The sequence below is a fragment of the Ovis canadensis genome, chromosome 10, assembly GCF_042477335.2.
Source record: "Ovis canadensis isolate MfBH-ARS-UI-01 breed Bighorn chromosome 10, ARS-UI_OviCan_v2, whole genome shotgun sequence".
NCBI lineage: Eukaryota > Metazoa > Chordata > Mammalia > Artiodactyla > Bovidae > Ovis > Ovis canadensis.
In genome coordinates, this window is record NC_091254.1 from 25,898,127 (window position 1) to 26,006,686 (window position 108,560).

General features: G+C 40.6%; 1 protein-coding gene across 22 annotated transcripts; it reads left to right on the top strand.

Annotated features, from left to right (window-relative positions):
* The first annotated feature begins 4,423 nt into the window (after window positions 1–4,423).
* NAA16 (N-alpha-acetyltransferase 16, NatA auxiliary subunit) lies at window positions 4,424–68,454 on the top strand. 22 transcript variants are annotated; one of them, XR_011259322.1, is made up of 21 exons: window positions 4,424–4,754; window positions 8,703–8,787; window positions 10,583–10,687; window positions 12,358–12,515; window positions 14,687–14,821; window positions 20,806–20,959; window positions 23,785–23,904; window positions 26,387–26,482; window positions 33,451–33,557; window positions 48,594–48,666; window positions 50,714–50,883; window positions 51,221–51,373; window positions 53,149–53,277; window positions 53,849–53,966; window positions 59,110–59,323; window positions 60,240–60,427; window positions 62,466–62,574; window positions 63,000–63,098; window positions 63,409–63,552; window positions 65,375–65,472; window positions 66,261–68,454. XR_011259322.1 is itself a non-coding variant. In XM_069601226.1 (21 exons), the coding sequence occupies exons 1-21, from the start codon at window positions 4,701–4,703 to the stop codon at window positions 66,456–66,458; spliced, it is 2,667 nt and encodes an 888-aa protein (XP_069457327.1). In that variant the 5' UTR covers window positions 4,424–4,700; the 3' UTR covers window positions 66,459–68,454. The 22 variants fall into 22 exon arrangements, 14 of the variants coding, with proteins under 14 accessions (XP_069457327.1, XP_069457328.1, XP_069457329.1 ...); XM_069601226.1 differs by having other exon boundaries at window positions 53,149–53,237; XM_069601230.1 differs by having other exon boundaries at window positions 4,458–4,754; window positions 10,565–10,687; window positions 53,149–53,237.
* The last annotated feature ends 40,106 nt before the right edge of the window (window positions 68,455–108,560 follow it).

Genomic DNA, 108,560 nt, shown 5'->3' on the forward strand with positions numbered 1-108,560 from the left:
TTTGAAGTGTGGTGTTGGAGAAGACTCTTGAGAGTCCCTTGGACTGCAAGGAGATCCAACCAGTCCATCCTAAATGAGATCAGTCCTGAATATTCATTGGAAGGACTGATATTGAAGCTGAAATTCCAATACTTTGGCCACCTGATGCGAAGAACTGACTCATTTGAAAAGATCGTGCTGCTGGGAAAGATTGAAGGCAGGAGGAGATGGGGACGACAGAGGATGAGATGGTTGGATGGCATCACCAAGTCAATGGACATGAGTTTGAGCACACTTCAGGAATTGGTGATGGACAGGGAGGCCTGGTGTGCTGCAGTCCATGGGGTCGCAAAGAGCTGGTCATGACTGAGCAACTGAACTGAACTGAGCTTGCTTAGATCCGCTGCATCTTGAGGAGCGAATGACTCTTATTAAGGAATCAGCATAGGTTTGCAGAAAGAAAGATACGTAATTGTCATTAGAACATGGATTGTCTCTCAAAGAATCTGGCTGGAGTCACTAGCATCAGAAATCAGTGTTATACACAAAACAGCCCTCTGAGTACAACAGCTCTTGGCTTCATGCTGGCTGGATGCTGGAGCCTCAGTGCAATGGCAGAAAGGCATCTCTCAATGCCACCCTGATAGGCTACTAATCCTGGAAGCTGGCATCTCGTCTTCAATAACAGATAGTTGTGCCTGCTGTAACAAGTTTCCTTGGAGTTAAAAGGTTATTGGCAAATGTCTTCTCATTTAAAAATAATTTTAAAATTAAGGTAGTATACTGCTAGAATTTATCATTTAAGAAGTGGGGCAGGTCTTGTTGATTCTAAATTTGCCATGTGAGTGGGTAGCTAAAATGGGGTTGAAAGTGAAGTTCTTTGCATATGAAACCAAGGAACTGTAAGGCTAGGGATTAAAAACAAAAAAGATTTTATTTTTTAGAGCAGTTTTAGGTTCACAAAAAATTAAGCTGAAGATACCTAGATTTCCCTTACAGAAACTACTGCCCCCACATATGCATAACTTCTTACATCTCCCAGGAGAGCAATACATTTGCTACAATTGATGAACCTACACTGACATGTCATTATCACCCAAAGTCCATAGTTTACATTAGGATTCACTCTTGATGTTTACGCCCTCTAGGTTTTGACAGTGTAGCCAGCATTACAGTGTCATACAGAAGAGCTTCACTGCCCTAAAAACCCTCTTTGCTTCACCTATTCATCCCTCCTTCCCCCTAATCCTTGGCCTTTGGCAATCACTGATCTTTTTATTGTCTCCATAAATGTCTTTTCTAGAATGTCATATAGTTGGAATCACGTAGTATGTAGCCTTTTCAGATTGGCTTCTTTCACTTGGTAATATATTAATACATGTAATATTCTTTGATATCTTTTCATGACTTGATAGCTCATTTCTTTTTAGCACTGAATAATATTCCATTGTCTAGATATACCACAGTTTATTTATCGAAGGCTAGGGTTTTAAATCCATATAGTTACTGGAATTATAGTAGATGGATACTAGGAGTGAAGCTGAAATGACAACTATTGTCACTTGGCAGATGAACAAATGAAGGATAGCAACCAAGAGGAAAATGAGAAGAGAACAGAGCTGGTGGGTATAGACTCAAAAATAATGAAGGTGAAGTCTTATGACTGGGGTGGGGGGGCGATGGGCAGTGGGATGGGAAAAAAAAATGTTGATTTCTTCCCTTACCAGCTCCTACAGTATGTGAGCAGAGGAAGATGCAAAATGAGAGATAGTATCCTTGGTGAAGGGCTGGGTATCAGTGAAGGTAAGAAGGAAGAGAATGCTCAGTGAAGGGGTTGAGGATAAAGCCAAGTGGAAAGGTGTGGCATAGAAAACAGCAACAGGAAGATGAGTTTGGAGAGAAAACAGAGAGCCAAACAAACAAGAACACAACAGAAGTGACAGGACTGGGGGGTGTGAATCTGTTGGTTGGTCTCTCCCTCTCTCTTTTTTTAAAGAGTCTATCTCTTTTTTTTTAAACATTAAAAAATACATTTATTTATTTTTTGGTTGTGCTGAGTTTGTGTTGCTCTGGGCTTTATCTAGATGCGGTGAGCAGGGGCTACTCTTCGTTGCAGTGTGCAGGCTTCTCACTCTAGTGGAGCACGGGCTCTAGAGGATGTTTCTGTGCTGACCCAGGGCCTTTGAATAGTACCAGATCTAGGCTGCATTCACTGTCTGTGGTCCCATCAGCAATTCGTTGTTTTTGATGAGGGTTCCAACTTGAATCTTGGTGGTGAGGGTTTTTTGTTTACGTGTCTCATGGCATGTTTCAGCTCAGTTCAGTCACTCAGTCATGTTCGACTCTTTGCTACCTCATGGACTGCAGCACACCAGGCCTGCCTGTCCATCACAAACTCCTGGAGTTTACCCAAACTCATCTCCATTGAGTCAGTGATGCCATCCAACTATCTCATCCTCTGTCCTCTTCTTCTCCCGCCTTCAGTTTTTTCCAGCATCAGGGTCTTTTCCAGTGAGTCAGTTCTTCGCATCAGGTGGCCAAAATATTGGAGTTTCAGCTTCAATATCAGTCCTTCCAATGAATATTCAGGACTGATCTCCTTTAGGATGGACTAGTTGGATCTCCTTGCAGTCCAAGGAACTCTCAAGACCCTTCTCCAATACCACAGTTCAAAAGCATCAGTTCTTCGGCGCTCAGCTTTCTTAATAGTCCAACCCTCACATCCATACATGACTAGTGGAAAAACCACAGCCTTAACTAGACAGACCTTTGCTGGCAAAGTAATGCCACTGCTTTTTAATATGCTGTCTAGCTTGGTCATAGCTTTTCTTCCAAGGAGCAATTGCCTTTTAATTTCATGTCTTCAGTCACCATCTGTAGTGATTTTGGAGCCCCCTCAAAATAAAGTTTTGTCACTGTTGCCACTGTTTCCCCATCTATTTGCCATGAAGTAATGGGACCAGATGCCATGATCTTTGTTTTCTGAATGTTGAGCTTTAAGCCAACTTTTTCACTCTCCTCTTTCACTTTCATCAAGAGGCTCTTTAGTTCTTCTTCACTTTCTGCCATAAGGGTGGTGTCATTTGCATATCTGAGGTTATTGACATTTCTCTGCGCAATCTTCATTCCGGCTTGTGCTTCATCCAGCCAGGCATTTCGCATGACGTACTTTGCATATAAGTTAAATAAGCAGGGTGACAATATACAGCCTTGACGTACTCCTTTTTCTATTTGGAACTAGTCTATTGTTCCATGTCCAGTTCTAACTGTTGCTTCCTGACCTGCATACAGATTTCTCAAGAGGCAGGACAGGTGGTCTGGTATTCCCATCTCTTTCAGAATTTTCCACAGTTTGTTGTGATCCACACAGTCAAAGGCTTTGGCATAGTCAATAAAGAAGAATAGATGTTTTTCTTGAACCCTTTTGCTTTTTCCATGATCCAGCGGATGTTGGCAATTTGATCTCTGGTTCCTCTGCCTTTTCTAAATATTCAGCATTATATGGAATTTAACTTTTAGTTGTGAATTTACTATAGATGGAGGGTTAGGGAGATTTGAAATGACCATCAGAGTAACAAAGGTCGCATGTTGTGAACTGTCTACACTATGACCCAAATCAAATCACTAACAATTATACAGTGGAAGTGAGAAATAGATTTAAGGGACTAGAGCTGATAGAGTGCCTGAAGAACCATGGGTGGAGGTTCATGGTATTGTACAGGAGACAGGAATCACGACTATCCCAAGAAAAAGAAATCCAAAAAAGCAAAATGGCTGTTTGAGCAGGCCTTACAAATAGCTGTGAAGAGAAGTGAAAAGGGAAGGAGAAAAGGAAAGACATACTTCTGTCATTGTGGTGCATTCTATATATGGCAGAAAAATACCCCTGAGTTGGAAGACCCTGGGTTTGAACCTTGTTTCTCCCATTATCATAGGCATTGTACAAAGGAGAAGGAGCTGAGGAGAAAGCCCAGGTAGACCTGGACAATCAATGGCCTCCACGACATCACCATCATTCTCACTGACAGTGTTAGGTGTTCTATACTGTTGAGAGTATTTTTCTTCGACATTTCAAATGTGCTTTCACATCAGCCCATTTCAAGTCCTGTGCAGCGACCTCACATACGTTGTGAATATTTGTTTGGTCTACACAGAAAAGGCTTGTCTTCGAGTCCAGTGGAGGAGGAAAAAGACGGAAAACAAGTTCGCCCTACACCAAAATACTGAGTCGAGGGCTGTTTAAATTCCTCACTGGACAGAAAAACACAAACACACACACACAAACATAAGGCCCAAAGCCTCACAGGCAGAGCACAACACAAACCAGCTACCCGTGAGCTGCGCCAGCGCGGGACTCCTACAGCGTGCCCGCGAGACAGGTGCCTGAGGAGCCGCCTCCCACACGCCCCGCGGGCACTTGCCGCGGGCGCATGCGCGCGCCGCCACGCTCGAGGGGGGCGGGCCTCGGCCGCCATCTTGCCGTGCGCGGGACTCGCGCCGCGGGTCCCAAACCTGGGCTTGCGGCCGCGGCGTCCCGTCCGCCCCGCCTTCCTCTTTGCTCTGTCAGCCCCGGCCAGCAGCCCTGCCCGACCCGCCCAGCCCCAGCTCTCGGCCAATGAGCTGATCCGGGGCTCGCAGCCCGATTCTCAGCCGCGCCTTGCCCTGGGGCCCGTCCCGCAAGGCGGTGCGCGGGGGGCACCCAGCCTGCCCAGCCGGCCGCCATGCCCAACGTGCAGCTGCCACCCAAGGAGAACAACCTCTTCAAACGCATCTTGGTGAGTGGCCGCGGGGCGCGCCGCCGGCGGCCCCGGGCTTGGCGCGGCGGGGCCGAGTCGCCCCGCCCGCCCTCGGGTTCTTTGTTTTTGTGGAAACCCGCACGCCCGCCTCGCCGGGCTGCGCCCCCGCTGTCGTCTCTCTGTGGACGGTCCTTCCAGGAACTTCCCGCCGCGGTCACCCTGGGCCTGGGCGCGGGGCGCGGCCCGCGCGTGCTGCGGCGCCTGGCGCCGGCTCCTCGCCCCTAGTCGTCCGCGGTTACCTTCCGCCGTCACCCCCGCGCCCAGGTGTGCTGGTTCGCTGCTCCGTGTGGAATCTGTTGCACGGCGCGCGCTGACACCCGTGAAGGAGGGAGCTGTTCTCTGGCGGGCTGGGATCTGGTTTATACCGGTTCCCAGGAGCTAAAACTTGGGACGGAGACCGGCCCTCCCTTTGGTAGAGAGGTTTGTCTTCCTTTGGTGCTCAGTGTTTACCCTCTGTTTGAGAAGTTAGTGACTGGAGCTGCCGTTTTTAAGTTATAAATTCGAGCACAACTGTTGATTGCTTTGAAAAAAAAGTGTTTTTACTTTTAATTGTAGAATAATTGCTTTATAATGTTGTGTTGGTTTCTTTTATATAGCAACGTAAATCAGTCATAAGTATGCCCCCTCTCTCTTCAGCCTCTACCCCCAGCCCAATCCCACCATTCTGGGTTGTCACAGGGAACTTGGATTGCATTTAACTCCTACTGGCCCTGCGATGAGCTAAGTGATGAAAGTTTCTTGGGGTAGGCCGGCGTAGCACTTAAGGGAGCATTCACTTTGTTTCCTAGCAGAAAGAAACCTGGGGAGCAACGTGGAAAATGCGGTGAAAATGTTAAATCTTAATTTTATATGGTGCTTAGTGTTGAGCTGAAACTCCAATACTTTGGCCACCTGATGCGAAGAGCTGACTCATTTGAAAAGACCTTGATATTGGGAAAGATTGAAGGCAGGAGAAGGGGATGACCGAGGATGAGATGGCTGGATGGCATCACCGACTCAATGGACATGAGTTTGAGTAAACTCTGCGAGTTGGTGATGGACAGGGAGGCCTGGCATGCTGCAGTCCATGGGGTCGCAAAGAGAGTCAGACACGACTGAGCGGCTGAACTGACCTGAGCTAGTGTTGAGCAGATAATGCGAAATGAGTGTAAAAACCTAATTGTGGCAAAATGCTTCTTTCTACTTTGCCTGTATTTTTTCTTTATTTTACTTTCATTTTTCTTATATCTTTTTATTTTTTGCAATGTGGAGTTGGAGAAGTGAATTTTTTGCCCCTTTCGGGTTGGCTGATTTGTTATTGTTATTTTTTTCGTTTAAGGAAGCTGAAACATGTCAATGAAAAATCATCTATATAAATTGCTAGTTGGATTTCAGTATATTTGCATTGTACATGAAAGATGACAGAACGCTTTTTTTGTCTGTGGATATTTTCTGGTTCAAATCATGTTATCAAGAGCATAATGAAAAGCAACTAATTTATTTTATTCTAGTAAAAAAAAAAGTTAAAACCGTTGCAGAGTTCACTTTATTCCCCCCTCCCCGCCCCCCCAAATTGGGAAATGCTGAGCATTTTTTCTGAGTGAGTATGTACTTTTTTAATAAGCTTACGGGCTGCAAAATGAATTATTTTATCATCTCAAATTGCAGTCAGTGTGGGTAAAACTTGGCTGTGACAAATTCCATAGTTTTCAGAAGCCTATCATAGAATTAGTTTTTAGTTTGATTGTGCACCAAAGTGCTTTGCCACCAACAGTAACTTTTAAATGCTAATTTTCATTGTATATAAACATCCATAAAAGTTTACCAGGTTGCTTATCAACATGGTTTGCATGACTTGTTCCTGCCTATCTTATTTCCCCAAACTGGCTGTTAGCATTATGTTTTGTTGAATTTTGGAACTACTTCATGCCCTCTTTTACAGAGGAGACAATCAAACCCAGGAATAGTAAATGACAGTCTAAGGTTCTCTGTCTGGTTAGTAGCCAAGTTGAAACTACAATCTGTTTTTTCTACTAAGTATAGATTCCTTATGAACTTAATAAGACTTTCCTATAACCTGAGTACTTGGGCACTGGAGATGACTACCTGGGTTTGAATTGTGGCTCTGACACCAGCTGTGTAAACTCAGTAACTATGCCTCAGTCTCCATCTAAATGGAGATTACATGTATCCCATAGGCTTTCCTTGGGGTTTAAGTAAAGAGTAAATGAGAAAAGCACCTGTCACATAGTAAATGCTTCCAGGAAGTATTAACTATTATTATTCCTGTTGTTGGTAGTATGATATTATTACTTCCAGATCACTTGGTAAGGCAGAAAAAAACAATGTATTTCTCTTTTTTTCCTCTTCCCCAGTAGTTCCTTCTGCTTGTTTTTTTCTTCTTGTCTTTGTCAGATGAACTCCTGTGACTAGATTCAGATTATTTTTTTTAATTTTTATGTTAAAATATTTTTGGAATGGATAATATACTAGCATGATTCAGAATTGAAAGTTTTCCTGTCCTGTCTCCCCAGCCACTAAGGTCTCTTCCCCAGAGGCCATCAATAAGCTTCAAAGACTTTTTTTTTTTCTATGAATACTTTTATATGTTTCCCCTCCAGATGCCACCCATGTTGGCAAGAATTAATCTCTTTCTTCTCCTTTGCTGGTCGTGTTTTGTTTTGAACTTAGAAGACTGTACACATTGACTGTGTTGGGCAGTGCTTAATTGTCTAGAATCTGAGGATACAGCCGTGCTTAAAACAGGCAGGATCCCTGTTCTCATGGAGCCTACAATATGATGAGAAAGCCAGACACTAAGGAAAAGCAAATAAGTAATAATGTCAGGAAATGGTAGCACTGTGTAGAAAACAGAGCAATATGGTAGAGTGTGTATGTGTGTGTGGAGGGGTGCAGTAAGAGGCTGGCAGTGTTAGAGTGGTCAGGTAGATGATGTGGAAAACTTGATCATAAGGAACCAGACATGGGAAGGTCTGGGGAAGGACAACATTTCAGAGGGTAGAAGGAACACAGGTGCAGAGGCCTTGAGGTGGGGATGAGCTTGGCATGCTGAGTACTAGGGAAAATAACCTATAACCACAAGTGAGAGGTTGATTAAAGATAAGGTGTTCTCATAGTTACTGACTGTGGAGGCCAGGCATGGTTACTTAGCCTGGCTGGTGGCATTTAGGAATAAAGAGATTGCTTACATTTATGTTAGAGTAATTGATGGAAAGACCATTGTCTTTGAAGTCAACCCAGAGTTTGCAACTAGGCTGACCCACTTATAAACAGATTTAATGAACTTTTAAGTTTCTCCATCTGTGAAGTGGAGATGATGACACCTACCTTAAAGAATTGTCATGAGTCATAACAAGTTTTGTACAGACAAACATTAGTTGCTCAATAAATAGCAGTATTGTGTATATGCTTTGGTTCCATTCTTGAAGTAGCAAAGGTTTTTAATGCTGTTTCTAGTATTTTTCTTTATGATCACATATGTTTTTGCTTTTGGATTTCGAATAAAAGAAAGCTATAGCAGTGTATTGATTGACAATAAGGGTTTTTTTTTAAAGTATCTTTATTTTCAAATATTTATTTATCTGCACCAGGTTTTAGTTGCAGCATGCACACTCTCAGTCGCAGCCTGTGGGCTCTAGTTCCCTGACCAGGGGTTGAATCTGGGCTCCTGCTTTGGGAGTCTTAGCCTCTGGACCACCAGGGAAGTCCCACTTTTTTCTTTATTTTCTGTAAAAGTGAAAATACTCAGTACTAGTAGGTAACAGAGGTGCACTTCATGTTATAAGTGATATAAGTTGGTATAAAACCTTTCCATTACGTATGTTTTAAACCTAACTTTGAATCTTGAATTTAAAATTTATATAATGCAATGAAAAGTTATTTCCAAGTGTATTCATTTTGTATAATAATTTTTCTTTTCTTTTTCAGAAATGTTATGAACAGAAGCAATACAAAAATGGCCTCAAATTTTGCAAGATGATTCTTTCAAATCCGAAATTTGCTGAACATGGAGGTATCACCTGTGAGATTCCTTTGAGAAAATCTAATTCCACAATCAGATGGAAAGGATTTCTGACCGTGAAAGAAGAATACTTCCCACTTTCCATGGCCTCTTAGAGTCCATACATGTTTAACTTTTTGAATTATACCTCATATCATTATTATTCTAGATTATTTCCTTCAATATGCTTAGATATACTTATAGACTTTTATTAATAGATGAGAAATAGTTGATCTGTTGGTAAATAAGTGGCATATAAACCTCTACTTTTATAGACCTGATATCATTTGTTGCTATGAGTAGGACTTAGCCTTTGATTTCTTATGTATAAAATTAGGACAGTATTTGCAACACCAAAGTAGAATGAAGATACAATCACATGCATTTTATTTTTTGGTAGGTGTATAGTTAATATATCTGCTGATCTTCATATGTAAATAGGATACTACTGATTGACATTTGGATTATCTTGGTTCTTCTAGCACTGATGTCGGTTAAGTCTGTATTTTCTTGTCTAATCCTTTTTCACTGGTGCCCAGTGCTTGGTAAAAGGATGAATCAGGTTAGACATGGAAGTTATGGTCCTATAGCAGAGGAAAGCCAACTGGGTCTCCAGTATTAGCCTTGAGTAATTCTCGAGACCATCTCTTTTAGAAAAATAGCCTGGCCCTGCTACTGCTACGTCGCTTCAGTCGTGTCCAACTCTGTGCGACCCCATAGACGGCAGCCCACCAGGCTCCCCCGTCTCTGGAATTCTCCAGGCAAGAACACTGGAGTGGGTTGCCATTTCCTTCTCCAATGCATGAGCCTGGCCCTACTCAGTTTCTAATAATGCTTAAAGCATTCTTTGAAGGAATTGGAAAGAAGTCTTTTGTTTCATAGCATTTTAGAAATTAAAGCTTATTTTCAAGCTATTTAGCAATAGAGTAGTGTGTTAATTGCTCAGTTGTGTCCAACTCTTTGTGAGCCTGTCGACTGGAGCCTGCTCCTCTGTCCATGGGTTTCTCTAGGCCTTTATCCAAATGGGAGCTTCTGGGGAAATTCGTTATGTCAAAACAGATAAAATAAGATGTTTGATCATAGGAGCCTGAACTGTTGGATCACCGTATTCTGAAAACCAGAATCCATAGAGATCAGCTTGGAAACCATTTTTCTTTTGTAATTCGGTCTTGTGGATTATTGAGAGAATTATTTCATTCCAAATAATCTTCCACTAACTACCTTAAACATATTCTTGGGTTAGTTACCACTCGCACAGTCCAGTGTTGCACATTTCAAGTGCAAACTGATGTTAATTAGCCTAAGTGGACTTTGTTGGAATAAACTTAACAACCAAAAATGAAGTCTGGTCCAGTATTGAGTAGGGTGACTTTTACATTGTGTACATCACTTTAAGGTAGATTGAGTGATTTTGTGGAGTATAAATCAGATTGTTAGATTCTTAGTAGAATTGACTTCAGGTGAAAGGTGAGGTCGGCTACAGTAGATTTAACTCAACAGGACTCAGGCCCGTGCTGTGTTACCTTTTTTCAGCAGAATAATCTTAACTTCCTTTATAGAATCTTCAGAAAGGCAGAAAGCTTTTTACCAACTTAGTTCCAGCCTAAGGAATTTGAGAAAAGGATAGGCTAAACTTTAAGCAGATATATAAATATATTTTTACTTTTTTATTTGGAGAGAAGTTCTTCTAACTATAGGATTTAAAGGATGGATATTGTACTCATTCGTAGATCTCATATATTACAATATTGCTAAGAGAATAATTTGAATCTTTCATGGGTAAATACAGGTTGAAAATGTTTTTCAGAGACTTTGGCTATGAAAGGATTAACGTTGAACTGTTTAGGAAAAAAAGAAGAAGCATATGAATTTGTTCGTAAAGGACTTCGTAACAATGTGAAGAGTCATGTCTGTATCCTTTTGTAGTAGTTGAGTAGTTCTAATTTCGTTTATTGTTTTCCGTTTACTAGTATTTCTAACTCAAAAAACTTCTATGGAAAAATTTAAAGGTGTAAGAAAGAGTGAGTTTAATGAAGTCTATGTACCTATTGTCTAGCTTCAATATTGTCAACATTTTTAATATTAGTTTCATCTGTTCCCTACTGTTTGCTTTTTGTTTATTGGAAGATTTTAAGAAGAATCCTTATGCACTCTATATTTACTGCAGTTGTACTTATTGTAAGAGTAAAGTAATTTTGGTAATTGTGTGCCTGTGTGTGTGTGTGCGTGTGTGTGTGCACGCACGCACTCAGTTGTGTCCGACTCTTTGTGACCCCATGGACTGTAGCCCACCAGGCTCCTCTGTCCATGGGGATTTTCCAGGCAAGGATACTGCAGTGGGTTGCCATTTTTGGAGTGGGTTGCCATTTTCTTCTCCAGGGGATCTTCCTGAGCCAGGGATTGAAAGCACATCTCCTGCATCTCCTAAATTGGCAGGCGGATTCTTTAATGCTGTGCCACTTGGGAAGCCGACTTCCATAATTATATGTGACTTAAAACCCATTGGTTTTTTCATATATATCCATAAACAGAGTGATAGTTTCCCCATTCCGAATGACTTACCTGTAAACTTTGTGTTCCTTAAAAGTTCCTTAAACTTTCCTTTAGAAATCTTAGACGAACATTCAGAAGGAACTTGTAAGATAGATTTTATTTAGTATAACTATCATATTGATTCTTCCACTTGGTTTCTGCTGCACAAGGACTTGGCTGTTACTTCACTGGATACTTACATATTTTTCTTTGGCTAGTACCCCAGCGTGTAAGAAAAAACAAAAATATTCTTTAGGGATGGGTCATTGGAACTGTTTTAATTTATGTTTTGCTTGTATGTATACTTATTCAGAATTTGCGTATTGCCCTTTTATGTTAATGTTTTGCATTTAAATCATCTAGCTCTTGACCAGTATTGAACATCAGTAGTCTTTATGGTGTTTTCTACATATTTAGCTTAGGGTTCTCTCAGAATACTAAATACTTATTTCTTTATCCCAGAGCTTACCCCAGAGTGAAGAGGAAGGGTGTGTAAGTATGATAGTTTCTGTAGCTCCGAGATATACTAAGACTTTAATTTATATTAAATAAAAACTTACTTTTTTGTGTGGTCTTTAATCACTAGTGAGTTAAAAACATGTTTTGTAGTTGATTGAATGAATATATACTTGTCTTAAAAGATAATTGCAATTTTCGTATATATTCTGTTTTAATACACAGTGTTTGATATTAAGAGCATGTTGAGATGCTGGTGTAGGAAAGTAAGGGACTGGTGGTAGGGAATGTGAAGAATTCCTACCAGTAATTTCTAAGGTTACTTAAAAAAAAATTTTATGAAAAATTTCAGACATGTCCAAAAGTAGAACAGAATAATGAAACTATATGCCTATCACCTGGCTTCAGTAATTTAACAACTGTCAATCAAGGCTGATCTGGTTTCATCTTTTATCACCTCACTATCCCCCTTTTACTCAGGTCATTCTAAGGGGTAAATCCGAAACAAAATATTATTTTGTTAAGGTAAACTTTCTGTTAAATATGTAGCATAGTATATTCTAGTATCTGTGAATGTCTTCCTTAACTTAATAGGTTGGCATGTTTATGGACTCTTGCAGCGTTCTGATAAGAGATATGATGAAGCTATTAAATGTTACAGAAATGCCCTCAAGTTAGATAAAGATAATCTGCAAATTTTGAGGGATCTCTCTCTGTTGCAGATCCAAATGAGAGACCTTGAAGGTTATCGAGTAAGTATTTTAGTCTTAAAGTGTACATGTTTTTGTGATAGCTGTAACTTAAAAGCATGTGAGTTCAGAATGAGGTAAACTTCAACATCACGTAGACTTGATCGTTAATTGCATTCCATAGTAGAAGGGGGAAGTCACTTGGGATCTCCCCTCCAGTGATAGTTGCAGAATTGCATAAATTGATCAAAGAGGGTAACTGGTTTATTCATTTAATGCTTTTTATTATGAAAGACAGAAATCTCCTATGTGCTAATATTGTACCATATTCTTTGTGGGCTTGATATTTACAAATTTGGCAAACAGATTTTATAACAGACATCTAAATGTAGAGATTGACTAGCTTGCTTTATTATGGGTTAGAAAATACAAGATATTGTGAGAACGATTGCCATAAATGTAGTCCCAGACCATTACTGTCAACTCTACTGGGCATCTACAGGTGCTTACCCCACTTAGTATCCTAAATTCAGTATGTTCAAAATGGAATTCTCCCCCCTGCTCATGTGAAGGAGGCTACCGAAACTTAATAGCTCTCTTTAGGTAAGTCTTCTTTCATTAACGTTTTTCCTTTTGCCCTTCTGCTGCCGTGTAAGTCCTTCTACCCTATGCTTAGACTTCTGCAGAAGTTTCGAGGGTTCTGCTGAACTTAATAATGCCACCAATTAATTCATCAAGGTTATATGATTTTTTTTTTTTTTTTTTGGTTAGGACTTAGCAGCCTAAGTTTGGTGAGAGTTCAAATCACTTATCTTTAGAAATAAAGAAATTAACAATATTGGCAGGAGACTGGTTGCTGGGAGGGGTTGTGAAATAAATACAGATAAAAGAGCGGGTGGTTAGAAGTGAAGGACTCCAGGAACTGGAGGTACTGGTGGTATCTAGGAACAAGGGTGGCAAGGTCCCAGGTTAGAGTGTCGATAGCATTGGAGCTGTAGCCAGAGTGAGATACCTGAATTTATGATTTCTGGGTGGCAGTAAGGTCTAGGGTGTGGTGGTGGGAGTAGGTCCCTGAAACAGCATGGAGATCATTAAAGAGGAGGAAATCTTGGCTCCAAGAAGATAGGTTATTGGGTGGTTAGTGTTGCATTTGCCCAGGATAATGGCAGGATTTGACAGAGAGATGAAAACTGAGTCAGACTTAAATGAAGTAGGGGGAAGACAGAGAAGTAACAGTGGAAATAAGGGGTGAGATTGATAAGAGCTTAATGCCGTATTCCTAGAAGGAACAGACACTTAGACGTGAATATTGTCTCAATCGTTTTGTCAAAGATACCTCTTTTAAAGAAAGATCTAATCATGGTTCTCCTCATGGCCTATAGCGTAGATGGTCAGCTCACATTCCAGTGGCAGTCACAGAAGCTAAACATTACATTTTTAAAACTCATTGCAGCTAGAGTTTTTCATGAGACCCTGTTCCTCTAGGCAGTTACACTTTCTTAAAACCTGGAGATATATATGAACTACAAGGAAGCTAGAGCTGTGTAGGGAGGTTAGATTTTGTGCTGGTCTGCAGATTGTGTGCTGGTCTTGATTCTTCTTGGCAACCAGGTGGAATTTCTGGTGTTTTCTTCCTAATGTCACAGATACTGAGCTGTCTTAAGAGTAGCAGCAGTGGTGTTTCTGCTAGAAAAGTCCAGTCAGATGTTTGAGTGTTTTCTCTGGCTCTGTCCAGCCTGTCTATGGGCCTGTTATAACAATGTAAGAAGGTCTTAATTTTATATAATAATTTAATATGCAGAAAACTCTGCTTTCGTTAAAAGCTATCTCATTCTCTCTTTTAAGGTGTTCAGTTACCAGAAGACATTCTTGTTACATAAAGGTAATTTTATAAGGCAGCCCAACAGCACTGACTCCAAGGACAGCTTTTCAGTGACAGTCTTGCAGTGAGCGTTACGGAGTATTCTAGAGTTTAAGTTTAGATGAGGAACATAGAAAGTATTGGGTGGGCCAGGAAGTTCATTCGAGGTTTTCTGTACCATCTTCCAGAAAATCCTAGATGAATTTTTTTTTGTCCGACTTAGTATTTTTGTTTTATTCTGGAGTTCAGTGATACTTGTTCATTCAGTTCATTAGTAAGGAATTAAAGGTATGTTGTCTTAAGACTGGTGGATTATATTTTAGTGAAACTTAAGAAAATGAAAAAAATTAAAAAAAATTTTTTTTTTTTAAAGGAGACAAGATATCAGCTTCTTCAGTTGCGCCCGACACAACGTGCTTCCTGGATTGGCTATGCTGTTGCACACCATCTACTGAAAGATTATGAGATGGCACTGAAACTGCTGGAAGAATTTAGACAGACTCAGCAAGTAAGAAGTTCGTTTCAGCGTGTCCTTCCTCTACAGACTAAAACAGTTGACTTCTATGTTGCCTCCACCCCTCAAGGATCTTTGGGAAAATTGAACACTTTCTGAAATAATTGGAGAAAGTTATAATGTAGGATTCTTTTATTTTGGCCATGCCGTGCATCATGCGGGGTCTTAGTTCCCTGACCAGGGATTCCACTGCCTTCTGCAGTGGAAGTGCAGAGTCCAAACCACTGGACTTCCAGGAATCCCCAATATAAAAATGTTTTTATGCTATAATTTCAATAATATTCAGATGAATAAAAGAATACATGAAACTGAAAATAGTTTTGTGACTGTGGGAATTTCTTTAATATATGTTGCTTTTATATATATTTTTATATATATATAAACATGTTAATACATTTTGCTATGCATAGTAAAAAATAGAAAAATGAAAAAAGTATAAAACAGTAAAATAGTGAAAAATAGTAAAAATGCAAAAATATAGTGTGTGTCCCAAGAGAAATTAAAAAAGATGTTAGCATTTTGCAATAATTGCTCCAGATTTAATTATTTTTTAAAGAACTAAAATGTTCGCGAAAAGCTAGAGTCCTCCCATGTCCCTCCCTAGAGGTAGCCACTATTGTGAAATTGGTATAGATCATTTCTAGTCATGTTTACCTTATGTGTTAAGTCCCTGAAAGTTGCAGACTGTTATTTTGTATATTTAAAATTTTACAAGAATGATACTCAGTTTTTAAAATCCTAGAGGTACATCTGTGTTGATACATGTAGGGTTAGTTTATCCATTTTAAACAGCTGTTTGGTGTTCCATAGCTACACTGTTTCGTGTCTATTAGAAATGAGTGCTATGGTGAATATTCTTTTCTGCTGTTTCATTAGCCATATTTGTGAGTTCCTCTTCAATTAATACCTAAAACTGGAATTGCAGAGTTGCAGATGTGTGTCTTCAGTTTTCCCCATTTGAAGTACTTGTACTCATTTATATGCCCACTAGCAAGATTTGATGGTTATTATTTGCCTGTGTCCTTACTGGACGGACATACTTACTGTTAGCTTTATTAGTCTTCTGGACTAATAGTTTTTCCAGTTTTCTACTTGTGGAGAAGTGTATCTCATTATTCTTTTAATTTGTGTTTCTTTATTAGTGAGGGATACTGGGATAAGAGATATTAAGCTGTACTTTTCTTTTGATGTCTGTCTGGTCTCAAGGCATGAGTTGGGAAGTGTTTTGTGCAGGATGGTGTTAGTTCTTAGGTGAACATCTGGTAATACTCACCTGTGATGGCATCTGGTCCTGGGCTTTCCTTTATGGAAAGATTATTGGTAATTATGATTTACTTTTTATTTGATATTGGTCTGTTCAGATTTTCTGTTTCTTCTCGAGTCAGTTTCAGCAGCTTGTGCTTTTAGGGAGTCAGTCCATTTCACCTAGGTGATCTAATTTGTTGGCATACCACTTTGCCTAACAGTCCCTTATAATCCTTTTAATTTTTGCAGAGTTTGTGGTAATGGTCTTCCTTTTATTCTCAATTTTCGTAACCTTCTTTCTTTCTTGGTCATTCTCGCTAAAGACTTGTTGATTTGTTGATCTAGTAGTATTGTTAAATTTCTCTGTGTTGGTGTATGCCTTAGCATCAGCCAGGCAGTTTACCCATCACTTCACAGCAAATAGATGGGGAAACAGTGGAAGCAGTGACAGACTTTATTTTGGGGGCTCCAAAATCACTGCAGATGTGACTGCAGCCATGAAATTAAGACCCTTGCTCCTTGGAAGGAAAGTTATGAACAACTTAGACAGCATGTTAAAAAGCAGGGACATTACTTTGCCAACAAAAGTCCGTCTAGTCAAAGCTACGGTTTTTCCAGTAGTCATGTATGGATGTGAGAGTTGGACTATAAAGAAAGCTGAACACTGAAGAATTGATGCTTTTGAGCTGTGGTGTTGGAGAAGACTCTTGAGAGTCCCTCGAACTGCAAGCAGATCCAACCAGTCCATCCTAAAGGAAATCAGTCCTGAATATTCCTTGGAAGGACTGATGCTAAAGCTGAAACTCCAATACTTCGCCCACCTGATGCGAAGAGCTGATTCATTTGAAAAGACCCTGATGCTGGGAAAGATTGAGGGCAGGAGAAGGGGACAACAGAGGATGAGATGGTTGGATGGCATCACCAACTCAAGGGACATGGGTTTGGGTGGACTCCAGGAGTTGGTGATGGGCAGGGAGGCCAGGCGTTCTGCGGTTCATGGGGTCACAAAGAGTTGGACACGACTGAGCAACTGAACTGAACTGAAGGCAGTTTACAGCTCTGCCTTAACTTTCACCTCTTACTTGTGCAGTCTCAAGGTCAGCAGGAAGCGAGAGCTTAGGATTTTCTCAGGTAATTCTTGAACCTGTGTATAGCTCTATATGTGTGTGACTTCAGTGCCCCCTGTGGACATCACATTTCCCAGCTTTTTCTTTAAGGCTTTTGTGTAGTCTGTTGTCTGCCCTGATTGTTACCCATCTTTCAGGCACTATGAAAATAAAACACATGCCTCTAATCACTTTTCTTTTTTCTTTCTTTTTAGTTGCACTGAATCTTCATTGCTGTGCCCGGGCATTCTCTAGTTGTGGTGAACGGGGGCGACTCTAGTTGTGGTGTGTGGGATTCTCATTGCAGCGGCTTCTCTTGTGGAGCTTTAGGGCAGGCGGGCTCAGGAGTCGTAGTTGACGGGCTTAGTTTGCTCTGCGGCTTGTGGAATCTCCCGGACCAAGGGTCAAACCTGTGTCCCCTGTATTGGCTGGGGGTTCTTAACCACTGGACCACCAGGAAAGTCCCCTTGTGATCAGTTTTGTTGAGCACTTAGGCTCTCCCCTGCCCCCTGAGGCTTTGTTTTTTTGCTCTGGGCACACTCTGAGTTAGGCTTGTATTTGGAGGCTTGCAGTGAACCAGGAGATAGGTCAGTTAATTACAGTTCTTGGGAAGGATGCTTTGAAAGAGCCCCAGCTTCATTCTTTTCTCAGTGGTGACTGTCAAGCTGCTACGGGAATACAAGCTTATTTCTCAAGGCTACTGTGTAGCTGGAGAGCTTTGGATAGGACTAGTGAAGTCACTCAGTCATGTCTGACACTTTGTGACCCCATGGACTGTAGCCTACCAGGTTCCTCTGTCCTTGGGATTTTCTAGGCAAGAATACTGGAATGGGTTGCCATTTCCTCCTCCAAGGGATCTCCCCGACCCAGGGAATGAACCCGGGTCTCCCCCATTGTAGTTAGACGCTTTACTGTCTGAGCCACCAGGGATAGAACTAAGGCAAGTTAAAATGACATAAAACTCACTGGTCTTAAGATCTAGCTTTTTACAGATAGCTGTAAGTGATAGTCATTTTTCAGTTGTGTCCAACTTTGCAACGCCATGGACTGTACCCCATAAAGCTTCTCTGTCCGTGGAATTTTCTAGGCAAGAATACTGAAATGGGTTGCCATTCCCGTCTCCAGGGGCTCTTTCTGACCCAGGGATCGACCTGGGTCTCCTGTGTTACATGTGGAGTCTTGGCCGTGTGAGCCATCGGGGAAGCATTTGGTTAATTTTCAGAGTTCTGAATAACGTGATTCTGACAGTTTTTACCTGCTCTTTCCTTTCTCTTATGGAGAGGTGAATTTTTAGACTTCTTTGCCATTTCTCCTGACATCATCCTCTGTATTTTCTTAATGAAAACTTTCTCTTTTGACACATTACCCAAAACATGATGGGTTTGTTAGTCAAAGTAATTTTACCTGCTAGGGTGGTGAATGTTTTTTCTCTTCTCATTTGTCCAGTAATTCTCATTACAGAGTTTTCATGGTAACTGTCCTCTATCCTAACCTTTCTGTCCCTGCCTTGTGGTCCAGAGTCTGGTCCAGAGAAGACGTGGAAGGACAAAGGTCTCCATATGTTAGAACATTAGGGAACATACTTAGACCTCTTTTGGAAACTTCAAATAAAGACAGTCATAATGTAGTGTTTTGTCTTTAGATTCTTTTATTTAGAATACTTTTGAGATTCACCTGTGTTAGAGTGTGTAGTATTAGTGGTTAATTCCTTTTCAGTGCTATATACTGTTTCATTTTGGAGACACACCACACTGTACACACTTGATGGACATACATGTAGATTTTACTTTTAGCTATGCATAGTGCTACTGTGAACGTTTGTGTATAAGTTTGTGTGTGGACATATATTTTTATTTCTTTTGGGTAGATACTTAGGAATGAAATTACTTGGTTATCTGGTAAGTATATATTTATCTTTTTCATAAACTGTTCAGTTGTTTTTCTAAATGACTGGACCATTTTACATTCCTACTAGCAATGTGTGAGAATTCCAATTTCTACCCACCCTTATACCTGTTACTGTTCAGTTTTTTGATGATAGTCTCCTAGTGGGTATGTAGTAATATTTGTTTTGATTGTATCTGCATTTTTCCAGAAATTAATGATACTGAGCATTTTACAGGCTTCCCTGGTGGCTCAGAGGTTAAAGCGTCTGCCCGCAATGCGGGAGACCCGGGTTCAATCCTTGGGTCGGGAAGATCCCCTGGAGAAGGGAATGGCACCCCACTCCAGTACTCTTGCCTGGAGAATCCCATGGAGGGAGGAGCCTGGTGGGCTACAGTCCACGGGGTCGCAAAGAGTCGGACACGACTGAGCGACTTCACTTCACTTAACCATGTTCTCACTAGTCATTTATATTTCTTCTTTGATAAGATGTCTGTTCAACTCTTTGCCCATTTTTTAGTTGGGTTATTTGTCTTACCACTGAGTTGTAAGGATTTCTTTTATAATCTCTGTACAAGCTCCTTATCAGATATATCATTTGAAAATATTTTCTTCTAGTCTGTAATTTGTTTTTTCATGTTATTAGTGATGTCTTTTGAAGAGAAAAAGTTTATAATTTTGAAATCCAGTTTACTAATTTTTTTCTTACACATATAGTCATGAAGATTTTTTTTCTGTTCTGAGATTTCTTGTATAGTTTTAGTGCTCACATTTAGGTCCGTGATCCATTTTGAGTTAATTTTTGTATGTGGTATGAAATATGTGTCTAAGGTTATTTTTTTGCATATGGATATTTTATTGTTCCACCATCATTGTTGAAGAGACTACCTTGTCTTATTGGCTCATCTGTCGAAAATTGATTGACCAGGTTATAAGGGCTTATTTCTGAAGCTTGTATTCTGTTCCATTGATGTCTGTGTCTGTCCTTAGGCCATTACCAACCACATTGTCTAGACTGATGTAGCTTTATAGTATGTTTGAAATTTGAAGTCTTCCTACTTTGTTTTTCTTTCTATGATTCTGTTGGTACGGGCAGGGTTCCTTTGGTTTCCATTTGAACTTTTGGGTCAGCTTGTCAGTTTCTGAAAGCCTACTAAGAGTTTGATAGGGATTGCATTGCATGTTTAGATCAAGGTGGGAGAAAAAATACTGATCCATGGACGTGGAATGAAATGTCTGTTGATGTAGTTAGGTCTTTAATTTCTCTTTGAATGTTTTGTACCCTTTGATATGAGTCTTGTTTCTTAAATATATTCCTGGATGTTTGTTCTTTATAGTGCTGTTGTGAGTGAAATTATTTTAATTTGGGGGGGGGTAGGATTATTTGTTGCTGGTATAGAGAGATATAGTTGATTCTCATATATTGATCTTGTATTCTGCGTTGCTGAAGTGATTTATTCTAGTAGGTTTCTTTTTTGAAAGATTCTTTAGGACTTTAATCCCATTATTTTACTTTTCTTTGGTAATAGGATTTGCTGACCTCTTCCCTTTGCAGAAATCCCCGTCCCTTCATTTGCTTTAAAGAATATGTTAATCTTTGCTGTTGATCCCTCTTCTATTTGTAACTGCTTGTAGGTTGCTTTTTAAAGTCTGTGTGGATGACATTCCTGAGAAGTCAGTTAAAGATCTATAACTGCTTTATGTTATTATATAAATAAGATTATTATTTTTTTTTTCCCCCAGGTTCCTCCCAGCAAAATAGACTATGAATACAGTGAACTGATACTGTACCAGAATCAAGTGATGAGGGAGGCAGATCTGTTTCAGGAATCTTTGGAACATATAGAAACCTATGAGAAACAAGTATGTGATAAGCTTTTGGTGGAGGAAATTAAAGGTTAGTTGAATTGCTTTTTCTTCTTTTAAAAAATGGTCTCGATTAAAGATGAGAATAGCAGCTGTATTTGGGCTTCCCTGGTGGTTCATACAGTAAAGAGTCTGCCTGCAGTGCAGGAGATGTAGGTTTGATCTCTGGGTCAGGCAGACTCTCCTGAAGAAGGAGATGACAACCAACTCGAGTATTCTCACAAGTATCCTACAGCCTGCTCAAGGATTCTGTGAATCCCATGAACAGAGGAGCCTGGCAGTTGCAAAGACACAAGACTGACTGACTAACACTTCCACTTCCATGCCCTAACACTTAAGTGAGACTATATATCAGGCAGTGTTCTAAACAGTTCTATTACTAAACCATCACTAATTAATGTAATCCTCATAACAACCTTATGATGTAGTTGTTATATCCATTTTAGAGATCAGGAACTGAGGAACAGAGAGGTTAAGTGACTTGCCCAGAGTCACACGACATTAGGCTGAGTAGTGCAGGATTTGAGTGCAGGGATTTTGATGCCAGATTCCGTTTTCTAAAGTAGTGGTTATACTGCCTTCATATTCATCTCCTCTCCCGATTCTTACCTTCATATGTAGTAAAATGAGATTAGTAAATGTGGACACTGGGATCATCATGAAAGCAACATTCATTTATTTTCATTATGGGCTAATTAAGAAGACAGAATCCTGAGAAATAGTTTGTTAAAAGTGTTATACAACAAAGTCAAACGTTTTCTTTTTTATATTTAACTTTGCTCATCAGTTACCCATATCCTGAGGAATATTGTATAGACTGTCCATTTAAATTAAAAATTAGTTTAAAACTAAAATCTCATATAGTTGCAGGACTTCTAAAGCTTAATAAAAATACGTGCCAAGATTTATTTAGTCTTTCACAGTAGTAATTGCTGAACTGGCTTAATTTCTTGGAATATTTTTTCACTTCTAACATGGGTATTATTTATTATCCCTTTTTATATTTGAAGAAACAGGAGAGGTTAAGGACTTGCCTGAAGTTGCCTAGCCTTTTAGGAGTTAATTTCTAAACATACCTTTCTGATTTCAGAGCCTTTACTTTTTTTGTTTGTCTGTTTTAATTTAAATAGACTTTATTGTTTAGAGCAGCTCTAGCTATGCTGCGACCCTGGGTGGAAGACACAAAGGTCTCCTGTGCGCCCTCTGTCCTCACACACGCAGACTCCTCCCTGCCCCAGGCCTGTAGTCTGTATGTGGGTTCACTCTTGGTGTTGCACACCTTCCAGGGTTTAAAAAAGGTGTAATGACATGTATCTACCATTATAGTATCATACAGGGTGGTTTCACTGCCATAAAAATCCTGTGTTCTACCGCTTGTTTCTCCTTGCCTCCAGCCCTTGGCAGTCCGAAATCCTTTTCCTGTGTCCTTATTTGTACCTTTAACAGTATGTGTTAGAGATGGAATCATAGTACGTAGCCTTTTTATATTGGCTTTTCTCTCAGCAATATCCTTTTAAGGTTCCTTCGTGTCATTTTTTGAGTCCTTTTAACTGCTCTCCTCTACTCCTGTGGAGGAATGGGGCGCAGTCACAGTTTTTATTTTGTTTTTGTTTTCCTTTTCTTTAAATTGAAGTATGGTTGACATACTATTTATAGTTTTAAGTAGTAGATGCTTATTTGTTTTCACTTTGTACCAAGTACTGTGCTGACCATTTTAAGTACATTATTTCAGTTGATGATCATAAAAATAGTTGATATTTTGCAAGCAAGGAAATGGAAATTGAAAGTTTTATAAGTTACTCAGGGTTCCAAAGCCAGAAAGTGGTGAAACAGGTAATCATACCTGTCAGTCTTTTTTTAAATTAGAGGACAATTACTTTACAGCACTGTGATGGCTTCTGTCATGCGTAAGCATAAATTGGTGACAGGCGTGCACATGTCCTCCCACCTTGAACCGCTCTCCCATTCCTGTTAGTCTTACTCTAGAGACTGAGTAATATATAATACATGTAAATAGCAAAATGATATGTATGATAACCACTATAATATGATGATGATACAAGCTGAAATAGTATGTATGACTGAAGACATTTCAAAGGGTTGTCTGAATCAGATTCTTCAGGAAGTGGGAAAGCTTAGTGATAGAAAGTTGAGGTATATTCTTTTTTGAGATTCTCCCCATTCTCTTGATTAGATTTGCTTTTATCTGAGGAGTTTAGATGCTTTTTCCCGTTCCCACTTGCAATTTATATGGCGTAGTTAAAGGAACTGACTTAGTTCTCTAACTGATGTAATTGGAGATGACTCACGGGTGAACTCTTTTTGTGTAGTTTCTTGCTCTGAAATGATACTTAGTGTTATCGTTTTGTGAGTTAAACTTCTCTGATTTTAGTGACCTGGAAAGGACACTAAGAGAATTAAATGGAGAATTGCTTAGCACAAAAATTGATTAGGAAAAGTACATTGAAAATCTTGGCAGTAGGAAGGTAGAGAGGTTTCATTGGAATTATTTACCAATCTGTAAATAGGGTGTCTTTAGTTATCTTAAAGGGTGTATAAAAATGTACAAAATAGCAAAAATTTTTACTAATTAATATCATTTATATTTGGGGTGTGGGAGGGAGCCAAAAATGAATGTTAATAGAATATTTAAATGAAGGTTCATTTCTGAAGGCAAACTCTGAATTAATTTTTAGTTATTTAAACTACAATGGCAACAAACCCTGAAGGAAAGCACATAAAATTCTGTCTTTCATAAATATCTACTATACTAATAATGGTTAGTGAAAATCTCTGGGCTCAGAAAGGTATTTAATGTTTAAGTAAAATGAATGTGACATTTAAACTTAATTTTAGGGGAAATGCTGTTGAAATTGGGGCGATTAAAAGAAGCGAGTGAAGTATTCAAAAACTTGATTGATCGGAATGCAGAAAATTGGTGTTATTATGAAGGCTTGGAAAAAGCTCTGCAACTTAGTATGTAATGATTTTTCTCCTACCTTCTCTTAACTAGTGTTTGAAGTATAGTAAAAAATAGTAAAATATAAAGTTATAGTCATATTTGAGGTTGTATATTTTTAATAGTCGCATTTATTTTTCCATTTAGGAAAGTTGCAGGTTAAACATGGGAGTGAAAATGAATTCAGATATTTAAAATATTTGAGTGATAAACACTTACAGATAATTTTAGGTTTATTCATCCCAATCGTCAGTTACCAAATTAGATGACTAGACTGGTGGGGAAGAAAATGGGCATTCCCTTTCTGGGAAATGTCATAATTATTAAATATTTTTAAACAGTTAGAGGACTGTTAATCTCTTAAGCATAAGAATTGGGCCAAAGCAAGGTTGTTGAGAGTATGTGGTATACCGCATCAGCATAAAAACTATCCTTTTAGTTTCAAACTAGGCTAATTTGTGCCGAATATGAATACATATTCTGAAATTTGATAACCTTGACTTCTTTCAGAATCTAGAATATTATTCTAAACTTTCCCTGGTGTTTTCATAAGTAAGTATTTTTAGGAGCAGTTAGTATTGCCAAAATTATATTTACTCATGGGTAAAGTAAGTATATGGCTGAAATAATTATGAGACTAGTATGAAATAATTATGAAACTCAAAGATATTGAAATAGCAAAATTTTTAAATTTAAAAAATATGGTAAATAGGTACCTATCCATATTTACAGTAGGAAGAAATTTGAGAAAAAATTTATTTTTTGTTATCCTAATTACCTGTATGCTTAAATCCAAGTTTCGTGTTTGTATTTAAAATGTAATATCACAAGTTATTAAAAAATTTCCTTACATAATTGTTTTTGAGAAAATAATGAAAATTAAAATATTGGTTAGATTAGTAATCTCCTTTTTAAAAAAAGGGGACAAAGTCATGTGTCGGAAGATTGGAAGTGTGAGATAACTGATTTTTCTTTAAACTACCAGTTACTGACATACATTAATAACTGTTTTAGTAAAATGAATGTATTGTGTTCCATTTGTCAGGATCCATGCTCACTATAAAATACATTGATTATGAAACTAATTCCATTATTGTTCTCGGTTCCTTAGAACCTTTTCTCCCCCATGGTAAGTTCTGGAGCTCCAACATGTGACTTCACAAAGGCCATTGCAATGGGTTGGTCTTGATTTAACTATGTTTATAAGACCTGTTTTATCTGAGCTAGTGGGAAGTTTGTTTTTGTACTCATAGCTTGTTTCATTTCCCAAGATTAGGCATAAATATGAGAATTGCTTTTTAAAATTTTGCGATAACCTTCTTGTAAATTTTAGTGTAAGGATCCTTAATATTTCGTGAAGTTCCCAGATCATTAACAGAGTGTGAGAATAATTTTTCTCATATCCCACTTTCAAAAACTCAACCACTTCGGAGCTCCGAAACATATTATTGGAGGAAGGAAGGAGTCTAAATAAAACCAGACTTGACTTTTTAAAGTTCTGTGTTTATAATCTTGATACTGAACACTGCATTTACCATGGAGACACTTTGACTGCTGGCACCAAGGGTTTTCTTACAATAGTTAAATATGTGTGGTCTGAATTAAAATCCACCTGAAACCTTATAGTTTAAAAATGAGTGTTTGCTTTTTCTTGAAATTTGCTGTAAATATCTTATTGCTCATATTAAATAGTCTTTCTGTAGATTATGCAGGATATTATTTTAGAATAATAAACTAGACCTAGAACCTATTTTCAAATTGTTACTTTACTTATAGATCTTGTATTTAGTACTATAAAATTAGGTTGGTCTTGAGAGGGAAGATACAACTTTCTGTTAGAAATATATTTTATATCATAATACTTGGGTGAAGTAATTGCCACTTTAAAAAGTCTGTGCTAATGGGGTCTTTTTCTTGGGTACCTGGACAGGGACATGAACTGATGGGACTCTTTATTATACAGTTTCATTGAAGATTTTAAGTCTCAAAGCGACCTTAGAAACTTAATTCTTATCTTTTAAGATATTGCAGTCATGATCCTAAAACTGTTGCTTCTTTAAGGTTATCTCTAGGTGCTATAGACTTCTGTTGGATTTATATGGGTTATATTAGGTTAGAGGATTTATGTAAGATATGTTCTAAAGGAACATTTTCTTTTCCGTGGATTGTGCACACAGGAATGTAAGAGGAATATGTTGCTTCTGTGAGTGTTGTGTGTATATGATTTGAGTTCGATATAGAATCTGTTGTGACGAGCTTTGTATTTCTCTGACTTCGAATATAAAATGATCATTTACTGATTATCTTATTTCACTACCACAGAGTTTTTAATGTGATTTCTACAAAAATTGAGAGTAGTTTTAATATTGATAATGAGATTTTTAATTTATAACATACTTTTTAAAATTTATTAGTTTTTATCCTAAATAAAAGTTTAAAGTTTTTATCATAGATAAAAGTTTTGATGCTTTGAATCTCACACATATTTACTGATAATAGGCACTTTAGAAGAGAGACTTCAAATTTATGAAGACATTAGTAAGCAGCACCCCAGAGCAATTTCACCTAGAAGATTACCTTTGAATCTTGTCCCAGGTAATAATAGGATATCTTTTGTAACACTAATAATTACTTGTTCAAATTACTCAACACCAATCACATTTTAAAAACTTGTTTCTGGAAGAGAGTACACCAGTCTTAGGGGTGGGAGTCATCAGTTATTAATCTGTTATACACATATGTTGTTAAGAGTATTTATGTTGGTTTAGCTTTATGTTGATTTTAAGTGTCAGAAGTTATCTGTATAAAATGGGTTTTCTTATGTGACTTTAAAAACTAAACACCTTATTTAGAAGGTAAATTAAATTCCATAGAACTGATGAAAAATTATATGTGAGGTATTGTGACTTAAGTGGTAAAAGTTTTGAAGTTGTAGATTTTCTTTTTGAGGACATAAATTGAGAGAGAGAGCTGTGAATTCCTTGTTCCTGCCACAGTGTTTAAGAATGTCATCGGTCCTGTGCAAGGCCCTCCCCTCAGAGCTGACCACATTCCTGACTTCAGCTTTTTATCGTTTTTGTAGAGCCATGTATTTTGTATCCCTAGAAATAAAAACAAAAAACCCCATTTTGTACTGTATGTAATTTGGAGCACTGTGGTATATATACTCATGATTTGTTTTTATTGAACAATAGTGTATTCACGACCTTGATCTAAATTGTAGTGTGTAGCTGAATTCATTTGCTATTGAGCTTATAAGAGGTAAAGAGTATATTAGCACTTGAGATAGTTAATGACTTCATTGATGATTTTATGTGCCTTTTTCTTTTTTTGCTCCAGCTTCCTTTTAAAATTGTTGCTAACACAGCATAAATCAAAATTGCATTATTTGCAGTTTAACACAATACAACATACAGATCTCATTCAACACATCTCGATTCCAGAAAAAAAATTTTTTTTGAAATATTTCCCTCTAGAAGTTGTTATAGATTATTTCCATCATTTTTTTTGACCCCTTTTTTTTCCAATTTATTTTTTAATTTTAATTGGAGGCTAATTACTTTACAGTGTTGTGTTGATTTTTGTCATACATTGACATGAGTTAGCCACGGGTACACATGTGTCCCACCATCTTGAACCCACCTCCCTTCCCCAGCCATCCTTCTGGCTTGTCCCAGAGCACCAGCTTTGAGTGCCCTGCTTTATGCATTGAACTTGCCCTGGTCATCTGTTTTACATGTGGTAATATACATGTTTCAGTGCTATTCTCACAGATCATCCCACCCTCACCTTTTCCCACATAGTCCAAAAGTCTGTTCTTCACATCTGTGTCTCTTTTGCTGTCTTGCATATAGTGACCTGTTATGTTTTTAGAAAAAAACAAAACTGACCATCACAAATTTAATGTTCTTTGGTAATGCAGGCTGTATACATCTGATTTGTCTACACAATTCTTCAAAGGTGCCAATAAAATAGAAACCCATCCAATTCTCCTTGCCTGCTTGACAAACATGTAAATCTGAGTTTTAAATACAAGGAGAGGGTTCATTTCTTACCTCTGTATGTAGAGCTGAGTACATATCATATAATAGATGCTTATATGACTGGTTGACTAATACTTGGTTACCAGTTTTAATAGAAATACCAACACTGTGCGGGATTTGAGGACCTGAGAGTTTTAGAAGGTATCATGTGCCTTTTTCTGAAAGTCATCTTTTTTTTTTTAGTTGCATGTACTTTAGATAATGAATTATTTATTGAGACTTCTGGCATGTCTTTTGATACAAGTTAGACCTTAGAAAGCTAATGTGACTTAAAAATCTCTATCCTAGGCATGGGTGTGGAGGGAAAGTGTTTTCTTTTTTGTGTGTGATTTTTTTTTCCTTTTAAAAAATTTATTTCTAACTTTTTTACATTAGGGAATGTGTTTTCTTATGCCTTTCCTCATTTACAGTGGAAATGTTTGTTTAAATAATTGTGTTGTTTTCCTTTTATCAAAAGGTTAATGGAAATTAAGAGCTTTTTAGTAGACTGACTTTAAAAATATATGCAATACCTCTTAGAAATGTATTGGATTAGACAGTAGATACAAGTTTATTTAAAAATGAATAAATAGTGCCTCTCAGTTACATAAAGGGTAAATAGTATTTCTCTGATTCTCTGTTTTGTTTTGACTTTGTGAGCTAGGCAAATTTCCTAATGTTTTCAAGAGAACATTAAGTCCAAGTGGACATTAATAGGCTTGGTGGGGAGGATGCTGATGTACTGAGATATTTTTCAGTCAGGTGATTTTGGGAAACTTGGTTAAATGTAGCAGTCAGGTTTCTGCAGGATTTCCTGGAAGTTTCAGTAGATACATTGTGAGTTTCCAAGGTGGAATGTACTGAGCTCCAAGGAGCATTTCCCTAGTAAAAGTGTTTTCTGGAAAATGCTTGGACTCACATTTCTGTATCTTCTTTAAAAAAACAACAACAACCACCAATAGAAAAGCAACTTGTCGAAATGTAGCTGACATACCGTAAAATTCGCTTTTTAAAGGTGCAGCTCAGTGCTTTAGTATGCCCAGGGAGTTGCACACCCATCATTACTCTCTGATTTCAGGAAATTGCCATCACTCCAAAGAGAAAACTCATACCCGTTAGCAGTCACTCCCAGCTCTCACCCCTGCACCAGGCAGCCGCGGTCTGCCTCTCTGTGCCTGTGGACTTGCCTGTTTCACACATTTTGTGTAATTGAAATCATACCGTGGGCGGCCTTGTGTGTACTAGGTAGGAAATAGATTTTTCCTGAAAGATAGCCTGGAGCCAGCTTTGACTGTAAAGTGTGATCTAGGTTAAAGTGGAATGATTCTGGACCCTCTAGGATGTTCTGTGTTTGAAATGCTAAAGGGGTCTTTTTGCAAGCAAGGCCTCAGTTGAGGGGTCTTGAGGGCTTAGGCTTCAGGGTCAGCAACCATCATGTGAGGTTCTAACAATAAACATGTATTTACAAAGCTCTGGGGACCATATATAAAACTCTGCAGCTACTTAATTGAACCTGTGCAACAGGTGAGTACTTGATGAAGGTTTTTTGCCTGCTTAGAAATATTTTTATGTGTCGTAAGAAAGGTATCTCAGCATCACCAAAGGCAGCAAGATGTTTTCCTAGAAATGTGATAGGACTTGAAGATGCAAGTTTTGAAAAAGGCTTTCTGGTTTTTAAGTGAAAAGATTTATCACCAACAGATTAGTGAACACAGCCAAAGTCCTGGGGAGATTCTCCAACAGCCTGAAATAAAGTGCTATGAAAACAGAGCTTTTCAAAATACCTAGTTTAATTCATCGTGATGTATTAGTCTTCACTGGCCGAGGAGGGAGAAAGAGGGAAGGAGATAATCCAGAGTGTTAAACAGAGAATGCTAATCACATTTTGCTCCTATTTTATTTTTGTTTCATTGGATTATTTTTGTTTTTTATTGAGATATAATTAACACATGTTTAAGGCGTATGATGTATTGATATACATTTATATATTCCAATATTACCACTGTAGTGTTAGCTGATACCTCCGTTAGGTCACATGATTATCGTTTCTGTTTTGTAGTGAGAACATGTACCATTATTTAGAATAAATTTTCAGGTTATCAGATACTGTCTGATCTTGCTTTTGTTCACTAATTTTAGTGGTGGTTTTGGGGAATATCAATTTTTATCTGAATCTGCTACATCTAGTGAAGAATTAGCCTAGCGTCTCTGAAGATAGAAAACTTGTTTTACAAGCTGCAGTTGTAAATAGGCACATAATGATTGATAGTCCCCCCCCCGCCCCCGTACCCAAAGGAAAGCCTATGGGAGTCCTAATAATTAGGAAGAAGGGAAGTTATTCTTGTGAATAAGTTTGTGAATAAGTTTTTCTTAATATACAAAAATACATTTATGAGATGGGTAAATAGTAATTTTGGGATATGGTGTGTGGGCAGTTGAGTAGCTGTATAGGCTTCTGGTTTAGACACTGCGTTCATATAGTTCCCAATGAAAGGGTCAAAACGGGCTTCAACTGAAAGGCCCTCTGCATGTCTCTGTCTTCTGGCCACCAAGGTTGCTTCCCCAGAGACAGCCATTATGACTAGTAGATGGTGAACTCGTCCAGAAATAAATTGTGCTTACGCAAGCGAAAGCATGTGTGTGAGGGTTTATGGGCAGCTTTCCTTTTTCCTCTCCCTTTTGTACAAAAGGAGCGTAGGTTGTTCTGTACCTGGTTTTCCTTTTCACTGAACTCTGTCTGGAGTTCAGTCCTGTATCAGCGCAGAAGGCCTTTTGCACAGTTGAAATAATTTAATGGGAGAAGAGGCTTTCAGTGTAGTGGGTACTTGAGAACAGAGCGCATTGCTTTTTAGATGAGATCTCGCTAGTCTGATCTGAATAGGCTGAGATTGGAAGAGTTTCAGAGCAGCCTCTGACATGAAGACACAATGCCTGCTGTCTCGGTGTCTCAGTGGGTGATAGTGCACGTGGGAAACACTTCCGACTCTAGAGACGCGACAGCTGTTAAATGTCAGTGCGTGGGATGGTAGCATTTATTGAGCGGTTATTGTGTGCTTACACTATACTTTTTATCTTATGTGAGCCTTGAAAGAGTACTGTTGAGGCTGGTGGTGTTATCCTCATCTTTGAGTGGATAATGTCACACAGGAAGTAAGCAACAGGATCTCTGACCACCTAGCACAATATTGCTGACCTTTGTTTTATATCAGAGCAAGTGCTGAAAAGATTTGATTTCTAAAACTAGTTTTGATTTTTGAGGAAATAATCATGTGTATCCAACCCAAAGTGATATTTTTTGTGGTTTTGGCATACTTTGTATATAATCTTTTGAAAATCCCAGGTTATCAGTTCAGTTCAGTCTCTCCGTTGTGTCTGACTCTTTGCGACCCTATGGACTGCAGCACACCAGGCTTCCCTGTCCATCACCAACTCTTGGAGCTTGCTCAAACTCAAGTCTATTGAGGCGGTAATGCCATCCAACCATCTCATCCTCTGTTGTCCCTTTCTCCTCCCATCTTCAATTTTTCCCAGCATCAGGGTCTTTCCCAAGGAGTCAGTTCTTCGCATCAGGTGGCCAAAGTATGAGAGTTTCAGCTTCAGCTTCAGTCCTTCCAAGGAATATTCAGGACTGATCTCCTTTAGGATGAACCGGTTGGATCTCCTTACAGTCCAAGAGACTCTCAAGAGTCTCCTCCAGCACCACAGTTCAAAAGCACCAATTCTTCAGTGTTCAGATTTCTTTATAGTCCAGCTCTCACATCCATATATGACTACAAGTCTTCTCCAGCACCACAGTTTGAAAGCACCAATTCTTCAGTGCTCAGATTTCTTTATAGTCCAGCTCTCACATCCATACATAACTACTGGAAAAACCATAGTTTTTGTTGGCAAAGCAATGTCTCTGCTTTTTAATGTGGTGTCTAGGTTGATCATAGCTTTTCTTCCAAGGAGCAAGCGTCATGGCTGCGGTCACCATCTGCAGTGATTTTGGAGCCAAAAAAATTAAGGCTGTCACTGTTTCCCCACCTATTTGCCATCAAGTGATGAGACCGGATGCCATGATATTCATTCTGAATGTTGAGCTTTAAGCCAGCTTTTTCACTCTCCTCTTTCACTTTCATCAAGAGGCTCTTTAGTTCTTCTTCACTTTCTGCCATAGGGGTGGTGTCATCTGCATATCTGAGGTTATTGATATTTCTCCTGGCAGTCTTGATTCCAGCTTTTGCTTCATCCAGCCCAGCATTTCAAGGTTATCAAGACTGAACAGAGTCATGAAGATTGCAGAAAATTTTACTCTGGGTTAAATACATATCATTACTTCCTTGAAAATCAAAAATAGTTTCAGAGGTAAAATCTTTCCAGCATTTCCTTTGTTACAAAGATAGAGATCATCTGACAACAGCCTTGATAAGTAACAAATCTTGAACCTGTTTTTATGTTAGATAAATTTTTAATCCAATAAAATTTGAATTTCTCCTAATTTTTAAGACATCTGTAATATGTTGAGTATGCACGTTTTGTTCAACAGTGTCAGTCACAGCAGATAAAAACCACTTGGGTTGTTGAGTGTTTTGGTAGAATGTCATGATTTCATAAAGAAACATTAGGAAAGTTCATTTCAGTAGTCTTATATTAGCTTAAACCATTCATGACCTATATTTTTTTTTTCTTTTGCATGGCCAGATCCATGCTCTTACATTGTTAACCCTGCCTGTCAAAAAGTTAGAGCCTTCATATTTAAAATTAATTTTGTTTTTCAGTTTTTTCTGCTTTTAAAAAGTGATACTGAAACTTTTTGATAAGGGTTTAGCAATAGTACGAGATGTATTTCCTTAATGTTACAAATGGGGTATTTATTTAATTCTAATGTTAGCATGCCCCAGTTTGCCGATATCTTATGTTTGTTATTTTACTTATTGTCCATCTCGCCCACTAGAATGTTAATAAGTTCTATGAGGGCAGAATTAAAAAAATTTTTTTTGTTTTAATCGCAGCTATATCTTGGATACTTGAAACAGTGCCTGGCACCTAGTAGGTGCTTGATAGATGATTGTGGGACGAATGATGGAGCAGATCACTAGTTGATCTGCAAGACATTTGTAAATATGTCAGCGTTTAAGAAGGTATTTTGACTGCCACTTGCATACGGTGCTGATCACAGTAGAACCCTTTTCTAAAGTTTGCAGAGTGCCTTCTGAGATGCCAGATAGCAGGGTTGAGCCTGTGCTGGTCAGTGAGATTAGGAAAGGCAGACGGGATTGTAGGTTACTCTTCCTCAAAGCTGCCTAGTCATTTTGCTTGCCGGTCTTTTGAAGCGTTACTTGAAGATATTTTGAACCTATATCTAGGGGAAATAAACGTGCCGACTGAGATATTTGGTGTTACACTCTTTGGCAGTAACAAACAAGTAATGCTAACTTTTGGGGTTTAAACGTAATAGGGGAATCGTTGTTGCTGAAGTAGTTTTATTTTTATTTATAAAATAACTTTGAGAGCTGTTTCCATCAATTGAAGTTTAACAAAGTACACTTTTATTCCTAGGTGAGAAATTTAGAGAACTAATGGATAAGTTCCTGAGGGTTAACTTCAGTAAAGGCTGCCCGCCCTTGTTTACTACTTTGAAATCTCTGTATTACAATACAGAAAAGGTAAAATTTGGTTTTTATTCAGTTTTGCTGTAGTCTTTTTACTCACTTTATTATTGTAGAACGACATTTTCTCTATTCAAGTAATGGTGTGTACCTTAGCTTAATAATAGATGAACTGAAATTATATGTATGTACTATAAGTAGTGTCAAAGAAAATGTCAGTCTGAAATTTACTAAGGGGCATATAAGAACACTAAAAGGTTATTGTTTTTAATGGGTATACTTTTCTAGTGGAATTTTACTAATAAATTTGACATATTGTCACAAAGAGGTCTATATTTAACTATTTCACGGTTAGTTATCTATTACTTTATAGTGTGGTTGTGGATTTTTAAATGCATTATGCTTGCTTTTAAAGTTAGAGCATGGGTAATTGTTAGTGGAACAATAAAATGTAGGCACTATTTTAACTCACAGGCTACATTTTAATAAATGATAGGTTTAGCTGGTTTTCCCATGAAGAGTCATCCTTCTGCTTTTTAGGAAATAGATGTGGTTTTATATTAGGAAGATAATTAGAAAATTAAAAGTTAATAGAAAACAAGTTATACTTCTATTTCCAAGTGTTGCTTGTTATTAAGATCTAAAAATCTTGTGTAAACAGTTTTTGAAAAGTGAATGGATAAGGAAGAGACTTTATTAGAAGCGCTAAAATATTTTTAGTTGAACTTCATCACTTTATTTAGCTTTGACCCGTAATTATTTGTAAATTAGCATAATTATGAATAGTAAGTTATTCAAAAAGGTCAGTGCTTTGTAGGTGTACCAATTGACCCTTTCTTCCTTTGGCAGCAGGTTCATAAACTAAAAGGGCCGACTCGTAATACCTAGAGGGGAGTGGCTGAGGCTGGCTCGCAGGACTTCCGCTCCCTCTTCCTGCCGCTGTGCACCCAGGCTCCTTGTCAGCTGGCCACAGCCCCACTTCTAGAAAGATAGCTGTAGTGCCTGATCAGTAAGGAAGCGTCCTTTGCATTAAAAACACCACCAGAAAGCCGTGTAGTTCTTTCACTGTCTGTGGTGTACTTTATTTGATTGCCATGGCACTGCTGTCAGTTTTTCTCCTGCTATCTTATTTTTTTGAGTGATTGATTTGTATGAAAACATGGAGCAGAGCCTAACAGTGGTTTCTGTAGGTTATTTAAATTAGCATTTGCCGAAGTGCTTCTTTTACTCACTTTGGCAAGGTTGACAAAGAAGAAAGAAGAGATGAAATGTCGGCAGTGTTGATAATAAAGAGCACGTATGTAACCATCTTACAGCAAGCACTGGGTACCTCAGTCCTTTCAGAATCTGTTCCTCTTAAAGCTGCCAGTGAGCCTTCCCTGGCTTTCTCAGTTTTCATAAGAGGCATAGACTTAAAAAATCCCTTCAGTACTGATCCAAAATTACCATCGTAAAGGTGTTAAGCATTTGCTGATATTTCATAAATCTTAGAAATTGCACTTTGAAAGAAGGCATTGAGGATGCGTTGACCTATAATAGGAACCTGTAACATATCTTTAGTGTTAATTTTTAAGCACACAGCAGGAATGTTTATCATACGTTTTTGATGTTTGAATTACTATGCAGAAATTTGAGTTTAAGTTGTCAGAACTTAGTATATTTTTTAAAAAGTGTACAAGTATGGGAAATCCTTCTCAACTCATTTTGGCTGCATATATTTGTGATTACTCAAAAGGGCATTTTTAAAATTTGCATATTTCTAATCAGCAGTGAGTCCTGATTTTTAGCAAGGGCTGCATTTTTTTTATTTAATGAACTTTTTAAAAAGTTACTTATTTTTGACTGTGCTGAGTCTTCCTTGCCGCATGGGCTTTTCTCTCATCGTAGGGGGTCGGGGGCTGCTCTTCACTTGCAGCGCTGGGACTCTTCGTTGTTGTGGCTTCCTTTATTGCGGAGCACAGGCCCTGGGGTGCTCGGGCTTGATGGTTGTGGCTCCCAGGCACAGGCTCAGTAGTCTTGGCTCTGGGCTTAGTTGCTCCCAGGCATGTGGGATCTTCCCAGATCAGGGATCAAATCTGTGTCCCCTGCATTGGCAGGTGGATTCTTTACCTCTGAGCCACCAGGGAAGCCCCTCCAGGGATGCACTTTTAACTCTTGAAGGATTTCAAAGAGGTTAAGGATGATGAATAATTACAGTTGTTTTAATTTGTAAAATTCCAAGACTAAAAAAAAAAATCCACGACAGGTACCGTGGAAATAAAAGATTAGCCTTTGAAGTTTGCTTAGGATATAATACAGTTGTAGAAAAGTGTTTTTAAAATGTCTCCAGCATTTTAAACTGTGAATGCACAATTTAAGAGCAATTTTCATGTAATTCTTTTCCAAATTTTTTCCCCTGGGAATTTATTTGTGATGTATATATGTAGCTCTAGTAATTTTGACCATAAAAATTTTGTTTTTCCACCTAGCAATTTCACAGGCACTTCATGTTTTATTGTGTAGTCTTTGATACCTTCTTTTTCATAACAGCATAGTCTTTTATCAAAATCATACCTCTAGTTATTGAACTTTGCTGTTTAAAAAAATGTCCTTATACACATAGTTTTTACTTAGGATTTTTCCCCCCATAAATTCTCAGAATAAGTTAATGGGTAAAAGGTATGAACATTCTGTTATTCTTGGTAAACACTGATATATTGATTTCTATAAGGCTGTAAACATTAGTTTGTATTGCCAGTAGCAAAGGTGTGTGAAAGGTTCACTATTTCCTCACCAGCATTAGGCAGAGTTAAATATTTTCTTGTGTTTGCTTTTCTCAGGAGATTTTTTTCTTTTAAATATAAAGAAGCTAAAATGTAACCAGATTTGTTGATCTATATTTCTATTGTAGAATTTCATCTGTTGTTTTAAAAACAGTTTGGAAAGTCCTCTTCGTCCCGAGCACCACTTCGCAAGGTGGGACAGGGGAGGGAATTAGGCCACCAGGGGGCGTTTTGCGGTGTCTGGAGACTTGGTTGTCACTGTGGTGGCGGTGTGCTGCTTGATGCTTCTGCAGTTCAGAGGACAGCCCCTTATGAGAAAGAACTGCATTATCAGCAACTGGGCTAGATAACCCTTTGTTATTAGGGGCTGTCCTGTGTATTATAGGGTATTTAGCAGTGTCCTCAAGAAGGCAGTGGCACCCCACTCCAGTACTCTTGCCTGGCAAATCTCATGGACAGAGGAACCTGGTAGGCTGTAGCCCATGAGGTCGCTAAGAGTCGGGCACGACTGAGCGACTTCACTTTCACTTTTCACTTTCCTGCAGTGGAGAAGGAAATGGCAACCCACTCGTGTTCTTGCCGGGAGAATCCCAGGGACGGCGGAGCCTGTTGGGCTGCCGTCTATGGGGTCACACAGAGTCGGACACGACTGAAGCGACTTAGCAGCTGCAGCAACAGTGTCCTTGGCCTCTGCCTCTCGGATGTCAGTAGCTTACCCCCCTGTTAATAGCTGTATTGAGATACAGTTCTCATACCATAAAATTGACGTGTTTGAAGCTTACAGACTCACTGATTTCTAGTATATTCAGAGTTTTCTAACCATCAACATGATAATTTTAGAAACCTCCCATTCATATTTGCCCACTCCCACTCTCCCAATCAGGCAACCACTAGTTTACTTTCTGTTCATGGATTTGCCTGTTCTGAGTATTTCATACAAACAGAATCAAACCATTGGTGGTTCTTTCTCTCTCTAATGCCTTATACTTGGCATAAATATGTTCATCCATGTGGTAACATGAGCACGTCTCTTATGTCTAAATAATGTCATTGTATGGCTGTAGAGCATTTTATGTATCAGTTGATGGACATTTTGGTTGTTTGTATCTTTTGGTTAGTACCTATATTGCTATGAGTAAAGTTTTTTGCATGTACACATTTTCATTTCTCTTGGGTGTTTATACTCCAGGAGTGGAATTGCTAGGTCAAATGCTAACTCCATATTTAAACTTTTTAAAAACTGTCAGGCTCTTTGCCAATATGCCGCTACCATTTTACATTCTCACAAGCAGTTTATTAGGATTCTGATTTCTACACATCCTCACCAACAATCCACTTGTTATTGTATGATATTTGATTGCAACCTACATCCTAGTGGGTGTGAAGTGGTATCTCCTTGTGATTTTGGTTTGCATTTCCCTGATGACTGATGATTTTAAGTATTTTTTCAAGTGCTTGTTGGCCATTTGTATATCTTCCTTGGAGAAATGTCAATTCAGGTTCTTTGCCCAGTTGTTAATTGGGTTATTTTTTTATTATTAATTTTAAGTTTTTAAATATATCCTAGAAACAGGTTTCTTATCTGACATATGATATTTGAAATAATAAATATAAACATTTGAAAATATTTTCTACTCTTCTGTGGATTGTCTTTTTCCTTTCTTGAAAGTGTCTTGATAAACCCCGTTTTCTCTTTTTTCCCTTGTGTTGCCTGTGCTTTTGTGTTGTATAGTAAGAAACCATGTCCAAATTTGGGATCGTGAAGCTCTATACATGTTTACTCCGGAGTTTGTACCTTTGGTTCTTATGTTAAAGTCTGACTCATTCTGTGTTCATTTTTGTATCTGATGTGAGCTGTGAGTCCAGCCTCATTCTTTTGCTTTGTCTCTCCAGTTTCCTACCACCATTTACTTTTTTTTTTTTTTCCCCTCGAAAGGCTAGGTAGCCTTGTTGAAAATAGATAGACCATGGATGTGAGGGCTTGTTTCTGGGCTCTCTGTGTGTCCACCCTTAGGCTGCATCACACTGTCTTGTTTACTATAGCTTTCGGGTAGTTTTTTAAATTAGGAAGTGTGAATATTCCTCATTTGTTCTTTTTTTTAAATCTTCTTTTGGCCATTAAGGATTTATTTTCAGTTGAATTTTAGGATCAGTTTTTCAACTTCTACAAAGAGGCCAGCTGGGATTTTATAGGGATTGCTTTGAATCTGTAGCTCACTTTGGGAATTTCCATTATGGGAATTGCCATTTTCATCTTGACACCAGTGTTTTCAGTCTATGAACATTGGTAGTCTTTCCATTTATTTAGAGCATCCTTACTTACTTTGAACAGTCTCTTGTAGTTTTCAGTATTCCTCTCATACACCTTTCGTTAAATTCATTCCTAAGTACTTTACTTTTTTGTGCTATGCTAGATAGAGTTATTTTCTCTTCATAAGTTTCAGGTGCGCATGTTGAAACTTACGTGGAGCCAGTTGTGATTTGACATCTGTGTACACTGTAATTTGTTCACCACTACAAGCCTAGTTACCATCCGTCACCACACAGCTGAGCCCCTTCACCCATTTCACACTCACTCCCAACTCCCTTTCCTTCACTAGTCTGTTATCTGTATCTGTCAGTTTTTGCTTTATTTTGTGCTTTTTTTGTTTAAGAGTCTGTGTGTCAGTGAAATCATGTGACATTCGTCTCTCTCTGACTTATTTCACTTGGCATAACACTGTTGAGGTCCATCCATGTTGTGGCAGATGGTAAGATGTCATTCTTTTTTCTGGCTGAGGAGAGTAATAGTCCATGTATTACACCACATCTTTATCCATTTATCCGTTGGTGGATATCTAAGGTGTTTGCATATTTTGGTTATTGTAAATAATCCTGCAGTGAACACAGAGGTGCATCTGTCTCTTTGGATTAGTGTTCTTGTGTTCTTTGGATTGAGATTATTATCTTAATTTAATTTTCCAGGTTTTTTTTTTTCCTTGCTAGTAAGTAGATTTTTTTTTATATTGTTATATTCTGCAGCCTTGATAAATCTGTTTACTAGTTGTTACAGTTGGTATAATGAATTCCTGTCATGTGCAAATAGAAAGTTTTATTTCTTCATTTACAATTAGTATCCCTTTTATTTATTTTTTGGACTACTTGTCCTGTCTAGAACCCCCAATATATGTTGAATAGAAATGATAAGAATTGACAGTTTTGTCTTGTTCTCAGTCTCAACAGAAATGCGTCTAGTTTTTCTCCATTAAATATTGTTTAAACTATAGATATGTTTTTATATGCTGTTTATGATGTTGAGGAAGTTCCATCCTACTTTGGGTTTGTTGAACATTTTTGAAAGGGTGTTGAATTTTATCAAATTCTTTTTCTCTGTTTATTGAGATGATCATGTGTTTATTTTTTATTCTATTGATAATTATGTCATACAGTAATTGATTTTCAGGTGTTAAACAACTTTGCATTAGTGGGATAAAACCCACTTGGTCATGATACGTAATTCTTTTTATGTGTTGCTAGGTTCAATTTGAAAGTGAAAGTTGCTCAGTCGTGTCCAACTCTTTGTGACTCTATGGAATCTGTGGAATTCTCCAGGCTGGAATACTGGAGTGGGTAGCCTTTCCCTTCTCCAGGGGATCTTCCCAACCCAGGTATCGAACTCTGGTCTCCCGCATTGCAGGCGGATTCTTTACCAGCTGAGCCGCAAGGGGAGCCCAGGAATACTGGAGTGGGTAGCCTATCCCTTCTCCAGCGGATTGTTCAGACCCAGGAATCAAACCGGGGTCTCCTGCATTTGGGATTCCCTGGTGGCTCAGATGGAAAAGAGTCTGCCTGCAATGTAGGAGGCCCGAGTTTGATTCCTGGGTCAGGAAGATCCCTGGAGAAGGAAATGGCGACCCACTCTAGTATTCTTGCCTGGAAAATCCCATGGACAGAGGAGTCTGGGGGGCTACAGTCCATGGGGTTAGGTTACAAAGAGTTGGAGACGACTGAGTGACTTCACTTCAGGATCAATTTGCTAGAGTTTTATAGAGGGTTTTTGTGTCAGAATTTCTAACAAATACTGTGTAGTTTTCTTGTAATGTCTTTGTCTGGCTTTGATATATCAGGGTAATAATGACTTTATAGTAAGTTGGGAAATTTTCTCTCCTTTTTTCTTTCTTTGAGAAATTTGTGAAGATTGGTATTGGTGTTAAATATTTGGTAAAATTTACCAGTGAAGCTGTCTGGGGCTGTACTTTTCTGTGTGGGTTGTTTTTGATTACTTGTTTCAACTGTTTGTTTATTATTGATTCATTTCTATTTTTTCTTATTTGGCTTCTGAGATTAGTTTTTCTAGAAGTTTGTCCATTTAAATGATCCAATATTGGCCTATGATTATTCATCATATTTCTTTATAATAATTTTACTTCTGTGAAGTCAGTAATAAGTAGTGTCTTTTCTTTGATTTCTAGTTTTAATAACTTGAGTCTTGTTTTCTTGGTCAGTGTAACTAAAGGCTGGCCAGTTTTGTCAGTCTTTTCTGAAGGCCAGGTTTTCTATTCGCTGACCCCCCCACCTCTGTTTTCTATTTCACTAGTATTCAAATCTTATCTTTATTATATCCTTACTTCTGCTGGTTTTATGTTTAATTTGCTCATCTTTTTGCAATTGCTTTTTTAAAAAATTTACTTATTTCTAGTTGAAGGATAAATTCAGGGTTACAGCATATACTTTAAAAATATTTGGGGGGGTTTTAAAAGAAACCAAAATGGCCCTGGTAAGAGGTGGAAATTAATTCTGGACTTCGTTTTCACCTATAGTGGAAAGTACTTGGCAGTTTCCTTCTGCAGCTGTTCACCGTGTCAGACTCTTGAGTGAACGCAGTGAATCATCATGGTTTGCGTGGGTTGTTACAGGTACATTGGATTCCATTGAAGCTGGACATTGGTGCATAGTTGTGCTGAACACGAGTGAACATGGAATCTGAGTGCTTGGTGAGACAGACTGCTGAAGCGTAGCTGTCTCAACAGAAAATGTATGGCTGTCCATACACAGGAAGGGAAGGTAGGCTGCTTCCAAGACAGCCTTTCTTTCTTGTGTTAAATCTGCCCATAACTGTGAAAATATGTCAAGATCCTCATTCAGTTGAAGGACCTGTTGAGGTATTTGTGACCTTTAGAAACCGATGACAGTGGCCCAAAGTCACAGAACACGTGGCCTGTTCAGTGAAGAAAGAGAATCGTCATGAACGTTGTTGACATATGTCTATGGAAAGTACTGAATTGTTTGGCTCTGGTTACTGGGAAACACCTATAATTTGTTGCTGGAGGTGGGGGTAAATTAGATGTTCATCCTGGAATATATTGTCTCTAAGGTATCTTTGTTTCTTTTGAATTAACTCAGGTGGGTGTAAAATTGAATTTTGTATCTATTTACTAGCTAACTTTAATTGTGAAGGTAAGTTGGGGGGGGGGGAATGATGCTGAGCAGCATTGTAAAAATAATTAGTTCTGTCACCATTATAAAAATGACAACACAGTTAATGGTCAAGCAGAATGATTCTAAAAAATGCTTCATTTCCTATATACTTCTGGAAAACTAGGTATTTCAGAAAGCTATCTATGGAAGTAATTACCAAGGAAAGCAACAGTTTGATTTGCATTTAAGGGCAGTATAAAGGCTTCTTTCTTAGATGCTCCAAATAATAGAAGAACTACATTAAGAATATTTCTTAGATTCTGCAGACTGAGGAGGAAGAGGAGAAGAAAAACAGAAAGAGGGGAGTTGCTGTGGCATAGGGGGTGACTCTATAAAGGCTCCTGGCCAGGAGGAGGTCCCTGAGCTTGAGCCTGCTCTCAGCCTGAGGCAGCAGACAGCCCCTATTCCTGGGTCTCTACTGGAGAAGAGGCTGGTGTCAGAATAAGACACTGTCCTATTTGCTGTCCTCTTATCCCGATTCCCCACACCAGGCTCTTCCTCGCTCTGTCTACTCCACTTACAAAAGCCCTTTTGTCTAACTCTGCAGATCTCACGGTCACTGGTTCTTTCTGTGGCAACAGCCAGCTCACAACACTAAAATAGCCCTTTCCCCCTTTTGCATTTATGGTTGCAAATACAGTCTCTCTGAAAAAAGGGGAAAAAAAAAAGAATATTTCTTAGAATCCTGGATTTCTCACTAAAGGAAAAAAAATTCTGTCGTTAAAAATTCCAAAAGGCATTATTTGCAGTGGTAACAGTGTCAAGAGTTAGTATTTTTCAGATATGCTGATCAACTGTTAATTGTAATGAATTCATGAATTCATTTCTTGCTTAAAAACAGTTAAATTTTGGGAGAGGAAAATAAAAGCAAATACTTTTCCTACCTAGGAAAGTGTCTTAGTATAGTGTCATGTCAACTTATTTATTAATCCTTTTCACAGTTTTTGCCGAATCTATGTAACAGTTGTTACAGTGTTAATTATTTTTCCCCAAATTTGATTATTTTTTTGTCTTTCATAAAAGCCAGATTTGGGTTAATACAGTTTTTGTACTCATAAAATAAATATCTAATATTAAAATCTACTTTGAAAGTTTCAGTTGGTGAATTAGCTGCGTGGTCATCCTTTGGGAAATATTGTTATAGGGAAAAGAGCATTGCTATGGAATCCAGCCTGGTTTGGAATCCTGACTCCATCACATATTTGCGTGAGCAGCTACCTGAATCTGTTTCTGGATTATAAACTTGGAGTAGTTAATACTGAAAGAGTTGCTGTGTGTTTTAATTAAATGATAAAGTTTGTTAAGTTCTTGGTTCAGAGAAGGTTTCAGCCCTCTCACCAGCCTCATCCCCTCACAGGTCGTCTCTGCAAGAGGTTAGTTTCATTTGAGTGTCACAGTTCTTGGACAGTTTAGCTAGCTGCTTGGGGACCAAAATTGTCCCTTATGTTCATTGTATATTTATTAGAAATTAATCCAGTTTTGGTCCTTGTTGATAAACTGTTGTGCTTGGTTTTCTCATTTGGATTAAAAAAATTTGAAAAGACAGTTCAGTGGCTTTCATGTTTTACAGTAACATTTTAAACTCGATCTGTATTTATATTGTGAAAAATTGTGTGTCATATATGTTTTGTAGGACTTTGCTTTAAGGTTAATAAAGAATTCTTTTAACTCATATATAATAAAAGCTGGTTAAGGGCAATCAATAATTTAAGGAAATTATCTACAATCGTCACATTTGCCCATGTTAGATTTGGTTAGCAAAAGCAAAGCTCTTTCAATTCTGGTCAAATATAACTCTTAGAAGAAAGTATTTAAATCAGGAGAGGGTGGTTGAACTTTGAAATATTTTCAGTTCATAGAAATTTTGTATGATTTTAAACTATTTTAAGGCTTGAAGTTTTATTGTGATATTAGATACCTAATGTGAGTAAATTGGACTTCTTGATTTTAAATTCCAGTGGAAATACTATTTTCAAGGCTAGCCATTACTTATTAAGTTTTAGAAGAAAGAAGTTGAATATACAGTTATATTGTACAAGAGACTATAGTTATACGGTATACAATTATATAATTGAATATGTAATTTTACAGTATAATTGCAGTGTAAATGGTAAGTAAACTTGAAGTTAAATGGATCCTTTATACCTCAGTAAAACTCCTTAGACTAGCTTTCGTAGATAAATTTGGAAAATTGAATTTTTTAGTTAATTACTTAGTGAGTGACTATAATACACATTTTTTAGATTCAATATATATGCCAGGTAAGCCAGGAACGACAGTGATCTTTGTAGTTTTTAATTTAGAGCATATCATATGAGCTTTCCATTACCTTGATTTATTCCCTCAATTAAGTCTTGTTTTTCAGTTCTGAAGCTAGAGATTCTGTTTTATTCAGTAGTATTTGCACCCCTTTATTAAGAGTGTAATATTATTCTGTGTAACTTCAGTATTTTGTTGTACTTTTAAAAATTATTAAAACTAATTTTTAAGTTTTCCACCCTAGAGATGCAAAAAGGTACATACACCCTTACTTAAAAATCTACTCTAGCTGCAGTTTTAGTAACTGCCAGTAGGTGGTAGTGTAAGTTCATGAAAAACTTTTTGCTTCCATAAGTTGAGTGCTGAATTTCCATAAGTTGAACCTGAAGGGTTTTTTTAAGTTACATATACTCTGAATGAAATTAGTCTTGGTGGCTTAAAAATCCCTATTACTTTATTTTGCTTTATAGTAATAGTCTTATTACAGCATTTTTAAAAAATCAGTTCTCAAACCCTAGGGTATATTAGAATTATTTATAGAGGGTTTGGTGAAAATGTTGCTGGACTCAGTTTCTGATTCTATAAATGTGGGGTTTGCTCAGAAATTTGCATGCCTACAGATTACCAGGTCATGCTAATGTTAACATTTATGATATTAATGGTCAGAGGATTGCGCTTTTAGAACCACTGTTGTTGTTAGGTGGCAAAATACACTTAACATAAGGTTTACCATGTCGACCATTTTTAAGTGTATGATTTAATGGTATTAAATACATTCACCTTTTTTTGTAACCATGACCACCATCCATCCCCATAACTCTTTCAATCTTGTGGCACTATTAATAAAACTGCCCCTATTAAACAGCAACTCTGTTTTTCACTGCCTCTAGCCCCTAGCAACAACTGTTAAACTTTACAGCTTTGTGATTCTGGCTCCTCTAAGCAACTCACTTAAGTGGAATCAGATGGTATTTGTCTCTTTGTGACTAGATTATTCCCTTCTGCGTGATGTCCTCAAGGTTCGTCCATGTTGTAACACACTGCAGAATTCTTTCCGTGGCTGAATAATACCTGTCCTATGTCTCTCCCACATTTGGGTTGCTTCCACGTTTTGACAGTTACGAGCAATGCTGTGTACATAGGTGTACAAATATTTCTTGGAGATCTGCTTTCAGTTCTTTTGGATCTATGGCAGAGTGAGTGAAGTCACTCAGTCGTGTCCGACTCTTTGCAACCCCATGGACTGTAGCCTACCAGGCTGCTCTGTCCATGGGATTTTCCAGGTAATAGTACTGGAGTGGGGTGCCATTTCCTTCTCCAGGGGATCTTCCCAACCCAGGGATTGAACCCGGGTCTCCCGCATTGTAGACAGACGCTTTACCATCTGAGCCACCAGGGAAGTCCATAGCAGAAGTAGTCCTATTTTTAATTTTTTATTTGGTAGTCTTATTTTTAATTTTTTGAGGCACTGCCATGCCGCTTTCCACAGCAGCTGTACCATTTTCCACCAGTAGTGCACAAAGTTTCCTTTTTTTTTTTAACATCCTTGTCTACAGTTGTTGTTTTCTGTTTTTTGTTTGTTTTTAGATAGCCATCCTCCTGGTGTGACGTGGCATCTCTTCGTAGTTTTGACTTGTATTTCCTTAATGACTGGTAATGTTACAAATCTGTTCATGTGCTTACTGGCTGTTTGTATATCTTTGGACAAATGTTTGTTAAGTATTTTATCAAACATTGAATGGGGTTTTTGTTGTTGAATTTTAGTTCTCTTTGTATTTTGGATACTAACCTCTTGTTAGATACATGATTTGCAAATATTTTCTCCCGCTCTGGGGGTGGCCATTCTGTGGACGGCATCTGATTGTACACATTTTTCACTTTTCATGAAGTCCAGTTTGTCAATTTTTTCTTGTGCCTTTGGTGGTATATCCAAGAAATCATTGTTAAGCCTGATACTCTGGAGCTTTTGTCCTATGTTTTCCTCTAAGAGTTTCATTGTTTTAGGTCTTTGGTCCTTTGGGTTAATTTTTGTGTATGGAATTAGGTTAAGGTCACCTTCATTCTTTTGCATGTGCACATCTAGTTTTCCCAATCCATTTGTTGAAAGACTTCTGTTTCTCCATTGATTGGTCTTGACACTCTTGTAAAAGATCACCAATGTGAGCGTTGTTTCCGGACTCTCGATTCTATTCCATTAGTCCCTATGTCCATCTTTATGCTAATACTACACTGTATTTTTTTTTTTCAGTTACTGTAACTTTGTAGTATGTTTTGAAATCAGAAGTGAGTCTTCTTGGTTTTGTTCTTTTTAAAGATTGTTTTGGCTATTTGGATTCTTTGAGAGTCCAAATGTTAATTTTAGAACAGGCTTGTCTATTTCTGGAAAAAAAACACTGGGATTTTGATGGAGATAGCTTTGAGTTTATAGGTCTCTTTGGGTAGTATTGATATTTTAATAATATTAAAATTTCCAGTTCATGAATATGGGATGTGTTTTCATTTATTTATGTCATCTTGAATTTTTTTCATCAGTGTTTTATAGTTTTCATTGTACAAGCCTTTCACTTCCTTGGTTAAGTTTATTTCTAAGCATTTTATTCTTTTTGATGCTATTGTGAATGAAGTTGATTTAGTAATTTCCTTTTCAGATTTTTTATGTGTAAAAGTGCAGCTGATTTTTGTGTATTGACTTTCTGTGTCTGGCTGGTTTTTTGTGAAACATCTGCAGAGAAGATTTTACTTCTTTGTCTACGGTTTGGATGCCTTTTATTTCTCTTTCTCGCCCTCCAGCAGTAGGACTTGCAGAACTGTGTTGACTAGATGTGATGAAAGCAGGCATCCTTGCCTTGTTGTTGATCTTAGTAGTGGAAATACTTTGTCTCTCCCCACGGAGTCTGATGTTCATTGTGGGTTTTTCGTATTTGTCATCAATTATATTGAGATAATTTCCTTCTATTCATGGTTCGATAAGTGGTTTTATAATGAGAGAGTGGTGAAATTCATCACATACTTTCTGTGCAGCAAGTAAGATAATTACGTGGGGCTTTTTCCTTCATTTTGGTGATATGGCATATTATATTGATCAGTTTTAAGGTAAACCATCCTTGCATTCCAGGAATAAATTCCTCCCGGTCATGATGTGTGATCCTTTTAGCATGCTGCTGAGGCCTATATGCTAGTATTTTGTTGAGGATTTGCATCTGTATTTATTCATCCTGAGTATTGGTCAGTAGCTTTCTTGTGGTGTTTTTTTCTGATTTTGGTATGAGAGTAATGCTGGCCTCGTGGAATGATTTTGGAAGTGTTCCCTTCATTTCAGTTTTTTGGGAAAGTTTGGTGTTAGTTTTTAAACTGTTCAGTAGATTTTACCATTGAAGCCATAGGGTCTGGGGCTGTTCTTTGTTGGTAGGTTTTGATTTCTTGTTTAATCTCCTTACTAGATAATAGGTCTGTTCCGATTTTAATAAACATTCTTTTAAAATGATCTTTGTTTTAAATATCTTATTAAATAATACAGCATTATTGTTACTTTTTTTTTTAAGACTGTATTCATATTCCACTACCCTAATCCACTTGGTCGTATTTTCAGTAATGAGTGTAAATTCTTCCTTTTTTTTGGTTTATGTTACGTATTTCCCCCACTGTTACATGTTGTCCCACGTATTCCTTATTGCCCTTCTGTCTGAGAGAATTACACCATATAGTGCAGTATTCTTACCAGAAATATATATAGGCCTGAGAAGTGTTTTAATTTGATCTTTGTTTTTTGACTGCTGTCAGTGGGATGGTATTAAAGTAATAATAATATATTATTATAAAAATATATTATTATAAAAATAATACTGTATTGATCACATACTGTTATAAATTTTAATTGTTTTTCTTCACTTTTGACCTTTGTTTTTCTGAAGTTCATAAGTAAGATGGCTATATTTTCTGATGCATTCTGAACATTACAGCCTGTACACAGAAGCTGCTTTTTTCCTGCCACTCTAATTCATGTCACTTTTGTTTTGTGCTTTCTGGGCATAGCGTGTTTGCAGTGTAGCTCATGATATTTTAGTCCTACCTAAGTATAGCATTAGAATGACAATTTATTAAAATGATCACTGAAAACAGAGTTTAGACATTTAATTACGAGTTTACTTAACTTCTTCCATCAACTCACTGTGTAGTTTAGATTATTTCACTTGACTGTTTTTGTATTGGCATTTTAGAAAGTCTGAGAATATAATGGCTTACAGCTTCACCCTGTGACAGTGGGAAGCAAAAAGCGATAAACTGCTAATAAATTACACAGGTGTGTTCACTGGCCAAAAGGGAGTGTGTGGTAACTAGTGATAATGTGTCCATTAGTTTCATAAATTGAAACTAATTATTGAGATGAGAAATGAATGAGATTCTGTTTTACTATTAATAAAGATAGCAGTACATTTTCTGTGTTTTTCTCATTTTCCTTCTAACATGGAGGGTGGGAGTGGGGAAAGCAGGCATCTCAATTTATAGTTAATTTATTGTTCTGAAATAAACTGTATATTGTTTCCAAATCTAATTTAATCCATAATAAATAAAATATTTTAATAAAATATTTTTTAAAACTATGTTTCTTTAACAGGTTTCCATAATCCAGGAGCTTGTTACTAATTATGAAACCTCTCTTAAAACATGTGACTTTTTTAGCCCTTATGGTAAGTTTAAATTAGATTGAGTTGAAATTTGATTATTCATTTCAGTCCATTTTTAATCACTTACAGTAAAATTATGTTCATTATGTGCTACATGATAGCTGTTCACTAGTTTTTTAATTAGTGAATGAAATGAGAAGAGCACTTGCAACCTAAAGTAATTAAAAATTTCCGTAATCTTGTGAAGTGGGAGTTAACCTCATTTTAATATGAGTAAACAGAGTCCAGTGGTTGAGTAGCTTGACCAAGATCCAGTAGTTAATGTTTAGATGTATTTTTCCTGAATTCCTAGTTTTGTGTTCGTGTGCTCAGTCCTGTCCGACTCTTTGCGAGCCCATGGCCTGTAGCCCGCCAGGCTTCTCTGTCCATGGGGTTCTGCAGGCAGGAGTACTGGAGTGGGTTGCCATGCCCTCCTCCAGGGCATCTTCTGACCCGGGGTGGAACCCGCGTCTCCTGCACTGCAGGTGGATTCTTCACTGCTGAGCCATGGGGAGCCCTAGTGTGTCTTCCACAAAATGAACTCTCAGGCCACACATCTTAACACCTGGTCCACATGCAGATTTTCCTGACTATTTAAAAAAATGTATAATTGGTTTCTTTGAATCTGGATCCAGCTTAGGTCCACAGTTTACATTTGTTATGTTTCTGATACTCTTTTAATCTTGGGTGGTACTATCCTTTCTCCCCTCTTTTTAAAGGCTGTTTGTTGAAAGGTCATTTGTCTCATGGAACGCACCATGCTTTGAATTTTGCCGACTATTTTCTCATGGTAGCGTTTAATACATCTTGCTGTCATCCATATTTCTTACAAACTTCAAGTTAGATTTATGGGCTTTTTTTTTTCCTTTCTTGCATGTTGTGCTGTATAACATAAAAGATCTTAGTTCCCCGACCAGGGACTGAACCCTTGCCGCTGCAGTATAAGCACAGAGTCCTGAGCACTGTTCATCTGGGGAAGTCCCCTAGGTTTATAGGCTTGATTAGAGTACTTCACAGGTGACACTTTGAACTTCCTGTTACAGCACATCTGAAGGCCGAAGACATTCTGGTTGTCTTCTTGTGAAACACAGATTCATCAGAATCTAGATGTTTGTCAGCCTAATCTGGCCGTGCGTGATTCTTATCGGTCACTTACCTGATGATTTTTGCAGCCACTGCAAAAATTACCTTGATCCCTTATTTCCTTCCGATCATCATTCCTTCTGCATTTATTAATGTTGGCTGGAGTTCTTGTAAAGAACTTTTCCTCCTCAGATATTTAACCCCCCTTAAATACAGTGTATATGAGAGGAGCAAGATAATGCTTGGCTCTTTGCTTATATTTATTATTTGTGTCTTGATTTATGTTAATTTGTGTGTTTGTATTGTCGTTTCATTCGGTCAGCTAGTCTAGGAGACCTTCTTGTCTTCTGAGGTAACATGAGTAAATTCTCCTTTCTGCTCTTCCTACCTCATTTTATACCTGTGTGTCTTCCCTTCTGATACCCATTTTGAGAGCTAGGTGTTTTCTTGTTTATTCTTCTGTAGTTTCAGGGCACAGAATGGGGACCCAGATAGAGGTCAGATGGTTGTTTGTGACAATCTTGTCAAGAGTGTACCCTCCTGATACCCTTCAACTTGGGGTTTCCCTGGTCTGTGTCAAGGCCTGGACGATCCACGTAAGCCCTGGCAGTTCTTGCCTCTGTGGAAGTTTTACGTGGTGGTTAGGGTTGTGTTTTCTCCAGGCTGTTTTCCTTGGCTTTTCCTGGACCTGCTGCCTTAATGCTCTCAGCCTGAGAGTTTGTAGTTAGGTTAACCTGCCTCCTCTCCCAGCCTGTTTGCTTGGCATGAGGTGTGGGTAGAAGCTTGTGAAAGCAGCATCATTGCTCTGCTCGGCTGCTGCTCCCTGAACTTGGTGGCTTGAGGTTGTATCTCTTTCTGTTGAAATTGGTCATGTTTACTGGATTTTTATTCTAATAGTTATTGATTTCATTATGCATTGGGAGAAAGAAAGCGAGTTGCTTCATTTTGCCTCATTCCTTATAATAATTTTGTGTTTGTTTGATTGCAGAAAACGGGGAGAAGGAACCCCCAACGACACTACTCTGGGTTCAGTACTTCCTGGCACAGCACTTTGATAAGCTTGGGCAGTATTCTTTGGCTTTGGATTATATTAATGCTGCAATTGCTAGCACTCCAACTCTAATAGAATTATTCTATATGAAAGCAAAAATTTACAAGGTAAAATCTTGGCCATGTATTTTGAATAGTTGAAGAATTTGGCCATTTAAGGACCCATGGAGTTTTCTGTGTGGAGATAACTTTTAGGGCACCCCGATTATTTATTCCCCATACGCTAATAATCCTAAGGAGTTCTATGTTGCATAGTCATATAGTCAGTGTTAATCGTTTCATTCAGCTCTTAGTAAATATGAATTTTAATGTATCTAAAAAATTCTAGATAGATTTGACATATATGTAACATTTCTCATTTGTCTTTAAGAACTTTTTCTATTGTATCGTACCCATATTCTCTTAATCATAACAGTGATGTCTTTAATACTTTGATCTCTTAAAGCATATGGGTAATCTCAGAGAAGCTGTCAAGTGGATGGATGAAGCTCAGTCTTTGGATACGGCTGATAGATTCATCAATTCCAAATGCGCAAAGTATATGCTTCGGGCAAATATGATAAAGGAAGCAGAGGAAATGTGCTCCAAGTTCACAAGGGTAAGAAATAGCATGTCATTGTCTGAGTTAGTAAAATTAAACTTGAATTCTCTGGTGATGCGTGAAGTTTGCTGGTATAGTTCCTTGGAATTCATATTTGTCGTCTTTTTTTTTTAATCTTATTTAGCTCCTATCCTAAGTGTGATTGCTTACTGTGGTTGATGAGCGTGCATGTGCTTCTGGTGTGTGCGTGCTAAGTCGCTTCAGTCATGTCCGACTCTGTGCAGCCCTGTGCACTATAGCCTGCTGGGCTCCTCTGTCCTTGGGATTTTCCAGGCAAGAATGCTGGAGTGGGTTGTCATTTTCTTCTCCGGGGATCTTCCTGACCCAGGGATCGAAATCTGTGTCCTTTGTCTCCTGCATTTTCAGGCAGATTCTTTACCACTGAGCCATCTGGGAAGCCCTGTAGAGAAGTAAAGTACAATAGAAGTACAATTAGAAATGAGAGTATTTAAGTTAAATAAGTTCAGTAGTTTAAAAAACAACAACAAAACACCCACGCAGCAGACCACGGCCAACTAGGACATGTCTGAAAAGACCCAGGAGAGTGAGAAAGAAGGGGCAAGTTCAGCTGTTTGAGGAAGATAGTTCCCAAAGTCGGGCTCAGCTTGCTCGTCATAATCGCCTCCAGCCGTCCACTCTTGACAGCTTGCTGTGCCATGTAGTTAGTTACGCATTGCTTCACTGGCCAGGCGAGTCCCTGATGGTGGTGGGCAGCAGTGAGCTGGGGGAGGAGGGCTGCTAACGACTTCCATACCAGTTCACATCTGCTCTGTAATACGTAAGTGAAGTGCTCCTATTTCCTTCTTGCAGATTTTTCAGTTTATAATATTTGTAGAGTTGCTGAGGCAGGTTGAATAGTTCAGGTTGGTAAAGTTTTGAAATGAAAAATACAGTTAATTTCTTATAAACATATGTAGTTATCAAACGATGGAATACCTGTAGCCATGAAGAAGACATAAAATGCCACCATAATTTTGTTTACCCAGAGATAACTGGTTTTTATACTTTCAATGAGAATTCTGAAAATTAAACTGATAAACAGTGGGTGTGAAAAAGAAATGGAAGACTGAACTTACGTAAATATACCCATATCTTTGCTGTCATTCTTGGGGTCCCGTAGAATGCATTTTAAATAACTGTCCTACATTGTGGCAGAGCTCCACGTCCCTGCACTGAGACCAGGCACTCTGTGCTTTGCATTCTCCCGTGATACACACTGGGCCTGAATTAGCGAATATTCTTTCATTTAATTCACTACTGCCCCTTATTGTCATCATAATCCTCATAGACATAGTTATGAAAGGAAGTGACAGCTGATGGCTTGATGTGGAGGGAGGAGACTTGCAAAACTGAAAAGCAGGCTGGAAACTACTATGAAGAGATTTGAAAACAATGTTGCAAATAGCAGTGATCCTAGGTCAGCAAGGGAAAGGTTAAGTGGCTTTTGCTTAATAGACAGAAGACAGGTGCTTCATAGGATCCCTGTCTTAAATAGGTTAAATGAAAGCTTTGGTGTTTAAAACTTAGCTCCAGTTACCTGTAGTCTTTTCTGTGTGGGTTGTTGACTGTCTCAAGAGAGTTGGGTAAATAAGGCATACAGTTTCAAGTTGGTAGGAGCCTTTCGGAAGCACGTTGATGTGTTTATTATATAATTTGTCACTGCTACTTATTGTCGCCGTAATCCTCATAGACATTGTTGTAAAAGAGAAAACGGGGTTTTGGGGCTCTCTTGTGTCGTTTGCTTTCTTTATTTGTGGTTGCTTCCGTTTCAGGAAGGGACGTCTGCCATGGAGAACCTGAATGAGATGCAGTGCATGTGGTTTCAGACAGAGTGCATCTCCGCTTACCAGCGCCTGGGCAGGTACGGGGATGCTTTGAAAAAGTGCCATGAAGTCGAAAGGGTAAGTTAACAAGAGTTTGGGCTTCATTTTTCTCCAGAAAAGCAAGTAGATTTCTACAAGGGCTCATCTACCTCTTCTAACAACTTTGGAAAACTTCACTGTGAAAAAATTATCGATCTTTAGCCTTTCAAACATTCAGAAATTGTGAATAAATGATTCCTTTCTTTGGATCCTCAGGTGGTAATGAGGTAGACATGTCTGCATATTTTTGTCAGAAGCAAGAAGAGAAGGATTAGTTAAGTTACTGTTGCTATTACTAACATGTACTCAAAATTTCTCTTTCCTAATTGGGCCGTTACTTGATTTTCATCCCCAGCCTGGAAAGATGCACAGGCCGAGGGCCACCTCTCTCCGCTCTGTGTCAGGATCTGCTCTGTAGTCAGCCTCTCTCCAGTTTGTCTTCCCAGGGTGTGTGTTCTCACCTCCTGCACTTCTGTACCCAACGTGGGGCTGGCTTGCAGGCTTATGTTACGACTTGCTAGGATCTTGTGTGCGATGTGCCTTAGGAAGGGGGACTTTTCTTTTCCTTGTGTGTGAATTTTTGTTTTCCTGTTCTTTGTCATCTCCGAAGCACTCTCCTTCCAAATGGACCACGGGAGGAAAAGAGCCGCAATGCACCCCCGAGGCAGGCCTCAGCAGCCTTCAGCCAGGGGTCACTCGGCAGCCCCGTCCTGAGCTGGCGCAGTCAGGTGAGCCTGCGGTCTGCACCCTGGCAGCCACTTTGGCCTTCTTCCCCACATGAAAGTTGTGAAGTTGCCCAAAGGAAGGCTGGACCTCTTAGGGGGTGGCTTTGGTCGGGAACTGGAACTAAGATTCCGTTAGAGCCCTTTCAGAAGTAGTGTAGCTTTTGCTTTGTTCTTTGCTTTTTAAGCCTAAACTTGATGGCTGATTGCTGGGGAAAACCCTTCTCATCTCCTCGGAAACTGTAAAGCCTTTGGATGATATGTGAAATATTCAGGCAATATCCAAGCATCCTAAGTTTAAGTCAGGCTCTGATTTCAGTGACCAAACCATAGATCACTAGCTTGTTTTGACATCCTAGACGATCGTCACTTTAAAAGCATTCTGCTCGTTACTAAGGAAAGATGCATTTCTGTTACCCAGAACATTCTCAAGGAGCTGTAGCTTGGCACTTACATATTAGTTGTTCCAGCACGACTATAATTAGGAGTTGATCAGACTTTCTGTGGAAGTCAGATTTCAGCACCTTGGGATCATTGGGAACTTCTCCATCTCTAGTCCCATTCCTCCTAGCATTAGTGACTACTTTATTCTTTTTAATGTTTTTTATTAAGAAATTGTTGACTGTGATTACCAGCTGTTCCATTACTAAGTTTCATTTAGACTATGCTTTCTCCTGAGTTTTTAGTGGTTTTGAATAACTACAGTTGACCCTGGAACAAAGTGAGTGTGGGATGCCAACCCTCTGGGAAGTTGAAAATCTCCCTGTGACTTACAGTTGGTCCTTTGTATACGTGGTTCCAACATATCCCTGTTTCTGTATCCATGGATGCAACCAACCATGATCACGTGGTCCTGTAGAATTTACTGTTGGAAAAAACTCACATATCAGTGGGCCCACATGGTATTGTTCAAGGGTCACCTGTATTTCCAGTTTAAAAAAATGTGTTTTGACTGGTAGAAAGCATTTTTGAAGGAAAAAAAAAATTAACAGACGATCACTGGTTATCAGAGATGGTAGAAATCATCACCCTCTGGTTATGTTATGTAATTATCATCGTTGGAAACGTTACTAAGTATCTTTAGGGTTTGCTGTTGGTCCTTAAAAATACAGCCAGAGGCAGAGACAGAAGAAAAGATCCTATTCGCATTACGCTTAGAAGCTAGTCTCTATAGTGAGTAATTCACGCTAAAAGGAGAAACATTAGTGTAGAGTAGAGAGGGCGATTGTTTGCTGATGAATGCTTCTGAAATGATTAACTCTTCTGTCCCATGCTGGCTGTGCTGGTCTCTGTCGCGGCTCGAAGGAGCTTCGCTAGTTCTGGCGCGAGGGCTTCTCTTGTGAAGCGGGGCTTCAGCGGCTGTGGTGCACAGGCTCAGTCGTCCCAGCGCCCTGGCTGCTCTCCCTGTCTTGAGCAGGTGTGGTTGCCCCCAGGCCTGTGGGGTCTTAGTGCCTTTACCAGGGATGGAACCCAGGTCCCCTGCATTGGAAGGCTGATTCTTAATCTCCAGACCGCCAGAGAGCTCTCTGAAATGAGTTTCTAATAACATTAATGTCATCTAAAAGAAAATTCTTAATGACAACAATTGTAAGGATTTAGGAGTAATTACGTAATTAAAAGATACAACAGATACCTATTTGAGTTACCTTTGTGCCTGGGTTTTAAATATTTTAGTAAAGAAACGAGCACCTTATTCAAAAATAAAACTTTGGGGACTTCCCTGGCAGTCCAGTGGTCAAGACTGTGCTTTGCCAATGCAGTGGGGGCACAGTTTGAATCCCTATTCAGGGAACTAAGATCTACATGTTGTGTGGCAAAAAAAAAAAAAATATATATATATATATATACACTATATATATATATAATTTTGCAGTTGACCTTCTAAATAGAAGGTTATTGAATAGAGAACTAAGTTCCAAGAAGGACTTGAGTCCTTCTGCCTTCAAGAATTCTTTCACTGAAGGCAGTTTCCGCCTAGGACGTACTGCTTTGCACTCTTACTAATTGGATTTGAAATGTTAGAATTCTAGAATGGTCCACTGTAGTCCTTTTTCTGCCTCCTCCTTGCCTTCCTTACAGGGTTTAAGATTACATGTAGTGATTATGTAGTCCAACCCAATCCGATGTTTAGAACTTAAGCTTTATTAAAAATAAGACAGAATGACCACCTTCAGACTATTGGCTATAAACTTGTATTCAGAATAATATTTTTAACTATTTTTTCTTTCAAGAATTGAGCTTCCCCCCCCACCTTTTTTTCAGGTGATTAGTTTCTCATTATTTTAGCATGTAGATTTATATCTGAGAGGAGCAGTGCATATTTCTAAAACTTTTTGATAAGATCTAAGGTTTCCAGTAGATCAAAACCATAGGACATTCATAACTTTATCTTTTTTTAATTATTAATTTTATTTATTTATGGCTGTGCCGGGTCTTCAGTGCTGTGTGGACTTTTTCTCTAGGTGTAGCACCTGGCTTCTCATTGTGGTGGCCTCTCTTGTTGCAGAGCAGAGACTCCAGGGCGCACAGGCTTCAGCAGTTGCAGTTCCAGGGCCCTAGAGTACAAGGGCAGTAGTTGGGGCGCACAGGCTTAGTTGCTCCACAGCATATGGGATCTTGGATCAGGGAGTGAACCCATGTCTCCTGCATTGGCAAGGGGATTCTTCTCCACTGAGCCACAAGGAAGCCCGCACTTTATCTTCCATTGCGCCTTCATCTTTATCAAGTTGACACTTACTTTATAACGACAGATTTTCTATAAAGGAATTAAGAGTTGCTCGTTGCCCTGGTTGGTCTGGCTATTACTTCTTTTACTTGTTTGTTTGTGTATGGCTGTGTCAGGCCCGCGTTGCCGCCCACGAGATCTTTGTTGAGGCGTGCACACTTCTCAGAGTTGTGGCACGTGGACCCAATAGTTCCGCACCCAGGAACTGAGCTTGTGTCCCCTGCATTGTAGTTAGAGAGACCTCCGTATGGTGAAGTCACATGGAACTGTTCACACACATCAAGCCCATCTCAGCTCTTCGTGTTGGCAGCTAACTGCAGGATGTAACCTGGTGGGGACACTGAGCGAAGGGGATATAGGACACCCCTGTACCGTCTTTGCAACTTCTTTGTCCATGTTCGTTTCAAAACGAAGTGGTAAGAAAGTCAGCCTAAGATGATTTAGTTGTTCTTAAGTAGGAATATGCCATCCTGAGCAGGTTCCTGAGACACAGGGCTTTGAGCGCAAGAACTGAGAAAGCCTCAGACACACTAGGATAAGTGGGTTGCTTTGTTTCTGGAAGACGGTGGCTGGAGAGAGGCGGCCTATGGGCGGTTACTGATAAAGAGGCGGCTTACACGCTTGTGGTTCCGTGTGGCTCCCTCGAGACCTCACTCAAACCTCATGCTCTAGGAATGTCTCTTGAAACTTGCATCTGCCTTTTTTTTTCTTTTTTTTTACACATAAAGGTTTCTCGCCCTAAGAACACTGCAACCTCTTAGGCGTTTTCGTCTCATGTGTTCCATGATTTGGGGCACTGCCATTTTTCCTCAGTCAGTTGTATTGAATTTTAAGATATTATAGTGCTAGGTATAATGTGATTTATATTAACCGTGAACAATTATGTAATGCCTTCATTAAAAAAAGTTATTTGATTTGTCTTATTGATGGGAGGAATGAAACTTTCAGATATACCATTAAAGCATTGTTCGTGAAGTAGTAAATATAAACTAATGTGGAATAGTCATTTTTTTCACCGTTTCTTTCCCTTACACTGTGTACATTTATTCTTTTTATCTTAATATTTTAGAATATCAGGCTCTTAATGTAATTCTGTGTATGATGTATTTCTAGTTACCAAGATAACTAAAATTATCGAATGAGTTACTAGGCCCCCAGGACAGAGGGAGATGAAGTAGCAGAAGAGTTTGATCTGTGTTTGTATAATGAATCATTCATTTTTCTATATATTTTTGGAACAGCTGAAGTAGGGAAAAAGAAAGAAGATGGAGGTGGAGATGCACGTAGGGAAGAAAATAAAAGTATAAATTGTTTGGTTGGGGAGTTAGTCATCTTTTCTTTCATGTAAGGGATTAGTTCTTAACCCTTTGGGGGCCATGGGCCCTTTGAGAATCAGTTGAAAGCTTCAAGCTCTCTCCTTAGAAAAACGTTACTTTGCTTATTTATACACAGACTCCAGATTTAAAACTTTTGCTAAAATGGGGTATAGTTAGATAAACGAGTTTAATGAGTGAGAGAAAGCTATAACACTCTGTGCTTGTGAAGCAGTTTATGTTTAGAATGAACTTTAAAATAATTACTTGATCCCCTAACAACCTATGAGATTGGCTGTATATATATTTTTTATTCTTAACTTAGGTTAAATAATTGAGGCTGTAGGAAATTACGAAGTCACATGCCTGAAAAGCAGCTTCTCTCTTGAGTTGGCACATATTACGCTTACTGAATGTCTTCTGTGCTAGGCCCTGTGCCAGGGAGTGGGGATGGATATGACAGGTTTGTCCTTGACGAGGTCATGGTTGAGTAGAACCATCTGATGCATAGACATTCAGTGTAAACCTGTATATGTTTAGTCTCCATTGAGAGCTCTGTTTAGCTCTACCTTGCTGATTTTGAGGGAATACTGAGAAGTATTTATTAAAACTAAAATATTGGTATATTCTAATTTCCAGATTTAAAGAATGACCTGGGCATCTGCCTTTCTTTTATTAGGCTGTGCCACATGGCTTGCGGGATCTTAGTTCCCCAGCCTGGGTTGAAAGCACCGGGTCCTCACTGCTGGTGCTCAGCAGTGACTCCATGGACTGGAGCCCGCCAGGCTCCTCTGTCTGGGGTGGGTTGTCATTTCTTCCTCCAGGCTTAACCACTGGACTACCAGGAAGTTCCCCTCATCTCACTTATTACATATAAATTGGGTATCTTGAAACATGATTTATAGGGAATGGGGATGGAATGTAAGGAAGAGAAGCTTAAGTTGAATGCAAAGAACAACTTGAGGTCCTTTGTATGTTAAACCCTGGAGAGGGCAACTAAGTGAAATTGCGACTGCTTACATTATCTTATGGGCTTTTTATGATTTTCTTTTCAAAAAGTAGGTGTTATTGACATAAATATAAGGGATAACTTTGTGGTTTTGTTTTTAAGCACTTTTCTGAGATAACTGACGATCAGTTTGACTTCCATACTTACTGCATGAGAAAGATGACCCTTCGGGCCTACGTTGACCTTCTGAGATTAGAAGATATACTCAGGAGACATGGATTTTATTTCAAGGCTGCTAGATCAGCTATTGAAATATACTTGAAACTGTATGATAATCCCTTGACCAGTGAAAGCAAACAACAAGAAAGAAATTCAGGTAACTAAAAAGAGACTTGCTTAAAGAGACTTGAGAACACAGAATTTCAGAATGTCATTAACTTAGTGATGAAAAAGTATATTATCAAATGAGTGTGAAGGCAACATTAGATAATGGCTATACCCCCAAAAAAGTAGGGGGAAGACAGAAAAAGTTGATAGGGTGTTGTCCTGTAATTGATGTTTATGGGCTGTTTTGTTTTTTAAAATGGTAATTGAAAATAACTGAGCTTTTTAGAGAAAAAAGTATATTTGTACAGCTTCTAATACCTACTTGACTGGAAAGAGTAATGCCAATGAGAATATCTAAATACAACGTTTTACTCACTAACACGTCAGTACCCAAGAATATTTGAGAAATAGTGGCATGAGAGCAGATTTCTGATCACTTATACCTGTGTGCTTTGTCTCACTTCTTGAATCTTTCCAAAAGGATAATCTTCAGGTCTACTTTATACAGTTTGGGACTTGAGATTGAGAGAGAGGATTTGCCTAAGCCCGTGTATTGTGTGGGAGGAAGAGCTAGGCTAGAGCTGGTCGATTTCAGTTGCTGCAGCGTTTGCTGTTGCCCTTGGTGTGCCAGATGTAAGTCAGTCATTAGGAATACACTGTCTCAAAACCTCCCCGTCCCCCCAGATACACTAGGGACAGTTGCCCAATTGTGTCTGACTCTCTGCAACCCATGGACTGTAGTCCATGGGATTCTCCAGGCCAGAATACTAGAGTGGGTAGCCTTTGCCTTCTCCAGGGGGTCTTCCCAACCCAGGGATTGAACCCGGGTCTCCTGCACTGCAGGCGGATTCTTCACCTTCTGAGTCACCAGGGAAGGCCAGGTATACTAATAGTATGCATTGAGTAAGAATATGAGGAAATTGAGAGCACTGACTCAGAGTTCTCATTCATTTGAATATTTACAGAAAACCTGCCAGCCAAAGAATTGAAGAAAATGCTTAGCAAGCAGAGAAGAGCTCAGAAAAAGGCTAAAGTAGAAGAGAGAAAGCATGTGGAAAGGGAACATCAACCAAAAAATCAAAAGAAAAAACGGGATGAAGAAGAAGAAACCAGTGGTCTCAAAGAAGAACTTCTGCCTGAAAAATTAGAAAGGGTGAGATGACTACACTGTGTTTATTTGATACGATTTGTATTATTTAATTCTCTGCTGACCATAAATATGATTTATTTGAATCTGTAAATCAGAAGCCAAATTTGTAGTATTAGCTAAGATCATTTTGATGGTCATCAGTAACTTTTAAGTGATAATATGTGAGTTTGGGCTAATGCAGATTATAGGTAGAATTGTACTTGTGGGAGGCAGAATAATAGCCTTCCAAATGCGTTCATGTTCTAATCCCTGAAAACTGTGAATATGTTACGTTACATAGCAGAGAGAACTAAGGTGGCAAATGAAATTTAAGGTTATATATAGCTGGCCTTTAAATAAGACAAGTAAGCTAAGATCCCACATGCCTTAAGTATGGTGAAGCCAAAAAATTTTGAAAAATAAAAAACTGGACAGGGAGAGGATTCCTGGACTACCCAGTGAGCCCAGTGTAGTTAATCACAGGGGCTTAGGGGGAGGAGGGCAGCAGGCAGGGAGGGCTGAGTGATGGGAAAGGACCCTGTCCTCTGTGGCTGCCTGTGAAGGAGAGTGGGGGCCCTGAGACAGGAGAGGTGGGCATCCTGAAGAGGCCGAGAAAAGGTGTGGAAACACGCTCCCTTAAAACCTCCAAGAGGAAACGCAGTCCTCTTGGAGTGCAGTGAGACCCACGTTGGACTTTTAACCTGCAGAACCGTGTCAGATAAATTTGTGGGGTTTTGTTTCGTTTTGGCTGCAGTGTGCGGCATGAGGGAACTTGGTGGCCCAACTGACACCGTTTGGTGTCATTTGAGGGTCTCCAAAGAACTCCAGTACCACAGTCCTGTATGTCTCGGTGCAGAGAGACTTCAGCAAGAGCCAAGTGATCCGTTAGACTAGACGCTTGGGAGGCTTACAGGTGTGCAGGTGGGGGAGTGCCACGCCCGAGAACATGGTCGGCTACAGTTCCGTAATCAAATCGCGAGTGAGGAGGAGGGAGAGGACCTGTGTGTCTTCTCGAGCGGACGCTGTGCTTCCATCACCTGCTCCTCCTCCAGGTTGGGCCGGGACGTTTTTCTTGTCCCTACACGGTCAGGCTCGGGTCACACATTGCTCTCTCTTGTGTGTGCACGTCCTCGGGATCACTGATGCGCTGAGCTCACTGGGCAGGATGTGGGCCTCGTGCCACCATCTTTTTATTGTTTGGGGCACGTCCTGTGCTTCTGTTGCAGGACTTTGCTGCCAAGCAAGGCTGCTTGGTTTTGTGGTTAAGTAAACCTGCTTTCTTTGAGTAATCATTAACTTAAAGAGGTCGCCCACATTTTTTCTACTTAAATTCCCTCGTGGGATTAACTTTAATCACCTACTTTGTCCCTTTACTCTGTCCTTATCATAACCAGAGATTGAATGCGTGCCCCCTGCACTGGGAGCACAGAGTCTTAACCATGGTACCGCCAGAGAAATCCCTAAATTTGTGTTAATACAGTAAATTTTTGGTAATTTGTTAGAGCAGCAATACAGTGAAATATGGCAGCATTTTATATACTTTGCTAGATAATGTTTTAGCAGCAAAGAGAATAGTAGCTTATCTCCACAATTTTCTCAAAATATTAATAGTTATTTAGGAACCATATTTAGGGAAATATTTAGCTTTCTAGTTTATTCACTGTGAATCTAGTATTTTAAACTTGACTTTTTTTCAATTACATCATGCAGTTGTATTTGTCTCCTTACTTTAGAATGTCTGTAGTTTAAGGGGCTTGGTAGTATAATGGTATTTGTAGTACCACTTCATTAAGTCTACAGAACACTTTTCTGTATTTTTTTAATTTTTATAAAATTTTTTTGAATTTTCTAATCATGAAAACAATAGAGCTATTCCCATTTTGAAAAGTATTGACTATACTTTGTTTATAGTTGATAGTTAAAAATTGTTTTTTGCTTCCTAGTTATATAAAAAGAACTATGTAGATTACTTCAGCTATGCATTACTATAAAATTTGGGGGGAAATTTGACTTGTGTGACTGCTTTTTAAATATAATAATTTTTCTTTCTGTTTCAAAATAGATAGAAAATCCATTAGAAGAAGCTATCAAGTTTCTTATACCTCTTAAGAACCTTGTTGCTGATAACATTGACACTCATCTGTTAGCATTTGAAATATATTTTAGAAAAGGTAATAGTTTGGATTCAGATTTTAATTTTTTATTTTATTGGTGACCATATTCAGTATAATGTTTGTGAGTTAGATCTGTTTTTGTTTCTTAGACCTTCATTTCAACCTCCCACAAAGGCTCTTAATCCCTTTTTCCTTTGCTACTCAAAACTTCACTGAGTAGTAGATTAGAATATTATGATCAAATGAATTATTTGAATAGGCGAACAGATTGTTTACCTGAAGTAATTCTTCATGATTTTTCAAGCATTTCTTTAGAAAATAAAAGTGTCACTGATAACCAAAATCAACTTTGAATTTTGCTTTTGAAGATTATAGGAAAGATAATACTTTGTTTCTGGATTTTAAGTGAGGCTAAAATAAAGGGAATAAAATAACATACTTAAATATTGATGCTGTTACTTTTATAATTTTTTTTGACATAGGAAAGTTTCTGTTAATGCTGCAGTCGGTTAAACGAGCTTTTGCTATCAATAAGAATAACCCATGGCTACATGAATGTTTAATTAAATTCTCTAAATCTGGTAAGTATAAAAAGGGTAATATTTATGTAAAAATAATTATGACAGTTCACCTATCTTCTATTAAGCTGGACATGAAAGAGATTAGTACAAAGAAAAAAGTTTGCAAAGTACTTAAATGAAGATACTAGCAAAGATATGTTAGAAATCAGTGCAATTTAAGCTGGAATATATTTATATTCCAAAGGAGCACTCCTATTTTTATTATGTAAAATGTATCAGGCTTAATAGTAAATATGAATGTATTTCAATTGATTTTGTTTCAAAGGACAGGCCAAACATACTGTAAACTACAAATGTTCTGTTTTTATAGTGTCTAATCACAGTAACCTTCCAGACATCGTGAGCAAAGTTCTATCTCAGGAAATGCAGAAAATATTTGTTAACAAGGACTTGGAAAGTTTTAATGAGGATTTTCTCAAACATAATGCTACCTCTCTTCAGCATCTGCTTTCAGGTTGGTATTTAGCAAGATGATCAAACTATCAGAGAAAAAGCACACAGTACCATTTTGATCTTTCAGATTAGGAAAGATTATTTTTAAACAACCATACTGAATCTATGGGATGCCGCCAAAGCAACTCTTGAGAGAAGTTCACAGCAGTACAAGCCTCCCCTGAGAATAAGAAAGATCTCTAACCTAACCTACCACCTAAAAGGAAAGGCTATTCGTGTCTGAGAAAAGGAGGCTAAAGTATGGGAAAGCTGTAGCGTATAAGCAGCCTTGTATTTTACTGCTGCAGGTGTGAATTGGCCTGACCAAGTAGGAGAACAGTTTGTCGTTTTTATCAAGAACTTTGTCTTCTGCTATAGCTATTCATACTTGTGTAAATAATTTTAAAGAATCCAAAGCAAAGAAAGAGTTTTAAGGCCAAAGGTATTAACTGGAATTCTGTGTGTAAGGATGAAGAAAAGGATGGAAGCAAATCTAATGGATGTCCAGTTACAGGGGGAACAGTAGTAGGTCTACAGGATGGACCACCAGGTGGTGATAGAAAGTGATGTCTGTTCAAAAGATTTACAACAGGGGCAAACAGTGTATAGACAGACTTGACGTATAATACAGTCTCAGCTGTGTAAAAATACCCATAGCAGAAGAGCTGAAGACAAGGGTGTATTAAAGCTTTAATGGTTGACTTTGAATGTTGAGGTTATGTGAGACTTATTTTTTTCTTGTATTTTTATTACTCTATATATTTTGTGTTTTGAGGACTTACTATATCCTGCCCTGTTACAGGAAGGATTTTAGGCAGTCTATACAAATTCATAAAATGACAAGGTAGCATTAAATGCAAACTAGAAGAAGACTGGAAACGGAACTGGGGACAAAATAAATGAAGTACATAATCTAATTAACTATGCGCCTACTTTAAGCCAGATATTTAAATATTTTAACCTAAGCTTTCTTGTTGTAAAGGGACACTGCTTGGTTCTGTTATCTATGAAAAAAGTTAATTCCTGTGAAAAATTACAGCACTTCTTGGTAGTAAGGGCAGGTAAGAATTTCTCATCAACAACACAGGATAATGGAAGGAGATATTTCTTTGTTGTAGTAATGGGAAATGCCTTTCTAAACATTATGTTCTCAGAAAAAGATAATTTTTATTTCACTAAAAAAAAAAAGCCATAAAGAGAGTCAAAAGGCCAAGAAGGGAAAATATTCACAGATGTGTAACTGATTAAAGCTAATAATATACATACTAATCTTATAGATTAATAATAATATAAATTAATAAAAGACCAATAAAAAATGAACATGGACCATGAATTTATAGGGGGAACATAAATTGGATTTTACTTTAAAATAGCTTTAAAAATTACTTTCTTCATGAGCGTGCGAAGATTTTCCTGTTGTCCGTCTATCACCCCACTCTGGTAATAGTTTGCTCCTTAGGTGTTTTATTGTAGAGTGTCATGTTTCAGAAATGATTTTAGTTGGAATATTGACTGATGCCACAGGGGTAGCCCATGTTTACATTTCGGGGAGATGGGGTTGTTAACCCTGGTCTCCTGGTAAATGTTTCACAGCCATCTCTTTGTCACAGAAAAAGCCCCAATTTGTAGGGGCCTGTGTGTGTGTGTCTAAACGTAATACTAATAATTTTCTTGTGGCCCCAAGCTGTCAGTGGGATATCATGGAATAGGGAGTTAGGGGAAAAAGGCCACCGTGCAGCCCACTGCTGACTGGGTACCTGGAGCTGTATTTTAAGTCACTGGTCAGTTCAGATCAAATGTAAGATGTCCACATTTACTGGTTTTGAAATGTCTTGGTATTTTAGGTGCTAAAATGATGTATTTTCTGGACAAGTCAAGGCAAGAGAAAGCAATTGCTATTGCCACTAGACTGGATGAAGCTATAAAAGATAAAAATGTAAAGGTAAGATTTTTCACCAACAGATTGCCACAGATTGTGGATACCGAGTGAGCTAACAAAACATCTCTTTGCAACGTAATTCCTGAGTGGGTCTTCAGAGTTACGACTGGATTTGAATCTCAGCTCTGCTCACTCTGAGCTGTATCATGTTAGGTAATTTACCTCTTTAACGTCCTTTCCTCATTTATAAGTTGAGGATGAAAAGACGGTCCATCTCAGAGTTAGCGTAACAGTTAGTTAACTGAAATAGTGAACTGTGAGGTGCTTGACATGTAGTAAGCACTCAGTAAATGGGAACTATTACTGTTGATAAAGGACACGTTCAATGATACGGGCTTCCCTGGTGGCTCAGAGGGTAAAGTGTCTGCTTGCAATGTGGGAGACCCGGGTTCGATCCCCGGGTCGGGACGATCCCTTGGAGAAAGAAATGGCAACCCACTCCAGTACTCTCGCCTAGAAAATTCCATGAACGGAGGAGCCTGGTAGGCTACACAGTCCGTGGGGGTCTCAGAAAGTCACACACAACCGAGCGACTCGACTTAAATGATTATAGTTTCAGAGATTCACCTTTTTAAAGTATTAGAATTCTGTTGCTTTTTCAAGGCCTCACAGAACTGATTTTTTAATGTTCCTTTCTGTGGTGATTACTTGTTATAGACAGCAAGAAGTTATCTTAGAGTGAGGCCTTGTTGATTTTCTGTTGCTTAATTAACAAACTGCATCTTTTGATTAAGGTGATTATTAACCAGACTACTTTTTAAATAATTTTCTCTTTTTCCTTGTTTACATAGACTTTAATAAAGGTTTCTGAGGCGCTGCTCGATGGCAGCTTTGGGAGCTGCCACTCCCAGTATGAGGAGTACAGGATGGCCTGTCACAAGCTGCTCCCCTTCACTCCTGCTTTCCTGCCCGCTCTGAGCGAAGTCGGCAGGCACGGCGCGGCTCTGAACCCCACAGCCAACTGTGATGTCTTGGCAAATGAAACTTGAAATCCTCTAGAAAGCTGACTTCTCTTAGACTCAAAGCTGAATTCAGGTTAAGGTTTCTCTTCCAGCTTGTATTTTAATATAGATAGGAAATGAAATACCATTGACCCTTGAACAACATGGGTTTGAATTGCAAGGATCCACTTAACGTGTTGACTTTTTCCGTAGTAAATACTACCTTACTCTGTGATCTGTGGTTGGTTGAATCTGATGCAGAACCCAGGTAGGGAGGAGCTGTGTGTGCACAGGCAGCAGGCTATTAGTGTATTTCTGACTGCACGGAGGGTCAGGGCACCTAACTGTTGCTTTGCGCAAGGGTCAGCTGTAATGGATATTATTTTTTTGAATGGAGTATTCTGTAAGCTTATTTTATTCTTTATCTGACTCTGCCACTTTACGTAAAAATCTGTTACAATTACCTGTTTGTTCTTGTACAGTTGTCCTAAATTTTTCACTTATCAACATTGTGATGGTTGCTGTCACTTCATATTGTAACGATGATTTCTTAATTAACCTAAGTTGAATCCAGCTCCACTGTATTATTTTCTTTAGATTCAGGTTTCATTTCAGAATTTTATGTTTTGATCCCTTCTTGGTTTGTTTTGTTATTGTCTGTTTGTTTTTTAAAGCACATCAATATTCAAGTATTAACTGTATGTCAGAAATGGTATGGAACTCCTTTTGGCAAATATTTATTTAAAGCTTAACTTTAGTGTGATACTTTTTCCACCTTAATTTTGTTCTGATGTACCATTTTCTTCTTAATATCCATGAAAATGCTATTGCCTGCTGAATAAGGGTGGTGCAGTTGTATGTTGATGCTTCAGGGTGTGGGGATCCGTTTGCCTGTTTCCATGGAAGTTCAGTAGTGTCTTTGTTGCATGTCTAGGTCAGTCTTGACCCACAGGCGAGAGCTATGCTTTTTTGACTAAATCGCTTTGTGTGTCCCCAGGGAATTTAGTCTATATATGAGTAGTGTGCTTCAGGAGGGCTTGACGGGGCAGAAGACAGATTTCAGTGAGATAGTCTTACTGTTACAGCTATACATTGACTATTAAATACATTTTAATATCAGCACAATGAGAATCTAGACCATCAACTAGTTTTGTTACCAAGTCCAAGCTCACTCTGCTTGCCACATGACAGGGCAGTGAATCCCAGAGACGAGCTGTTGAGACAAGGAAGAGACTTTATCTGGAAAGCAGCCGACCGAGAAGATGGCAGGCCAGTGCCTCAAAATAACCATCTTACAGGGTCTGGATGCCAGGTTCTTTTATAGATCAGGGATGGGGGGAGCTGAGGAAGCAAAGTAAAAAGACTGTTAGTCTTGCAAACATCTTTCAGAATGGCAAGCTTCAGTCGGGGGATGTGTTAATTTCTCCCTTCTGCCATCTGCAGGTGGACAGGGTTCTGAACAAAGGCACTTTAGTTTATAGGCAAGCACAGGGCCAGGGTCCTCCAGCCAAGCCATTAAGTGTGATCATAATAACAGAAGTCAAAGAAACCGTTTCCTACCTGGAGTCAGGATTAGCTTCCTCCCTGCAACAGTGTAACTATTAAAACATAGTGTTGTTGAGCAATATTTAGGGGGAGGATAGCCTTTGTTCTTGGAGAAGGAAATGGCAGCCCACTCCAGTGTTCTTGCCTGGAGAATCCCAGGGACGGGGGAGCCTGGTGGGCTGCCGTCTGTGGGGTCGCACAGAGTCGTACGTGACTGAAGCGACTCAGCAGTAGCAGCAGCATCTTTTGTTCTGTCTCATACAGAAAACAGTAATGGCATCATTGAACGTTTTTTTCAGAACCATATAAATATGTCTGTAACATTAATACTTCCTTTTAAGATATAAATTCAAAAGAGATTTTATTTAGAGAAACTGTTCTAATTAGAATTGTTTTCCTTCACGCTGTTTACATTTAGATTCATAATTGTTGAGAGAAAAGAATTCACTGTAAAATAATGCCAACCTGTATAATACTGTAATAAATTATTTTGTACTTACTTGTGTTTGTGTTATTGCTTCACACTATCAAAATTGCTTGTGTTTTTTTATAGCTTTACACTATCAAAATATTTTTGCAAAGTCTTTCTTTGAGAGAATTCAAAATTATCACAGTTTTACAAGTTTGTTTTTAAAAAAAATAACCACCTACCAATATTAGTGCCACAACAGTTTGGTTTCTTTTTAGTGTTTTAACAATATTAGAAGTAGGCTATCTTTGTCACTAAATACCCTGGGAAACATGTAATTTTTCATGTTACTATCAGTAAATGCCATTTCTTTAAAAGGTGCCAGTTAATCATAATTTATGTGGAAATTGTGCTTTCAATAGCAGTCTTTAAAAAGGATTCCATTGGGACCGTTGGAGTTTCTGAGTTACATAGGGTGGGCACAGTGGAGGTGTAGAGGCAGGAAAAGAGTGCCACTGGGGTTAGTGAGGCCCAGTGGTATGTTCCTCTGTGTATAGAGCTTATATCTATTTCCTCCCATCCCACTTTGAGTGTGAGCATTGTAAACCTGTAATGTGGGTAGGGATCCTTTTTACTAAGGGTTTTGTATCGTGTCCCTCAGTCACGTCCCTCCACCCTATCCCAAGTTTGGCAGAGGACCTTTTAGTTTTGGAAAGCTAAAGGAGATGCATCTGAGAGCTAAGTACTTAGTGAGATCTCTAGTCTCAGCAGGAGAAGTCCTTTGAACTTGCCAGGTTTATCGGAACAAATAGGAAAAGGCAAAGATTCGTGTGATTGTGTCATGACTTCAGAATTTGCCTTTAGGTTTCTTGTGGTTTCTTCCTTTTCTGGCCCTGCCACATGGCTTGTGGGTTTTATTTCCCTGACCAGGGGTGGAACCTGTGCCCCCTGCAGTGGCAGCACAGAGTATCCTAAACACTGGACTGTTAGGAAATTCCTGGTTTCTTTCTTGAGGAATGGATTTAGCAGGCAAAGCCTACAGGGTAAAAAGCTATATATAATCCAGTCTGTGTTTTGTTGCGCATCTTTTGTGTGTCAGACATCGTTCCAGGTATGACAAACACAGTAGTGAACTAAAGTGTCCTTCTTTTCATGGAGTTTATATTTTAGTAGGGGGAGAGCAAACAAATCATTATAATGTCAGGTAGTGATTACTATGAAGAAAAATCAGGTTTCTGAAAAGCATTATTGAAGGTAAGAAGATGAAAGGCTTTTTAAGGATTGAAGAAAAGTTACTTTGAGCTTAAAATTGTATATCCAAGCAAATTAGCATTAGAATATGACAGCATTTTAAAATATCCTTAGTCATATAAACCTCAGATTTGACTTAGAAAGGTCCTGGTAGAAAATACTTTTGGAACAATATTAAGAGGTAACAAAATCAGGAAGATGCTCCTAGAGATAAAACGAGAAGAGTGATCAAGTAACTTTGCAGAGTTGACTGTTATCAAGCTATTTTTAACGTAGCAAAATTCTAGGCATTACCATCAAGGCTAGAGTTGGAGGTATAGACTTACAAGCTGAAGTGCCTTAAGAGGACGTTAACAGACATTGAAAAGATAAAGAAATTGATGGATTTTTCACTGTGCGCAAACATGAATATGATTATTAAAAACTACAAATATAAAAGGAAAATTTATCTGGTGGAAAGCAGAAAAAGAGGAACAGAGACTACAGTGGATGGAAAATTCTGATGGACCACTGATGATAAATGGGTTAAACTCAGATTCTTAGATTGTATTAAAATCGTTCATACACTTGAAAATTGAAATAAAAGCATGGAGATAGAAATATAGCAAGCTAATATGAACCAGAATAAAGATGGAGTAATAGTTTGAATAGAATTTAATGCATAATACAGTGACAAAGAGGAATTACATATACATTGATAAAAATACAAATTTAACACTAAATGGTAAATAGAAAATTTTTTAACTGTAGTGATATTAACTGGACTTACTATGATGATTATATAGCAGTATGTACATACAGTGAATTGTGCTGTACACTTGAAACTGTTACCTCAGTCATCTCAATAAAAATAATGAGAAGCTGTGTCTACTGTTGACTTACATGCACTTACTTATACCTTAGTTTATATTGAACAAGAATAGAGTGCTGAAGAGAGCAATAGAAATACCAAATTATAATTGCAGATTTTAATACATCTTTTTCCCCCTCTCAAAAATTGAAAGATAAGCAGATAAACAGCAGTTAACTGAAGACAGACAAGTAATTAGTCTGAGATAGTGTGTATATATTCTTCACTAAGCATGTGGTTGGGAAGGGTTTACTGTTTTTAAGCAGGGTGGGCCAAGAAAGCATTTCTAGTGGGATGACATTTGGACAGCTTTGCTGATCAGATATTGGTGAGAAGAACTTTCCATGAGGACTTAACAGGCTCAAGGCCTTGAGGTGAGAATTGTTAGTAGATGACTGAAGTTTTTTAATATGTTGTGGAATAAAAATGTTTGGACATTGTAGATTTAAGTAGCTGCAAAACTTAAGAATTACAGTGGATTTCAGTGCCTGGTGACTCCTCTGAGAAGAGTTAATTGGAGGAGGAAACAGAACAGGCTCCGTCTTGAAAGCAGGACTCCATCCTGGGCTGGACTGTGAACTGTGAGCTATATGCCCAGGATCTGTGGCAATGACACCAACTGGAAAACCAGGGCCCCCGGATGGAAGAGCCCCAGGGCTCATACCTAGACTCTCCATTGCCTAAAAGAATATGCTAATTATCTGTGTAACCAAATAGAGTCATAAATTCTATTATGCTTATTGGGGTGTGACCACAGGCCTATTGATAATTGTCCACTGTTAACTGCCTAGGCTTAAGGCATATGAATCACGGGTTAACATTGATCGTATCTTTCTCTTCCTTTGTTCTGACTAGTTTCAGGGAATTTGGGGAGGTGGGTTTGGGCACTTACACTTAGGGTATATAAGGTTTTCACAAAAACTGGTCGGGTTCCTTGGCTAAGAGGAGACTCTGCCTTGGGCCCGCCAGTATAATAAATTGCACTTCACCATCTGCATTGTCCTTCTGAGTGAGTTTGTTTCCCGGAACGCATGGCTACAACATAATGAGGTCTGGTAAGTTTTTAGCTATGAAATAGACTGGATGGTCTCATTAATAGATTTTGTTAACAATTTGTTAAAATGATTTTAATTACTAATAGCATCCCTACTAGCTCTACCCCCTTCCTTCTGAACGTGTGGATGCTATTTCTAAAATTCCCAGTTGGCTCAGTGGTAAAGAATCTGCCTGCCAATCCAGGAGACAGTTTCAGTCCCTGGGTCAGGAAGATCTCTGGAGGAGGAAATGGCAACACACTCCAGCGTTCTTGCCTGAAAAACCCCATGGACAGAGGAGCCTGGCGGGCTACAGTCCATGGGGTCACGAAGAGTTGAAGATGACGGAGCACACACACCGTACAAATTGTGATTAAGTGAACTTTCTGTATCTTCAAGTTGCTAAAGTGTCTGTATCACCTGAGTTGGGTTATGTATTAGCGTCGGCTCTTGGGAGCCTCTGAATCTGCAGCCATATCATCAGTTCCCACAGCTGATTTCGGACTGGTTAGAGATTTCCTAATTATCAGAAGCTAAGACTGCCTTTAAAAGGACTGTCTGGACCATTGCTGAATTCTGAAAGCCAGCTCACCTATCCTCACCCTATCCTAATCCACCAAGGATCTGTCAGGGACTAATCCTCTTGATAGAGCTGTGGCCCATTTCATAGTGACCACTTAAGGCATAACCCCTCTGGCTTGTTCTGAACCAGACTCATCCTCATTGTGTTTTCCTTAGGCTTCCCTCTGTGCCTCTTTTATTCTGCACAACTTACCCTCTGGGAATATCCCACTCCTTGGCTAACCTTTGTTGTTCAGTCGCTAAGTGGTGTCTGACTTTTTGCCACCCCAGGGACTGCAGCACAACAGGCTTCCCTGTCCTGCACTATCTCCCAGAGTTTGCTCAAACCCGTGTTCATTGAGTCGGTGATGCCATCCAACCATCTCATCCCCTGTCAGCCCCTTCTCCTGCCTCAGACTTTCTCAGCATCAGTCTTTTCCAGTGAGTCAGCTCTGCAGGTGGCCAAATGTATCGGAGCTTCAGCTTCTGCGTCAGTCCTTCCAATGAACATTCGGGGTTGATTTCTTTTAGGATTGACTTGTTCGATCTCTTGTAGAGTCCAAGGGACTCACGAGATTTATTGTAGTTACGGTTATCATAGTTAGGACAGTTACGTCAAGAGATATGGTTATCAGAGTTCTACACATCTTCCGTGTCTGCCCTCAGCATTTCCTCTTCTCTTGACCTTAACTGAGATCTCCACCCATTATGCGGGTCTTTCAAGTGGAGGCTGTTTATTTTCTCACAAAAAATATGTATCCATATTCCCAATTACTGCTTTCAGCCCACTATTCCACTGTTGTATAAAAACCCATGTTTCTTTGAGATGAATGTCAATGGGCTGTAGTACCCTGGACCCCTCTTTGTTGCTGTCACTTATGTACCCCTCCGACTCTCAGACTTAGCTGCAGTGAGAATTAATGAGTTATGCGCAAAGCACTCGGAACGGCCCACACACAGTGCCCTATGCGTGTTCTCAGTCATTGTTGCTATCTTTGTCTCTCATAACTGCCTTGCTGGGGATGCCGACGAGGATGTGGGCTTCTGATGGATTCTCCGGTGTAGGAGGCTTTCCGGTGGGCCTCGAGGAATTTCCTTTTAAACAATAGGAGCTCTGGCCAGCGCTTCTCCGGAGACCTCTGGTGCCTGTGTGCTCCATCAGCCCGCAGGAAACAGCACCAGGTGCCCCTGGCCATCAGGTGGGGAGCCTAAGAAACCAACGCTAGGCCCCTAGTAGAGATTCTTTTTTTTTTTTTCCCCTCTTTAATTATCAGTGAAAGAGGAGAGTGAAAAAGCTGGCTTAAAACTCAACATTCAGAAAACTAAGATCATGGCATCCAGCCCCATCACTTCATGGCAAATAGAAGGAGAAAAAGTGGAAACAGTGGCAGATTTTCTTTTCTTGGGCTTGAAAATCACTGCAGATGGTGACTGCAACCATGAAATTAAAAGATGCTCCTTGGAAGAAACGTGATGACAAACCTACACAGCATATTAAAAAGCAGAGACATCACTTTTGCTGACAAAACTCTGTATAGTCAAAGCAGTTTTTTTTCCCAGTAGTTATGTACAGATGTGAGAGTTGGACCATAATGAAGGCTGAGCACTGAAGAACTGATATTTTTGAACTGTAGTCCTGGGAAAGATTCTTGAGAGTCCCATGGACAACAAGATCAAACTAGTCAATCTTAAAGGAAATCAACACTGAATTATTCATTGGAAGCACTGATGGCTGAAGCTGAAGTTCCAATACTTTGGCCCCCTGCTGCAAAGAGCCGACTCATCAGGAAAGACCCTGATACTGGGAAAGGCTGAGGGCAAGAGAAGAAGGCGGCAACAGAGGATGAGATGGTTAACATCACTGACTCAACAGACATGAATTTGCCAAACTCCAGGAGATGGTGAACAACTGGGGAGCTTGGTGTGCTGCAGTCCATGGGGTCGCAAAGAGCTATGGCTTATCGACTCAACAACATAACAAATAATAATGATCAAAATATATCCCATATATTAACTAATGAAAACATAGTAACAAAGTAAAAATACCCCACAGTAGACTGTAGAGTAATATGGTTTAAAAGACAGCACTCGGTGATTCAGATCTGAATGGCCTGGGACAGAGCTGGGAAATGTAAGAATCTGTGTGGCCCAGGAAGAGGCTACTGTGTGTGGATTGGAGACCATGATTCCCCATCCTGGCTGCATGTTAAAATTACTTAAGGAAAGTTTAAAAAATACTGCAGTTAGGACACGCCCTCCACATACTCTGATGCAGTTGATCTGAGTGAGGGCTTAGCCCTAGACGTTTTATGTACGCTCCCTTTTCGGATCTGATTCTGATGTTGACATGCTATGTCCTGGGAGCCAGTTTAAGACAGAAACTGAAGAGCTTGCAGAGTGTGGGGTGGCCGAGCTGGAGGGAGGATCACAGGAGACCACCCATTGCTTTCTTTAGGAGCATCTTCCTGGTTCTTCACGAGTCTATTCCCAGTGACCTGAGACCAGTGCATCGAGGAAAGGACACAGGTTTTGGAGGAAGATGGGCATCGCCTTTCAAGCTGGCTGGAGATGCCCCATCCAGTCAAGCTGGATGACTTGGGGTAATTCACTCCCCCACAGTGCCTCACGGGTGACACAGTGCAAATGTCGTCTCATTGTAGCCTTGCAGCCACCTGTAAATGGAAGCTGTCCTCTTTAGTAAATGCTTGAATCTCTTTTTTGTTTCTCTGCAAGGTAGTTGGTTGGAGCCTTCTGAGCCCCCAAAGGCAGTTGCTCCTTCTAAGCTCACCCAGCTTGAGTCACAAACTACAGCCAGTTCCTCCAGCCGTCCACAAGGGCCCTGGGTCAGGACCGTCCCCATACAGAGGCTCTGTTTCCTGAACCAAAGAGCCAGGCTAAACCTACCTCATAAATCATATTAAAAACTGTGAATGGTTATATGAAAAGGGTTATGAAAAGATGAAAATTCAGTGACTTTAGGTAACATTTCATAAGGAAGTACAAATTTAAGGTTTTGATACAATATGTAATTATATAAAATGGGAGCCAGCCCGGAGAATCCAAGTTGGGGTTTCCAATAGGCCATCTTCCTATTTTTCATGGCACCTGGATGGTCAGATAATGAAAAAGGAAAGAAAATTCAGAGATCTATGGAGAGAGATGGAGAAGGAAATGGCAACCCACTCTAGTATTCTTGCCTGGAGAATCCCAGGGACAGAGAAGCCTGGCAGGCTGCCGTCTATGGGGTCGCACAGAGTCGGACACGACTGAAGTGACTTAGCATGCATGCATACATGTGTGGAGAGAGATTATAAATCCTAAGCCTCTGAGTTTCTGGTCTCTTATCTACAGTCTCTATTTAGAATGTAAATAATCTATTTCTAATAATTCTTTTTTACATTTCTAATATCCTGCTGGTCTTAAGAATAATTATTCAGTTCAGTTCAGTTGCTCAGTTATGTTTGACTCTTTGCAACATCCCTGGACTGCAGCACACCAGGCTTCCCTGTCCATCACCAACTCCTGGAGTTTACTCAAACTCGTGTCCATCGAGTGGGTGATGCCATCCAACCATCTCATCCTTTGTCGTCCCCTTCTCCTCCTGCCTTCAATCTTTCCAGCATCAAGGTCTTTTCAAATGAGTCAGCTCCTCACATCAGGTGGCCAAAGTACTGGAGTTTCAGCTTCAACAGCAGTCCTTCCAATGAACACCCAGGACTGATCTCCTTTAGGATGGACTGGTTGGATGTCCTTGCAGTCCAAGGGACTCTCAAGAGTCTTGTCCAACACCACAGTTCAAAAGCGTCAATTCTCTGGCGCTCAGCTTTCTTTATGGTCCAGCTCTCACATCCATACATGACTACTGGAAAAATCATCACTTTGACTAGATGGGCTTTTGTTGGCAAAGTAATGTCTCTGCTTTTCAATTGTTATCACTGCCCAAATTCACCCTTTTCAATAGGTATTGTGAAACTCCCCAGGCTAGCTTGTGAGGGTCTTAATCAGTAACAGACCCCATGACAAGTGCTGCTCTCTAGGTTATATGCCACCTTTGTCATCTACTTTAAAAAATTATATTTTAAAAAAGCCATAGCCTGCCCCATTTCCGCTTCATCTTCCATCTTGTTATTTCTTATTCTTAAAATCTGGTTGGAAAAAGTGAAGGGGAAAGATGAGAAGTAAAGGAGGAGAGGTACTTCCCGGGCAGTCCAGTGTGTAAGACTCTGAACTTCCAATACAGGGATCGCGGGTTTGATCCCTGGTCGGGGAACTAAGATCCCACATGCCACGGGGCAGCTAAGCGCCCCCTGCAGCTAGAGAAGCCCGCATGCTCTAGATCCCACGCCTTGCAACTAGAGAAAAGCCCCCATGCCACAATGAAGACCCAGTGCAGCCAAAAAAAGAGAGCCGATTACAGTTAGGAGGGTGGGGAGGAGGTGGTTGGGGGGCTGTGGGCGTGTCAGGGGAGCAGGACCTGGTTTGGAACCATGAGCACTGGGCTGCAAGTTTTACTGTCTTGTCCTGTCATTTGCTGGTTTTGCTTGGCTTTTCTCACGAGTAAATCATTTACATTAAGGGGTAGTGTAGAGAGAAAATGGGGTAATACATGCAAAAAGCCTGTTGTATCCTGGTAAATGTTTAACAGCTGGCTCTGTGGGGTGAGAGGGGAGAAATCTTGATTTGGAGAATGTGCTGGTTTTGTGGTGTACGTACTCCAGCTGGTTTCAAGCCGCCGGTTTAGCGTCACAGGACACGGAGTTGGGGAGGGAAGCCACAGCCAGGTCTTTGGAGCCTGGATGAGCCCGTTCCAGTGCCCCACTGGAATGTGTACCCCAAAGAGTTTGAAAACCCACTTTCCTCACATAAGCATTATATAACAGCAGATCCTCTGAGAACCACAAAAAAGGCATGGCAGGTTCCGTTGTTGCTGAGTTTTAGTAGCACACAATCGGAGTTTAACAAGTGGGGGTTAACCGTGGATCGAGTGAATGTGAGACCTCCATTAATTTCCTAAAGGAAAAGGGGTCAGGATGGAGAAGAACAGCAGGAAACGCTAATAGTGGCAAACACCCACATTTAGGATGTAACTAGGGCCTGTTGTTTGGAAATAGGTCATTGGGGGGTTTGGTGACAGGCTTTGGAGCCATTCATCTTGAGGTCAGCGCTTCGCATCTTTCAGGGATGTCAGTAATCCAAAAGGAGGTGGAAAGAAAAGCATCTTGTCTGTCTGATGTTTGACACGGGGATCTGACTTTAGAAGGAAAATCAGAGATGGAATCAGCAAGGGTTGGTACTTTAGAACTGGGCAGGTGAGTGCTCTCTGGAGTTGAGTGACCAGGGCCCCCAAAACCAGCCTTTGTTTTAGCAGCAATCTGACCATCCATCCCTCCATCTGTCTATTCATGTATCTATTCACGTGTCCATCCCATCAAGGTCTTCAGTTGAACAAAATAACTTAATCTTGAGATACTTAAGGAGCAACAAATACCTTTTAAGTACATCTTAAATACAATTTGGTACATCTGGTTCCATGATCAATCAGACAATTTAAAAATTATTTATTAAGGAAATTTTCAAATACACAAAAAAGTAGAGAGAAGAGGATAACAAATGCCCAGGTTCAGTCGAGCAGAATCAGTGGAGGAGGGGTTGGGAGGTGGGGTCCATGTCCACTCGGGTTGGCCCCACTGGCCACCTGTCTGATTCCATCGATCCCTCCATCTCCTCCCCACCACGTGCTGGGACAGTGTGATTCTAGCCTTCCGTCTTTGTGCTGGCTTTTCTCCCCTCTGTAACCACCATACCATTACCACCTTGCATGAAATGTTTTGAGATTAATGCTAGCCAGGAGAGAATAAAATGAGCCCATTTGCAGCAACACAGATGGACACAGAGATTATCATACTAAGTGAAGTAGGTCAGACCGATATCATATGGTATGACTGACTTACGGAACCTAAAAAAGGGATACGAAAGAACTCATTTACAAAAGAGACACATGGACATAGAAAGCAATCTTATGGTTACCAAAGGGAAAAGGACAGAGGGATAAATTAGGAGTTTGGAATTAAGACATACACCCTACTATACACACACACACACACACACACACACACACACACACACACACACACACACATAAAATACACACCTATATATAGGCTTCCCAGGTGTCACTAGTGGTAAAGAACTCTCCCGTCAATGTAGGAGACATGGAAATACAGGTTCGATCCCCGGGTCGGGAAGATCTCCTGGAGAAGGGAATGGCAACCCACTCCAGTATTCTTGCCTGGAGAATCGCCATGGACAGAGGAGCCTAGTGGGCTACAGCCCATGGGGTCATAAAGAGTCGGACGCGACTAAATCACTTGGCTGTACACCTGAAACTAACACAGCACTGTAAATCAACTGTAATTAAAAAGAGAAAAGCTTAGGCACCACAGGGGAGAGGACATTAAACTGTCAAAGGCCACCCCCTTCCAAGGGGATTTGTCACAGGCAGTCTTGTAAGGGTAACTTCGTGGATGTAAACGGCACAGTAGGATGGTTACGAGTGTGCACTTTCTAGGCAAGGCTACAGACAGATCTGCCAGAAGGAGTTTCTTCTGAGTGTTTTCAAGCCCCACATTTATCTGGCCAGTTTTAAATCGCTCTGGTGAGCATTTCATCTACTTCTTGCACCTCCATCAACACCTTCTCTGGTCTGTCGATAGCTTTCTTTTAAAAAAAAATTCATTTATTTTTAATTGGAGGAAAATTGCTCTACAGCGTTGTGTTGGCTTCTGCCACACATCGACAGGAATCAGCCATAGGCATACGTGTGTCCCTCCCTCCTGAGCCTACCTCCACCCCCACGCGGTCACAGAGTCCCGATCTGAGGTCCCTGCGTCACACAGCAGATCCCTCCGGCCGTCTGTTTCGCACGTGGCATCGCACATGTTCCAGAGCTACCGTCCAAATCCGTCCCATCCTCTCCCTGCCCCACTGTGTCCACGAGTCCGCTCGCCACGCCTGCGTCTCCACGGCTGCACCGCATCTAGGCTCACCGGTGCCATCTCTCTAGATCCCATACATGTGCGCTGGGTAGCTTTCTTAAAGAACAACCCCACCCAGGAGAGCATGTAGGCTCAAGTCTGCTATCGGGATTCCCCGTGCTAACCGGAACCGGAAACCCAGGGCCTAAGGCAGGGCGGAAGGAGCTGACTGCCTTAAAGAAAGATCGCCGGGTTTCTAACATCCGGCTTCCATTCTGCTTTTCTCCCTCACGGCCACCCCCGACCCCACCGTGCACCTCAGCTCTCCAGCCTCTACACCCACTCTTCTGGACCATGTGTTTTTCTCTCCTTCCCCAGCAAGGCTCCATCCGCCCCTGAACCGGGCCTAGATGTCACAGCTTGGGACCCCTCCTGTGTGGTTCATCTCCCCATCAGGGCAGAGGGGTCCTAGGTAGGGCTTCCTGTACCCTGTCTCACACCGGTACCCCACCGTCCCAGTACCGCGCAGTCCCGGGGGAAGGGCTCAGTAACTCCTCCCAGCACGAATGAGCCTGTGGTTTTTCAGAAGCTGATTATTCTCAGCTGGGATTTCCAACCCCTCCTTTCTGCAGCCCAGGGGGAGCCTGGGTACCTTGTTTCTGCTTCTCAAGATTCGTCACCGAAGGTTGGGAAGAGGAAGTGAGTGGGAGAGACCGTGGATGCTGCTACTGCCTTTAGGAAGGTTGAACTTTCGGCAGTGTGTTTGGATTCTCCATGTTTTTAGCCGTTTTCCCCTTAGAGTCATGACACCGAATTCCCCGAGCCTTGAGAGGACCTTGGGAATGGTTGTCAGAGGCTGTGTCTTGAGGAATGGAAAATTCGCCAAGGCCAGTCAGTCAAAACAGAAGTGATAGAAGCCGTAGAGCCCCACGGCATGCCGTGGAGCCACTGAGCTACAGGCTCCTCTGCGGGGAGATTCTTAGGGTGCTAGCATCCCACATTTTGGAAAACCCTACGTGGGTACTAGATTGCTTTTCTTGAGGTGGTGAGAGGGCACTTATGTTTCTTTACGCCGACCCTTTGTAGGACTGCCTTCCGCATAACCCGGTAGTAAATCCTCAGACCACCCTTTAGAAAGAAATTAGCCACAGCTGAGCAAACAAGGTTCCGCAAGGCTAACTTGCCCAGATTCAGGCGATAAGTGATGCGCCTGGGCTCAAATTCCTTGTGGACGCCCCCCTCAGCCCAGGTTCTTCCATTATTCTTGAGGCAGCTGCTAAGTCGCTTCAGTCGTGTCCGACTCTGTGCGACCCCATAGATGGCAGCCCACCAGGCTTCCCGGTCCCTGGGATTCTCCAGACAAGAACACTGGAGTGGGTTGCCATTTCCTTCTCCAATGCATGAAAGTGAAAAGTGAAAGGGCAGTCGCTCAGTCGTGTCCGACTTCGGGACCTCATGGACTGCAGCCCACCAGGCTCCTCCGTCCACGGGATTTTCCAGGCAAGACTACTGGAGTAGGGTGCCATCGCCTTCTCCGACTCTTGAGGCTAGGGATACAGAAAAATGTTTCCTGCAGGGCCAACCCTCACTTAATTAGCCTCCAATTAAAATAAATAAATTTATATTTTTTTAAAAAGGTGCTTAGAGAATTCCCTATTCATCTATTCATTCTCAAGGAGGCCCTAATGCACCTCAAGTCACTCAGTGAGACAAATGTTTCTTTTTTATTCTTCTAACTTGAAACATCTCCATTTGGTGCTGGTATATCCTTAACAAAGCCCTAATACTCACAGATTTCCCCTTTTTAACAAAGAAAGGAAGCCTTCAGCAGTCATCTGTATCTCTAACATTTTATAGCATTGTTTTGTTTTCTTAGTATTTACATGTTCCCCTGTTTTCATGGCAAATCATACTTGCTTTACATTCACAGTATGCTATGATGTTTTCTTTAAAATAATGTGTTCACATGAAAAAATGATTTCAGAAAATATTAGGTAATAAAAGCAAAAATTCAAGTGCTGGCTCAGCTAGGTAGACATGCAAAAGAATGAAGTTGTATCCCTTCCTCACAGCACACATAAAAATTAATTCAAAATTACACACATTTATATGATTATGTGAAATTATGAAATTCAGAAGAAAATCCAAAAGTAAATTTAGAGACCTTAGATTAGGTGATTTTTGTTTAACGTATGAAGCCAAAAGCATAAGCAACATAAGCAACATACATTGCTGGTGAGACTGTAAAATGGTGCAGCTGCTTAGGAAAACATTTTGACAGTTCCTCAAAATTTCAAACATGGAATTGCCATTTAGTTCAGTAGTTTCAGTCCTAGATAAATGAAACCATGGGTCCACACAAAAATTTGTACATGAATCTTTATAGCGACATTGTAATAACTGAAAAATGAAATCACAAATTTTGATCACCTGTTGCATGCCTAAATAACAAGGTAGTTGTGATGGTTGATTTGGTACAGTTACATGGCTGAGCCATGGCATCCAGATATTTGATCAGAGATTACTCTGGATGTTTCTGTGTAGGTATTTTTTGGATGAGATTAACACTAAATTTATAGACTCTGAGTAAAGCAAATGATGCTCCATAATGAAGGTGGCCCTCACTCAGTCAGCTGAATGTCCAAAGACAATAAAAGATGAGCAAGAAGCAATTCTGCCAGTAGACTGCCTTTGGACTTGAATGGCAATTCTTCCATAGGTCTCCAGCCTGTAGCCTACTCCATGAGATTTTTGACTTGTCAAGCTTCCACAATCATATGAGCCAGCTACTTAAATACCTCTCAAGGTGTAGAGAAAAGGGAACTCTCCTGCACTGTTGGTGGGAATGTGAACTGGTGCAGCCATTGTGGAGAACAGTATGGAGGTTCCTTAGAAAACTAAAAATAGAGCTACCACATGATCCAGCAATCCCACTTCTGGGCTTGCATCTAGAGAAAACCATGGTTCAGAAGCATTCATGCCCCACAACGATCGTTGCAGTGCTGTTTACAGTAACCAAGGCATGGATCCAACTGAAATGTCCATTGGCAGATGAATGGATAAAGAAGTTGTGGTACATATATACAGTGAAATATTACTCAGCCTGAAAAAGGGATGCTAGTGGGAAGCTGTTGTATAACAGGGAGCTCAAGCTAGTGCTCTGTGATAATCTAGAGGCGCGTGTTGGGAGGGCTGGGAGGGAAGTTCAAGAAGGAGGAGATATTTGTATACTTATGACTGATTCGCATTGTTGTGTGGCAGAAACCAACACAACATTGTAATGAAATTATCCCCCAATTAAATTGAAAAAATTTTTAAAGAAGATATGGTACATATATACAATGGAATATTACTCAGGCATGAAAAAGTGTGAAATAATGCCATTTGCAGCAACATGGATGGACCTGGAGATTATCATAGTAAGTGAAGTAGGAAGAGTAGAGTGGAGAAGAGTATGGAGGTTCCTTAGAAAACTAAAAATAGAGCTACCACATGACCCAGCAGTCCCACTTCTGGGCTTGTATCTGGAGAAAACCATGGTTCAGAAGGATTCATGCCCTACAACAATCATTGCAGTGCTGAAAGACATATTATATGATACTGCTTATGTGTGAGTGTGTGCTTAATTGCTTCAGTTGTGTCCCACTCTTTGAGACCCCATGGACTGTAGCCCGCCGGGCTCCACTGTCCATGGAATTCTCCAAGCAAGAATACTGGGGTGGGTTGCCATGCCCTCCTCCAGGGAATCTTCCTGACCCAGGGATTGAATCTGCGTCTCCTTCAGCTCCTGCATTGCTGACAGATTCTTTACTGCTGAACCCTGGGGGATGCCCAGTATTGCTTAAATGTGGGGTATAAAAGAATGATACAAATGAATTTATTTACAAAACAGAAACAGACTCATATACTTAGAAAACAAGTTATGGTTACTGAGGGGAAACGTGGAAGGGGAGGGATAAATTGGGGGTTGGGATTGACATATACACACTACTATGTTTAAAATAGATAACCAACAAAGACCTACTCTATAGGACAGGGAACTCTGCTCAGTTCAGTTCAGTTCACTTCAGTCGCTCAGTCATGTCTGACTCTTTGCAACCCCATGAATCGCAGCACGCCAGGCCTCCCTGTCCATCACCAACTCCCGGAGTTCACTCAGACTCACTTCCATCGAGTCCATGATGCCATCCAGCCATCTCATCCTCTGTTGTCCCCTTCTCCTTCTGCCCCCAATCCCTCCCAGCATCAGAGTCTTTTCCAATGAGTCAACTCTTTGCATGAGGTGGCCAAAGTACTGGAGTTTCAGCTTTAGCATCATTCCTTCCAAAGAAATCCCAGGGTTGATCTCCTTCAGAATGGACTGGTTGGATCTCCTTGCAGTCCAAGGGACTCTAAAGACTCTTCTCCAACACCACACTTCAAAAGCATCAATTCTTCGGCGCTCAGCCTTCTTCACAGTCCAACTCTCACATCCATACCTGACCACAGGAAAAACCATAGCCTTGACTAGACAGACCTTAGTCGGCAAAGTAGTGTCTCTGCTTTTGAATATACTATTTAGGTTGGTCATAACTTTTCTTCCAAGGAGCAAGCGTCTTTTAATTTCACGGCTGTAGTCACCATCTGTAATGATTTTAGAGCCCAAAAAAATAAAGTCTGACACTGTTTCCACCGTTTTCCCATCTATTTCCCATGAAGTGATGGGACCGGATGCCATGATCTTCGTTTTCTGAATGTTGAGCTTTAAGCCAACTTTTTCACTCTCCTCTTTCACTTTCATCAAGAGGCTTTTTAGCTCCTCTTCACTTTCTGCCATAAGGGTGGTGTCATCTGCATATCTGAGGTTATTGATATTTCTCCCAGCAATCTTGATTCCAGCTTGTGTTTCTTCCAGTCCAGTGTTTCTCCTAATGTACTCTGCATACAAGTTAAATAAGCAGGATGACAATATACAGCCTTGACGTACTCCTTTTCCTATTTGGAACCAGTCTGTTGTTCCATGTCCAATTCTAACTGTTGCTTCCTGACCTGCATACAGATTTATCAAGAGGCAGGTCACGTGGTCTGGTATTCCCATCTCTTGAAGAATTTTCCACAGTTTATTGTGATCCACACAGTCAAAGGCTTTGGCATAGTCAACAAAGCAGAAATAGATGTTTTTCTGGAACTCTCTTGCTTTTTCCATGATCCAGCAGATGTTGGCAATTTGATCTCTGGTTCCTCTGCCTTTTCTAAAACCAGCTTGAACATCACTGCTCAATATTCTGCAATAACCTAAATGGGAAAAGAATTTGAAAAAGAGTAGGTATATGTGTATGTGAATCGCTTTGCTGTACTCCTGAAGCTAACGCAGCATTGTAAGTTAATTATAGTCCAATATAAAATAAAAATTTAAAAAACAAATCTTTGTATACATACGTGCTCACCCTGCTGATTCTTTTTCTCTGGAGAGCACTGACTAATACAGAGGTATATCTAGGTATAATGGAATACTATTTGACAAGGAAAAGGATTGAAAACATTATATGAGTGAAAAAAGTCAGCCACAAATTGTATGATTTCACATGTGTGCAATGTCCGGGATAGGCCAGTGCATAGAGACCTATAGTAGGCTAATTGTTGCTTAGGCCTGGGGAGTGTGTGTGCTGGCGGTGGGGGCTGGGATGTGGAGGTACAGTTAGTGGGTCTGGACTTTATCCTGTGGGCGATGAAAATGTTCTAAAATTAGATGATGGTGATTATTGTGGGCTGCCCAGGTGGCGCTAGCGGTAAAGAATCCGCCTGCCAATGTAGGAGACATTGGTTTGATCTTTGGGTCGGGAAGATCCCCTGGAGGAGGGCATGGCAACCCACTCGAGTATTCTTGCCTGGAGAATCCCATGGACAGAGGAGCCTGGTGGGCTATAGTGCATGGGGTTGCAAAGAATCAGACACAACTGAGCCAGTAAGCACGCAATGCATGATTGTACAGCTCTGTGAATATACTCGAAAAACTCTGAATTGTACACTAAATGATGTTATATCCCAATACAGCTGTTTTTTTTTTTTTTCGAAGTGCAAGTAGGAGCAAGTGACGCAGCTAAGTTCATGAAGAGAGTGCAGAAGTGTCCACAGCATGGGGAGACACTGAATTGGAGCCTGCTGTTCCTCAGACGATCTCCTGTGCCTCTCTGGAGACACACTGTCTGTTCATGTTTCCTTTTTATTCCCCGTGGTGTTATTCATAGTCACAAGCAAATCAATTCAATCTGGTCTAAACCAGTAGCTGTATCACTCAACCCAATTAAAAGTATAAGAGCAAAATATAGGTTGGCTTATGAAAGAAGAGGCAGAGACACTGACGGATGCTAAAGAAGGAAACGAAAATAGACGTTGGACCACTGCCTGGAAGCAGGAGGAAATTTACGTCAGGAGGGCGGTTTGTGTGATATTTCATGTGCTGATCGTTTCCATCCATGAACAAAGAGCCTTCTTGCTTCTCGTCCCTCATGGAGACACACGGAACTGGTGGCACCTGGCTGCGTGGTCAGCATCCCCAGTGGTCTCTGAAAATCAGTGCCTACAGATTTTCCAGAGAGTTGGTGCCAATGTGTTTCTGAGTGACCATCGCCTATTCCCTCAGTATACGTATATTTTAAAAATGGATTCAGCATAGAAGTCCATTTACTGAGGCCACTTGCATATTAAGTAAAAACCTTTATTACGTAGTTAAGCTTTATTGGGCACCGTTCTCTTCTCTGAGGACCATCGTGCAAATACTACCCAATCCCTCACGGCCCCTACTGAGTGGACAGCAAGTCTTGTGACCGCACCTCGCAGACCACAACTGATTCTACCAGGGGTAAGCTATCTGATCGACACTGGACCAATCAGGTCCTCTTTTCTGGGAATCTGCAATTCAGATTTAGAGGCAAAGGGGCTTCTTTAGCAAAGGGGCTTCCTGGGTAGCTCAAATGATAAAGAATCTGCCTGCAATGCAGGAGACCTGGGTTTGATCTCCCTGAAAAAGAACATGGCAACCCAGTCCAGTATTCCTGTCTGGAGAATTCCATGGACAGAGGAGCCTGGAGGGCTGCAGTCCCTGGGGTCACCAAGAGTTGGACACGACTGAGTGACTACTACGTTCAGTGCCACTTTAATATATTTTCTGAAAGAAGTTTAGAGTGACTTCGAGAAGTTTTTCATTGTAAGCATATGGAACTGAAAGGATGTTATTTCCTGGGTTCCATAAATACATTTTAAAATAAAATAATTGTATCACTCTTTTATTCATATCCAAATTCGTCCCTTAAATTTATCCATCCATCATCCACTAAAAAAATAGAATAAGCCCTATATTAACAGCAAGACATTTTCCATCACTCTCTTCTCTTTAAACCTATGTTTCCATTCCAAATTGCCCATTTTTAAAAATTGAAAAAAAAAATTGATCATTGTGTCTTCATTCTCCAGAACAGAATTCTTGTTGTGGTGAGCGGGCTTAGCTGCCCTGTGACATGTGGAATCTTAGTTCCCAGACCAGGGATGGAACCCATGTCCCCTGTGTTGTATGGTGAATTCTTAACCACTGGGCACCAGGGAAGTCCCAACACCACTATTTCACATTGCCCTTTGTGGGTGGGTGTCTGGAGATTTTTACACAGAGTGGTAAACCATCATTGGGAGATTGATGGGAGACTGAGCGAGAGGTTGATTCTTTTAAGTGGCAAAAGCACTACTGAGAACACGGAAGAGGAAATAGAACACCAGAATGGATCCCCTGGAGGAGGGCACGGCAACCCACTCCACTATTCTTGCCTGGAGAATCCCACGGACAGAGGAGCCTGGTGGGCTACAGTCCGCGGAGTCGCAAGAGTCGGACACGACTTACTGGCCAAACCATCACCACCACATGATACCTTGGCCACATTGCTTCTCTGGCAGAACAGTTTTAAGAAAAAAGACAAACTGAAGTTGAGGATCTTCTAATGAATTTCCTAAAACTTGCCAAGAGCTCACAAACCAGCCAGTCTTTGCTACCTCCAGTTTGAAGGCTGCTGCTGTCAGGCACTGTGAGGCTTTCTGGAATTTGCAAGGTGGATTTATCTTTCCCTTAGCTCTTCTATCCCTGCCTCAGCCCAGAGAAAAATGACCAGTCCCAATACTTTCACTTCCTGCCTCTCCCTCCATCCCTTTTCTGGCTGCTTCCGAACGAAGAGTGACTCACCGATGGCCACGTTCGAGCAGGATTCTTGATAGGGTGGCTGACCAGTCAAAGCCACATGTACCCCCGTGTGGCAAGAGCAGTTGACGGTCCCCTCTTGGACCTGCCTTTGTTCAGGTGTGTGTGTGGGGGGGGGGGTCTTATGCTACCAGCCTTGGTGTCATCGGTGCCACCCAGAGGAGAGGCACATCCTTGCCAGCTTTTCAGCCGCAGACCCTGTTGGAACCAGCCCAGCAACGAACCGACCTGAGGGAGTGGTGCGCAGCAGAATAAAGAAAAAGAAGACTCAGAAATCAAGTGGGGATCAGGGGGCTGATGCCATTTCCAGGCAGAAGCCCAGATCCTAATCCTTGCCTGCTTTTTATTGCTAACATCTACTTCCTTGTACGTGCTCTAGAGATAGCTGTTCTTTACGATCTCAGATCGGGGATAAAGATAAACAACACACAGTCCTCAATGTCAAACCTTCAGGCCTTTCATGACTCTGTTTGGCCCTTTGGCTAGTGACGACCTTCCACAGCAACTCCCTCAAGGCTCTGGTTAAGGGAACGGTCACTAATGGTTTTCCATCAGTCACATCAGTACTTGGACATCTTGTTTTCAAGATGTTTTTCCACGATGTACTTTTTACTGCTCCTAGCCCTTTGCCTGGGGGTGATGAAAAAGTCATTCTTATTTTTCAAAGAAGCCCTGCTAATAATGGTACAGGCCTGTGCATAGTATATTCCCTACAAGACCTGACTGCTCTTGATCAAGTGGGATTGCAGTAGGAGGTCCCACTGTGTCCTCCAGCCCAGCTGTCCTAAGAAGAAAGCTGATGTCTGGGGAGTAGCTGCCAGTCCTGGTTGATTCATCACTAGCGTTTCCTCTCTTCCTCACTATCGCTGCTCTGGAGCTTGCTCTGACCTCACCTAGTGAAAGATCTGATACCTTTTATTTGCAGGCATGCTCAGTTGCTCAGTTGTGTGCAACTCTTTTTTGACCTGATGAACTGTAGCCCACCAGGCTCCTTTGTCCATGGGGTTTTTCAGGCAAGAATATTGGGGCAGGCTGCCATTTCCTCCTCCAGGGGATCTTCCTGACCCAGGGATTGAACCCACGTCTGCTGCATTGGCAGGCAGATTCTCTACCACTGTACCAGCTGGGAGTGAAAGATCTGATACCTTCTTTTATCCGCATGTGTATTGGTGCACAAAGATTATCTTTTATCTTTGAAAACCACTAATGAAAGTTGCTAAGAGAGACTTCCCTGGCCATCCAGTAGTTAAGACTCTGCACTTCCAATGCAGGGGGCTGGAGTTCAATCCCTGGTTGGGGAACTAAGATCCCACATGCCGTGTGGTGTGGTCAAAAATAATAATAAGTAAAATTTAAAAATAATAAAAAAGAAAGTTGCTAAGACAGTAGATCTTAAACATTGTCATCACAAGAAAAAAAGATTTGTACACTGTATAGTGATGGAATTTAAGCAGATTTACTGTGGTAATCATTTTGCAGTGTATACACACATTGAATCATTATGGTGTGCCAGCTGTAATGGTATAGACCAATTATATCTCAAGAAAAAATACAGAAAATCCATATGAATGAATATGGAGAATTATCCATGTCTACATGCAGTCCACATGTCATGATCTATTCCATCATTTAAAAAAATACTAAAATGGAACCAAAACTTACTATAGGAAAGTCAGCCTCCTTAAATGGCTTAAAGCAGTGCTTTTCCAACTTCGCTGTGCATACAAATCTCCTAGGGAAATTGCAAAATCTGATTCAGTCGATCTGGTGTGAGGCCTGAGAGTCTGCGTTTCTAATAAGGTTAGAGATGATGCTGATTCTGCTGGTCCAAGGACAGTACATATGTTGAGACGACTCACTGGAAAAGACCTGAGGCTGGGAAAGATTGAAGGCAGGAGGAGAAGAGGGCGGCAGAGGATGAGACGGTTAGAGAGCATCACCGACTCAGTGGACATGAATTTGAATAAACTCTGGGAGATGGTGAAGGATAGTGCTGCAGTCCATGGGGCCACAAAGAGTTGGACACCACTGAGCGACTGAACAACGGTGAGGGATAGAGAACCTTAATAATCGGAGTTTCGTTCCAGCTGCATATAGCAGAAAACCCAAAATACCAATTATTTTTTAAAAGAGAAGATTATTTCTTTCTCATTTCTCATGGTTGCTAGGCCTGGGCTGATGTGGTGACTTCACAGTACAACAAGGTAACAGGTGCCTCTTTTTCCGCTCCATCAGCCTCAGAACCTGGCCTTCATCTTCAAGATCACCAGCTGGGGTCCCAGCTCTCATGTCATATCTTGGGTCAGCAGCAGTTATATCTCGAGCACCTAGGATAAGCTTATTACATGGCAGATAGCCAGTAAATATTTGATGACCATGCATGGGAGAGAGAGATCAGCAAATGCATATGAAGAACTTCCAAAAATTATCTGATGGAATCTCCCAACAAATCATACCTGTGGGAGAAGTCATGACAAAGGCAATACTCAGAGACCTCGTGGGCCTGGGATAATAAACTCTCCTGTCGGCTTGCCCGGGAAGTCCCTGAGAGAGGCTCATTTGTTCCAGGGAGATGAAGGTTCACAGCACTGGGCTCAGCATTCGGTGCAGCTCTCTGAGAGCCAGCCCACATGATATCCTCAAAGGGGCAGGCTTGGGAAGCTAATTCACTGTGGTCCAGAGGTCACTCGGAATGGAAGCGAGATGCTACAACATGGATGAAACTTGAGGACATTCTTCTAAGTGGAAAAAAAAAAAATATATATATATATAAAAGAAGAAATACTGTATGATTTTACTTATATGAGGCACTTAAATTAGTCAAGTTCAGAAGACAGAAAAGTAAAATAGAGCTTCCTGCGGCTGCGGGAGAGGTGAACGGGGAATTAGTGTTCAATGGGCAGAGTTTCAGTTCGGGATGATGAAAAGTTCTGTGGATGGATGGTGGGGATGGTTGCACAACAATATGGAGGTACTCAACACCCCTGAATGGTACACTTAAAAATGGTTGGGACTTCCCTGGCAGTCAAGTGACTAAACCTCTGTGCTTCCACTCCAGAGGACACAGGTTCAACCCCTGCTCAGGGAACTGAGACCCTACATGGTGTGCGGCACGGCATGGTGTGGCCAAAACAAATAAAGAATGAATAAATTGTGAGGCTTGCCATTAAAAGAAAGGTTAAGGAGGTAAATTCGATGTTATATGTGTTTTACCACAATAAACAAAAGCAAAGAGCAGTCTAGAGGTTGATACCAGAACTCGGTGTGGTCAGCACTGAAGGGAGCCCATGGGTTGGGAGGGGTGCAGGAGGGGTTCTGTCAGTTACATGAGATGAGCGGGGCGTGGGGGAGTGGGGGGCCATGGGGGGCCTGTAGCCAAAGGGGCCTGGATTTCTCCTCTTACCTACATTTCCCAGCTCTATCCCTCAGTGGACTTAGAAAAACAGACCAGAAATTATCCACACAGACTAGTTATCAAGCCAAACAAACCTGGCAAGATGGTACTTGGAATGCAGCAAGCTTGCGTGTTGCCTAGACTTGAAGGAAAGTTCTAGCAGAGCTCTTTCTCCCCCAGCTCCGTGTCTGCAGATGTGATGACCGCTCTTGGCGTCGGTCGCTGAATGCTGGACCTGATACTGTGGATCTTCCCCCACGATCCTGAAACCAAGCTGAGTTTGCCAGGCATAGCATTTAAACCAGTGGGAGCTCCTGAACTCGCTTCCTTTGGGATTCTTTTGCACATCTGATGACTCAGTTCAGTTCAGTGTCTCAGTCGTGTCTGACTCTTTGCGACCCCATGAATTGCAGCATGCCAGGCCTCCCTGTCCATCACCAACTCCCGGAGTTCACTCAGACTCACGTCCATCGAGTCCGTGATGCCATCCAGCCATCTCATCCTCTGTCGTCCCCTTCTCCTGCCCCCAATCCCTCCCAGCATCAGAGTCTTTTCCAATGAGTCAACTCTTTGCATGAGGTGGCCAAAGTACTGGAGTTTCAGCTTTAGCATCATTCCTTCCAAAGAAATCCCAGGGCTGATCTCCTTCAGAATGGACTGGTTGGATCTCCTTGCAGTCCAAGGGACTCTCAAGAGTCTTCTTTTGCAAGAGGGCATCAGAGGGCAGACACACTGAAACCATACTCACAGAAAACTAGTCTTTTTAACATTCATTGTTTTCAGCTGGGTCTTGGCTGATGCTTGCAGGCGCCTCTCTGGTTGCAGTGCCAGAGAGTCTCACTGCTGTGGCTTCTCTTGCTGCAGAGCGCTGGGCTCTAGGTCGCATGGGCTTCAGTAGTTGTGCTGCGCAGGCATAGTCGCCCTGGGGCAAGTGGGATTTTCCCGATCAGGGATCCAACCCAAGTCCCGCCGCACTGGCAGGTGGATTCTTAACCACTGGACCACCAGGGAAGTCCTGATAACAAGTTTAACTTTCTTACCTGAAAAATCCTCATATACACATCCACGCATGGATCCAACTAGAAGTTCGCAGACCTAGGGTTGCACATGCCTGTTCTAGATGAGGAACAATTTTGTCTGGATATTTAGACACAATTTTTTTTTATTTGCCTGCTGTGTCACCGGTTGTCACCAGGTCAATGTTGGTGCCAACTGGACCCTTGCTCATACGTGCTCCTAGAAGCTCATGGTCTGGTTAAGAGACATGCACAGCACTGGTTGGGATTGCCTAGTTTTAAATGACAAAAAAACTAACCTAACAAGCTTAAGCTAAAAGTCAATATATTGGTTCTTTTAACCGAGATAATGGGTTTCAGGCACCGCTGGATCAGGCTTAAAGTGAATCATCAGGATTCGGTGTCTCCATCTCACAATTCTGCTCTCCTCTGGCTTCTTAGATTTTCTCATGAAGGCAAAGCTCTAGTCATCCATGATGTTAGTACTAGTGATTTTAGGAGAAGGGACACATTCTTCTTCTCAGGATCCAAACCAAGCCTCCAAAAAACTACTTGCATCACAGACCTACCTTCTCTTCCTGCCGGCCTGTGTCCTGTGCTTCCCCATGGGTGGGGGAGGCGGGGCCATGTGTCTGACAGCCTTAGGAGGTGGAGAAAGGAGTTTCTGAGCGGAAAAGAGCCTGGACAGAAGAAATATGACAGACATCTACTGCACAGGTGGAGCTCAGCTGGTAAAGAATGCACCTGCAATGCAGCAGATCCTGATTAGATTCCTGGGCTGGGGAGGTCCCCTAGAGAAAGGGTAGGCTACCCACTCCAGTGCTCTTGCGCTTCCCTGGTGGCTCAGATGGTAAAGAATCTGCCTGCAGTGCAGGAGACCTAGGTTCGATCCCTGGGTTGGGAAGATTCCCTGGAGGAGTGCATGGCAACCCACTCCAGTGTTCTTGCCTGGAGAATCCCATGGACAGAGGAGCCTGGCGGGCTGCTGTCCACAGAGTCACAAAGAGTCGGACACAACTGAGCGACTAAGCACAGAGCAGCACTGCAGATGTCTGTACAAATGATTGCAAGTCAGCACGGTGAGGTCTAATGGAGACAGATACGGAGCCAACAATTGTACTGGATATGGGGACTTCTCTGGGGCTTGCCAATGCAGGGAACACGGGTTCCACCCCTGGTCTGGGAAGATCCCATATTCTGCAGAGCAGCTCAGCCGGTGCACCACAGCTCCTGAGCTCAAGCCCTAGAGCGTGTGCTCTGCAACAAGAGAAGCCAGTGCAAAGACAAGCCTGCACACCAAAACTAGAGAAAGCCTGTGCACTGCAAGGAAGACCCAGTGCAGCTGACCACACAATAAATTCATTCAGTTCAGTTCAGTTCAGTCGCTCAGTCATGTCCGACTCTTTGCAACCCCATGAGTCGCAGCACGCCAGGCCTCCCTGTCCATCACCATCTCCCGGAGTTCACTCAGACTCAGGTCCATCGAATCCGTGATGCCATCCAGCCATCTCATCCTCGGTCGTCCCCTTCTCCTCCTGCCCCCAATCCCTCCCAGCATCAGAGTCTTTTCCAATGAGTCAACTCTTCGCATGAGGTGTCCAAAGTACTGGAGTTTCAGCTTTAGCATCATTCCTTCCATACAAATCCCAGGGCTGATCTCCTTCAGAATGGACTGGTTGGATCTCCTTTCAGCCCAAGGGACCCTCAAATTCATTAATTAATTTAAAAATATATGAATAAAAAACGAAGACCAGCACAGCCGAAAAAAAAAAAAAAGAAGAAAGTTAAATTTTTTTAAGTATAAATTTATTTTTTTAAATGGAGGCTAACTACTTCACAATATTGTAGTGGTTTTGCCATACATTGACATGAATCCTCCACGGGTATACATGTGTTCCCCATCCTGAACCCCCCTCGCCCCTCCCTCCCCATCCCGTCCTTCTGGGTCATCCCAGTGCACCAGCCCCGAGAGCCCTGTATCATGCATCGAACTTGGACTGGCGATCTGTTTCACATATGATATTATACATATTTCAATGCCATTCTCCCAAATCATCCCACCCTCGCCTTCTCCCACAGAGTCCAAAAGACTGTTCTTTACATCTATGTCTCTTCTGCTGTCTCGCATATAGCGTTATCTATGGATATGTTTCAGGTAAAGACAGCTAAAGCTTCATCAAAGATATCATGCATGATACAGTTTTTAAAATAAAAACAGAAATCTGTTTATTTTTGCTAAATACCATCTATTGATAGCTCCATGTCTGTTTTCTTTCTTGTTCATTGTTTTGTTCTTCCACCAAGCACGATGCCTACATATTTTAGGAATTCAATGAATATTTGTTGAGTTGTCCTTTTACAACAACAGGAAGGTAACTTCGGGGCTTCCCAGGTGGCACTAGTGGTAAAGAACCTGCCTGCCAATGCAGGAGACATAAGGGACTCAGGTTCAGTTCCTGGGTCAGGAAGATCCCCTGGAGGAGGGCATGGCAATCCACTCCAGTATTCTCGCCTGGAGAATTTCCATGGACAGAGGAGCCTGGTGGGCTACAGTCCATGGGGTCGCAAAGAGTCGGACACGACTGAAGGGACTTAGCATGCATGTACAGGGTCTTCCCTGGGGGCTCAGTGGTAAAGAATCTGCCTGCCAATGCAGGAGACACAAGTTAAATCCTGGGTCAGGAAGGAAGATTCCCAGGAGAAGGGAATGGTTACCCATTCCAGTATCCTCGCCTGGGAAATCCATGGACACAGGGATCCTGGGGAACTACAGTCCACGGGGTTGAGAATAGTCAGGCACGACTTAGTAACTGAAACAACGATAAGGGCAACCTCCTATTTAGACGAAGATTTAAAGAATTAAAGCACAGAAAGATCATGCTGATAAGTTTACCTCTCATTTCACGTTTTGTCTCTAGTTGGCTCTTATCCACAGAGACAACTTTCAGATAACACCAGCACTCCGTTTCGTTTGTATTATTATTTTTCGTCACCAACATCTGACAGCCTTGATCAGTTTTTTTAAGTTGTCAGGCTCTTTGCCCCATCAAATGAAGCATGTACGTGAGAACACTAAGCAAATACAAAATCCCAGAAAAATGCAAGCTGCTTTTATTATTAGAAGGTTGGAAATGCCGTAGTCTTTAACTTATTCCCGTGACATAATGAGAGTCCGCAGAAGAACCGAAGGTTTGCTTAGTCAGCTTGCTGCTCTTTCTACCCAGTCCCTCCATAGAGAACATATTTATTTTTTCACTGTGTTCCAAGCAGAGCTGAAAGGACATGGACTTTAAATTTGAATATGCAGGCTGCGTGTGTACTTGTTTAGCTGCTGAGTTGTGTCCAGCTCTTTTGGGACCCCACGGGCTGTACCCCACCAGGCTCCTCTGTCCATGGGATTTCCCAGGCGAGAATACTGGTGTGGGCTGACATTCCCTTTCTCTAGCGGATCCAACCCAGAGATCAAACCCACGTCTCCTGCATTGGTTGGTGGATTCTTTACGGCTGAGCACAAGGGAATCCCTAATACCTAATCAGGATCTGGTGAAAAAATTAGTACAGTGAGGAGTTTTGATTTAGTAATACTTAGCTGTTACATCAAATAGCTTTTTTTTGACCATGCCATTAAGTCCTGTGGGTTCTTAATTCCCTGACCAGGGATTGAACCTGGGTGCTCAGCAGTGAAAGGCAGAGTCCTAACCACAGGACGGCTAAAGAATTCCTTCAAATAGCTTTTTGATCTTGGTTTTTGAATATCATCGCTTTATACTTTAGGGCAATTCAGCTCTGTGCTGATTTGCCCCCCCCCCCACTCTCATCATTGGTCCAAACTAGGCCCTCTTTTATTTTATCTACTTGTGTGTTTATTTGTTAATAATTTAATGAATACCCCTGAACTCACTATCCAGTTAGAAAACTCACACATTGAGAGAAACTTCCACCTTTTGCCTTGCCCCTGCCCCTCCCCACCCTGCCCCCTACTGCCTGCCCTCTGCCTACTGTGTGGGCACAATTCTGAATCTTGTATTTTTATTCATTCTTGATTTCAAATATTTTTATCACACATATATGCATGCAAACAAATTGATGATTAGTTTTCACTGCTTTTGACTTTTATAAAAAGCATATTATTCTGTATATAGTCTTCTGGGACATTTTTTCCATTTAGTTTTCGATTGCCAAGTTATTTACTTCTATTACTAAGAGTTGTGGGCTACTATGATTCATTCATCTTCACTGCTGTATAGCATTTCATTGTGTGAAATACAACGTTTATTAATCTGGCTTCCTGGATCCCGGAGTTCGGGTTTTCACGTTTCTTGCTGCAATGAACTTTCTCATAAGTGGTTTATTCTCCCAGTACATACCTGCTGGAGTTGCCCTCAGTTTATATCTATGAATGGAATGTGGGTCAATTGTAGGTAGTGTGAATGTTTACCTTTGCAGTATAAAACCGGTTTTCCAAGCAGCTGTAACAATTTATATTCTCACCATGCTAATGATCTATCTGCTTCAGCTCTTGGTATAATTAGACCTCAATTTTTTACCAGCGATATGGATGTAAATTGGTATCTATGGTCTTGATTTGCATTTCCTGGATTATTTAGGAGAAATTCAATAAATGAAATAGGAAGAGAAGGATTATCCATATGAAAAATTAATCAGATTCTTATCTCGCATCAGACATGCAAATCAACTCCAGATGGATTAAGGATTCAAATATCAAAAGCAAAACTTTAAAACTCTCAGAAAAAAAATATGAGTGTATATCTTCAGATCTGCAGGGTAGGAAAGGATTTCTTAAACATTGGACCCCAAAAAGCCCATTATCAATTAAATGTGATGGATTTGACTACACTGAAGTTAAAAACTTGTATTAATCAAAAGACATGTTAAAGAAGGTAGAAAGATAAACTACAAACAGAGAAAATGTGTCATATATCACAAAGAATCTACCAGGAATATTTAAAAACTTCTACAAGTCAATAAACAAAGGACAATAACCCAATAGAAAGATAGGGAAAGATGTAAATGGACATTTCACAGAAGAGGAAACACATAAAGCCAACATTCATATGGCAAGACACTCAGTCTCCTCAATTTAAATGCATCCTCTGAGGAAAATCAGGATACTTTCAAACCTTAGCCACTTCAATCTTCCCCTAGGCTAAGAAAAGAAGAGTCTAGAAAAACAAAATGCAAACAAACATTTGTGCCATATTTCAGAAAAGCAACCAAAATGAAAGGAAAGTAGAATATTTACCGATGTATTTGTGTATTCTCCGATTTTGAGGATTTCTGCTGCCTCACATATTGTTGGCACTCAACAGTGGTTAATTGATTGATTCACTGTGCCTGATTTTCTGTAAGCCTAACTTTGATTTCTTTCAGACTCAGAACAGATGGGCACATAGTTTTAAGACATTAATAAACATTATAGAACATGATCTTCTTTCTCTGAACCCTGTGCCCTGTTGGCTATGAGAATAAAGCATCCGCTTGAAGGAAGAAATCAGATTTAATCTAAAAGGCATGGTATGGCTAAGGAGCGCCAGACCCTGTGGTCGAAAACAAAGTGCTGAGTCGGCATTGCTAGGGTGAATCAGAGCACAAAAGAGGGTGGGAATACCCCCAGGCCCCCTCACAATGTGATCTCGAAACGAAACGAATGTGTTTTCATGAAACAAGCACTACATTGTAAGGTGCTCTCAGAAAGCCCTGGTTTAATAAAGGTGACATTCCAGAGGGTAGTTACTTCTTTTATATCAGATTATAAAAATGTGAGCTTGTAGTATTTGATTTTTTTATTCAGGAAAACAGCTCTAAATATTAATATTTCTAAAGATTGATCTGTATGGAGTATCCTAAAGAAAATTGATATGATAATACTGTTTTGGATATTCTGCAGTAAGCCATAACCTTATTGTGTATGATCTTTATCCAGATAATGTGAAAATACATACTAAAAGACCCAGAATTTTATGTTTCCTTTGACCCAGCAATTTAACATCTATAGTAACATCAGATGGTAAAGAATCTTCCTGCAAGGTGGAGACCAGGGTTCAATCCTTGGGTTGGGAAGATCCCCCCTGGAGAAGGAAATGGCAACATACTCCAGTATTCCTGCCTGGAGAATCCCACAAACAGAGGAGCCTGATGGGCTGCAGTCTATAGGGTCACAAAGAGTCAGACGCTGAGTGACTAACACACTAACCAGTCAGTTCCAAGGAAGCAATCATGGATGAGCCTAAAGATACAACTACTAGAATTTTCATCAAAGAATCATCTATAAAAGTGAAAAAGTAAAAGCAAGCTAAATGTTAAAAATGAGGAAATAATGAAATTGCACTTTACCAACACATCTATTATAACAATAAGAAAACATATCTGACGTGGAAACTTATCATACAGTTACAGGTTATGAACAGAATATAAGGTATGATCTTATATGAAGTATACACACCAGGATTTCCCTACAGCTCAAACCGTAAAGAAACTGCCTGCGAGGCAGGAGACCAGGGTTCTATCCCTGGATTGGGAAGTTCCCCTGGAGAAGGGAATGGCAACCCACTCCAGTGTTCTTGCCTGGAGAGTTCCATGGACAGAGAAGCCTGGTGGGTTACAGTCCATGGGGTGGCAAAGAACTGGACACTACTGACCCACTCCAGTGTTCTTGCCTGGAGAATCCCAGGGACGGGGGAGCCTGGTGGGCTGCTGCCTATGGGGTCGCACAGAGTTGGACACGACTGAAGTGACTTAGCAGCAGCAGCAGCGACTAACACACACAGTACATCAATGTATGCCTTAAAAAAAAAACAGGCTGGAAAGACGGACGCCACGCAGGAGAAGAGACAGTGCAGGGTAAATGATCAGAAGGCCGTGGGCTACCCCCAGAGCAGCAGATGGAAAGGACATGAGTAAAAGCAAGCACGACCGACCAACAAGGACTCAGGGAAAGAATGGACTGAAGGATGAAATGGGGAAGCTTGAGTCAGCTCTCAACACCCGAAAGCGGGGAAGATTATGTCTAGAATAAGAATATCAGGTCCAAAGTGGTATAACTGTTAACTAAAAGTGAAAGACTTGGCTGTTCTGAAGAGGACATTCAGTGAGAGTAAGGAACATCAGGAAGATACGTGTTAGATCTAGTACTCAACATTTCTGGGGGCCTGCTATGTGCCAGGAGTTGTCCCTTGCCTTGTTTACTTGTTTAGCGTTTTGGCCGTGGCGGGTCTTCATTGCTGCACTCAGGTTTCCCTAGTTGTGGCGAACAGGGGTTACTCTTCGAGCTGCACGGGCTTTCACTGCGGGGGCTTCCCTTCTTGCCGGGCCCGGGCTCTAGAGCTTGGGTGTCAGTAGCTGTGGTTTATGGGCCTGGTTGCTCCAAGCTACGTGGGATCCTCCCGGACCAGGGATCAAACCAGTGTCCCCTGCGTTGTCAGCCAGATTCTTAACCACAGGACCACAGGGAAGCCCAGAAGTGCCTTATTTAATCCTTTCCAGAAACCCTGGGACAGGTAAGGGTCAGAAAGACCAGGCGATCGGCTCAAGGTTGCATGAGTATGACGGGGTGGAGCCAGGATCCTGAGCCAGTATTGCTAGAGCCCTATGGCAAGAAAGAAATGACTGGTGACCATAACTTTTGATTGGTAACTATAACTTTTTTTTTTCTGATCATGCCACGTGGCTTGTGGGATCTTAGTTCCCCTACCAGGGCTCAAACTCGCATCCCCTGCAATGGAAGGTAGGAGTCCAAACCACTGGACTGCCAGGGATTATAACTCTTGGTAATTATACTTTTAAATGATTTTGAACTTAAGCCCCAACAGTGGAGGAAAAGTCCAGCAAACTATGGTATATTATAGATGCCTTATCAGAGTCTCAAAACCAACGATGTTGTGGGCTACTTCTATAGCTAAAAACTGTACATGTGACATGTCATTAAGTGGAAAAAACAGAACCCAAGATCGCCTCCACACAGTGATGAGAGCTCTGCTAAACACATGCGCTCCTATTGACCAAGCCTGGGGATGAGTCTGTATGATATATGTTGAGGCATTATCAAACGCGTAACAGGTTTTTCGGCAAGTGAGGAAAACTTCCTTCTCTTGTGCCTTATTTAATGTAACAGTGTATTCTTCTTATATATATTTTGAATGATTTGCTTTCCCTTAATCATTAAAATTTTTTTCCGTTTTTATTTATTTTTTAATTTTAAAATCTTTAATTCTTACATGTGTTCCCAAACATGACCCCCCCTCCCACCTCCCTCCCCTCCCTTAATCATTAAAATTTATATTCTTTCAAATATTTATATGACTTCCAAACTAATAAATTAAAATATTGAATTTTGCCAAATTAAATTCCCCCATTCATTTCAACGTTGGTTGAAAATTATCATCCAGTTTTTCTAAACATTTAATGAACTCACCAGTCTAATAGATTAACTCTTATAACTGTTTTAAACATCTAGAGACTTATTCCACATACAATAATACAAAGACTGTACCATTAAAAAAAATAAAAAGGATCATACCATCGGTACTCTTGTCTAGTTTCTTCAGCTTATATATTTGAGATTCGTCTCTGTTGTAGCGTATATCAATACTACAGTCTTTTTTATTGCTGAACACTATTTCATAGTATGGATGGATGTGCCACAATTTGCTTATTCATTCACTTATTAATAAGCATTTGGTAAACAAAATAGTGTCATTTGCAGCAGCATAGATGGATGTAGAGACTGTCATACTGAGTGAAGTAAGACACAGAAAAACAAGTATGATATCACTTTCAGTTAAACTTCAGTTCAGTTCAGTTCAGTCGCTCAGTTGGGTCCAACTCTTTGAGACTCCATGGACTACAGCATGCCAGGCCTCCCTGTCCATCACCAACTCCTGGAGTTTGCTCAAACTCATGTCCATTGAGTCGCTGATGCCATCCAACCATTTCGTCCTCTCTCGTTCCCTTCTCCTGCCTTCAATCTTTACCAGCATCACGGTCTTTTCAAATGAGTCAGCTCTTCACATCAGGTGGCCAAAGTATTGGAGTTTCAGCTTCAACATCAGACCTTCCAATGAATATTCAGGACTGATCTCCTTTAGGATGGACTTGCTGTCCAAGAGACTCTCCAGAGTCTTCACAAACACCACAGTTCAAAAATATCAATTCTTCGGTGCTCAGCCTTCTTTATAGTCCAACTCTCACATCCATACATAACTACTGGAAAAACCATAGTTTTGACTAGATGGAACTTTGTTGGCAAAGTAATGTTTCTGTTTTTTAATATGATGTCTAGGTTGGTCATAACTTTTCTCCCATGAAGCAAATGTCTTTTAATTTCATGGCTGGAATCACCATCTGCAGTGACTTTGGAGCCCCCCAAAATAAAGTCTGTCACTGTTTTCACTGTTTCCCCATCTATTTGCCATGAAGTGTTGGGACCAGATGCCATGATCCTTGTTTTCTGAATGCTGAGTTTTAAGCCACCTTTTTCACTCTACTTTTTCATGTTCATCAAGAGGCTCTCTAGTTCCTCTTCATGTTCTGCCATAAGGATGGTGTCATCTGCATATTTGAGATTATTGAGATTTCTCCCAACAATCTTGATTCCAGCTTGTGCTTCATCCAGCGCAGCATTTCTCATGATGTACTCTGCATAAGTTAAATAAGCTGGGTGACAATATACAGCCTTGACATACTCCTTTCCGATTTGGAAACAGTCTGTTTTTCCATGTCCACTTCTAACTGTTGTTTTCTGACCTGTATACAGGTTTCTCAGGAGACAGGTCAGCTGGACAGGTATTTCCATCTCTTTCAGAATTTTCCACAGTTTGTTGTGATCCACACAGTCAAAGGCTTTGGCATAGTAAATAAAACAGAAGTAGATGTTTGTCTGGAACTCTCTCGCTTTGTTGATGATCCAGCGGATGTTGACAATTTGATTTCTGGTTCCTCTGCCTTTTCTAAAACCAGTTTGAACATCTGGAAGCTCACCGTTCACATATTGCTCAAGCCGGGCTTGGAGAATTTTGAGCATTACTTTGCTAGCATGTGAAATGAATGCAATTGTGCAATAGTTTGAGTATTCTTTGGCATTTCCTTTCTTTGGGACTGGAATGAAAACTGACCTTTTCTAGTCCTGTGGCCACTGTTTTCCAAATTTGCTGGCATACCGAGTGCAGCAATTTCACAGCATCATCTTTTAGGATTTGAAATACTGGAGTTACATCACCTCCTCTAGCTTTGTTCATAGTGATGCTTCCTAAGGCCCACTTGACTTCACATTCCAGGATGTCTGGCTCTAGGTGAGTGATCACACCATCGTGATTATCCGGGTCATGAAGATCTTTTTTGTACAGTTCTCCTGTGTATTCTTGCCACCTCTTCTTAGTATCTTCTGCTTCTGTCAGGTCCATATCATTTCTGTCCTTTATTGAGCCCATCTTTGCACGAAATGTTCCCTTGGTATCTCTAATTTTCTTGATGAGATCTCTAGTCTTTTCCATTGTATTCTTTCCCTCTATTTCTTTGCATTGGTCGCTGAGGAAGGCTTTCTTATCTCTCTTTGGTGTTCCTTGGAACTCTGCATTCAAATGGGTCTGTCTTTCCTTTTCTCTTTTGCCTTTTGTTTCTCTTGTTTTACAGCCATTTGTAAGGCCTCCTCAAACAACCATTTTGCTTTTTTGCATTTCTTTTTCTTTTTCTGTCTGTCAGATCTAGTCCCTTAAATCTATTTCTCACTCCCACCATATAATCATAAGGGATTTGATTTAGGTCATACCTGAATGGTTTAGTGGTTTTCCCCACTTTCTTCAATTTAAGTCTGAATTTGGCAATAAGTAGTTCACAATCTGAGTCACGGTCAGCTCCCAGTCTTGTTTTTGCTGACTGTATATAGCCATCTTTGGCTGCAAAGAATAGAATCAATCTGATTTTGGTGTTGACCATCTGGTGATGTCCATGTGTAGAGTCTTCTCTTGTGTTGTTGGAAGAAGGTGTTTGCTATGACCAGTGTGTTCTCTTGGCAAAACTCTATTAGCCTTTGCCCTGCTTCGTTCTGTACTCCAAGGCCAAATTTGCCTGTTACTCCAGGTATTTCTTGACTTCCTACTTGTGCATTCCAGTACCCTATAATGAAAGGAACATCTTTTTGGGTGTTAGTTCTAAAAGGTCTTGTATGTCTTTATAGAAGCGTTCAACTTCACCTTCTTCAGCCTTACTGGTCCAGGCATAGACTTGGATCACCATGATATTGAATGGTTAGCCTTGGAAATGACCAGAGATCATTCTGTCATTTTTGAGACTGCATCCAAGTATTGCATTTTGGACTCTTCTGTTGACTATGATGGCTACTCCATTTCTTCTAAGGGATTCCTGCCCACAGAAGTAGATATAATGGTCATCTGAGTTAAATTCACCCATTCCAGTCCATTTTAGTTTGCTGATTCCTAGAATGTCGACATTCACCCTTGCCATCTCTTGTTTGACCACTTCCAATTTGCTTTGATTCACGGACCTAACATTCCAGGTTCCTATGCAATATTGCTCTTTACAGCATCGGACCTTGCTTCTATCACCAGTCACATCCACAGCTGGGTATTGTTTTTGCTTTGGCTCCATCCCTTCATTCTTTCTGGAGTTATTTCTCCACTGATCTCCAGTGGCATGTTGGGCTCTTACTGACCTGGGGAGTTCATCTTTCAGTGTTCTATCTTTTTGCCTTTTCATACTGTTCATGGGCTTCTCTAGTCAAGAATACTGAAGTGGTTTGCCATTCCCTTCTCCAGTGGACCACATTCTGTCAGACCTCTCCACCATGACCCGTCTGTCTTGGGTGGCACAAGCCCACAAAATAAGAATAAAACCTATAACTGCATAAAGGTCAGCATGTGAAGGCTAATAGCAGATTTATTCATAGTAGCTCTTAACTGGAAACTACTCAATGCTTCTTAAAAATAAATTTCATTGGAGTATAGCTGATTTACTCTGTTGTGTTAATTTCAGGTGTATAGCAAAGTCAGTCAGTTATCCATACACATCTATCCTCTCTCTCTTTTTTTTTTTAGATTCTTTTCCTATATAGGCCATTACAGAGTATTGGGTAGGGCTCCCTATTTTATACAGCAGGTCCTTATGGTTGTTATTTAGTCGCTAAGTCATGCCTTACTCTTCTGCCAGCCCATGCCACCGGCTCCTCTGTCCATGGGATTTCCCAGGCAAGAATGCTAGAGTGGGTTGCCATTTCCTTCTCAAGGGATCTTCCCAACCCAGGGAATGAACCAAGTCTCTTGCATTGGCAGATGGATTCTTTGTCACTGAGCCACCTGGGAAGCCCCAGGTACTTATTAGTTACCTATTTTATGTGTAGTAATGTCAATAAACATTGTATATGTCAATCCCAATCTCCCAATTTATCCCTCACCCCCTTTATTCCCTGGTAACCCTAAGTGTGTTTGCTGCATCTTTGACTCCACTTCTGTTCTGTAAATAAGTGAATTGTACTTTTTTTTTTTTAGATTCCACATATAAGTGAAATGGCAACCCATTCCAGTGTTCTTGCCTGAAGAATTCCATGGACAGAGGAGCCTGGTGGGCTACAGTTCATAGGGCTGCAAAGAGCTGGACACGACTGAAGTGATTCAGCAGGCAGCAAGCAGCACAGAGACTGAGACAGACTGTGTCTGAGTGTCTCCTGAGGAGGTACAGGTCAGCAGTGGACTGCTGCAAGGGCAGCAGACCTGGGTATGGCATAAGCCCTCTTGGAGGAGGTCGCCATCAACCCCACCATAGAGCTGCCAGAACTTACACAGGACTGGGGAAACAGTCTCTCGGAGGGCACAAAGAAAACCTTGTGTGCACCAGGACCCAGAAGAAAGGAGCAGTGAGCCCACAAGAGACTGACCCAGACTTCCCCGTGAGTGTCCAGGAATCTCTGGCAGAGGCGCGGGTCAGTGGTGGCCTGCTGCGGGGTCGGGGGCACTGAGTGTAGCAGTGAGGGCATGGGACCTTTAGAAGGAGGCCGCCGTTATCTTCATTGCCTCCACCACAGTTTAGCCAGGTCAAACAACAGGGAGGGAACACAGCCCTGGCCATCAATAGAAAATTGGATTAAAAATTTACTGAACATGGCCCCACCCATCAGAACAAGACCCAGTTCCCCCTCAGTCGGTCTCTCCCATCAGGAAGCTTCCATAAGCCTCTTATCCTTCTCCATCACAGGACAGACACACTGAAAACCACAGTCACAGAAAACTAACCAACCTGATCACATGGACCAAAGCCTTGTCTAACTCAGTGAAACTATGAGCCATGCCGTGTAGGGCCATCCAAGACAGATGGGTCATGGTGGAGAGGTCTGACAGAATGTGGTCCACTGGAGAAGGGAATGGCAAACCACTTCAGTATTCTTGACTAGAGAAGCCCATGAACAGTATGAAAAGGCAAAAAGATAGGACACTGAAAGATGAACTCCCCAGGTCAGTAAGAGCCCAACATGCCACTGGAGATCAGTGGAGAAATAACTCCAGAAAGAATGAAGGGATGGAGCCAAAGCAAAAACAATACCCAGCTGTGGATGTGACTGGTGATAGAAGCAAGGTCCGATGCTGTAAAGAGCAATATTGCATAGGAACCTGGAATGTTAGGTCCGTGAATCAAAGCAAATTGGAAGTGGTCAAACAAGAGATGGCAAGGGTGAACATCAACATTCTAGGAATCAGCGAACTAAAATGGACTGGAATGGGTGAATTTAACTCAGATGACCATTATATCTATTTCTGTGGGCAGGAATCCCTTAGAAGAAATGGAGTAGCCATCATAGTCAACAGAAGAGTCCAAAATGCAATACTTGGATGCAGTCTCAAAAATGACAGAATGATCTCTGGTCATTTCCAAGGCTAACCATTCAATACCATGGTGATCCAAGTCTATGCCCGGACCAGTAAGGCTGAAGAAGCTGAAGTTGAACGCTTCTATAAAGACATACAAGACCTTTTAGAACTAACACCCAAAAAGATGTTCCTTTCATTATAGGGTACTGGAATGCACAAGTAGGAAGTCAAGAAATACCTGGAGTAACAGGCAAATTTGGCCTTGGAGTACAGAACGAAGCAGGGCAAAGGCTAATAGAGTTTTGCCAAGAGAACGCACTGGTCATAGCAAACACCCTCTTCCAACAACACAAGAGAAGACTCTACACATGGACATCACCAGATGGTCAACACCAAAATCAGATTGATTCTATTCTTTGCAGCCAAAGATGGCTATATAGAGTCAGTAAAAACAAGACTGGGAGCTGACTGTGGCTCAGATTGTGAACTCCTTATTGCCAAATTCAGACTTAAATTGAAGAAAGTGGGGAACACCACTAAACCATTCAGGTATGACCTAAATCAAATCCCTTATGATTATACAGGGGAAGTGAGAAATAGATTTAAGGGTCTAGATCTGATAGACAGAGTGCCTGATGAACTATGGAATGAGGTTCGTGACATTGTACAGGAGACAGGGATCAAGACCATCCCCAAGAAAAAGAAATGCAAAAAGGCAAAATGGTTGTTTGAGGAGGCCTTACAAATAGCTGTGAAAAGAAGAGAAACAAAAGGCAAAAGAGAGAAGGAAAGACAGACCCATTTGAATGCAGAGTTCCAAAGAATACCAAAGAGAGATAAGAAAGCCTTCCTCAGCAATCAATGCAAAGAAATAGAGGAAAACAACAGAATGGGAAAGACTAGAGATCTCATCAAGAAAATTAAAGATACCAAGGGAACATTTCATGCAAAGATGGGCACAATAAAGGACAGAAATGATATGGACCTAACAGAAGCAGAAGATACTAAGAAGAGGTGGCAAGAATACACAGGAGAACTGTACAAAAAAGATCTTCATGACCCAGATAATCACGATGGTGTGATCACTCACCTAGAGCCAGACATCCTGGAATGTGAAGTCAAGTGGGCCTTAGGAAGCATCACTACGAACAAAGCTAGAGGAGGTGATGTAACTCCAGTATTTCAAATCCTAAAAGATGATGCTGTGAAATTGCTGCACTCGGTATGCCAGCAAATTTGGAAAACAGTGGCCACAGGACTAGAAAAGGTCAGTTTTCATTCCAGTCCTAAAGAAAGGAAATGCCAAAGAATACTCAAACTATTGCACAATTGCATTCATTTCACATGCTAGCAAAGTAATGCTCAAAATTCTCCAAGCCCGGCTTGAGCAATATGTGAACGGTGAGCTTCCAGATGTTCAAACTGGTTTTAGAAAAGGCAGAGGAACCAGAAATCAAATTGTCAACATCCGCTGGATCATCGAAAAAGTGAGAGAGTTCCAGACAAACATCTACTGTTTCATTTACTATGCCAAAGCCTTTGACTGTGTGGATCACAACAAACAGTGGAAAATTCTGAAAGAGATGGAAATACCTGCCCAGCTGACCTGCCTCCTGAGAAACCTGTATACAGGTCAGAAAACAACAGTTAGAAGTGGACATGGAAAAACAGACTGTTTCCAAATCGGAAAGGAGTATGTCAAGGCTGTATATTGTCACCCAGCTTATTTAACTTATGCAGAGTACATCATGAGAAATGCTGCGCTGGATGAAGCACAAGCTGGAATCAAGATTGCTGGGAGAAATCTCAATAATCTCAAATATGCAGATGACACCATCCTTATGGCAGAACATGAAGAGGAACTAGAGAGCTTCTTGATGAACGTGAAAGCGGAGAGTGAAAAAGTTGGCTTAAAACTCAGCATCCAGAAAACAAGGATCATGGCATCTGGTCCCAACACTTCATGGCAAATAGATGGGGAAACAGTGAAAACAGTGACAGACTTTATTTTTGGGGGCTCCAAAATCACTGCAGATGGTGATTGCAGCCATGAAAGGCTGGAAAGGAAAGTTATGACCAACTTAGATAGCATATTCAAAAGCAGAGACATTACTTTGCCAACAAAGGTCCATCTAGTCAAGGCTATGGTTTTTCCAGTGGTCATGTATGGATGTGAGAGTTGGACTATAAAGAAAGCTGAGTGCCGAAGAATTGATGCTGTTGAACTGTGGTGTTGGAGAAGACTCTTGAAAGTCCCTTGGACTGCAAGGAGATCCACCCAGTCCATCCTAAAGGAGATCAGTCCTGGGTGTTCATTGGAAGGTCTGAGGTTGAAGCTGAAACTCAAATACTTTGGCCACCTAATGTGAAGAGCTGACTCATTGGAAAGGACCCTGATGCTGGGAAAGATCAGAGGCAGGAGAAGGGACGACAGAGCATGAGATGGTTGGATGGCATCACCGACGCAGTGGACATCAGTTTGGGTAAACTCCGGGAGTTGGTGATGAACAGGGAGGCCTGGCAAGCTGCAGTTCATGGGATCGCAAAGAGTCAGACACGGCTGAGCCACTGAACTGAACTGAACTGAACTGTCTAACACTTTGACATGAACTATCCAACAATACACACATGCCGCCAAAGCAACAGACTTTATCAGCAAGGGGGGCCTGGGCAGAGAATAGCCGTGTAAGGGAGCCCAGGACTGCTCTGCCTCGTGGTCCGCAGTCTAGGGTTTTAAGGGGGTGGGATTAGCTTCCGGGTCATCTCTGGCCAATCACCGTGACTCAGGGTCCTTCCTGGCGACACACGCATTCCTCAGCCAAGATGGATGCCAGCAAGAAGGATTCTGGGAGGACAGATGGATTGGCCTCTGCTCTCTCCTTTTATCCTTTCCCAGACTCTTTGAGTTGGTGGGAGCTTGTTAGTTCCTTGTCCCTGACCAGGACCTCCTGTTGTAATATAACTCATGCACATGGTGACTCTGGTGCCTGGCCAGGGTGAGCGGTTTCAGTCATTGTTTGCCCTAATAGCTCCACCTGGTTTTCTCAGTGGGAATTTCAAGTC

What these genes read in the sequence shown, in the direction of transcription:
- NAA16 (XM_069601226.1), top strand. Translation starts at nt 4,701, where the DNA reads ATGCCCAACGTGCAGCTGCCACCCAAGGAGAACAACCTCTTCAAACGC. An exon ending in GGAAAAAGCTCTGCAACTTA is followed by an intron (nt 23,905 to 26,386) that starts GTATGTAATGAT and finishes TACTGATAATAG; the next exon opens with GCACTTTAGAAGAGAGACTT. An exon ending in AATTAAATTCTCTAAATCTG is followed by an intron (nt 63,099 to 63,408) that starts GTAAGTATAAAA and finishes CTGTTTTTATAG; the next exon opens with TGTCTAATCACAGTAACCTT.